Source organism: Mesoplodon densirostris, chromosome 13 (genome assembly GCF_025265405.1).
Source record: "Mesoplodon densirostris isolate mMesDen1 chromosome 13, mMesDen1 primary haplotype, whole genome shotgun sequence".
In the NCBI taxonomy this organism is placed as follows: Eukaryota; Metazoa; Chordata; class Mammalia; order Artiodactyla; family Ziphiidae; genus Mesoplodon; species Mesoplodon densirostris.
In genome coordinates this window covers 50,999,819-51,143,997 of record NC_082673.1, presented here as the reverse complement: position 1 = coordinate 51,143,997, position 144,179 = coordinate 50,999,819, and the positions used below count along the sequence as shown (strand labels likewise).

At 34.6% G+C, this 144,179-nt stretch overlaps 1 protein-coding gene across 5 annotated transcripts; it reads left to right on the top strand.

The window, feature by feature from the left end:
* The first annotated feature begins 41,072 nt into the window (after positions 1 to 41,072).
* TRIQK (triple QxxK/R motif containing) lies at positions 41,073 to 141,437 on the top strand. Of its 5 annotated transcripts, none has more exons than XM_060116365.1 (6): positions 41,073 to 41,173; positions 55,847 to 55,892; positions 57,953 to 58,112; positions 86,735 to 86,816; positions 133,042 to 133,127; positions 138,324 to 141,437. In XM_060116365.1, the coding sequence occupies exons 4-6, from the start codon at positions 86,756 to 86,758 to the stop codon at positions 138,435 to 138,437; spliced, it is 261 nt and encodes an 86-aa protein (XP_059972348.1). In that variant the 5' UTR covers positions 41,073 to 41,173; positions 55,847 to 55,892; positions 57,953 to 58,112; positions 86,735 to 86,755; the 3' UTR covers positions 138,438 to 141,437. The 5 variants fall into 5 exon arrangements, with proteins under 5 accessions (XP_059972348.1, XP_059972347.1, XP_059972352.1 ...); XM_060116364.1 differs by lacking the exon at positions 55,847 to 55,892 and adding an exon at positions 42,231 to 42,339; XM_060116369.1 differs by lacking the exon at positions 55,847 to 55,892 and having other exon boundaries at positions 86,738 to 86,816.
* The last annotated feature ends 2,742 nt before the right edge of the window (positions 141,438 to 144,179 follow it).

Genomic DNA, 144,179 nt, shown 5'->3' with positions numbered 1-144,179 from the left:
ATTTACTGAGGGGTCATTTAGGGCAAAACACTGTGTTGGGGGCTTTATATAAAATATGAAAAAATAAAGTTACTGTTTATTGAAGTTTTAACACAAAACTTTTTGCCTTGGGGCCAACTGACTGAGCATTTATACTTTTTTCATTTGTATTGATAATTAATCTTGTTTCATATATATAATTGTATATATCTGTGTATAGATATATATTTTTAAATTTTACTTATTTATTTATTTTTCAAATTTACCTGATTTATTTAACTATTTAGAAAATTAATACTGTAACCAATTAATTTGTTGGGATTAATGAGTATTATAACATTTCTAGACTTCACTTTATTCTATTTTTGTCAGTTTTGTCTTATTGTTGGAAATCTTTTAATACTCATTCTTGGTCTGTTAGAACTAGAAAGATGCCCAGAGATCAAATTCAAATTCTCTACATTTATGGATAAGAAAGCTGAAGCCTGAAGGTATTACCAGTACTAAACTCAGTTTCTTGACTCCTCATTTCATTCTTTCCTTTGTTCATTAATTCTATCACTCATTCATACATTGATTAATTGATTCATTCATTCATTCAACAAATATATATCAAAGTCTATTTTCCAATTTCTCCATTTCTTCCACTAACACTCTTCCTATTTCTCATTAAGGATTTTTATTAATTTATTTTGAAGATTAATTTAGCTCTCAATATCCACTCCAGTCTTAATTCTGGGTCTATCTGTACAAATTCAAAAAGGTGTCTTACTAAACTTAAAAAAAAAAAGGAGTCTATCCAAGGTCCAAATCCTTGTAAATGTAGTAATAAAAAAAGTACAAGCTTCCAAGAATTTAGAAGGGGTCAGGATTTGACTTATTTCACTATTTAATATGTACTACCATCTTATACTAATAAATAACCAGTATTGACAGGATTCAGAGAAGAATTATTCACAGTTATTGATGTCAAGGTGATAACAGTGTGTGTATTCATGTCACCTCCTTTGTGAACCATTTTCTTATAACCATTCACCCTATATACAAGTAGTTACTTGCTCTTTAATGCCCAATACTACTCCTTACATATTACTATTATAGCATCTAAGGGACACAACACACAATTTAGCCTATAAGCTTGTCTTGATTTCTGATTCAAGGCAGTAGGCTAAACACATTAATTTACCTTCTCAAATATGTTGAAATAACAAAAAATATATATATATATAATAAAAATGCCATGATAACTTTATAAAATAATGAAGGAAACAATCAATAGACCAGAAATTTAAAAGAATTGGGGGAGAATAGACAACATAAGAGAAGGACAAGGTCTAGTGTGGTGCATGCTGAAGCTGGGGACATAGACAACACCTAGATCATGCAAACCTTGTAGACCATGAAAAGGAGTTCAGATTTAATTTCAAGTACAAGGGAAAGTCATTGAAGTATTTTAATCAGGGGATAGGATATGATCTGATGTACATTGTTATAAACTCACTCAACGAGGTTCTTGGAAAATGGCATTCTGAATTCAAGCCCAGGACACCCACGTTCCCCATTTCCTATCAACAACATCTCCTTTGAAATGCAGGAAATAGGACAGGTAGCTTGACAGACCTGGAATAATTTGTACGTGTTCAAGGGTTTGTCAAAATATTTGAAGGAGAAAAAAAAAGGAGAATATATTATCCTAGTCATGAGGGTGGGGGGCACTGAAATTCAGGATATTCCAGGACCCAGAAGGACTGCAGGGAATCCACAGAGATAGACTTGAATAATTCTTATGCCTGAGACTAGTATGCATTAAGACTTGGTATGCATAAGAGAACATGGATCAGTGAAGCCTCCTCCTGGTGCCTCAACAGAGACCTGACAGGTGATAAGTCATACATCACCTGCTCACAGGAAGCCAATCTGTATACCTTCTATTACTCTTAGATTTTCCATCACATAAATAATTCAGGAAACCTGATCTAGCCACTAGGATTAAAGACATGAGTAAGTGAAGGAAAATACTGGTTCTCCTAAAGAAACCAAGAAGAACCTTTAGTATTGATGGTCCCTATGAACTAGAATTGCAAGATATACACCAAACAATGTTAAACAACTTCAACCAAAAGGATAACAAGTCCTTTTAAGTAGAATAAATTATAACTTAAAGATGACTTTCTGCAACAAATGTAAATGATTTTGAAATTAAACAAATCTTAGTAGATGAATTGAGGGATGCAACGAAATAAAATAAAGAGTAAAGATAAATTAAAATGGAAAGAGTAAAAGTAAATATATCAGTTGTTCCTCTAAATATGAGTTCTCCCTCTTGAAGAGAGCAGTTGCCAGCCTGGGGCGGGGGGGAAACCTGTTTTGTGATTAATTTTTACAAAACACAATTGAAACAAAGGGATAAAAAAAGGGAAAAAAACAAACAAAGGAGTGAGCAAATATATTCCAGGGATCTGTAGATAAAAGAGAGCAGTCACAACTACAAGAGATCCACTTGAGATCCAAAGACACAAACAGGTTGAAGGTGAAAGGATGGGAAAGAAAAAAAAAAGAAACTTTATTGCTTTAAAAACTCTTTAATATCAATTTTAAAAAGATAAAAATAAATGAACACAACATTCATATTGGTATATTAATTTTTTTAATAGTAGGAAAATGGCATTAGAAAAACATAGGCTGAGATTAATAAATTTTTTTTAAAAGTGAGGTGTTTGGAAAGACCAATAAAATAGTTAAATGCCCTAATGAGCCTGATTGAAGACACAGTTATGAGACAAAAAAAAAATACATATGATTTGAATAAGATAGAAACATAATCAGAGATATCTTAACAATAAAATATTTCTGAAAGGAAAAAATTGCAACATTTGACAACAAATCTGAAAAATTCGAGGAAATGGATGTTTTTCTAGCAAAATGTAAGTTAGTAAAATCAAGCCAAGAAGTAGAAAGCATGGATAGATCAAATGATCATAAAATAAACTGGAAAGTATATTGAATATTAACCATTAAAAAAAGCATAACCACCAAATGAACTTAGATATTCTGTGTAATCTCTCTGTGCTTAAGTTTTCCTATCTGTAAAATATGGATTATAATGCCTACATTATAGAGTTGCTGGGATGATTAACTACGTTTATCTAAATAAAGTGCTTAAAATAGTCTGTATTATGTTGTTCCATAAAAATGTTAGCTTTTGTATTGCTATTTAAATGATTCAGCCTGTAGAAAAAAGAAGAAAAATTCTTCATGGAAATAATTCATAAATTTGATTATGATAAGACAGAATAGAAAATTGTAGACAGATTTTACTTATAAATAAAGCTGCAAAACTCTAAAAGTATAATATTAGAAAATTTAATCTAGCATATTAAAAATAGTTGTACATTATTACAAAATGTGATTTATTTTAGGAAGACCAGGAAGATCTTAAATCCATAAATATAATTAATATCAACAATGAATTAAAGGAGGAAATCCTTATGAATACATCAGTAATGTTTAAGAAAATGTGATCAAATTTAGCTGCCATTCTAAATTTTTAAAAACTGAATTTGAAAGAAACTAATTAAATATAAAAAAGAATAAGTTCACAGCAACAAATAACATTTATTCTAAACCATGAGACTCTATATTATAAAAGATAGTGATTCTTCCTGTTGCCATTATTTTCAGCCCACCTGCAACATTGTTCATGATCTTCCATGTTTCATTTTAATCATCAACATTTAAAATCGCATAACATCACTAATTATTAGAGAAATGCAAATCAAAACTACAATGAGGGGGCTTCCCTGGTGGCGCAGTGGTTGAGAGTCCACCTGCCAATGCAGGGGACACGGGTTCATGCCCTGGTCTGGGAAGATCCCACATGCTGCAGAGCGGCTGGGCCCGTGAACAATGGCCGCTGAGCCTGCACATCCGGAGCCTGTGCTCTGCAACGGGAGATGCCACAACAGTGAGAGGTCCGCGTACCACAATTAAAAAATTTTAAAAAACTACAATGAGGTATCACCTCACACAAGTCAGAATGGCCATCATAAAATATCTACAAACAATAAATGCTAGAGAGTATGTGGAGCAAAGGGAACCCTTCTACACTGTTGGTGGGAATGTAAATTGGTATAGCTACTAACAAGAACAGTATGGGGGTGCCTTAAAAAACTAAAAATGGAGCTACCATATGACCCAGCAATCCCACTCCTGGGCATATACCCTGAGAAAACCATAATTCAATTGAGACAGGTACCATCATGTTAATTGCAGCACTATTTACAATAGCTAGGACATGGAAGCAACCTAAATGTCCATCAACAGAGGAATGGCTAAAGATGTGGTACATATATACAATGGAATATTACACAGACATATAAAAGAACCAAAAAATGCCATTTGCAACAACATGGATGGACTGGCATACTAAGTAAAGTAAGTCAGGCACAGAAAGAAAAATATCATATGATATCACTTATATGTGGAAACTAAAAAAGGATATAAATGAACTTATTTACAAAACAGAAGTAGAGTCAAGGATATAGAAAACAAACTTATGGGCTTCTGCACACAGCTGCCAAAGTGTCCGGCACAGTGTTTCTATGGTGGGAAGACTAATCCAAAGTGTTGGGTGCAAGACTTCTGCATGCAGCTTCTATAGACAAGTGAAAATAGACTAAGCACAAATGAAGGTAGACCTTATCACCTGGATTCCATCATACTTTTTCCAGGGACCCCAGTGGGATTTGCTGGTGACACCATGGGTGTGCTCTGAAAGAAAAGAGAGAGACAGGATTATATAGGCTTGCACAACTGGATGATGGTAGATCTCTTAAGAATACCTCTAGAGACCTTCAAGATTGTGGAGGAGCAAGACGTGGAGATCAACTTCCTCCCCAAAAATACATCAGAAATACATCTACATGTGGAACAACTCCTACAGAACACCTACTGAACACTGTAGACTTCCCAAAAGGCAAGAAACTCCCTACATACATGACCGTGGGGCTGACAGGGTCTTGGTGCTCCTGCCAGGTGTAAGCCCTGTACCTCTGAGGTGGGAGAGTCGAGTTCAGGACATTGGCCCACCAGAGACCTCCCAGCTCCATATAATATCTACAGGCAAAAGCTCTACCAGAGATCTCCATCTCAATGCTAAGACCTAGCTCCACTCAACTACCAGCAAGCTACAGTGTTGGACACCCTATACAAAACAACAAGCAAGACAGGAACACAACCCCACCCATTAGCAGAGAGGCTGCCTTAAATCATACTAAGGTTACAGACACCCCAAAACAGACCACCGGACATGGTTCTGCCCACCAGAAAGACAAGACCTAGCCTCATCCACAAAACACAGGTATCAGTTCCATCCACCAGGAAGCCTACACAACCCACTGAAACAATTTAGCCACTGGGGGCAGACACCAAAAACAATGGGAAATACGATCCTGCAGCCTGCGAAACTGAGACCCCAAACACAGTAAGTGAAGCAAAATGAGAAGACAGAGAAACACACAGCAGATGAAGGAGCAAGGTAAAACCCCAAACAAATGAAGAAGAAATAGGCAGTCTACCCAAAAAAGAATTCAGAGTAATGATAGTAAAGATGATCCAAAATCTTGGAAATAGAATGGAGAAACATTTAACAAGGACCTAAAGAACTAAGAGCAAATAAACAATGATGAACAACACAATAAGCAAAATTTAAAATTCTCTAGAAGGAAACAATAGCAGAATAACTGAGGCAGAAGAACAGATAAGTGACCTGGAAGATAAAATAGTGGAAATAACTACTGAGGAGCAGAATAAAGAAAAAAGAATGAAAAGGATTGAGAACAGTCTTAGAGACGTCTGGGACAACATTAAACACACCAATATTCTAAAGATAGGGTTCGCATAAGAAGAAGAGAAAAAAAAAAGGGACTGAGAAAATATTTCAAGAGATTATAGTTGAAAACTTCCCTAACATGGGAAGGAAATAGTCAATCAAATGCAGGAAGCATGGAGAGTCCCATACAGGATAAATCCAAGGAGAAATATGCCAAGACACATATTAATAAAACTATCAAAAATTAAATAAAAGACAAAATAATAAAAGCAGAAAGGGAAAAACAACAAACAACATAAAAGGAAATCCCCATAAGGTTAACAGCTGATCTTTCAGCAGAAATTCTGAGAGCCAGAAGGGAGTGGCAGGACATATTTAAAGTGATGAAAGGGAAAAACCTACAACAAAGATAAAACCAACAAGAATCTCAATCAGATTCAACAGAGAAATTAAAGCCTTTACAGAAAAGCAAAGCTAAGAGAATTCAGCACCACCAAACCAGATTTACAACAAATGCTAAATGAACTTCTCTAGTCAGGAAACACAAGAGAAGGAAAAGACCTACAATAATAAACCCCAAACAATTAAGAACATAGTAATAGGAACATACATATTGATAATTACCTTAAATGTAAATGAATTAAATGCTCCAACCAAAAGATATAGACTGGCTGAATGGATACAGAATTAAGACCCATATATATGCTGTCCACAAGACACCCACTTCAGACTTAGGGGCAGACTGAGAGTGAGGGGGGGATGGAAAAAAATATTCCATGAAAATGGAAATCAAAAGAAACCTGGAGTAGCAATTCTCATATCAGGCAAAATAGACTTTAAAATGAAGACTATTACATGAGACAAAGAAGGACACTACACAATGATCAAGGGATCAACCCAAGAAGAAGACATAACAATCGTAAATATTTATGCACCCAACACAGGAGAACCTCAGTACATAAGACGAATGCTAACAGCCGTTAAAAGGGAAATCGACAGTAACACATTCATAGTAGGGGATTTAACACCCCACTTTCACCAATGGACAGATCATCCAAAATGAAAATAAGTAAGGAAATTCAAGCTTTAAATGACACATTAAACAAGATGGACTTAATTGATATTTATAGGACATTCCATCCAAAAACAACTGATTACACTTCTCAAGTGCTCATGGAACATTCTCCAGGATAGATCATAGCTTGGGCCACAAATAAAGTTTTGGTAAATTTAAGAAAATTGAAATCATATCAAGTATCTTTTCTGACCACAACGCTTTGAGACTAGATATCAATTACAGGAAAAAATTTGTAAACAATATAAACACATGGAGGCTACCAATACACTACTAAGTAACCAAGAGATCCCTGAAGAAATCAAAGAGGAAAACAAAAATATACCTAGAAACAACTGACAATGAAAACACAATGACCCAAAACGTCTGGGATGCAACAAAGGCAGTTCTAAGATAGAAATTTATAGCAATACAATCCTACCTCAAGAAACAAGAAACATCTCAAATAAACAACATAACATTACACCTAAAGCAGTTAGAGAAAGAAGAAGAAAAAACCTCAAAGTTAGCAGAAGAAAAGAAATCATAAAAATCAGATCAGAAATAAGTGAAAAAGAATTGAAGGAGAAATAGCAAAGATCAATAAAAGTAAAAACTTGTTCTTTGAGAAGATAAACAAAATTGATAAACCAGTAGCCAGACTCATCAAGAAAACAAAAAGGAGAAGACTCAAATCAATTGAGTTAGAAATGTAAAAGGAGAAGTAACAACTGACACTGCAGAAATACAAAGGATCATGAGAGATTATGATAAGCAACTATATGCCAATAAAATGGACAACCTGGAAGACATGGACAAATTCTTAGCAAAGCACAAACTTCTGAGACTGAACCAGGAAGAAATAGAAAATATAAACAGACCAATCAAAGCACTGAAATTGAGACTCTGATTAAAAATCTTCTAATAAACAAAAGCCCAGGACTAGATGGTTTCACAGGTAAATTCTATCAAACATTTAGAGAAGAGCTAACACCTATCCTTCTCAAACTCTTCCAAAATATAGCAGATGGAGGAACACTCCCAAACTTGTTCTACGAGGCCACAATAACCCTGTTACCAAAAACCAAACAAAGATGTCACAAAGAAAGAAAACTACAGGCCAATATCACTGATGAACATAGATGCAAAAATCCTCAACAAAATATTAGCAAACAGAATCCAACAGCACATTAAAAGGATCATACACAATGAACAAGTGGGGTTAATCCCAGAAATGCAAGGATTCTTCAGTATACACAAATCAATCAATGTGATAAACCATATTAACAAATTGAATGATAAAATCTACATGATCATCTCAATAGATACAGAAAAAGCTTTTGACAAAATTCCACACCTATTTATGAAAAAAAAGTCCAGAAATTAGGCATAGAGGGAACTTACCTGAACATAATAAAGGCCACAAACCCACAGCAAACATCATTCTCAATGGTGAAAAACTGACGCCATTTCTACTTAGATCAGGAGCAAGACTAGGTTGTCCACTTAACATAGTTCAACATATTTTGGGGAGTTTTAGCCACAGCAATCAGAGATGAAAAAGAAATAAAAGGAATTCAGATAAGAAAATAAGATGTAAAACTGTCACTGTTTGTAGATGACATGATACTATACATAGAGAATCCTAAAGATGTTACCAGAAAAGTACTGGAGCTAATCAATGAATTTGGTAAAGTAACAGGATACCAAATTAATGCACAGAAGTCTCTTGCATTCCTATACACTAATGATGAAAAATCTGAAAGAGATATTAAGGAAACACTCCCATTTACCACTGCAAAAAAAAAAAAGAATAAAATACCTAGGAATAAACCTACCTAAGGAGGCAAAAGACCTCTATACAAAAAACTATAAGACATTGTTGAAAGAAATCAAAGATGATACAAACAGATGGAGAGATATACCATGTTCTTGGATTGGAAGAATGAACACTGTGAAAATGACTATACTATCCAAAGCAATCTACAGATTCAATGCAATCCCTATCAAACAACCAATGGCATTTTTCACAGAAATAGAACACAAAATTTTACAATTTGTATAAAAACACAAAAGACCCCAAATAGCCAAAGCAATCTTGAGAAAGAACAACGGAGCTGGAGGAATCAGGCACCCAGGCTTCAGACTGTACTACAAAGCTACAGTAATCAAGACAGTATGGTACTGGCACAAAACCAAAAATATAGATCAACGGAACAGGATAGAAAGTCCAGAGATAAACACACATGCATATATTTACCTTATCTTTGATAAAGGAAGCAAGAGTATACAATGGAGAAAATGGAGAAAAGATGGCCCCTTCAATAAGTGGTGCTGGTAAAACTGGACTTCTACGTATAAAATAATGAAATTAGAACACTCCTTAACACTATACACAAAAATAAACTTAAAATAGATTCAAGACCTAAATGTAAGGCCAGATACTATAAAACTCTTAGAGGAAAACATATGCAGAACACTCTATGACATAAATCACAGCAAGAGTCTTTTTGACCCAACTCCTACAGAAATGGATATGAAAACAAAAATAAACAAATGGGACATAATGAAACTTAAAAGCTTCTGCACAACAAATGAAACCATAAAGAATACAAAAAGACAACCTTCAGAATGGGAGAAAATATTTGCAAATGAAGAAACTGACAAAGGATTAATCTCCAAAATTTACAAGAAGCTCATGTAGCTCAATATCAAAAAAACAAACAAACCAATACAAAAATGGGCAGAAGACCTAAATGGACATTTCTCCAAATCTACAGATTGCCAACAAACACATGAAAGGATTCTCAACATCACTAATCATTAGAGAAATGCAACTCAAAAGTACAATGAGGTGCACTTCCTTGGTGGCGCAGTGGTTGAGAGTCCCCTTGCCGATGCAGGGGACATGGGTTCGTGCCCTGGTCCAGGAAGGTCCCACATGCCATGGACCGGCTGGGTCTGTGAGCCATGGCCACTGAGCCAGCGCATCTGGAGCCTGTGCTCCAAAACGGGAGAGGCCACAACAGTGAGAGGCCCATGTACCGCCAAAAAAAAAAAAAAAAAAAATGTACAATGAGGTATCACCTCACACTGTTCAGAATGATCATCATCAAAAAATCTACAAATAATAAATGCTGGAGAGGCTGTGCAGAAAAGGGAACCCTCTTGCACTGTTGGTGGGAATGTAAATTAATACAGCCACTATGCAGAACAGTATGGAGGCTTCTTAAAAATCTAAAAATAGAGCTACCATATGACCCATCAATCCCACTACTGGGCATATACCCTGAGAAAACCATAATTCAAAAAGAGTCACATACCACAATGTTCGTTGCAGCTCTATTTACAATAGCCAGGACATGGAAGCAACCTAAGTGTCCATCAGCAGAGGAATGGATAAAGAAGGTGTGGTGGGCTTCCCTGGTGGCGCAGTGGTTGAGAGTCCACCTGCCGATGCAGGGGACACGGGTTCATGCCCCAGTCTGGGAAGATCCCAAATGCCATGGAGCAGCTGGGCCTGTGAGCTATGGCCGCTGAACCTGCGCGTCCGGAGCCTGTGCTCCACAACAGGAGAGGCCACAACAGTTAGAAGCCTGAGTACAGCAAAAAAAAAAAAAAAAAAAAAAAAAGAAGAAAATGTGGGACATATATACAGTGGAATAGTACTCAGCCAAAATAAGAAACAAAATTGAGTTATTTGTAGTGAGGTGGATTGACCTAGGGCCTGTCATACAGAGTGAAGTAAGTCAGAAAGAGAAAAACAAATACTGTATGCTAACACAAAAAAATGGAATCTAAAAAAAAAAGTTTCTGAAGAACCTAGGAGCAGGACAGGAATAAAGATGCAGATGTAGAGAATGAACTTGAGGACATGAGGAGGGGGAAGTTTAAGCTGGGACAAAGTGAGAGAGTGGCATGGGCTTATATATAGTGCCAAATGTAAAGTAGGTAGATAGTGAGAAGCAGCTGCATAGCACAAGGAGATCAGCTCTGTGCTTTTTGACCATCTAGAGGGGTGGGATAGGGAGGGTGGGAGGGAGATGCAAGAGGGAGGAGATATGGTGATATATGTATATGTATCGCTGATTCACTTTGTTATACGGCAGAAACTAATACACCATTGTAAAGCAATTATACTCCAATAAAGATGTTAAAAAGAAAAAAAAAGAAAACAAACCTATGTTTACCAGGGAAGAAGGGTGGGAGCATAAATTGGGAGATTGGGATTGACATATTCACACTACTATATATAAAATAGTTAACTAATAAGGACCTACTGTATAGCACAGTGAACTTTATACTCTGTAATGGCCTATATGGGAAAATAATCTAAAAAAATTTGTGGATATATGTATATGTATAACTGATTCACTTTACTGTACACCTCAGTCTAACACAACTTTGCAAATCAACTATACTCCAATAAAAATTTAAAAAGTCAACTGTATAACATACTGTATATTTGGCTTATTTTTCTGGTTTATTGTCTGTGTCATATTGACCTTGATCAAGTCCATGAGGACAGAGTTTTGGTCTGTTTTTTTTTCTCTGCTATATCCTCTGATCCTTGAACAGTGCCTGGCATAAGAAGTTAGTTAAAAGAAGAATTAAAAAAAATAAGAAATAAGTATTTTTTTCCATTTTACTTTTGAGGTAATAACTAATGCAATAAGATAAGAAAATTGTGTTAAAAAAGACAAAATTACTTCTTTGTTTTTACAATTGCATACATAAAGAAAACCTAAGGACACAAATTAAAATTTTTATAGCTACTAAAACTAATGAACTGTTTGGTAGGAGGTGGAATCTTTCTTCCAGTAATTTAAATCTGGACTGGTACCTAAATCTTCACCATGGTAGCTACTACTGGAATTGAGTCATTCTGTTAACTGTATCCTAATACACAGTTCCTGGGCCCTTGCTCCTGACATCTCTGAAGCTCCTCTAACTCATGGTTCTCAATTCTCTGACCCAGCAGTAAATTTACTTTTTTCTGGCTCAAGTTAATCAGTCAGTTTTTTTTTTTTTTTTTTTTTGCGGTATGCGGGCCTCTCACTGTTGTGGCCTCCCCCGTTGCGGAGCACAGGCTCCGGACGCGCAGGCTCCGGACGCGCAGGCTCAGCGGCCATGGCTCACGGGCCCAGCCGCTCCGCGGCATATGGGATCCTCCCAGACCGGGGCACGAACCCGTATCCCCTGCATCGGCAGGCGGACTCTCAACCACTTGCGCCACCAGGGAGGCCCAATCAGTCAGTTTTTGTCACTTGATATCAATAATCCTACCTGGTTTCACTACCTGGTACAATAGGTAAAGCTTGATTTTTTTCTTTAATTTAAAGGTCAAAAGTATAAACAGATCCTTGGCAAGTCTAATAAAAAAAATATAGAGAAAGCACAAAGAGAAATCATAGAAAATAAAACAGAAGGATCATCACAGAAAAATAGCCTCAATATTAGCACCAAATTGACTGAAATTCTTAGAGAAGCAGGTGTTCTGGTTAATTTAGTTTTCTTATTAATTGACAAAAAGCTCCCAACACTTGAGAAAATCTTTATGAAATATATTTATTCATTTTATTGTTTTAATAAGGAATGTAAAGAGCATAATATAAAATTTCTTTGGTGATTCCAGTGTTATGTTTCAATCTTACCACATTCTGATCAGTATTGAATATTGTTATACCAATACTATATTTTTAATCTGTTTTTAATGGCCTTAGTTATTGAGGTATTAGTATTTTTTAAAATATGAAAGTCATTAAACTTGGGGCAATCTTCCCATTATTTGTTTGCCTGATTTTATTTTATTTTTTTGACAAACGAGTTTTTTTCAAAAAATACTCTTACGTAGTCAAATGTTTCTGTAAATTCCTTGATCATTTGCTCACTTACTTTTATACTTAAATGGTTCTGATTATCCAGATATTATGCCATATTTTTTTCTAGTCATAATTTCTTCTATGTTTTAGTTTTAACTTTTGATACACCTGGAATTTATTTTTATTTTTTGGTTGAACTCTAGCTCTAAATTTATTATTTTAAAATAGGAGCATCTTTTACTTACTAATCTTTTCATTCCTGACATGTAATATTACATTTATAACATGTTAAATTAAATCCTCATGGCTAAAAATGTTGTTTATTGATTGTCTGTTCTTTTTTACTGATTTGTCCACATATTTTTGCATCTGTAATGCACTAATTTTCTTAGCTCTTCTTATTCATTACTTTTCCAGATAAAATTTAAAATAGTTTTCGCATGTCCACTGTGAAAAGTGAATAAATCACTGTTGTTGGAGTGGAACTCAAATTACAAATTGGGGGAAAGGGGTAGAAATTTTTATAATATTCACTTCAATTTGCATTCATCATATAGCATCCAAAGTTATAAGAAGTTGAATGAGATATAATCCCCAATTTTCAGAAATTTATGGTCAATAAAATTAGCTAAGTGTTTGGAAAAGAGTCTTCTGGTATAATGAGAACACAGAGAACTGATATATGGGCCAAACGGGGATCTTGGAAAGCTTTTGGGGACAGATGGTGTTTGAGATGACCAATCTGTTAAGGGTTAATTTTACTCAAGTAAATGTTGGAGATTAGGTAGAACAGAGACAATCTGAAATAAAATAATTTTAGAAGAGTTAAATTACTAGACAAATATAATGTTTGAAAATAAAATTGACTTTATGTTTTGTGATATGAAAGTAAAAAATAAGTATACCCCATCAATCAAGTGCCCTTTTTGATTTAAATTCCAGAAAAGGTGACATGGGATTTAAAAACTCACATACTTATACAAACACACATTTCTTCCTTTCTCCTTCCTTTTGTGACAATAAAGAGAATAAAGAATGAAAAGAAAACTTGGAGGCTTTAAGACATGTCAGACATGGACAAAAAAATAAATATATGAAATTAAATATTAGCCTTTGGCTTCCCACAGCAAATGGAAACTGAAAGTAGGGTGAAGCCAAATCTCTTCTAACATCTCTAAATTAAGCTATTCCCCCATTTCTTGTAGGAAAAGATTGGTCCATTGATTTCACCTACCACTTATTATACGATGGGAATTGTTAGGAAATCAAAAAGAAAGTGGAAGAAGAAATAGGGGATGGAGTCTAGAAGCTATGATGTGGTCACAAGGAATGAGAATTTCATGGTCCTTAGCAAAATTTTCAATGAGCATTTACTCTACAGACATTCCCTCTCTCTTTTGCATACACAAATACACATGCACATTTCAGTTCACTTTTTAGTAAAAAATGTTATGTGTTTAAGAAATGATATCATACAATTTTGGAGATCAATAATGGTCATCCAAAGTCAATCACAGTGTCAGTCAAATTTGGAAAAGAAAACTAAATGAAACAAATATATAGTATCTGACTTGAGTCTAGGAAAGAAATTAAGATAATGTGTTTACTAACCTTTGGACATATGATAGGTTGAGAGAACTTTTTCATGATAACTGACAGAAGGACTATTTTATTCTTACATGGAATTTAATTTAGTTAGAGGTAACAAGGGCTGCATTATACATAATTGTTGAATATCCTTTTCATGATTTCCAGATTTTATAAAGACATAATATACAAAATCAAGAAAATTTGTGGAAAAATCATGAACAAAATGTAGGAAAAAGAGAGGGAAAGGCAAAATGGAAAGTAAGAGAGGAAAGAGAAAAGAAAGAATTGTTTTTTAGTCTATCTAAAAATTATAATGTGGGCCTTCATAGAACTGGCATACCTTCTAATTTGCATGAAAAACAATTGAATCTTAAGTTGCAATTTAGATGATTAAGGACAGGGTTGTGAATGTTAAATAAGCAAAAACTTATTGGAAAGGAAATATGTTTTGAAAGTTAGACTAATGCCTATAATAGAATAAAAGGGGAACTAAAGAATTAAGTTCCTCTTTTCAATTCTTTGATGAAGAATTAGCTTAAGGTGGAAACTAAATTTTTGGTGGTGAACATGCTGTAGTGTATATGGAAGTAGAAATATAATGTATGTATTGAACTTACATAATGTTATAAACCAATGTTACCTCAATAAAAAAATAAAACAAAATTAGAGGATAAATTCAAGAGGTTAAAAAAATAACAACAAACAAAACCAACCCTACTTAGGTTTCTCTATTATTCCAATATCTAATATAATGTTGATGACCAACTGAATTCTCCACTTTTCAGAGCCCAGACCAACCTGACCTTTAAAAACTCCTTTCTTATCTCCTTCTGAATCGTTGTCTTCCACACCCTTGGCTCATATGTAATGGTATGATGTTCTCTGCGATGACTTCATTTTTTTTATATCACAGTTTATTCAAAACATGTCAGTATAAAAAAGTGTTAACTAAACATAGATTCCAGCTGTATAATACAGGTGAAATTCAAATATACTTCTGACATTTAAACAGCATGATTTGCACAGATTTGCTAATGGACTTGATGAAGACAGGGCAGGGTGGAATGGAATGCCAAGTCATTATTATAGTAATTTTTCAGCCATCTTTTCATTAGTAAAAAATAATGCCTCATGCTTCTTAATTTATAAACATATTTTTATGTATATCTCAATTTAACTTTCCATTTCTGAAATTTAGATAGACATTTTTCAGATAACCAAAACTGGAAGAGGTTGAATGTCTTGAACTTTACAAAGAGCTAGGTATAAGAATACAGCATTGAATCAAGGTCTGCTGAGCTAAACTGATTAGCAAATTATAAACTATTCCTGCATTTATTCTTAAGTTTAATAAAAAAAATTGGATGTTTACTTTTAAGACTGTAAGAAAGGAGTGTGAAAAAAACTTAGGTGAGGAAATTCAAAAGAAAAATTCAGTTGACTCCTTGCCCTTTTTCTGGCATCTGACCAAATGACATCTCTGGCAGGCAGAAACAATGCTACATATTTACCAAACTCTATTTCCTTTCTGACTTTGGACACACAGATTATATCTCTAAACCTCCCCTCACCTAGTTGATGGGACCATATGACTTAAGTTCTAGCCAATGCAACATGAAAAACTTGGAATTAACACATACTAATTTTATTTATGTTCCCTAAAGATACACCCATGTTATTCTCTATTCTTACTCTTTTTTACTTCTCTTTCTTGCTAGATGCAATAGATTCACATGTGATCTTCAAAACTCTAGTAATAGTGGAACCTCTAGATAAAAGAAGCTTCATTCCCTGGGTGACTTCATGGAGCAGAGGTCTCACTGTCTTCCTATATAGGAGTCAAAGAAATTTCAAAGTCAGCAAGAAATAAAATTTACTGTGTTAAACCACTGGAATTTGGCACTTGTTTCTTTCATCAGTTAATCTACTCTGTGCTTATAAACAATCACAAAATATTTTGTCTTGATTTGACCTGAAGTTAAGATCTTTCATCTCCTGTCTTCTTCTACTGTGTGTCTCCTGTGGCTTCCAAGGGAGCTGTCTGATAGGACTAGTATCTGTATGATGGGATAGGTAGCAACCCTGTTCCTCTCCTTTGTCCAGCACTTCTAGGGTAAATAAAAGTAATTTATTGTAAAGTTAAATTTAAGAAACCATATCATTCATACCTTGGGCCTTATTGTATTTATAACCTTTCAAACACTATTTTATAATAATTTTTACAGCAGCACTGTGAACTGGATATTATTAGGCTAATTTAATGGATGAGAACTCTAAGGCACAGAGACATTAAATAACTTTTGCAATCTGTCACATATAGATTAGATAGACCTAGCATTTAAATTAAATTCTGAAAGGCCCCAAAGCTCTTCAAATGGATTGCAGCAGGGTCCAATTTTCTCTTAAAATGTCTTTTAGTATTAAGGCACCACAACCCCTACCTAGGAGGAGGAAGAAGAACTTCAATATCACATCACAACTTCATCCTACTTCTGGGCTTATAATGTGACCCTCTTCAGGAAGCATAACAGAAGACAGCTGGCTACATGAAAAAGATAATATAATAGTTCCCATTGATATTGGGGCATCTGATTCTACAGGAACACCTAAAAGAACAACATATCTTTAATCTACTCAACTATTTGAAAAATAAAAACAATTATTTATCTCTGAACACAGGCTCCAGATGCTCAGGCTCAGCAGCCATGGCTCACAGGCCTAGCTGCTCCACGGCATATGGGATCTTCCCCAACCAGGGCACAAACCCATGTCCCCTGCATTGGCAGGTGGACTCTCAACCACTGCGCCACCAGGGAAACCCTATCTCTGATTTTTGCATCAGTTCTGGTAGACATTACAGCATGAGAAAATTGTCTAGAAAGCAGTCAGTCATGATCTATCCCTCATCCTGGATATTCCCCACCAGTAAAGAATATATGGTTAATTTAGTGAATGTCAGGTTGCTAAAGGATTCTTTTTTTTTTTTTTTTTTTGTCCAGTATCCATGCATTTGGCTGACTGACAAAAAAAACACATTATTTATTTATTTATTTAAAATACAGTTTTATTTAAGACATTGCATTTTCCACTTACAACACACTGCTTATAGAGTGCAAAGTTATTTCCTTTCTTTGTACACATATTCCATGTTCAATATCAAGAACATCCAGTTATTTACTATAGCAGCTCAACTTTAAAACTGTCATGGAATTTGCTACATATTTGGGTCCTTCAGTGTTTTGTGTGGAACAGTGCTAAATCTATGCTAGGTTTTAATTTTCCGTAACACATATATCATACATAAAATCTTTATTTCCATTAACATACAGGGAATGTACATGACTGAAATTAACGTGGACCAAATTATGTTTTCCTTTTTTAAGTCTAATTGAAACTCAAAATTATGTTTTCCATAAAACAATTAAAATAAGGTAGTACTGCAAATTATGAAATTGTTAATTTGGCAGATTGCAAATAAAAGGTGACCAAAGAGTAGCCAAATTTCCAAAACAGAATGTCTTTTACTAGTGATTGCTAATTTAAGTATTTCTGTTTTGTCTCTATTAATTCCTTTTTCTAAGGTTCTTACAAAAATAGAAAACCTTATTTACTCTTTTCTGTACAGCATGAAAATGAAGCTTTATTGTATGTTCTGAAGTGTACAATGAAAGTTATATTTTCATAAGGAAAAATAATGCTCTTAAGATGTCATGAAATGCTGCAGAACTTAAAAATACTATAATGCACTAAGATCAAAATAGCACACTAGGTAAATGTTACATCCTCTCCCTCTGTTTCAATTTATTGGATTTGGTATTAAAAATATATTTTAAATATTCATTATTGCACTGGAAAACAAAAAGGATATCCCATTTTGGTCTAGAAACTATTGGAAATTTAAAATATTCAAAGAAGATTGAATTCAATGGAAGTAGGAAACCTCACCTGGAACAAAATGACACAGAAATATTGGAATTAAAAAATAAAGAGAAACTGATAAGCCAGAAACTTGTTAAGAAAAAAATGAATAGCAACATTAATATTAGACAAAATACAATTTAAGGTAAGCAGCATTAAAGGAGGTGAAAGGGATAGTTCATACTGGTTAAATATAATGTAGAAATTTTAGCAGTATATAGTAGTAATGGTTCTTTATGTACCAATGAACATAACTACAAAATATATAAAATGACACTGATAAATACACACAAAAAAGTAATAAATCCATAATCATAGTGACAAACTTTAGAGATTTTTGATTTGTTGAACTGGCAATGTGAAAATAGGCTAGGATGTAAAATACTTGTATGACAAAATTAACTAATGATGTAGTAGGTATATGTAGAATTTTATATAAGATTGTACTCAGCAAAGGATATAAACACAAATGGAACACCAAAAAAAAAAAACAGAAATCAAGTGACTACGTACTAATCACAAAAGGAATCTAAAAAATGTTATCATAGAGGCCATATTTACTGTGAATGTTGCAAGAAAATAAGAAATCAATCACAAAATCATAACACTTCTTCAGGCTCCCTCCGAATATACAAACCTATTGATTAAAGAAAATGCTTCTAAATAACTCTAAGAGGAAAAGAAATATTAATGATAAACTTTTAAAGGATAAAAAGCACTATTTATGAAAGTGTATACTCTATGTCCATGATAGGACTCAGAGATAAATTTATAGAACAAAATGCACTATTAGAAAACAATAGACTAAAAATACATAAAAACAACAAACAGAAAAAAAAGTCAATAGAATTAAATATATATTAATAAAATTCAAAAAAAATTCTAAAGCTGATCAACAGAAAATAAAAGCAAGATTTTTAGAGAGATTAATATTAAAAAAATTGCATTTTAAAAAATATATTTCTGATCTGATGTTTATGATTTCTTTCCTTCTGCTAATTTATTTTTGTTTTTTTTTTGCAGTTGTTGTTGTTGTTTCTTTTTGTTATTCTACCTCTAATTACTTTAGGTGTAAGGTTAGGCTGTTTATTTGAGAGTTTTCTTGTTTCTTGAGGTAGGATGGTATTGCTATAAACTTCCCTGTTAGAACTGCTTTTGCTGAATTCCATGGTTTTGGGTGATCGTATTTTCATTGTCTTTTGTTTCTAGGTATTTTTTTATTTACTCTTTGATTTCTTCAGTGATCTCTTGGTTGTTTACTGGTGTATTGTTTAGCCTCCATATGTTTGTATTTTTTACAGTTTTTTCCTGTAATTGATATCTAGTTTCATAGCATTGTTGTCAAAAAAGATACTTGGTACAATTTCAATTTTCTTAAATTTACTGAGGCTTGATTTGTGATCCAAGACATGATCTATCCTGGAGAATGTTCCATGTGCACTTGAGGAGAAAGTGGACCCTGTTGTTTTTGGATGGAATGTCTTATAAATATCAATTAAGGAAACAATAGCAAAGATCAATAAAACTAAAAGGTGGTCCTTTGAGAAGATAAAAAATAATGATAAATCATTAGACAGACTCATCAGGAAAAGAAGGGAAGACTCAAATTAACAGAATTAGAAATGAAAAAGGAGAAGTAACAACTGACACCACAGAAATTCAAAGGATCGTGAGAGACTACTACAATCAACTATATGCCAATAAAATGGACAACCTGGAAGACATGGACAAATTCTTAGAAAAGTGCAACCTTCAAAGATTGAACCAGGAAGAAATAGAAAACATAAACAAACAAATCACAAGCACTGAAATTGAAACTGTGATTAAAAATCTTCCAACAAACAAAAGCCCAGTGCAGATGGCTTCGCAGGTGAATTCTATCAAACATTTAGAGAAGAGATAACACCTGTCTTCCTTAAATTCTTCCAAAATATAATAGAGAGAGGAACACTCCCAAACTCATTCTGCAAGTCCACCATCACCCTGATGTCAAATCCAAAGATCTCCAAAAAAAAAGAAAATTACAGACCAATATCACTGATGAATATAGATGCAAAAATCCTCAACAAAATACTAGTAAACAGAATTGAACAGCACATTAAAAGGATCATACACCATGATCAAGTGGGGTTTATCCCAGGAATGCAAAGATTCCATAATATCTGCAAATCAATCAATGTGATACACCCTATCAACAAACTGAAGGAAAAAAAACCATATGATCATCTCAATAGATGCAGAAAAAGCTTTCAACAAAATTTAACATCCATTTATGATAAAAACTCTCTAGAAAGTGAGCATAGAGGGAACCTACCTCAACATAATTAAAGCGGAATATGGCAAACACACAGCCAATGTCATTCTCAATGGTAGAACACTGAAAGTATTTCCTTTAAGATCAGGAACAAGACAAGGGTGCCCACTCTCACTACTATTATTCAACATAGTTGTGGAAGTTTAGCCATGGCAATCAAAGAAAAAGAAATAAAAAGAATCCAAATAGGAAAAGAACTAAAACTGTCACTGTCTGAAGATGACATGATATTATACATAGAAAATCCTCAAGACGCCACTAGAAAACTACTAGAGCTAATCAATGAATTTCATAAAGTAGCAGGATACAAAATTAATGCACAGAAATCTCTTGCATTCCTATACATTAATGATGAAAAATCAGAAAGAGAAATTAAGGAAACACTCCCATTTACCATTGCCACAAAAATAATAAAATACCTAGGAATAAACCTACCTAAGGGGAAAAAAGACTTGTATGCAGAAAACTATAAGACACTAATGAAAAAAATTAATGGTAATACGAACAGATGGAAAGATATATCTTGTTCTTGGATTGGAAGAATCAACATTGTGAAAACGACTCCACTACCTAAAGTAATCTACAGATTCAATGCAATCCATATCAAATTACCAATGGCATTTTTCACAGAACTAGAACAAAAAATTTCACAATTTGTAAAATTGAAACACAAATGATCCAGAATAGCTAAAGCAATCTTGAGAAAGAAAAACAGAGCTGGAGGAATCAGGCTCCCCAACTTCAGACTATACTACAAAGCTACAATAATCAAGACAGTATGGTACTGGCACAAAAAAATAAATATAGATCAATGGAACAGGATACAAAGCCCAGAGATAAAGCCACACACATATGGTCACTTTATCTTTGACAAAGGAGGCAAGAATATACAATGGAGAAAAGAGAAGCTCTTCAATAAGTGGTGCTCAGAAAGCTGGACAGCTACATGTAAAAGAATGAAATTAGAACACTTCCTAACACCATACACAAAAATAAACTCAAAATGGATTAAAAACCTAAATGTAAGGTGAGACATTATAAAACTCTTAGAGGAAAACATAGGCAGAACACTCTATGATGAAAATCACAACAATGGGTTTCCCTGGTGACACAGCAGTTAAGAATCTGCCTGCCAATGTTAAGGACATGGGTTCAAGCCCTGGTCTGGGAATATCCCACATGCTGCAGAGCAACTAAGCCCATGAGTCACAACTACTGAGCCTGCGCTCTAGATCCTGTGAGCCACAACTACTGAGCCCAAGTGCCACAACTACTGAAGCACGTGCACCTAGAGCCCGTGCTCTGAAACAAGAGAAGCCACCCAGTGAGAAGCCTGAGCACTGCAATGAAGAGTAGCTTCTGCTCATCACAACTAGAGAAAATCCCACATGAAGCAACAAAGACCCAACGAAGCCAAAATAAAAATAAATAAAATAAATAAATTAAATAAATTTTTAAAAAATCACAGCAAGATCCTTTTTCACCCACCTCGTAGAGTAATGGAAATGAAAGATAAAAACAAACGTGACCTAATGAAAGTTAAAATTTCTGCACAGCAAAGGAAACCATAAACAAGATGAAAAGATAACCCTCAGAATGAGGGAAATATTTGCAAACGAAGCAACAGAAAAAGGATTAATCTCCAAAATAAACAAGTAGCTTATGCAGCTCAATATCAAAAAAAAAAAAAACAACCAAATCCAAAAATGGGTGGAAGACCTAAGTACACATTTCTCCAAAGTAGACATACAGATTGCCATTATACACATGAAAAGATGCTGAACATTACCAATCATTAGATAAATACAAATCAAAACTACAATGAGGTAACACCTAACACTGGTCAGAATGACCATCATCAAAAAAATCTAAAAAACAATAAATGCTGGAGAAGGTGTGGAGAAAATGCACTGTTCGTGGGAATGTATATTGATACAGCCACTATGGAGAACAGCATGTAGGTTCCTTCAAACACTAAAAATAGAACTACCATATGACCCAGCAATCCCACCACTGGGCATATACCCTGAGAAAACCATAATTCAATAGAGACAGGTACCAACATGTTCATTGCAGCACTATTTACAATAGCCAGGACATGGATGCAACCTAAGTATCCATTGACAGATGAATGGATAAAGAGGATGTGGTACATATATACAATGGAATATTGCTCAGCCATAAAAAGAAAAAAAACTGAGTTATTTGTAGTGAGGTGGATGGACCTAGAGTCTGTCATACAGAGTGACGTATGTCACAAAGAGAAAAACAAATACCATATGTTAATACATATACATAGAATCTAAAAAAAAAAAAAAAAGGTTCTGATGAATCTAGGGGCAGAACAGGAATAAAGATGCAGAGGTAGAAAATGGACCTGAGAACACGGGGTGGGAGAAGGGTAAGCTGGAACGAAGTGAAAGAGTAACATTGACATATATACACTACCAAATGTAAAGTAGACAACTAGTGAGAAGGAGCTCCATAGCACAGGGAGATCAGCTCCATGTTTTGTGACCACCTAGAGGGGTGGGATAGTGAGGGTCGGAGGGAGACACAAGAGGGAGCGCATATGGGTATATATATATACATATAACTGATTCACTTGTTATACAGCAGAGACTAACACAACATTGTAAAGTAATTATACTCCAATAAAAGTGTTTAAAAATAAATAAATACATAGAAGATATTGCAACAACAGCAACCAAAAAAAAAAACTAAAAATAGAACTACCATATGACCCAGTTGTCCCACTACTTAGCATATACCCTGAGAAAATCATAATTCAAAAAGATACGTGTAGCACGATGTTCATTGCAGCACTATTTACAGTAACCAGGACATGAAAGCAACCTAAACGTCCATCGACAGAGGAATGGATAAAGAAGATATGGCACATATATACAATGTAATATTACTTAGCCATAAAAAGGAACAGAATTGAGTTATTTGTAATGATTTGGACTGACCTAGAGTCTGTCATACAGAGTGAAGTAAGTCAGAAAGAGAAAAACAAATACCATATGCTAACACACATACATGGAATCTAGAAAAACAGTACTGATGAACCTAGCGACAGGGCAGGATTAAAGACGCAGATGTAGAGAAAGGACTTGAACACACAGTGGGGGAAGGGGAAGCTGGGACGAAGTGAGAGAGTAGCATTGACATATATACACTACGAAATGTAAAATGGATGGCTAGTGGGAAGCTGCTGCATAGCACAGGGAGATCAGCTTGATGCTTTGTGACGACCTAGATGGGTGGGATGGGAGTTGGGAGGGAGGCTTAAGAGGGAGGTGATATGAAGATATATGTATACGTATAGCTGATTCACTTTCTGCTAGTTTCTGTACAGCAGAAACTAACACAGCATCGTAAAACAATTATACTCCAATTAAAAAAAAAACTGGAAATTATGGTCATGAAAAAGGGGAGAACACATTAGAAACTCAAACTGACAAAGTTATTGAAATAACTTTACAAGTTATTTAAGATACTATAAGAGAATGTAGAATTCTAGGCCATAAATTTTTAAGCCTACATAACATGTATATGCTTTTGGTAAAATGAATTTTTAAGTGTGTTCAAGAGAAAGTAGAACAATTGATTTAAACCTTTAACCCCAGAGTAAACTGAAGCAGTATCAATACCAGAAGATTTTTCCCTAGATAGCGAGTTCTGGTAAGACTTTACTAAATAAACAATTTTCCAACTTCTGCAAAAGATTCCCATAGCAAAGAAAATAAGGTGAAGCTACCTACCTCATTTTATTAACCTAATATATTCAACAGTTACCAAAACTGGGAAGTGATAGCAAACACACCCACACACACATACATGCCCCACAATATGCCAATTACACTTCCTAAATAGGTACAAAAAAACATATAAAGTATTAAGCAGCCAAATTAGGCAGCATGGTAAAAAGAAAAAAAAAGGCATGGCTCAGTAGTGTTTCTCCATGAGAAAATATATTCTCACATTAGAATATCTACTGATGTAATAACTGTAAAATGCTGTTGTTTATTTCAATGGGTAATGATAAACATTAAATAGAAGCAAATATTCATTCCTAATAAAAATATTTAACAAAACAAATCTAGACTAGAACATACTTAATAACGTACCAGAGATTTAAGTGAACACCATGTCACAATGCTGAAACATTAGAAATATTTCAAATTAGAGTTGATACCCAAAATGAAGATTCTCTTTATTGTTGCTATTCTTCAACATCATTTTGGAAGTCCTAGCTAAGGGAATAATAAAAATAAAGTGGTATATACATTGGAAAGGAGAAAAAGCTCTTATCAGTCATACATGATTCCAAATTCCAAGACAGTTTATCATTATTTGTACATGATTCTAAATTTCAAGAGAATCAACAGACAAACTTTTGTATCAGCTAAGAAATTAAACCAAGTTGAATGGCTATATACATGATCAGTTTGCAAAAATCAATAGTTTCCCACAAACCAGTAGTAAGCAATTAGAAAATATAGTGCATGTAATAAATGCAATTCATAAAACCACAAAAAATACAATATTCAAAAAAAACTAAAAATAAATATGCATGACCTGAATGGAAAAAAGTATGCAACTTCGGTTAATGAGATCTAAAAACAGACATACTATGTATGTTCAAGAATAAGAACACTCAATATTATAAAGGCATCTAAAAATCAATATAGGCATACCTCATTTTATTGCACTTCACTTTATTGCACTTTGAAGATACTGTGTTTTTTATAAATTTAAGTTATGTGGCAACCCTGCATTGAGCAAGTCTACTGGCACCATTTTTCCAACAGCATTTGCTCATCTCATGCCCCTGAGTCACATTGGTAATTCTTGCAATATTTCAAACTTTAATATTATTATTATATTTGTTATGATGATCTGTGATCAGTGATCTTTGATGTTACTAATGTAACTGCAGATGTGGTGGAAATAGCAAGGGAAGTAGAATTAGAAGTGGAGCCTGAAGATGTGACTGAAATGCTGCAATCTCATGATAAAACTTTAATGAACGAGGAGTTGCTTCTTATGGATGAGCAAAGAAAGTGGTTTCTTGGGCTGAAATCTACTCTTGGTGAAGATGTGAACACTGTTGAAATGACAACAAAGGATTTAGAACATTACATAAACTTAATTGATAAGCAGGGGCAGGATTCAAGAGGTTAAGACTCCAGTTTTGAAAGAGGTTCTTCTGTGGGTAAAATGTTATCAAAAAGCATTGAGTCTTACAGGGAAATCATCCATGAAAGGAAGAGTCAATCAGTGCAGCAAACTTTATTACTGTCTTGTTTAAAAAAAATTTCTAGAGCCACACCAGCCTTCAGCAACCACCATCCTGATCAGTCAGCAGCCATCAACATCAAGGCAGACCCTCCATCAACAAAAATAATATGATTCACTGAAGGCTCACATGATGGTTAGCATTTTTTTAAAATAAAGTATTTTTAAATTAAGGTATGCATATTGTTTTTTTAGACATAATGCTATTGCACACTTAAGAAACTGTAGTATAAATGTAACTTTTTTATCCACTGAGAAACCAAAAATTTGTGTGACTCACTTTACTGTGATACTCACTATATTGTGGCATTCTGGAACCAAACCCACAGTATATCCAAAATATGCCTGTAATGAGTATCAGTGAAATACCCACCAAAACACCAATAATATTTTTGTGGAACTTGAAAAGATGATGCTCAAGTATATATGAAACTTGAGAGTTCCATATCTAGTGATATTTTATTGAACCTAAATGTCCAGATTGACCTCTGGAATTCTTCATGCTGAAAACAAATAAAAATGCTGAAGACTAGATATAGATATAGATATAGATATGACATATCTCCAAAGACCTAATGAAACAAAAACATTTTTCAATCACAGATATAATAGAAGTTATGATAAGTTGTATTTTCCAAAGATGGGCACAATTTTTTCCGTCTGACAGATCTGCAAGGTGACCTTAAACTGCTGTGAGAATTCCAAGCCACTGAAATGCTATGTACAGGTCCTCTTGTCAATAGTCCCAGCTAAGTGCAATACAGTTTTCAAGACAACCTAACCCAGGTAGCAGACATTTGTGTAGAGGAGCTTAAATATGATTGATTCCAATTGCCAGCCCTTTGAGTCATTCTCCAGGAGTTTAGGTTTCCCTGCTGAGACCCCAGACATTGTGGAACAGACAAGTGCTTCCTGTTGAGTCCTGTCCAAATTCCTGACCCATAGCATTTTTGATCATAATAAAATTACTTTTGTTTTATATCACTAGATTTTTGGTGGTGTGTTTTATAATAACAGTTAATTAAAACAGCTGTATTTCAGCAAGTAACAGGAATACAGAAACTGCTTTTGCCCTGAATGTGTATGCAGAAGCTGGAAACTTCAGTGGTTTTCACAGCCTTCATGAGTCAGGGAGCACCCAAGGTAGGGAATCTAATTTAAAAAACCACTCAAACACTGAGTTGGGAACGTCGATGCAAGGAAGAAGCAAAAGTAAACATACGCATGCCTCTATTCTCAAAGGACTATGGTTGTCCCGACTCTGAGCAGAGAAAGGAAAAAAAAAAATCCCTGGGAAGTTGTACCCACAAGGTGGACTTTGAATATATTTGCAGTCAAAAGTTGAGACTCTTATGTTTCAATTAAGTTTTAAATTATTCTACATCCTTACTACCCTAAAGTGCTTACAGTGGTAATACAAATCTTCTTTGGAATACTCCTTCCTCCTACACTCAAAAATTCTGATAATTAATTTTCAAATAAAATAGAGTAGCACAAAACTTCTGTTCCCAGCTATGATTAAGTAATAAAGATCAGATCTAACCTTCACCTAAAACAACTACAAACTTGGTGGAGTAGAAACTCTTGAGCTTACCCCCCTCACAAAAACACCAAAATCACGGCAAACTGCTGAACAACCATCAACAAAAAAATGCTGGAACCTACCAGAAAAGATATTCTACATCCCAAGACAAAGAAGAAGCCACAACGAAATGGTAGGAGGAGTGCAATCATGATAAAATCAAATTCTATACCTGCCAGTTGGGTGACCAACAAACTGGAAAATAACTATATCACAGAGGTTCTCCTACAAGAGTGAAAGTTCTGAGCCCCACGTCAGACTCCCCAGCCTGGGGGTCTGGCATTGGGAGAAGGAGTCCCCAGACGATATGGCTTTGAAGGCCAGTGGGGTTTGATAGCAGGAATTCCACAGGACTGGGGGAAACAGAGACTCCACTCTTGGAGGGTGCATACAAAGTCTCAGGCACACCAGGACCCAGGGGAAAAAGCGGTGACCTCATAAGATCCTGGGTCAGACCTACCTGCTAGTATTGGAGGGTCTCCAGTGGGCGGGGGGGGGAGCAGTGTCTCATTGTGAGGACAAAGACATTGGTGGTGGTAGTTTTGGGGAGTACCCATAGGTGTGAGCTCTCCTGGAGGTGGTCATTTTCTCACCAAAAATTGGACATCTCAAATAATGGTTTAATTTTATTTTTTAACATCTTTATTGGAGTATAATTGCTTTACAATTGTGTGTTAGTTTCTGCTTTATAAAAAAGTGAATCAGTTATATGTATACATATGTTCCCATATCTCTTCCCTCTTGCATCTCCCTGCCTCCCACACTCCCTAACCCACCCCTCTAGGTGGTCAAAAAGCACCGAGCTGATCTCCCTGTGCTATGCAGCTGCTTCCCACGAGCTATCTATTTTACGTTTAGTAGTGTATATATGTCCATGCCATTCTCTCACTTTGTCACAGTTTACCCTTCCCCCTCCCCATATCCTCAAGTCCATTCCCTAGTAGGTCTGTGTCTTTAATCCTGTCTTGCCCCTAGGTTCTTCATGACCACTTATTCTTAGATTCCATATATATGTGTTAGCAAATGGTATTTGTTTTTCTCTTTCTGACTTACTTCACTCTGTATGACAGACTGTAGGCCCATCCACCTCACTACAAATAACTCAATTTTGTTTCTTTTTATGGCTGAGTAATATTCCATTGTATATATGCGCCACAACTTCTTTATCCATTTATCCTATAATGTACACTTGGGTTGCTTCCATGTCCTGGCTATTGTAAATAGAGCTGCAAGGAAGATTTTGGTACGTGACTCATTTTGAATTATGGTTTTCTCAGGGTATATGCCCAGTAGTGGGATTGCTGGGTCATATGGTAGTTCTATTTTTAGTTTTTAAAGGAAACTCCATACTGTTCTTCATAGTGGCTGTATCAATTTACATTCCCACCAACAGTGCAAGAGTCTTCCCTTTTCTCCACACCCTCTCTATCATGTATTGCTTCTAGATTTTTGATGGTGGCCATTCTGACGGATGTAGGATGATATCTCATCGTAGTTTTGACTTGCATTTCTGTAATGATTAATGATGTTGAGCATTCTTTCATGTGTTTGTTGGCAATCTGTATATCTTCTTTGGAGAAATGTCTATTTAGCTCTTCTGCCCATTTTTGGATTGGGTTGTTTGGTTTTTTTTTTTTTTTTATTGAGCTGTATGAGCTGCTTGTAAATTTGGAGGTTAATCCTTTGTCAGTTGCTTCATTTGCAAATATGTTCTCCCATTCTGAGGGTTGTCTTTTGGTCTTCTTTATGGTTTCCTTTGCTGTGCAAAAGCTTTTAAGTTTCATTAGGTCCCATTTGTTTATTTTTGTTTCTATTTCCATTTCTCTAGGAGGTAGGTCAAAAAGGATCTTGCTGTGATTTATGTCATACAGTGTTCTGCCTATGTTTTCCTCTAAGAGTTTGATGGTGTCTGGCCTTACATTTAGGTCTTTAATCAATTTTGAGTTTATTTTTGTGTATGGTATTAGGGAGTGTTCTAATTTCATACTTTTACATGTACCTGTCCAGTTTTCTCAGCACCACTTATTGAAGAGGTTGTCTTTTCTCCACTGCATATTCTTGCCTCCTTTATCAAAGATAAGATGACCATATGGGCATGGGCTTATCTCTGAGATTTCTATCCTGATCCATTGATCTATATTTCTGTTTTTGTGCCAGTACCATGCTGTTTTGATTACTGTAGCTTTGTAGTATAATCTGAAGTCAGGGAGCCTGATTCCTCGAGCTCCATTTTTCGTTCTCAAGGTTGTTTTGGCTATTCGGAGTCTTTTGTGTTTCCATACAAATTGTGAAATTTTTTGTTCTAGTTCTGTGAAAAATGACTGGTAGTTCGTTAGGGCTTGCATTGAACCTGTAGATTGTTTTGTGTAGTAGAGTCATTTTCACAATGTTGATTCTTCCAATCTAAGAACATGGTATATCTCTCCATCTATTTGTATCATATTTAATTTCTTTCATCAGTGTCTTATAATTTTCTGCATACAGGTCTTTTGTCTCCTTAGGTAGGTTTATTCCTGGATATTTTATTCTTTTTGTTGCAATTGTAAATGGGTGTGTTTTCCTAATTTCACTTTCAGATTTTTCATCATTAGTATAAAGGAATGCCAGAGATTTCCGTGCATTAATTTTGTATCCTGCTACTTTACCAAATTCATTGATTAACTATAATAGCTTTCTGGTAGCATCTTTAGGATTCTCTATGTATAGTATCATGTCCTCTGCAAACAGTGACAGCTTTACTTCTTCTTTACCTATTTGTATTCATTTTATTTCTTTTTCTTCTCTGATTACTGTAGCTAAAACTTCCAAAACTATTTTGAATAATAGTGTTGAGAGTGGGCAACCTTGTCTTGTGGCTGATCTTAGTGGAAATGGTTTCAGTTTTTCACCATTGAGGATGATGTTGGCTGTGGGTTTGTTATATACGGCCTTTATTATGTTGAGTAAAGTTCCCTCTATGCCTACTTTCTGCATGGTTTTTATCATAAATGGATGTTGAATTTTGTCAAAAGCTTTCTCTGCATCTATTGAGATGATCATATGGTTTTTCTCCTTCAATTTGTTAATATGGTGTGTCACCTTGATTGATTTGCATATATTGAAGAATCCTTGCATTCCTGGAATAAACCCCACTTGATCATGGTGTATGATCTTTTTAATGTGCTGTTGGATTCTGTTTTCTAGTATTTTGTTGAGGATTTTTACATCTATGTTCATCAGTGATATTGGCCTGTAATTTTCTTGCCTTGTGACATCCTTGTCTGGTTTTGGTATCAAGGTGATGGTGGCTTCATAGAATGAGTTTCGGAGTGCTCTTCCCTCTGCTATATTTTGGAAGAGTTTGAGAAGGATAGGTGTTAGCTTTTCTCTAAGTGTTTGATAGCTTTCGCCTGTGAAACCATCTGGTCCTGGGCTTTGGTTTGTTGGAAGATTTTTAATCACAGTTTCAATTTCAGTGATTGTGATTGGTCTGTTCATGTTTCTATTTCTTCCTGGTCTCAAATAATGGTTTTAAAACTAGGCATTATGCAGCAGGACAGTAATCTCTGAGGGAGAAAAAAAATTAACTGAGGGCTATGACTGCTCTACTTACACCCTGGATAGGGTTTCCAGCCCATATTTCAGGGAGAAGACACCTAGTTGGAGCCTGGTGGTGTTGCTCAGTTGAGATAATGAAGTTGAGAAATGGTGAGGCCAAGGCGGCTGCAGTTCACAGGGTCGAATACCAGACAGCATAGTCCTATAGAGTGAGAGCTCTGCATAGATACAGCAATTACTTCTTGAATTTCAACTGAATACTGATCAGTGAATCAGTGTCAGGAAACAACCTGAATTTTTAAAGAGTACTATTTGGAAGAAATAGAGAGAAAAATCTGCGGGGTTAACACAGGATCAGGAAATGTTCGTGTCCTTACCAGTCAAAGTAGTAATTCAATAGTAGTAACATCATAATTCAAAGGGTTAGAATAAACACAAGAGTATTAGGTGAGTGGTGGAGAAATATTACTAGACCAAATTCTCCTCTGCTTCGTCCTACCAAACTTAAAACAACCCTGAAAAGGATTCAATTGTTTCTAGTAACACCTGCATTCCACAAAAATACCCTCAGGTATATTTTAGGAACATAAAAATATCTAGCATCCAACAAGGTAAAGTTCAAAATATCTGGCATTCAATAAAAAAATTGCCAGACGTACAAAGAAATCACCCATATAATGAAAAAAATACTCAATCAGCAGTAACAGACTCAGAAGTGACAGATGATAGAATTAGTAGAGAAGGATAATAAAACAGTTAATATAATTATCTTCCAAAGGTGCAATAAGGTAGAGGGAAGGATGAATATATTAATAAAAGTGATGAATGATATCAAAAAAGTATCAAATTGAATTTCTAGTTACATAAATAAGTCTGATATTAAAAATATACACTGGGTGGAATTAACAGCAGAAGATATAAATGAACTTGAAGTATAAAGCAATAAAGAATAAAACTATCCTAAAACAATAAAAACTATCCAAAATTATATATATAGAGAAAAAAATATTAAAACATACTAACAGATCAAGTAGTCCAATGTATGTGTCTGGAGTACTTGAAGGAGACAGAAGAATGAGGAATAGAAAAAATATTTGGAGCAATAGTGACTGATAATTTTACAAATCTGATGAAAATTATAAAACCAAGTACCCAAGAAACTCAACACACTTCAAACAGGAGAAACATGAAGAAGTCTATACCATGACATACAATCAAATTTCTTAAAGTAACTGCTAAAGGGAAATTTTAAAAACACAGCCAAAGAAAAAAGAATCATTACTTAAAGAAGAACAAATATAAGATGATTGCAGATAGAAAACTTCTTTTTGCAATCAGTGCAAGGCAGAAGAATGTGGTGTAACATTTAAAATACTGAGGGCTTCCCTGGTGGCACAGTGCTTGGGAGTCCGCCTGCTGATGCAGGGGACACGGGTTCGTGCCCCAGTCCAGGAGGATCCTACATGCCACAGAGTGGCTAGGCCCGTGAGCCATGGCCGCTGAACCTGCACATCCAGAGCCTGTGTTCCGCAATGGGAGAGGCCACAGCAGTGAGAGGCCCGCGTACCGCAAAACAAAACAAAACAAAAAATAAATAAAATAAAATAAAATACTGAAATGAAAAATGCCAATCTGGAATTCTAAACCCAGCAACAATATCTTTCAAAAATTAAGGCAAAATAAGACTTATTCAGGCATACAAAAGGTAAAATAATTCATCATTAGCACCATAAGTTATGTTCAGGGAAGTCCTTCAGGCAGCAAGAAAATAATACCAGAAGTAAACATGCATCTACTCAAAGAAATAAAGAACACTGCAAATGATAAATATGTGGGCGAATATAAAAAAAACTCTGCTTATTTTTAAAACCTTTCTGAAGGAAAATTAAATTGTTAAAGGAAAAATAATAACATATATTATCAAGGCCATAACAAATGAAGAAATAAAATGCATGATAACAGTATCACAAAGGCTGAATAAATGGAAGTACAGAGTTTTAAGGCTCTTTTACTGTATGTGAAATGATATGCTATTGTTCATTTCTTACCAGCAGAAACTGAGGTGGCCAAAGGTGCAGGCCACCTGGGTGACACATCTTATACACCAGGTATCCTTCTTTGTGGGAGTTGCTTTCATGCTCACTGGTGCTGACTGGGGAAGGGGGACATACAGTGGAGGGTGGATGTCTGTAAGAGTCAGGCTTGCTTGTAATAGCCCAGTAGAGGTAGATTCAAAGGAGGATAGAACCCCAAAAGCAAAGACTTTTTTGTTTCCCTCTCAGCTTCTGTAGGAAGCAGCAGTGCCTTCTGTCTGTCTTACTTCTATTTTTAGTGTTGCTGAACTACCACACATCTGGAATCCACCAGAATTCTGTGCTCCTGGGGCATCCAGAACTGTATGCACATGAGATGCCCAGGAAAGGTGCCTCTGCTCATGCACATGTTCCTGTATCCAATTCAACTTCCTTAATGAAGGACAAGTTCAAAGATAAAATTATTATTAAGAATTTCATGAAGGCAATAGGACAGCATTAACCAAACAGGAGGCCCTTCTGCAGGTTCTGTGTGCCTGCACAGTTCTCATGCCATAAATCTGGCCCTGTGCGATACATCCTGGAACCCAGTAAAGATCGAGTGAAAGTCTTGGTTTATGTTAAGGGCTGAGCACTGGTTGGCCTTCCACTTGGTGGGATTGGCCTTATTGCCTCTTTTTCTGTTCACCTCCCTGATACCTTGCCCAGGTACAGAGGTAGTGTTTTCACCCTCCTGGTTTTGTTATCCCATGTAACATGATGTCAAAAGATGTAGAAAGTTTCTGGTTTCCAATGACCCACTGAAGCCCTGGGTAGTGGCAGCTGTTCACCTGGGCCACCAGTCAGGGTTTCACCTATACCTGGTAGGATGGTGGGAGAGCCACTGGGGTTAAAGTCAACATTGAAAAGTATTAATTTAAGTCATAACACCAATAGGAAAATTTGAAAATCTTTATGATCATTTCAAAATGCACAGAAAAAGATTTGATAAAACTAACATCCACTTGTGATTTTTTTAAAAAAGTCTTTGAAATCTATATATAAAAGGGAACTTCCTTAACCTAATAAAGAATATTAAAAAAATTACAGCCAACAAACATTCAGTGATAAAATATTTAAAACTTTCCCTTTGAGAATACAGAATATGTAAGAATGCCTGCCATCATCACTTCTATTCAACATTTTAGCATGCAAAATACATTAAAATTATTTTTAAAAGAAAAATAAAATAGTTATTATTTACTGGTGGCATAATTATGTAGAAAAAAATAATACAGATAATTTAAAAAGAAATTTAACAGAATTGCAAGATACAGAATTAAAATACAAATGTCAATGTAGACTTATGCTTTAAACCATGGCAGAGTAGTTAGTACCAGACTAGCCTTTCTACTTAAATAACTGGACAAGATATGTGAGGCAAGGTTTCAGGCCTTGGACATAGTCAGCATATAGCTGTCATCCCTGAGAGAAGTAAAAAACATGATATAAAGTCCCATGTTCACTGCAGCTCTCTGTCTGAGGTCAATTTCCTGATCACAGCTTATGAAGCTGGAAAACAAGCAAAGCACATCAGTTCCACTTGCCTGTGGAGAGAGATTTCAGAATTTGAGGCTGTCAAATTAGCTGGAATCTTCAGGGCAGGTGGGAAAGAAGAAAGATGCACTTAAGACAGGAACCAAAAGTCTCTTTGGGGGTTCCCTATAAGTCCTTACTCAAGGATTAGGCTGTGCATATACAATGAAAAACTGTACAAGGCTTACTAAAGACTAGTTGTTGTGAGATTGAGAGAGTAATAAAGATATTAGAGGTTGGCCAGAAATGGGAAATGAAATTCCCATCCAAGTAGAGTGAGGAAAACTCAGAAACACTCAGGGATAAAACTGAGACACCAGAAAGGCCATAGCTTAGGTGCAATGACCACTAAGGCTTACTGAAAACCTATACTAACAAAGCTCAAAATCAAGCCTGGACAAGAACAGGAGGGAATTTGAAGATAGCCAATGTAGAGGGTCTTGGAAAACATTTTGGAATGTTCACTGATCCACTGTAACAGAGTATAGAGCCAAGCCTACATAAATACAAGTTGATTGGATATATTGAACTGACTGCAAGAAAAAATACAACAACACTTTTCAGAGGAATATAACAGAAGTCAGTGTCCTTACAGCATATCACCCACAGCATCCAGTACACAATGAAAAGTTACCATATCTGCAAAGAAACAGGCAAATACGACCAACAACAAAGAAAAATAGCAGTCAATAGAAATAGTTGTTGAGGAGGCGGAAATGTTTAATTTCAAGGTGAAGTGTTTAAAACAGCTATTATAAATATGTTCAAGGACTTAATGGGAAATATGGCCATAATGAGTGAAGAGTTAAGGAATCTCAGTAGTAAAATAGAAATATAACACTTAAATGGAAATTTAGTGATTCTACAGTAAATGACTTTTAAAAATTACTGAATAAGCTTCAGGGTAGAATAAAGACAGTTGAAGTGGGAATCCAATCTGAAGAACAGAGGATAAAAGCTTGGAAACTAACAGAGCCTCAGGGATTTAGGGTGACACAATTATCACCATAGAACTGGAATCCCAGAATGAAAGAACACTTATGATGGGCCAGAAAAATTATTTTAAAAAATATATCCAAAGCTTTCCAAGTGATATAAAGTATTGGCTTATAAATCCAAGAAGTTCAACAAAATCAAAGTAGGGTAAATACAAAGAGAAGCACACCTACACACCTAGATATGTGATAGTCACACTGCTGAAAACCAAAGGTAACACGTGGAAAGCAGTGTGAGTTGGAAAAAAAAAAGATAGATTGCAACAGAGGACTAACTAGTTAGGTAAATAATGGCAAACCTCACATCAGAAACATGGAGGCAAGAAGATCCAGAATTCTAAATAACCGTCAAAAAAGAGAGGGAAGAAAGACCTTTTCAGATAAATAAAGCTGAGAGAAAGTATCACCAACACACTTGGTGTTGCTAATTCTGCAATATGAAGGGAATCGGTTCCATTGGAGATGTAGGAAAGAACGAAACACCAGAAATGGTAAATATTAGAGTAAAAATTTTAAGTTGAGGTTTTACAATGCATTTAAAAGAAACATACATGACAACAATAATACAAAAGATAGGGTGGGAGTGTGAAAAATAGAATTACACTCTTACAAGGTTTATACATTTGTGAAGTATCATTTATGAAAAGGAGGTGTGAAGTACTGTGTGTGAAATGTGAAACCGTGAACTCCAGCTCTGGAATGCTGGAGTTGGGGAGAAAACTGAGGGTAGTATGAAAGAAGAGCATAGGGGGATCCCTCCTAAATATGTAATATTAATGGATATAATATTGATGAATCTTAGCAATTATTTAAGTATGCATACTATTAATCCTAGAATGTAGAACACTACATCTAACAGTTGCAGAATACACATTCTTTTCTAGTACACTGAGAGCAATCATTGAGATAAACCATATGCTGAGCTATAAAATGAGTCTCAATAATTTTCAAAAGTTTGAAATCTTATGGAGTATGTTGTCTAACAAATTGTAATGGAATGAAAAGTCAGTAACAATAAGATATTTATAAGACACCCAAATACTTGAAAACTAAACAACAGAATTCTAAACAAATAACAGTGATAAAAGAAAAACTCACAGAAAGAGAAATTTAAAAATAATTCCAAATGACTTCTAGTTAAAACCCAACATACCAAAATTTATGAGATATTAATAAAGCAGTTCTTAGAGGTATTTTTCTAGTTTTAAATGCTTATATTATTAAAGAATAAAAGTTTAAATCAATTTTTTTTAGTTTCCACCTTAAAGACATAGACAAATAAGAAAATTAAATAGAAAAAAAGAAATAACAAAGAGCAGAAATCAATGAAATATTAAACAGACATTAGAGAAAATTAATAAAGACAAAATTTGGCTTTCTGAAAAGAAATACATTTGAATCTCAGAAGTACTTCTGTTAGGAGGGCAAAATAGTACAGCACCTTGAAAAAACACTTTGGTGTTATATTTTCATCTAGAATGTGCACATGCTCTAGAAATCTGTTATTTTACTCCAGGTTATAAACCAAAGAGAAACTCTTGCGAATCTACACCAGGAAAATCATATAAAAATATTTATAAGCACCCTGTTATAGAGCAAACCTAGAAACAGCCCTAAAGCACTATCACAGGACAATAGATACAGGAATTGTGGCATATTCATGAGTTAGAATAGTATAAGGAATTAAAACAAATCGATTACAGCAATTAATTTAATTAAAACTTTTCTTGTGTACCTATTAGGTGTTAGGCACCTGGGATACGTCAATTAATAAAACTGACAGAATAGAACTCTACTCTCAAGCAACTTACATTCTGAGGTGAAGAAAGATAATAAACAATTTACATAATATATAAGTAAATTATGTATAAATTATACTAAAAAGTGATGAATGACTATTAACAAAGGAACCAGTAAAGCATGGTAAGGGGACACTTGAATTTGAGTTGGAGAAACTGAGGAGGTAATACACAAGGGGAGCATATTATCAATATTATGTGTACCACTAAGAAGGGGAAAATGCTATCAGGGAATTATTTATGAGCTGTATCATGATGTGAGAAATGTTTGTGAAATATGTCATTGACATTTTGGGTTAAATGCTCAATAAGCAGAAAAAAAGAAGTAAATGTGAACATTTTCAGCCCCCTACAAGTTATGCTTTTTATGTATGTCATTTGATGATTAAAGAAATAGCTGGCAACTCTACATTTGAAATTATAACCTCAAAATATTTGTAATATATGGTCCATATTTTTTCTGTGTACATAAAATAATTCTCTCTATATGTTCTCACTATTAATCATCTGAAGAATTTTTTGAGATAATTTTCTTCTAGATTTCAGAGACAATATTGCAGTCAATTATTCAAAAAGCAAACAAACACTGAAATATATGTTTAATAATATGTCAGTTATCTTCATGGAGTTCATTCTATATATGTGCTATATAACTGTAATTTCAAATATAGAAATCAATAAAACGTTTTTTAAAGTTTATTAATTTTCTGAGTTTTGAAAAGGAAGGCTTTTTGGGCCTCTCACTGTTGTGGCCTCTCCCGTTGCGGAGCACAGGCTCCGGATGCACAGGCTCCGGATGCACAGACTCCGGACGCACAGGCTCAGCGGTCATGGCTCACGAACCCAGCCGCTCCGCGGCATTTGGGATCTTCCCGGACCGGGGCATGAACCCGTGTCCCCTGCATCGGCAGGCGGACTCTCAACCACTGCGCCACCAGGGAAGCCCTAGGAAGGCTTTCTTTAAGAAAACATACCCATTTTCCAGGTTTTGTTAAGTGATTTAAATATAGTACAATAGATTAAAACCACGACTTTCAAGTACAGACTTAGAGGATCACAGAGTTTTTACATGAAAAATCATTCGTTTAAATTTTTAAACAAAATTCACCCTAAACACCTCCCTGATGTTGTTCTAGGACAATCCCACAGAAATAATAATATGTGTGTTTGACCTAGTAAGTAACCGATTCCAGCTACTGAGAAAGCAAATTTGGATAATTTAACTTTTAAAATCTAAGGCAAAAGACTGCTTAACAAGACTAAGTAATTTGATATGATATTTCTTATTTTAATATATTCAATGAATTCCATACATTTTGACAGGATTATAATTTCTGCAAATTGATTCAAAATGATTCTCCCAAATTTCAATCTATATGCACTTTTATCTAGACGAAAGATGATGGCACATATAATTATTAGATTCTAGTTTACAATTCAACTTACCACAAATTTAGCTAAATGACATATCTGCCACTATATAATAAAGAAATAGGCATATTCATACCATATATCTGGGCATTTAATTTTATGTAAAGCCATTTATTTCTTGTTCAATGTCCTTAGATATATTTTATTTGATATTTGGTTAGTGTATTCCTCATAAATTCTTCTAATATATATTTGTGCCTAGGAGGGAATTTTAAATTATACATGTGCCCAGTATTGGCGAACAAGCATAAGTTGAAAAATAAATAATTGAGACCTGGATAACATGAGACTCTCCCACACCAAAAGTGTAAAGTATTAAAAGTTAATTTGAAACATTATTTTTTGGAGTTTAATTATTTTAAAAGATGCTTGCAAGACTACTTTGCAATAGCCATATTCATGGAAGGTAAGTTGACTAGTTCCCATCTTATAGATCAGTAAACTACTTGCAGACAATTTGCAAGGAAAAGCTATCTCATAAGGATGTGTTCAAGATAAGAAATTCATTGACAGAGACTCAGTACTCACTGTTCTAACCTTATTTACTCACTGTGGATACAGTTTGAAAATTTATTCCTGTGTATGTGTAACACACTATTTTCTATGAGATGTTTAAATAGATACCAAGGTGTAGAGTTCCAGAAATTTGAATATATGTTTCAAACATCTGGAGTTATACATATGGGGAGTATACAGCTGTGTTTATTTCAATGATTACACATTTACATGCATACAATACATTTATTTAAATGTATAATTTCTTATATATGTGAGAACTTTCAAACACATTTGCTGTACTTATTTGAATATGCAATTGAAAAAGGATTCAAATAAATAATTCACCATTTTAATTTAAATCTTACAGTATTTATTTGTATAATGTACTTATTAATATACAATCAGAGCACTTTTTAGTGTAAAACCAAATATTTTTAAAAGATTAAAGTAACAATCGGGATCATGAGTCATACAAATGAAGAAATGTTTTGTACAGAGGTATTCATAGCTAGCAAACTTTCAGAAGAATTTGGAAATTCAGCAGGACAAGAGAATAAAAGCATTTGCAATTGGAATGTGTTTCTTTTATTCTAACAATTTTATCATAGTATAGTGGCCATTTTAATTGAATCTCAAAGCACTTATCCAGATGCATTGTTTTTGTTTCTTTGTTTTTATTTTCTTTCTTACTACCTTATCTGACAAGACAAACACTTCTGGGTACTGGTATAATATAGAACGAAAAAGAATTTTATTATTTTAAAGCTGCACACATGCAAATATGGTCAAGAGTATTAGATAATCTCATTTAACTCTACCTTTATTTCTGGAAGAAGAACTGGAGACAAAGGATTTAGAAGGACAGAAAATAAAAATACATTTTTAGACTCAATTTCTGGCCCTTATATCTTGGGAGATTTCAGAGAATCTTCCAGGTAGTCTGTTTATACTTGTCCAGTTCTTTTGTATGCTATTTCCTTTCTCAAGGTTTTCTTTTGTTTGTTCGTTTGTTTTTAAAGATTTGATGGGCTGTCCTAGAGAAAAGTGACTTATATTTCAGCAAGAGAAAAATTAAATTGGAAGTCACATATTTTTTTTTTAAAGAAATTTGAGTTCAATTTACCACAGTATAAAAATAATGACTGTGGGCACTTTTTCATGTGTTGAACGACTGAATAAACGTCACTCACAGCCTCAGTTCCTTCCTTCTTAAGCTGTGGATAATAACATCTTGCAATGGGTGTTTTGAGGCTTATATAAGATATAAATCATTCAGTTGTCAGATGCTTTGCAAATAATAACTAATAACGATATTTCATTCCAATTTTGTAGGTGTGAAGACTGGGTACCTGGACACATCTCCAAATCTTAGTTGTTGGTCAGATTTCAGGAATCACCTTTCCTAAACTGATTAATCTGTTAAAAGCTTGAATCTGCCAACAACATTGTTTTCAGACAGTTCATTCTTCCATCCAGGGACGCCCCCCCAGAGAGTGTGGATGGGGATGTGTGTGTGTGTGTATGTGTGTTACGTGAGAAAAGTTCAATAATCAAAATAACGTATTTCTGTGCTTTATATTGAAAAACAAGTCGCAGTCCTTATTTTCAGTTTCCACGGCTACTTTGTGAGACAAGTATCAGAGCTTGGGAATTGCGTCAAAAGGAAATGCCACAGGTTCCGCGCATTTCCTTCCAGGATCCGCGCAGAGGCGGGAGAGAGAATGACCAATCGGAGCGCAAGTTTAGGCTACTCCCGCCGCTTTCCGTCGAGCCCCGCCTCTTTTCCGTACCGCCCTCTGGGAGTAGGGGTGTGCAGCCTCGTCCCGCCCCCTCCTCTGAGTGACAGGACCGTGGACAGCAACATTTCCAGCCGGACACATAGTTTGTTGGCCCTTGCGTTGGCTGAGCTGAGGTGTGTGTGTCCCGCGAGGGCGAGGGGATTGGGGAGGCCCTGCCTGGGAAGCTCGGGGTCGGGGACTGAAAGCAGGCGCACCTCCTTAGTGGGCCCCCAATGCGTTTAGGAGACGTTCGATCCGCCCCTGGGAGCGGCACTTGGGCGGGCTGGGCGGAGGGGGGCTCTGGAAGAGGAAGAACCCAGAGCCCGGGAAACCCAGTAGGTACGGTAATGACTTAAGGACCCTTCCCGGCGAGCAGGGAGATCGCGGTGGGGGTGGGGATGGCAGGCGCGGGATTCATGCGGTGGGTGGGCGTGGCCGCCGTGGTTGCTAAGGAACGCGCGGTTCCCGCCCTGCCAGCGTGTCTGGCGTTGGCTGCTGGGACCTAGAAACCGTAGCCCCACCCACCTCCTAAGGCCTTCCACTAGGGTAGGGGCTGGCTCCCCTGTGCTGTCAGTTAATTCGCGTACGTTAATTTCACTGTCCTGATCTCTGCGTCTATAGTTCCCGCTCGGGCCTCCCTCTCTCATGTTACTCTTCTCAACATTTTTTCTCGCCTCCCCTTCTAAAATGAACAAGTATCTGCAGACCAAAACATGTGCAGAGAAGGGCTTCAGGCAGCCTGAGGTGGCTTTATTGCCAGGATGGTGGGGCGGGATTGGGTCTTTTCCTGGTGTTTGGTGAATCCCTGAACCCACATGGTGTCCATGTGGATGACTAGGAAAAGGGAGATAGAAGATCTGATTTCTTCCACCTGGAATTCTTTTTAATCGGTGCTGCTGTTTGAGCTCAATGAGCTTCTCAGGAAGTTGAGGCAATTCATTATTGGACGTGCCCTAATATATGATCTCCCTTTCAGACCCTTTTATGGAGAAGGGTGGTACTAAGCCTATAAAGCCCTCTTTTGCTTCACTGTCCCATATTTAATGATTAACTATGAGGTGGTAATGATAGATAACCATTTCAAATCTCTTCTTTGCCCCAATCAGCTGGCACCAAATGATTCAGCAGAACAGACATTTCCAGAGAGAAAACACAAGGAGCTAAAAGTCTGCTTTTACTTCCTTCTGCTAGGTTTACTGTATAAATCCCCAAGAAGGAAGCTTGTACTACTTGTTACCACTGGGAAGAAGACTGGCCTAAAAGTCAGGAATGTAGCAGAGTTTGGAAATATTTGCCCTTGGTCAGTAACCCTCATAACTGTTTTCTCATCTGGAAAGTGGAGATACTTATGTGCCCTTTATTTCTAAAAAGGAGGAATAATTGGTTGTGAAAGTGTTATTAAAGTAACGATCTACACGGATGTAAACTGTTATTGATTACATTTTTAATCTATCTTTTTGTCTCTATGATCTCTGTTGTTGATTCTGTATTAGTTCTTGTTAGTACCTGAAATGTCTTGCATGACATTTTTTTTTCCATTGACCCCACTAGATTTTTTTCAAGTATATTCATAGCCTGAAAGAATTGGTAAAGAGTACTTTCTAATTCAACAATGAGTGACCTTTCTGGTGTCATATACCATTGTAAGAAGCCAAGGGAAGATATTGACTCTCCCCTTAGAAAAAAACACAATTACAAGCATAAGTGGACCTTGGATAAAGAACATCTGTTTTTGATCAACTTCTTGAGGGTTAAGGAAATTACTCTCCCACCTTACCTCACTCCAAAGAGTGAGTAATTTATATCCAAAACTACTTGGCTGGGAGCAGAATTGGGTCTCTTTCCTTTCTTACGCAATGCATCTCACTGTAGCTTACCTTAGTTCATGGTCTTCAATGAATCCTTTTCCTTTTCTTTTCTTTTCTTTTCTTTTCTTTTCTTTTCTTTTCTTTTCTTTTCTGTTTTTAGTGTTTAACAAACATGGGCTACCAATGATCAATAAACTGTTGCTGTCTTTCAAAAACATGTAAATTATATTTTATTCCAAATGCCCTTTGATCATCCTCTTAAAGAATATTCTTATATTTAAGCAAGTAAAAGAGAAATTATTGTCAAATATTTTGGGAAAATGTTAAATTGTATTTTTGTAATTCTCTCTTCTATCAAAGTCCATTTTGGACAAAGAAAAGCTGATTACTTTTAGTGTATGCTACTAGAATTATTTAATATAAATGAATGATCTTTTATAACATTATAATTTCCCGTGTCTAAAAAATATTGTGTTTGACTTCACTTTGGCTCTTTTCCTGATTTCTGTATTAAATGGAAGGCTAGAAAGAGAGATATTTTGTTTGTTAACATACCTTTATCTAGCTTTATCAGTAAAAGTGGGCATCAGTAGTAGATACTATCATTAGATAGAGAAAACAATGAAAAGGAAAAATATATAGATTTTGTAATAAACATAAGTGTATTTAGGAGCACTGATTGTTTCTTTAGAACTTATAATTTTATTCGAACTGTTTAATATTTATTCCTTTGTTTACTCAACTCACTTCATTTCTAGAGGAGAAACTAGAATAAAGACAAACTGATTACAGCAAGAATTCTAATGGAATTAAAGTTTTAGGGCCTCAATAAATAAGAGCTCTTCTCTTGAATTTGTAAACAGACAGGTGGAGTTGGCAAGGTCTGCTTCCTTACTACAGAGCTGATTGGACATAGTGCTTTCAGTGGGAGACGAAAAATGAGTACTAGAACTTCCTTCCCCTTTTTAGCTCCACTCCCTTTCTCGGAACCTAGGCTTTAGTCCAATGAGAGAAAATTTCAGTTTAAAGAACAGATGCACTTACTCAGAATTGCTGGTCTGTATGATCCAGGGCAGAGAGGGAAGAAAAAGAAGATAAACCCCTAGTGTTTACAGGTTTATAACAGGTTATCTCTACCCATTGGGATAATATGGACCAAAGGATTTCAGCTACGGATCATTTAACTCCCCTGTTGGGAAGCTGTGAATACAGAGTGGGATCTGAGGCCAGAACTGTTAATCTAGTGCTCTGGTTTTTCATCCTGGATGGTACCTCTGGGCCATTTGAAATATGTGGAGGTGTTATTAAATTATTATGATATCTTTAAAAGCTACTGGCTTTTAGGACCCTGACATTTAAGGATGCTGAATATTGTATAATGTAGAGGTCCACCAGCTCAATGAAAGCTTTCCTTCCCCTACTCCAATGCCAAAATCATCTCCAGACTATTCCAGTGGAAGTTCCTCCATATAGAAACATGAAACTAAGCCAAATTTCCCCTTAGTCTTTGTTCATATGTACCATGTTTTTTATTTTCTTCTTTTTATTTTTTTTAATTGAAGTGTAGTTGATTTACAATATTGTATTAGTTTTAGGTTTACAACAGAGTGATTCAAAATTTTTATACATTATACTCCATTTAATGTTATTATAAAATATTAGCTATATTTCCTGTGCTGTACAATATATCCTTGTGGCATATTTATTTTATACATAGTAGTTTATGCCACTTAGTCCTCTATACCTATCATGCCCCTACCTCATCCAACCTCCCCACTGGTAACCACTAGTTTGTTCTCTGTGAATCTGTTTCTGTTTCATTATATTCATTTGTTTGTTTTATTTTTTGACTCCACATGTAAGTGATAATATACAGTATTTGTCTTTCTCTGTCTGACTTATTTCACTAAGAATAATACCCTCTAGGCCCATTCATGTTGTCACAAATGGAAAGATTTCATTCTTTTCATGGCTGAGTAATATTCCATGGTATATATACACACCACATCTTCTTTATCCATTCATCTATTGAGTATCTACCATGCTTTTGATATCAATAGATTTGACTCTAAATGTGAAGGTCTTAATAAAAACACTGCTTAGAATGTAGTTATTTTTTGGTATTCTCTCAGAATAACTAAAATTACATTAATGGAAAAAAGCGATACATAATTCATCATATTTAATATCCTTAACACTGAATATATCCTTACTGAACATATAAGAATCATAGACTCCTAGAGCTAAATTTTTTTCACCCCTATTATGTACATTTAATTCTTTCTTATATGGTACAAATGTTAAGTATCTTTGTAACAATAGAGTGAGTAGGTATATATTTTCATCAAAAAGAAAAGATGACTTCTTAGCTTACTTTTTAGTTTTGAAATGTTAACAACAATAGAAAGATAAATACTCTGTACTCAGTGGTTTAACAAACTGTTGTGTTGAATCAGAAGGTGGAGACAGTTCTGTAAATGAGAGGATCTTTTCAATTTCATGGTTTTCAAGCCATTGAACATGGAGAATGAAGCAGGAATAAAGTAGCTTAGTTCTTCTATAGTAGTATTATGTAGGACAAAGTGAAAAAACAGCAGACCAATTAGATTGATCAACTTAAAATTTTGGGGAAGACAAAGGGAAGATAGTTTAATACAAAAAGCATTTTTTACATACTTTGAATTTTAAAATATTCAAATATTGCAAGATATAGAATAAGAAATTATATGGATACCTGTGACAATATCCTAATTGTAGATTACAGTTTATAACCTACACCAGCTAGAAAGTGCACTGGACTGAAAGTTTTAGACCTGGCTCCAGCAGTAGATACATCATTTGTTGGGTTTTATAATGTCTCCAGGCATCAAGTTCCTTATTTGTGAATAGAAAGAGTTGAAGATTTATTGTTTTCTACCAGTTTTTTTTTTCTGAAGAATATGCTTGAGTATTATGAAAATCCTCATTATTCACAGTGATTCACTTATAGCAGTTTATAGCACTGAATCTTTCTGGGCAGGAGTGTATTAGATATTTTTTAGGTATAATTTTAAGAATATCCCAGTTCCTGATTTCATTTTGTCTGTTCATAGAGGTCTATTCTCTGTCTCTTCTCCTTCCCTCAACGTCCCCCTCACCCTCCACACATGCACACACTTGGAAAACACTAGGCTATGTAGAAATGATCTATACAGGCTCTTTCAATGCCAGGACTTTTCTTGATAAATTCAGCAGTTGAAATGAATAAAGTGGAACAAAAAAATCCCACAAAACCAGGGAAAAGGAAATTGGCAGAATATTCATAGACATACCTGTGAAAATCTGAGAAGAATTTTAAGCTAAGGAAGAATATTTGAGGGAATTTTTTGATATCTAACACATGCAAGAATGCATAACCTCTATGGATAGGAGAACTGCATATAAAAAGAGCAACGATTAAGTGACACTAGGAAGAGAATAAGATAAAACAAAAAGAGGACAAAGAAACTGAAAAATGTGAGGACTGTATTAGTTTTATATTCATGCTGTATACTTTCTGTATTTCAAAGTCTGATATAGGTTTTACTGGGCTGAAATCAAGGTATTGGCAGGGATGCATTCCTTTCTGGGGGCTCTGGGAGAGACTGTTTCCTTGCCTTTTCCAGCTTCTGGAGGCTGCCCACATTCTTTGGTTTATGGATCCCTTCCTCCGTCTTCGAAGCCAGCAACTTTGCATCTCTCTGACTATTCTTCTGTAGTCAAATACATTATGACCACAACTAGGAAAACTTAACAACATTTAAAGACTCAGCTGGATAATCCAGGAGATTCTTCATTTAATCACATCTGCAAAGTTCCTTTTGCAGTGTAAGGTAACATATTCACAAGTTCTAAGAATTAGGACTTGGACATCTTTGAGGAGGGACATTTCTGCCTATCACAATAACATATTAAAAGTTCATATTTGAGGCAGTAAAGAGCAGAACTGATGTTATGGTAGAAAATCTAATGTGTGGAGAATAGACTTGAAAAAATGTCCTAGCTGAAATACTGAATGCATGAAAAGAGAGAAAGATGAAGTCCATTGTATGAACATTTGGAATTTCTGAAGGAGAGGCTAGAAAATAGATACTTGTTCCTAAACAAGAGAACAGAACACTTGAAAAAAAATAATAAACAAAGGGATAACAGGAAATAAAAGTTTTATGAATTAAAAAATGACCAATGTATGCAGAAAGGATATTTCTTATATGAGATGTAACAACTCAGAGACACAATATCAAGATTTTTTTCAAATTATAATGATAAAGGAAAAAAATTTTGCATATGTATAGAAAGAGAGAGAAAAAACAGCATATTATTATCAGGAAACAAAAATTAAGCTGGTCTCAGACTTCTTTTCTGTAGTATTAAATACCAAATGACAACAGAGCAACATTTTTAGAGTTTAAAACAAAATTCCATGCAATCTGTCTTGTTCACACACAGCAACAGAAAACCACTCTTAAGTATATAAAGAACTCTAAACTACATACTTTTGCTTTGGGGGGAAAAAGGACAATAATTTATAAGAAGCTGATACAATATAAATACAAAAGCGATGGTATATTAATAAACAAAACATGATATATCTCAGAGCCCTAGAATATAGAGGTGGCTTTAATAATTACATTAAGTCTAGTTAAAAATTCAAATTAACAAAAAAACTGCATGAGAAGATATATAATGTAAAAATTAATTCAGCAACAGCAATGTAGATTTAAATAAAACATTGTGATTTTCTGATTTTTTTATGCCAGAGATGAAACCTGGTAATTCAAGAGTATGAATAGATTAAAAAATAAACCATAGCTCAGCAAACTATGACCTGGAGCCCACCCACATCTGGCTTGTTTTTGTAGGACCCATGAACCAAGAATAGTTTTTATGTTTATAAATGGTTGAAAAAGATCAAAACAATGATATTTTGCAATGTGAAAATTATATGAAATTCCAACTTTATTGTTTATAATTAAAGTTTTATTGGAACACAGCTACACTCATTTGTTTACATATTGTCTATAGCTGCTTTTGTTTTATAACAGCAGTGTTGAGTAATTGCAACAGAGATGTAAATGTGGTGCTCTCATAGCTTTGCATTGCTTCTCAGAGCACTACAAATCAGTGACAAAATTGAGTTATAACTTAATTTTGTCTCTTGACCTGCAGAGCCTAAAATATTTATGATCTGGCCCTTTACAGAAAAACTTTGCAACTCCTAACCTAAACTACATATATGGACTTTAGTGTGTAAGACTGAAACTTTCTTTTCAATTCACGGTACCCAGATTTACTCAGTTATTGCCCTTCAATGTTCTACTTACCCTAGCAACTCTTTGGTCTTATATGGACTTGGGTTAAAACCAAGAATCTATTATTCTTTATATTTAATAATCCAAATTTTCTCTTTTTCATCTCTGTGCTTTAGAAACAAAATTCATGTAAAGATTTTAGAATATCACTTCCAAAGACAAAAATCAGTTAATACTGCAATACTGTAAGAAGAAAAAATGAATACTTTACTATTGTATGCCAAAATGTCCATGTGCTTATAGAGATAGATAAGCATGTACTACATTTAATAAGAAGGTTGTATGTCAATCATTTAATAATCAAATATTTGTTCAGCAAGTATAGGTGAATTATTTCAGACGAAGTGACATTGAAACAAGGTTTTGAAGGATATTTGTAAATTCAAGGTGGTTGAGGCTGGGGCTAAGGTAACATGGAGAACAAGATTTGTAAAGCCAGTAAGCTGTCAGTAGGGTCATGTGATTGGGAAATGTAAGAAATTCAGTAGCTGGAACAGAATTTGGAAAAAAAAAAAAAGTGGCTGCAGTTGAGGCAATAAGACCTGCTAGCCCAGGCCAAGAAGGCTCTTATATGTCATGGAAAGCAATTCTCATCTTGTGGGCAATGAGGATCCATTTCAGATTTTTGAACTGTAGAGCAACATGATCAGATTAGTATTTAGAATAATGGTTCTTAAAATTTTCAAGTACAGCACTCCCTAAAATTCTTTAATGTTATGACTTATACCTTCATGAAGCAAAAGTTGCCTTGGGATATACCCATTTATGTTATATTTATAACAGTTTTTCCTCTGAGGGGGATATATAAACAATCCCCCAATTTCTTTTCTCTATTTTACAGATGTAAAGTCTATATCTCAGATAAATGATCTGAACACACTCTTCCTTGTAGAGGAAAGTGAGTGTGCTCTGTGATTAGACAGATTTGATTTCAAATCTCTACCCTTACCTTGTTAACTGCATGCTTGGAAAAGTCACCTAATCATTAGAAAACCAAGTTTTCCCAGTTGGGGTTAATTGTACTTATCCCACAGGAATATTATGAGAATTTCTGATAATGCACGTGACATGCTTAACAAAGTAAATGGAAACTGCTGATATTATTACTAATATTAATCATCATCATTATAAGGCTTCAATACCCATTATTCACATTTTCAAAACACAAAAGTTTTGAAAAATTATTTTTTTCCAAGTTTTCACAAACTCATTTCAGGCAAACCATCTTTGAAATGGCAAGGTACTACTTATATAGTATTTATTTTTCTAGTCAGTGTCAACATTGATAAGATTTTGCTGTGAAGTATTGATGTGCTGCCCCTATACTCCTCTAAGAGTGTCATGTAATTATGGTAGATATGGGACATATTACCTTTCTATAGTTTCCAAAACACATCTCTCCCATTTTATTTTATTTTTATTTTATTATTTATTTATTTTTTAGAATTAAAAATTTTTTTTTAATTAAGAAAACATTTTAAAGTCTTTTAAAAAGACTTTAAAAATTCTTTAAAAAATCTGGACAATTCTTAAAGTCTTTATTGAATTTGTTACAATATTGCTTCTGTTTTACGTTTTGGTTTTTTGGCTGCGAGGCATGTGGAATCTTAGCTCCCTGACCAGGGATCGAACCCGCACCCCCTGCATTGGAAGGCGAAGTCTTAACCACTGGATCACCAGGGAAGTCCCTCAAACATTTTAGATAAGGACTACAGATCTATATTATTGTGATTCTTTTATTTTAATAACAGCTTCATTGAGATATGATTCACAATCATAAAATTTATCATTTTAAAGTGTACAATTCAGTGGGTTTTAGCATATCCACAGAGGTGTGCAATCACTACTATCTAATTTTAGAATATTTTCATCACCTCAGAAAGTACCCACTATCAGTCACTCCCCATCTGTTCAGCTCTCACCTTCACTGTTAATCAAACTTTTTCTGTCTCTATAGATTTTCTCATTCTGAACATTTAATATAAGGAGAACAATAGGAATGATGCATTAATTGGACTTTTGTGAATGGCTTCTTTCACTTATCATAATGTTTTCAAAGTTCATCCATGTTGTACCATGTATCAATATTTCATTACTTTTTATGTTGAAATAATATTCAATTGTATGCTTATACCACATTTTGTTTATCTATTTATCATGGATTGTTTTCACTTTCTGGCTATAAGGATAATGCTGCTATTTACATTTGTGTACACATTTTAATGCGAACATACACTTTCATTTCTCTCACATATATACCTGGGAGTGGAATTACTGGGTCACATGGCCATTCTGTTTAGTTTTTTGAGGAACAACCAAACTGTTTTCCAAAATGGCTGCACCATTTTGCTTTCCCACAAACAATGTATGAAGGTTCTAGTTTCTCCACATCCACAGCAACACTTCTTATTATCTGTCTTTTGGTATAGCCATCCTAGTGGGTATGATTTGAATTGTGATTTTGATTTGAATTTCCCTAATAACTGATGATACTGGGTATCTTTTCATGTGCTTATTGGCAATTTGTATTTATTCTTTGAGGAAATATCTATTCAAATCCCTTGCACATTTTAAAATTGTTATTTGTGTTTTTACTGTTGTAAGCGTTCTTCATATATTCTCTGTATATGACCCTTATCAGTTATACAATTTGCAAATATTTTCTTCCATTCTGTGGGTTGTCTTTTCATTTTCTTGATCATGTCTTTTGGAATACAAAAGTTGTATTATTCTGATGAAGTCCAATTTACCTATCTTTTATTTTGTTGCTTGTGCTTTTCATGTTGTTTCTAAGAAACTATTGCCTAACACAAGGTCATGAAGTTTTACTTCTGTGTTTTCTTCCAAGCATTTTATAATTTCAGCCTTTGCATTTAGGTCTATGACTTGGTTTGAGTTAATTTTTGTGTATGGTATAAAGTAGGAGTTCAACTTTATTCTTTTGCAGCATCATTTTTTTAAAAGACTATGCTTTCATATTGTGACTCTTGACCTGAATTATCCTCATTATTTTCAAATAGTCTAAAAATTGCAAGCTATTTTTTTATTGAAATACAGTTGGCCTACAATATTATATTAGTTTCAGGTGTACTGTATAGTGATTTGACATTTGCATACATTATGAAATGATCACCACAATAAGTCTAGTAACCATCTGTCCCCATACAAAAATATTATTGACTGTATTCCTTATGCTGTAAATTATTTATTGTATAACTGGAGTTTGTATCTCTTAATACCCTTCACCTATTTCACCCACCTCCCCACCTCTCTCCCTTCTAGTAACCACCCATTTGTTCTTTGCATCTATGAGTCTCTTTTCATTTTGTTTTGTTTGTTTTCTTAGATTCTACATGTAAGTGAGATCATGCAGTACTGGTCTTTTTCTACACCTGATTTATTTAACTTAGCATAATACCCTCTTGATTCTTTTGCATGTAGCTATCCAGTTTCCCCAACACCATTTATTGAAGAGGCTGTCTTTTCTCCATTACATATTCTTACCTCTTTTACCTCTTTTGTCATAGATTTATTGATTGTATAAGTGTGCATTTCTTTCTGGACTCTGTTCTGTTCCATTGATCTGTGTGTCTTTTTTTGTGCCAGTATCATACTGTTTTGATTACTGTAGCTTTGTAGTATAGTTTGAAATTAGGGAAGGTGATATCTCCAGGTTTGTTCTTCTTTCTCAAGATTGCTTTGACTATTCTGGGTCTTTTTGTGTTTCCATACAAACTTTAGAATTGCTTGTTCTCATTTGGTAAAGAATCCTTTGGGATTTGATAGGAATTGCATTGACTCTGTTGATTGCCTTGAGTAGTATGGTCATTTCAACAATATTAATTATTTCAATCCATGAGCACAGTATATTTTTTTCAATTGTTTGTGTGGCTTCAATTTCTTTCATCAATGTCTTATAGTTTTCTGAGTACAGGACTTTTACCACCTTGGTTAGATTTATTTCTAGGTATTTTATTCTTTTAAATGCAATTATAAATGGGATTGTTTTCTTAATTTCTCTTTTTGATAGTTCATTGTTAGTGTATAGCTATGCAGCAGTTTTTGTATATTAACTTTATTGAATTCATTGGTGAGTTCTAATAGTTTTGTGGTGGTGTCTTTAGGATTTTCTATGTATTTATATATGTATATAAATTATATAGTATATACATATTTTATATATATGTATATATATATTTTTATATATATATTCATGTCATCTGTAAACAGGGACAGTTTTACTTCCTCCTGTCCAATTTGGATTTCTTTTATTTCTTTTTCTTGTCTCATTGCTGTGGCTATGACTTCTGATACTAGGTTGAATAAAAGTGGCAAGAGTGGGCATCTTTATCTTGTTCCTGGTCTCAGAGTAAGTGCTTTCAGCTTTTCACCATTGAGTATAATATTGGCTATATGTTTGTTATACATAGCCTTTATTATGTTGAGGTACATTCCCTCTATACCCATTTTGTTGAGAGTTTTTATCACAAACAGATGTTGAATTTTGTCAAAAGCTTTTTCTACATCTATTGAGATGATCTTTTTTTTTAAATTTGATAATGTATCACACTGATTGATTTGTGAGTATTGAATCATCTTGTGTCACTGCGATAAATCCCACTTGATCATGGTGTATGATTCTTTTAATGTATTTTTTGATTTGTTAAAATTTTGTTGAGGATTTTTGCATATATGTTTATCAGTGGTGTTGGCCTGTAATTTTCATTTTTTGTGGTCTCTTTTTCTGGTTTTGGTATTCAGGGTGATGTTAGCCATGTAAGATGAGTTTGGAAGTGTTCCTTCCTCTTCAATTTTCCAAATAGTTTGAGAAGGATCGATGTTAACTCTTTAAATATTTGGTAGAATTCATCTATGAAGCCATCTGGGCCTGGACTTTGTTAAGAATATTTTTTTTATTACTGATTGAATTTGTTAATTAATGATTGAGTAAATTAATATTAATTTATTTATTAATGACTAAATTTCATTACTTGTAATTGGGCTCTTCATATTCGGTTGGCCAAAAAGTTCATTCGGGTTTTTCCATTACATCTTGCAGAAAAAGATGTATGTTTTCCCATACGTCTTACAGAAAAACCCAAATGAACTTTTTGGCCAACCCAATATTTTCTAAATTCTTCCTGATCAAGTCTTGGGAGATTGTACATTTCTAGAAATTTATTCATTTCTTCTAGGTTGGCACATAATTGGTTGTAGTAATCTCTTATGAGCCTTTGTATTTCTGTGGTGTCAGTTGTAACATCTCCTTTTTCATTTTATTTATTTGGGCCCTCTCTGTTTTCCTTGATGAGTCTATCTAATGGTTCATCCATTTCATTTATCTTTTCAAAAAATCAACTCTTAGTTTTATTGAGCTTTTCTCTATCTCCCTCTTTTTTTTTTTAAGTCTCTGTTTTATTTATGTCTGCTCTGATCTTTGTTATTTCTTTCCTTCTACTAACTTTGGATTTTGTTAGTTCTTTATTTTCTGTCACTTTAGGTGCAAGACCAGATGGTTTCTTTCAGATTTTTTTTTTGTTTTCTGAGGTAGGCTTGCATCACTGTCAACTTCCATCTTAGAACTACTTTTTCTGCATCCCACAGATTTTGGATTGCTATGTTTCCATTTTCGTTTGTCTTCAAGTATTTTTTTTACTTCATTTGATTTCCTCTATTACTGATTGGTCTTTTAAGTAGCGTATTGTTTAGCTTCCACCATGTTTGTGTTTTCTGTAGTATTTTTTTTTCTTGTAATTTATTTCTAGTCTCATAGCGTTTTGATGGAAAAAAGATGCTTGGTATGATTTTAATCTTCTTAAATTTATGAAGACTTATTTTATGGCCTAGGATGTGATCTATTATGGAGAATGACCCAAGTGCACTTGAAAAAAAATGTGTATTCTGCTCTTTGGGGATGGAATATTTTATATGTATCTATTAATTTCATCTGCTCTAATGTGTCATTTAAGGCCAGTGTTTTTTTTACTAATTTTCTGTCTGAATGATCTGTCCTTTGATATAAGTGGGGTGTTAAAGTCTTCTACTACTGTATTACTGTTTCACCGTTCATAGTGGTTAATATTTGCTTTATTTATTTAGGTGCTCCCATATTTGGTGCATTTATATTTACAATTGTTATATCTTCTTGTTGGGTTGATCCCATTATCATTATGTCATATCATACTTTGTTTCTTTTTATAGTTTTTGTTTTAAAATATATTTTATCTGTCAGTGCTACCTCAGTCTTTTTTGTTTCAATTTTCATAGAGTACTTTTTTTCATTTCCTTACTTTCAGTCTTTGTGTGTCTTTAGAACTGTAATGACTCTCGTAGAAAGCATATGTATGAATCTTAATTTTTTAATCCATTCAGCCACTCTGTGTCTTTTGATTGGAGCATTAAGTCCATTTAAATTTAAAGTAATTCTTGATATGCATGTACTTATTGTCATTTTGTTAATTGTTTTTGGGTTGTTTCTATAGTTTTTTTTTTCTCCTTTCTTCTTTTGCTTCCCTGTTGATTTGATGGCTATCTTAGTGTTATGTTTAGATTCCTTTCTCTTTTTTTGTGTCTGTATCTATTTTAGGTTTTTGATTTGTGGTCACCCTGTGGTTCATATATAACAACCTATATACATATATATATATATATATATATATACACATATGTATTGTGTATGTGTGTGTATGTGTGTGATTATTTTAAGTTGATGATCTCTTAAGTTTGAAGGCATTCTACCCTCCTTATATTTTTACTCCCCCACCACCACATTTAATGTTTTTGATATTATATTTTTGTTTTTGTGTCCCTTAACTATTTATTGTGGATATAGATGATTTTACTACTATTGTCTTTTAACCTTCCTACTTTATAAGTGGTTGATTTACTGTATGTTTGCCTTTATCAGTGAGATTTTTTTCCTTTCATAAGTTTCATATTTCTAGTTGTGGCCTTTTCTTTTCTGATTAAAGGAGTCCCTTTAATATATCTTTTAGACCTGGTTTGCTAGTGCTGAAGTCTTTTAGCTTTTGCTTGTCTGTAAAACTTTTTATCTCTCTATGAAATCCAAATGAAAGCCATGCCAGGTAGAGTATTTTTGTTTGTAGGTTTTTCCCTTTCATCATTTTAAATATATTGTGCCAGTACCTTCTTGCCTTTAGAGTTTCTGCTAAAAGTCAGCTGATAGCCTTATGGGAGTTCCCTTATACATAACTTGCTGCTTTTAACTTGCTGCTTTTAATATCCTCTGTTATCATTAATTTTTGCTATTTTATTTACAAAGTGTCTTGGCATGAACGTTCTTGTGTTCATCTTGTTTTGGAATCTCTGTGCTTCCTGGACTTGGAAGTCTGCTTCCTTCCCCAAGTTAGGGATTTTTCAGCTATTATTTCTTTAAATAGGTTATCTGCTCTTTCTTCTCTTTATTCTGTGACTCCTATAATGTGAATGTCAGTTTGCTTGATGTTGTCCAAGAGATCTGTTAAACTATCCTAATTTAAAAAAATTTTTTTTTTTTTTTCTGTTCAGCTTGGGTAATTTCCAGTAGTCCATCTTCCAGATTGCTGATCTGTTCCTCTGTATCTAATCTACTATTGATTTCTTCTAGTAATTTTTTTTATTGCAGTTATTGTAATCTTTGCTCTCTTTGTTTCTTCTTTATATTTTCTAGCTCTTTGTTGAACTTCTCACTGTGTTCATCCATTTTCCTGCATTTGGTGAGCATCTTTATAATCATTATCTTGAACTCTTTATTGGGTAGATTACTTATTTCCCCCTTGTTTAGGTCTTTTTCTGAGATTTGACTTGTTCCTTCATTTGGGACATATTTCTCTGTTGCCTCATTTTTCCCAGTTCTCTGTGTTTATTTCTACATGTTAAATCAGTCAATTATGTTTCTTCTTCTCCGAGAAGTGGCCTTATGTAAGAGATATCCTATGTAGCCCAGCATCATGTTCCCTTCTGGTCACCAGAACTATATGTCTTAGGGGTGTCCCATACATGGGCTGCATGTGCCCTCTGTTGTGGCAGGGCTGACTACCATGGTCGTGCTGGTAGGTGAGGCTGGCCCCAACCCGGTTGGCTGTGAAGCCACATGTTGTGTGGTAGCTGCAGGCCTGCTAGGGGATGGAATGAGCCCCTCATGCAGTTGGTTGTACAGCCTGGGGGAAATAGGACTGCTGCTCGCCTGCTGGTGTGTGGGGCTGAGTCCTAGCATGGCTGTTTGCCTGGTCCAGGTGGGCACTGAGCTGGCACTGGCCTGCTAGAGAGCATGGTCAAGTCTCTGGGCAGCTGTCCACACAGTCCAGGGAGGCATGGGTCTGTTGCTATCCCACTGATGGCTTGAGGGAGGATTCCAAAATGGGGATTGACAATGCTGGTGGTATTGCTGTAGAATGAGCTCCCAGAAATGGTTGTTGCCAACTTCTCCATCCCCATGGGGAGTCCCAGTTACCTCCTGCCTCTCTGGGAGGCTCTCCAAGATCAGCAAGTGGGTCTGACCCAGGTTCCTCTCAGACTACTGCTTCTGTGATGGGATTCAGAACATGTGAAGTTTTGTACATGCCCTTTGAGAGCAGAGAATTTGTTTCCTATAGCTGTCTGGCTCTCCCAAACATAGGACCTGCTGGTTTTCAAAGCCAGACATTCTGAGGATTTGTCTTCCTGGTGCAGGACCCCTAGGCTGGGGAGCTTAGTGTGGGGCTCAGGCCTCTTATTCCTTGGGGAGGAACTCTAAGATTTTGATATTCTTTTCATTTATGGTTTGACAACCTGAGGCAGTGTGCTCTGACTATACCACATCTCTGCCTCTCCTATTCACCTTCTTGTGGTCCCTTCTTTATATGTTTAGTTGTGAAAAATCCTATATGCTAGTCTTCATGTTGTTCTAACGGAGAATTGCTCTGTAAGTAGTTGTAACTTTGGTGTGTCCGTTGAACTCCAGGTGAGTTCATGGTCTTCCTACTCCACCATCTTGGCCACCTCTGCAAGCTATTTTTAAAGATATAATTACAATTAGTAAAACTTGTATTCTCAAATACTTTGAGTTAAATTTTGTGTTGATTATTATTGTTAGACAGCAGTTTAGAACCACTTAAATTTGATACTCTTATCTATGTGAGAGCAATTGTGGCATAAAGCTAGAGATAAGTTCAGTGCCTGGCACATAATAAGTATTTAATAAATATTCATTGAACAAAAATGAATAAACCATACATTATTTGAATATTTTCCTTGTTGCTTTTTAATTGGCATTTGGTTTAGAAAGTAACATGTACTTAACAATTATGGTTGAATAAATATATTTATAGGTCAACTCTACAAATTGCAATAACAGAAAATAAATTCAAATTAGTCTCTACATTCATATTTAAGTCTAAAATATAGTGGAAACATCTCTTACTACTTAATCACGGTACAATGAATCATTCTTCAAGTGTGATCTGCAGAAATAATGTTACTGTTTATTACAGTGGAAGGGGGTCTTTACTTAAATAAATTTGGACACATTGGGTCAAGTAAATTTAAATAGGCTTTCCTATTACAGGGCTTCTCAGAGCTTTTTTATAAAAGTGTACCTTGTGTAAAGGGGAAATAGTATGCAATGTTTTTCAAGTATACCTGGCCATAGAAACTTAATTTGAATGAGCATATAACAGAGTTAGCAAACCACAAACCACAACTTGGAAAATGCTACCACAGTGATTTTATTTTGTGGATGTTAAGGAACTGGACATCATCCATTTAATATTTCCATATACTCTGTTTTGAATTCCAGTAAGAAAAAGCAACCAAGAGTATTATTATTGGTATGTGGAGTTGAATTTGCCAGGAATGCGAGCACAGCTTCCTCAATAAAGATCTTGCCTTTGGAAACATCTTACCCCTTGACATCTCTCCAGAGTTAAGACTTGGCAGCCTCAAGGACACAACACAAGGTGTGTTTATTTGATTTAACATTTGGCAAAAGGTGTTTTGACTTGTGGTTTGTTTTCTTTCACTTTGTTTTTCTTGTTTTGGTTTGTTTGTTTTTGGCAATGAACTTGAGTTTGGAATTAGTTCTTTTTTATGGGAGGCAGGATTACAATGAGGAAATGTTTTTACTTGGATTTATTTTATGATTTTGGGTAAATCCAAGAAAATGAAGCAAGATCCATAAAACTATAAATTTTTATCTGATTAATTTGTTAAATCATTTAGTATTATTAATTGTCTATGAGAATTTGTTGCCACATTAAATATTTGATCTCTCTTGATGTTTGATACACTATGATACTTTGATACATAACTATATGTTGATAATTATATATTGGTTAAAATCAATGTCCCTGCATAGTAAGTAATGAACAAATTAAGATCATCATAAAATATCTATTATTCAACATTATTTTAAATCTTTCTTGATTAATTGGTACATCTATATCTCACATGTTTTGTGGAGAGAGGAAATATGTTATAAAATGGAAGAAAATGGGCCCCCATTATATCTGTGACCCTATCTTCTACTCTCTTCTTCCACCCCTCATTCTAATTAGAACTCTTTAATAGCTGCCTATGTCACTCAAGACAAAAGCTAAAGCTTTGAAACTGGCCTGTATGTCTCTGCAAGACCTGGCTCCTTGTTACCTCTCTAATCTCATCCCTAACTACTCACTTGCTCAGCCATACTGTCTCCCTTGTTGTTATTTGAACATGACAGGCGTGTTCCCATCTCAGGGTTTTTCCATTATTTTCTCTACTGAATTGCTTTCTTCCTGATATCTGCATGACCCATTTATTTACTTTCTTTTGGGTTGTTATTAAAAGGTCATTTTCTAAATGAGGTCTTACGTGGTCACCATCCAAAATATCCCTGCTCTGTGTTTTCTACTTAGCATTTATCTTATCTAATAAACTATGTATTTTATACTTATTTGTCTTGCTTACTGTCATTATCATTTGCAAGAATATTAGTTATTCCTATGAGGGCAAGGGGTTTTGTTTGCTCTGGTTTTATTCTAGTCACCAGAGTAATCCCTGGCCTTTGATGAGTGAATGAATGAATGCTTAATTTAGCAAATATTTTTTAAGGACTAACCATGAACAGTGTTAGTTGGTGAGGATAAGGAATGAAATACACAGTTCCTGCCCTCAGAAGTACACTTTGAAGGGAGGTAGAAATTGCAGCAGTATGAACAGAACATTATCATTATTGGGGAAGCAACATTTAATCAGACTGTGTTGGGCTCATGAAAGTCATCCTGAAAAATGTAACCCTTTGAATCACTCAAATAGCCTAGGTTATGCTGTAGGAACAAAGAAGCCCAAAGCTCAGTATCTTTCATTTTTTAATTTTTATTTTCTATTGGAGCATAGTTGATTAATAATGTTGTGTTAGTTTCAGGTATACAGCAAAGTGCTTCAGTTATACATGTACATGTATCTATTCTTTTTCAAATTCTTTTCCCATTTAGGTTATTACAGAATACTGAGCAGAGTTCCCTTCCACTATACAGTAGGTCCTTGTTGGTTATCTATTTTTACTATAGCAGTGTACACGTCAATCCCATTCTCCCAATCTTTTTTTTTTCTTTTTTCTTTTGCTGTACGTGGGCCTCTCACTGTTGTGGCCTCTTCCGTTGTGGAGCACAGGCTCCGGACGTGCAGGCTCAGCGGCCATGGCTCATGGGCCTAGCTGCTCCGCGGCATGTGGGATCTTCCCGGACCGGGGCACGAACCCGTGTCCCCTGCATCGGCAGGCGGACTCTCAACCACTGCGCCACCAGGGAAGCCCCTCTCCCAATCTTAACACAATAAATATTTATTTCTCACACAGACTACATATCCAAATTAGATTGGTAGGGACTCACAGTGACCAAAGACATTGAAGACTTCATCTGAATGTACTTCCATGATCACTGCAGAAGTGAGAAGAAAGAGTGGCTAGTTATGCACTGGCATATAGAGTTTCACTGGTCAAAGCAAATTGCTTTATTTCAAATGGGGGACTGTGAAGTACAATACTGGCCTCTACACAAAGGGAAAGGAAAATTGGAAGATATGTGAACAGAATTAATGACTACTATGCCTTTCTACTGTTTTAAAGGAGTATAAGATACCCAAGTAAAGAAGTATTTGAAAGCATTTTCAGAGAAAAGAAGGGCATGGGCAAAGCCAGCAAGCTGTTACATATTATGATCATTTCAGAAAACTACATGTAGTTAAAAGTAGTTGGGGCATAGTGCATGCATGGGATAAAGACAGATAAAGAGATTAGTAGGAAAACAGGGTTTAGATTATAACACACTATGGAATTAGAACTCTATCCTAAAGGACTTAGGGAGCATTGAATGATATAATATACCTCAGAAGAATTTCTTGATTAAATTTAATTTGTGAGAGATTATTCCTATTTTTTAAATAGAAGTATAGTTGATTTACAATGTATTAGTTTCAGGTGTACAGCAAAGTGATTATATATATATGTATATATACATATATATATGTGTGTGTGTGTGTATATATATATATATATATATATATATATATATATATATATATATACTTTTTCAGATTTTTTCCATTAAAGATTATAACAAGATATTAATATAGTTCCCTGTGCTATACAGTAGGTCCTTGTTGTTTATTTTATATATAGTAGTATATATATGTAGTAGTATAATATATGTTAATCCCATATTTGTATCATTTTTATTAGATTCCACATGTAAGTGATATCATATGATATTTGTCTTTCACTGTCTGACTTGCTTCACTTAGTATGGTAATCTCTAGTTCCATCCATGTTGCTACAGATGACATTATTTCATTCTTTTTATGTCTAAGTATTATTCCATTGTATATGTATACTACATCTTCTTTATCTATTCATGTGTCGATGGACATTTAGGTTGCTTCCATGTCTTGTCTATTGTAAATAGTGCTGCTATGAACATTGGGGTGCAGGTATCTTTTTGAATTAGAGTTTTCATGTGAGATATTATTCTGGAATCAGTGTGGGGGATGGCTTTGAGGGGAGGAAAAACTGGAGACAGTAAGACCAATTATAATACTAATGCAGTGATGCTGGTGAGACCCTGGATAAAGACAATGACAGAGGAGATGAAAAGGAGGGGAACAAAAGGTAAAAAGGCAGGAAAGTGTTTATGGGGTGGACTCCAGGACACAGAGGAAGTAGGATACTTCTTACACTGGCAGTGTTTGTGCCTGAGCATGTGTATGTGGATTTTTGTTTAGTGTGTGTGTAAATGTGTATGTTGGTGTGTGTGAGAGAGTGAGAGTAAGCTTGCAAAGTCAGTTGGCGTTACCTGAAGATCTATGTTTTCTTTGTGATTTGGTAAACAAGCTCATGTGCCCAGACTGAAAGGAAGATGAGTTTCAGGAGAGCCCTGCAAGCTGGAATGGCTACTGAGTCAAATGGGAGATGGGATCACCTTGGGGCTGAGAAGTTGCTGGGTAGTGTTCTGTACTTGTAAAATATCAGATTACACATTTTACAGCAAAAATTGCTTTGAGAAGTTCAGTGGCTTTTTTCTTTAAATTGTTTAGAGTTCAGCAATAATTTGAAAATAAACATTTTAAATGAATTTGTGTATGCTATTTCCATTAGAGGGGCCCATGATATATAACCTATCCCCTGCTCCCAAATTTTGGTTAATGTGATAATGAAGACCCAATCATTTTATAATAGAGGAAACTTTTCTAAAATTAGTGAGGTAGTTATCCAGTGCTTTTATAAAATCATTTTTTATGATAGACTTAAATAAAATACTATAATGTTATAGTGAAGTTTAATTTTCAAAAAGAAAGTAAAGAAGTGATTAGAATACTTATATTTTTCTTAAAGTTTTTTGGAAGACATTGGAATGTACTATAATTTAAAGATATTCTGAAATTGTATTTCTTGTTTGCCATTGTATGTTAGACCCATGGTCATTTTAAATATTTGGGCTGCTAACTTTATTACTGCAAATTCAAGTTTGGTCATTGACAGAACCAGTTTTATCTAATGTCAGACTACTGCTCTAGTAGAAAGAACCATACCGACCTGCCCAATTCACGTGGTGGATATATGAGAGAAATTGTGACATATCGACTTAGAAATAACATCAAAAGTTTACAACTCCTGAACTCCTGATAAGAGAATATCAAAGAAGTCGTGGAAGTGTTGAACTGAGAAGATTCTTTTCTTAGACTGGAGAATAATTGGAGATTTCTGACAAAGATAAGAGATTCATTTGTTAGTTTAAAAAATGGGGACTAATGTTTAAGATGTTTGTTGTTGTTCAGAAGCCTTCCATTTTAGAAAGTATTTTTGCATACTGATTATGTACATATACTGTAAACATATAAGTGATAATCTATTTATTCAAAGTTTTCAACACACTAACAAGAAGACAACATATGTAATTTGGCATTTTAAAAGTTATCCAGAGATACTTTTGCTGAAACCACTTAGCTGATGATAGAAGATGGTTAGGAGACCAAATAATAGCAGAAAGGGTACAATTTATATGTAATTTAGTTACACATAAGATACATATTATGAGACCATTCTTTTATTTTTGTATCTCATTGACTTTTTAAATGAATGTGAAGTCATCAAGTTCAGGTTATTATTATTATTATTTTGTCTAAAATAACCTATTTGGACTGTATGGTGCCTCAACAGTGAGTAACTGATTAAGCCAGAATGATGTAATGATACTAACAACATTTATTGAGCACTTACTATGTGAGAAGCACCATGTCAAGTACTTTAAATGAACTAGCTATTTAATTTAATGCTTACAGCAGCCACATGGGATAGGAATTCTTACTGTACTGATTTAAAAAAATGATAAATGAGCTTAGCTTCGTAAACAACTAAAAAGTAACAGAACCAGAAAGGAAACGAGTTAAAGCAGGGAAGAGATAACCCATAGTTTATCAGGCTCATAATCTTATAAAAGATAGAGAACTTATAGTAATATTTTAAAACTCAAAGCATTTTTAAATTAAGTTTATAATAATTAAGCATAAAATGTGGATGTTTTAAGTTAACGTAACAGTCTTCTGAAAAATATCTACTCAAAAATATACTGAGTGTCTACTATGTCCACAGTGTTCTAATTGTTTGAGATTATTTAGTGTACAAACAATTGTGGTACTACATTCTAGTGGAGGGAAGTGAGAAAATAAGCAATAGACTAAATATAATATGAAAAGAGCTTTTTAACACTTTAAAAGTAATAGTTGATAGGTCTAAGGTAAAAATAACTTTTCTGTTGCAACACTGATCATCTAATTGTTCCTATTTTATATGCCTACATCAAATCATGAAAAAGGTGAAATATTGATTGCTATAATATGGTTATTTATTTTAAATATTATTGACCATTACTTTGAAGAAATCTCTCCCTTTCCTCCCTCCTTACACACTGAAGATGCAGCATTCCAAGAAAACAATTAAATGTCATTTGTAAAATAACTTTATTTTATATAATTACAGAACTAAGTGCTCCATGGCTTAAACAGAATGAAAGTGAAAAGTCTTAGGACATATTTTTCCTATGAAGGACACATTTAAGTGCATTTTAGCACCAAAATAACTGCAGATGCTCATGATTAAAGGTTCAGTCGTCGTCTTTTTGTTTGCAATATATAGGGTATGTTTATGTGTGTATGAGAAAAAGAGGAAGGGAAAGAATAAACATGAGAATGAGAATGAATAATGCCAAAGCTCCCTAGGTGCTTTTGTTTTAGTAGCTTCTCAGAATTCTACCTCTATAATTCAGGGAGTTGACTAAACATTTACATATATTGTTAAAGTAAAGGATGCCATTTACTCTGTTCTATGTTTCTTCTATTTTCTCTCAAGTGGTCTCAGTATTACTGTACTGGATATTCTTTTATGTAGCTGTCTCTAGTATACCACTCTGTAACTACTTGGTAGACCACCTTACATCTATTCTTTGTTGTGTATGCTTTAAGGAGTTAAAAAATGGATATAGTTATGAACTTCATTATTAAAGTAATAATGATGTGGTATAGTGAAAAATTAAAATGTTCTATCACAAGGTCATTAACAAAGAATGAAAAATAATTAAGGGCAAAAGATGAAAAAAGGTTTTAAGATAAAATCAAAACTCAAGTATGAAAAGACCACTGTGTTGAGAGAAGCATAGGAAAGATTTTTGCAGAGGATATAATCTGTATTAAGAGTCCAGTTCTGTTAGGAACTAGACTTTTGTACTGAATGAGATAACATGAAAGTCTTTGGAACAGGCTGTAAAAAAGCTTTGGAAAAAGTAAAGGTAACAAAAGTGACAAAAATGTAGTTAAAAAAATAAGCAGTAAGGAATATGATTCATTAGGGAGAATTTTGGACCAACCAGAGATTATGATTATGGCCAATAATGTGAAAAATTTGGAAAACAATATATTTTTCTTTATTAATTGCTTCATCAGTTTATTCATACACTAAGAGTTGTTTACTTTCATAAAATTCCATTTTCTGATCTGAGCTAAACAAGGCAAGTTTAAAGGCAGGGGCTCAGAACAGTTCACAGCCTTTTCAATACATTCATTTCTAAATGTCTTATTTGAAAGAGAATGCCCTGGTTTATGATTTTCATATGTTTTTCCCTTTTAGAAAGAGGCAGATGGTATGAAAACTGGACTCCCTTATTTAAAGGGAATGTTGATATTTATAACCAAGCTTATCTCCAGCAAGATTTGTTTTTTGCAGCTGTTCCAGGTTGAAAAACATATTATATTAAAGCCCAGGCTTGTTTTTCTTTCCATATTTTGGCGGGGGGGGGATCTTCACAATGTGAAAAAGTGATGTTTGATTTTAAACATGAATGCAGTGTAAACTGTGATTTTTTGCTTCTATATGTGAATTTTCTGTTTGTATGCTGTGATGATATTACTCTTTTTGTTTCACTGATCTATTTCCTAGATACATCACACTTGAGAAATAATTTACTCATCTTTTTCCTATCATCAAAGTATTCTAGGAAGTGTAGTAGGTTTTCACTGAGTTAGCCTTTATTATTAAACAAACTATTTTCTAACTGTCCATTTTGATATGTTAGTCATTTTTTTTCTGCCCACAGTGAGTATATCTTTCACTGGGAAATCAACTTTTTCTGTTCTTTTTTTAGTTATATTATTTTTTGTAAGATATGTTTTTCTTTCTTATTTTCTATTCTTTGTTTCTATTTTCAATTATAAATGCTGCTATTTTTCTCTGAACATATTTTAGAAACTTTCTTTTATAATTTAATAGAAAATTAATTATATTTTATACTCTATACTTAATACATGGAACTATCTTTTTGGGCATATGATGACACTAGAATGAATATCTAAGCTTATAAACACACATAATCTTTGTTCATATGTGTTCTTATTATGTGCACACATGTACAAAATTTTCCATAAAGAAGGATATTTTATCAATAGATATATTGATTTATTGTGAATAGATATGATTATTGATTTAAGTGGACATAACTTACACAGCTTGCTTGTCAATTTAAAGCAAACCCCACTATTTTCATAAAGATTACCTTCTTGAATATGAAATATTATGCAAATTATGATTATGTCAGGCATATATTTTTCCTTTTTAATAATTAAAGCTGAAACTTTTATTTAAAAGTTTTTAGTGTTTATCAGCACTCACAATTAAACTATTTAATTTAATATCATGAAAACCAGCATATTGCTTAAATTTACAAAACCCCAACCATTATTAGTAGTAAACAGTTTATTTCCAGAGAGTTTCTGGCTGTTTTCTGAATAAACCCTTTAAACTTCAATCTTTGATTCATAAAATAATCTCTCTCTTTAATCACATAGAACATGAATAACTTTAGTAGATTTTATCAGTTCAGTTTATTCCACACCTCCGTTTATTCTTTATAATGATAATCACAGTTAAAAATGTTAAGTGAAGAATATGTGAACTCTTTGTTGGTGTGTCACCTCTCTTCCTATCTTTTTGTAAGGAAAGCTTTTCACTCTAGTATGTTAGTTCATTGTACAAATGCCATTTTTTCCTTGCATGAGTGTTTACCTAATGTGGGTTTAGTAAAAATTTAAATGGAATTCTCAAAATAAACAAATTGACTTGAAACACTTAGTGAAAGCTGCCAGCATTCTATTATTCTATACTCTCACCATGTAACAAAGCAAGTGATTCTACAAAAGGTATGAAACTGCAAACAAAAGTCTTTCACCTTACTATTCCTGGTTTTATTATTATTGCTGCATGTTCCCAATGGATACTGTATGAGTGAGCATTTAAGGATCCTGTGACCTGGGGTTGTCTATATTCATTTTCTACTTCTTTAGCCAGGAGATCCAAAGTATATATTTCTCAAATTCTTTGAAAATAATAAAAATAATAAAGATAAAAGGGTGTTCTTTCAATCAGTACCTTATACATCTAAATCTCACATAAGTTCAAATACACAGAGCTAGGGCAGAAATAAAATACATTCTTTTATTATATGATATGGCTGAAGGAGACATTGTGTTTAGTCATTTAGAAGTAATAGTGTATTAAAAAAGTGAAATAAAATATATTTATAAACTATATTAAAATAATTGAAATTTTAATTCAGAAAGGATTTATGTGTTTCCCAGGCTTGCAGCCTTTCATTTTGAACATCAGTGATCATTATTCTATTAGTTCATGGGGAAAATAGCAAACTGCTCACAATAATCACCCTCTTTTTTTGAAATATCCTTCTAGAGGACCTGATTCCAAGGTAAAATGTTAGCTTATGTGAAGAAGGATTTAATTAACACTTGAAAATTGACCAGTGGGAGAGAGAGAAAACTTGTAGAGTAGTAATGCCATTTTATAGTGAATAAAAATTGATTCTAAATATAATGACACTTTAATTTCTTAATAAGAATGTAGTTTAGGAAGGATCTAACAAGCGTTACACATTCTTTTATCTTTAAAAATAATTACTGGGAATTCCCTGGTGGTCCAATGGTTAGGACTTGGCATTTTTACTGTGGGGACCAGGTTCGACCACCAGTTGGGGAACTAAGATCCTGTAAGCTGTGTGGCACAGCCATAAAAACAAAAAACAAACAAACAATATATAAAATAATAATTACTAATAATAACCAACATGGCTATGTTTATCTGATTCAATAAACTAGATATTAGATAATTAATTTCCAGGTATGTATTAGTTTTCTATTGATGCATAACAAATTACCATAAACTTAGTAGCTTGCAACAACAACCATTTATTAGCTCATAATTTTGTGGGTCAGAAGTCCAGCATGGCCTGAATGGATTTTTTGCTCAGGGTCTTACAAACCTGAAATCAAATGCCAACCAGGCTGTTCAAGGCTCTGTGAAAGAATCCACTTCTAACCTCTTATATGTTCTTGGCAGGATTTAGTTTCTTCTGGTTGTAGGACTGAAGTCCTCATTTCCTTCTCAGCTAACTGATCTATTTCAGGTCAGCCTTATGTTTTGCCACATAGCCCCTTCCATCAATGGAGAAATTCTTATACACAGAATTCCTTTGACTTTGAATTTCTCTGAATTCTCTGGCTTTGACCTCTAGACCAAGATTTAAAATGCTCATATGTGAAACCCCTTTGCTGTTAATGTAACATAATCACAGGAGTTATATTTTATCATATTCACAGATTCCACCCACACTTCAGGAGGGGAAGAGATTTGCAAAGAAGACCATATTGGAAGTCATCTTAGAATTCTACCAATCACATTTGACTTAGTCATTACTTATCAATATGTGTGTATGGATAGCTTTTAATCGACAGTGTGCTCTAGGATTACCTCATTATTTTTGTAGCTAATACCAAGTCTTTCATGCTCTGCTCACTTAAAATTTTTGTATTTACATCTAACATTTTACTTCCTACATCTCTGCTGCATTATCATAGTTTTCTTATCTGTGTTTAGAACAGGTGAGACATAGGACCACACATTGAGATTTCTACTTTAAAAAAGCAGCTAATGAATTCCTAGGGAGAGTTATTCTGGGTCTCTTTTGGACATTCAAAACTGTTTTGAGAAAACACAGTCAACTGCAAAAAGCTGTAATGTATTTAGGAATTGATGGGGCAGAAATAGAGTAATGAATTATATATATTATCACAGGTTCCCCAGACAACAGATTCTGAGGCACAGCTTAACCTTGAGTGCAATACTAGAGGGAGAAGAGTGAGTGAAAAATGGAATAAAGAAAAACTTTAGATAAGGAGGAAAAACAAATACAAGGTGGTTACTAACCTGGCCATAGGTGCAAGAGAAAATGTAGACTTTTGTGTAGTCATGTGGGACTTCTCCAGGTCAGCTGTGTAGAACCAATTAGTTGGGTTGAGCAGAAGAAAGTAATTTATCTGCCAGCACTTCCTGTCTTATTTTTCATTGGTCAAAGCTCACCTCCTGGTTTGTTACTATCCCTGTACTTTTCAGATTGTTGTGCTATGGGGCTTGGGATTTGGAAGTGGCAGGAGGAGCCAAGCTTCCTATGGGCCTAGGTGTAGGTATTGCTTTAGCTGTGGAGGTAGTGTTGGAAGCTGTACCATCACCTTCACCCCCAGAGGAAGCCAAGTCAACCAGTGGAATTAGAAGATTAATTTCGGTTAATGGCTGGTGCTATTGGGCAAGTGACTGAAGATCCAGGAGGCAGTGAATCTGCGGAAGTACATAAATTGGGTCTAACATAGAATGACATGTAGTGATTGCATCTGGTCAATTCCTTTAAAGATTCCTTATAATATGTAAATGTGCCTTTGATAGTACCTATGTCGCAGTTAAAACTCACTAAATGTTTATAAAGTTTAATTTTTAGATAACATCATCTCCTTGGTCATCAGATAGTCTTTTCAAAATTTAGATAGTTTATTTTTTAATAGATGGGGAAATAATCAAGCATAATTAATGTGGAAATAATCAAGCATAATTAATGTGAGAAGCAATAGATATCATTCCTTTGCATATCCATTGTTAATTGAGTCCTAGAGTTATACCAAAAGGCATTGATCTTGTGGATGTGTTACCTTTCAAATATGAGTATTCAACCAGGTCAATATTCTTTACAAAAGCCAATTGTCTAATTTTCACACCATTACTGTAACAGCAGAATTCAGATTAACATTTACATGGTCTTCTTATACAAAGATTTTGTTATTATTTATTTTTTGTTATTATTATTAGGATCAGGGTAGGATTGAACCCAGGTTCTCTGATAAGGCTTGTTGGACTGTCCAAGGTATAAAGGTTAAGAACAAATAGATGGGGCTTCCCTGTTGGCGCAGTGGTTGAGAGTCCACCTGCCGATGCAGGGGACACGGGTTCGTGCCCCGGTCCGGGAAGATCCCACATGCCGCGGAGCGGCTGGGCCCGTGAGCCATGGCCGCTGAGCCTGCGCGTCTGGAGCCTGTGCTCCGCAGCAGGAGAGGCCACAACAGTGAGAGGCCCGTGTACCGCCAAAAAAAAAAAAAAAAGAATTTGGTGTTTTGGTGTTTATTATTAGGAAGCATGAATATACATATATATATAATATTGTATATATTTTACCTAAATAATATTAGCTATTGATATGAATGTCTTAAAATGTTATATAAATGTACTAACACATGTATTTTGTCCATATGTTTTACTGCCTTATATTTCATTGATGAATAATTTGTGATGTACATGCAGGGCTTTTTTCTTTTTTTGCTGTTATTAAAAATGTTGCACTGAACATTCTTTCTAGTGTTTTTGTGTATGTAAATATAGAATTGTTTTTCTAATTCGTATAACTAGCAGAGGAATTGATGATTCTGGTGAATGCATATCTTAAATTTTACTACATATTGCTGCATCACTCCCCAAAATACTCATTAGTTACTGCTCTTATTTTATTACAGTAATCTATTCTCTTTAAAAAGTTCCATAAGTGATCTTGCATGCATTTTAGAGGTATTCATAGTATTTATAGGTATTTTATAGATTTTACTGTTATAGTAATTATGATCTTTGTACCTAGATTTAATATACAGTAGCCTTGCTGAGCCCTTGTAAAGAATGTTGTACACATTCTAATAATTTGCCTGTAGTTTCCTTTCTCTCTCCCCAGTCATATTATTTGTGAATAATAAGTTTTTTTTTTCTTTCCAAACCCTGTATCCTTTCTCCCCTTGTCTCACTATATTACCTGGATTTCTCAGTACAATGACTATATTTGTCTTGTTTATGATTTTCACTATTAGGATAATCTTTATCTGTTTGCCTATTTATAAGCAGAGTGAGAAAGTTCTTTTCTATTCCTGTTTCCTCCCTCCCTTTCGCCCCTGCTCCCACCCAACTCTTCTTTATTTTCTCTCTCTCTCTTTAAGAATCAATGGGTAGTAGATGTAACTTTTATTTTTGCATCTATTGATTGAGGACTTTCATTTTTTTCTCTTCTTTAAACAGTTACATGCAGAATATTATTAATGTGTTATCTAATATTAAACTATCCTTCCATTTTTGTTACTGGCCTAGCTTCTTCATGGTGAATTTTGTTATTATGATTATATATACTGGATTTAGTTTATAATATTATATTTAGGATTTTTATATCTCTCTTCATAATTGTGATTGGCTTATGATTTTTCACTCTCATAATGTCCTTATAGCACGTATTTGTATTTTTCAAAATAGCTTATTATATATCTGATCTAGCTTGTTAAGGATTTTCTTTTCCTCGAATATTCCTTTCACATCTGAAGCTGGGGAGCTGATTGATAAACATGTCTCTTAACCAGTTCTTGATATCTTTTATTCATTAACCAGATGCTTATTCCCTTCCCTTATAATCCTTCTAAATCAGCTTTCCAATAATCCTTTTAATTCAACAAACTTTACATGAAACAGAGGTTTTATGGGATGATAATGTGCAAAATTTGAAAAGTTGGACAAGTAACATTGGAAATAGTTTCAAGTCCTCTCAGAGATTGACAAGACACATATGGAGATTCAGTAAAGCTTTGCAGAAAACTTGTCCTAAAACTACCACATTTTGGGAACTTGGTTCACATTTACTTCAATGTAAAATACATGTAAATTAAGAAAAATAAAAATTTTAACTTTGAAATAAGCCAAACTTGGTTATAAATAGTGATTTTCATAGATTAAGAGTGAATCAGAACACTTCACTACACAGATATATATTATTTTGGGCTAAACATAAAAAACATACTTTTTGCTAGTAAACCTTTGTCTCAGTTAACTTATTGAAAGCTCTGAATAAGAATTTTCTAATATTACTTCAGAACCAAGGCAAGGGAGTTCATATTGAGGAATTATGATAAAATAGATATACATCTGTTTACTTAGAAATTTCAGAGATAAGAATAGATGCCATCTGAGATGTTTGCATTTAGAGCTTATTGTTTTCCCTCATCTTTTAGCTACCAGGTTTTGGTAGCATCTGGTTAGAATAAAGTTTTTGTTATTGATATGATAATTGAAACAATCTTGGGTTTCATAAAATTCCCTTAAAATAATCCCTCGTTTAAAGGGATTATAAGTATTGAAAAATCAAAGTTTGTGACCTTTAGAGCTAGAACCCTATTTTTAATTACTCTTTGTCTCTTCAGGAAAAACGGTCTGAAGGTGTGTTGATCAAAGGTCAAAGATATGGAACTGCCTTTTCTCTGCTTGAGTCCCTGAAGCCAAACATAGCCTTGGTTCCTCTCATTCTCCTTGACTGTTAGTAGCTTTTAGCATGCAGTGTACACGTTGCCTGACTTACTGATTTTATACTACAACTGTAGGTGTCTTTGCTCTTTTTACATGGTTGGATATGTGTTTCTTCTTTTATCAGCATTTTGTAATAGTAAAAACAGGATCTAGAGTTTTATTTATTTGGTACCATATTATTGTAACCTATAAAAACTTTTTGAAAGTACAGTTTACAATAAAAGAAAAAAGACTTATTTGAAAGAGTGTAGTTTATGGCTTTTTAATTAACTATTAAAAGTTATATCATAGGCCAATCCTAGCTTAATTAACCTATCTTCTTTTACAAATGTAATACGAGAAATTAACTGAAGTGGATTTCCAGTTTTGCTGAATTTAAACCCTGCAAATCATAATGATCATTTTTCTGCTTAAAAACATGGTCGAGAGAGAAATCCTCTCCCTGTCAGATTTGAAGTGCCTATTCCTTTGATATTTATGCGAAGGTCAGAATTAAAAAAAAATAATTCCATGGGACCCAGCTAATGTAACTCCCCCACCCCCAAATGATGAGCGTTGCTGATGGTACATGTAGGCAGCTTTTTGTCTATTCTGGGCAGTATAAATTTAATGTGTTGTTTTCAAGTGTGCCATGTGTCCAGATGCCACAACCGTCTGTGAATTAAAAAGGCATTAAAATAAAAGTAAGTAAAATATTTGTAGATATTTTTTTATGAAGACCTGGGAGTTTGTGATACAATTATGTTTGGATTAACTAATTCTATTAGGTTTCAGGAAAAACAAGTGCATTGTTTTCTTACAGCAATTTTAAACATTTTATGGTGTGGATTTATAGTACTACTCTATCCTCATAGCCTAGCCCATACCTTCTTCTCCCGCTATATTACCTATTTCTGTTAATGACATTACCATCTCGCTAACCTAGTATTTTGCAAGTATAGGCCATGAACCACCTGAGTTTGAAAACTGCGCCAGGGAGCTGGTGCTTGTTTAAAATGCAGCTTCCTTGGACCCACCCTGGCATTGCTGACCGGGTGTCTCTGAAGAGTAAGACCTGGGACTTTGTATTTTAGTTATGACTCAGTTTAAAAGCATAGTCATCTTCAGCTCTTCCTTTGCCTCATACCCCCATCCAGCATGTTCCCAAATTCTAAAAGTTAAACACAAAAACGTCACTTCCTTTCTACTTGCTGCATTCATCCCTTAGTGGATTACCTTTGAACATAACTAATATTTTTTAACTTATTAATTATGTTCAAACCTTCCAGTCTTTCTAATATCATTAGAAAGTGTCTGATTTGGTTACCTCACTGCACAATACCCTTTTATGGTTTCCTGTTGAAAACAGGAAACCCGAGCCTTTTCCTCTGGAACTGAGATGTTCAGTTCTGGGCAGCTGACCCTTTCCACAGGGACTGGGATTTCCCCATTTTACCCAGGCCACAGCTGCCTCCTGAGAGGGAGGCCTGAGTACTCCATGCAGTTATGAGTTAAGCTGGTTCAAGATATTACACATTCATGTTATATTCATTCACTTTTTAAGATGACCTATTTGGCCATTTTTCCTCCCCTTAACACTTATGCTCCCCATTATTTTGTGGGTTTTTTTGGTTTTGTTTTTCATGGACCACTCTTTTGCTGTTCCCTTATGTTCCTATATTTTTCTTTATGTCCCTCTTGAACCCCATCCATTTTCAAGCAATTGATTATTACTTTTGCCTCTTGACATTAATTGAAACCGTATTCTTCTCAGAGACACCATTTCCCTGAAGCTTTCTTCAGGAGAAACTGTTCTTTCTTTAACCCTCCACATATGCATGGATTAAGATTTTGGTTGTTATCTTTTCATTTCCTTATTACCACTTCCAGATCATTTCTTTTTCCATGCATATAGAATGACAAATGAAACAAACAAAAAAACAGCTCCTTTGTGGTTCATTCCATTAGACTGTAGTGCCCTTTACCTCTCTTCTTTGCTGTTATCTGTGGACATTCAGGTCACAGAGTCTCCCTAACTTAGAGTTTTCTTTCCATCCTACCCCAAATCTTTCCACCCTCCTGAGTGCCTTCACTATTCATATGTATGAAGTATATATTATTCTGGCCTCTCATTTCCTTATCTGCCATATTGTTTTCCTATCATTTTAGTCACCCTCCATGATGGTTGACTAACGTGCTTCATCCCGATAATAACATCAATCACCTCACACTTTCTATTAATAACCTTTAGTTCTTCTAGAGTAAAAGAAGACTTTGGTTATTGGACCTCATACAAATCTTTAAGTCGAAAAATCGATCTATTTTCTGCTTAACTCTTAAATCCCCACTGTCTCCACTTCTTTCTCTATCTTTAAACTCCATGGTACATCATTTCACCCACTTTTTATAGTACCCTAATCTTTTTGCCCTACTGCCCTTCTGTTATGCCTGTCTGGGAAAAACGAAACTGCTTAATCCAGCTCTCTACCCTTTCCCTAGACCAGCAATGCACAGCTGAACACTCAGAAATATATTATTTGCAGTCATGTAGCTTGCTGCTACCGTGGATTCATGGTTACCAAATTAATGTGGTCTCTTAGTGTTTCTCATTAATCCGGTTTTCCCTAGACACCTCTTTCCGTTTCTCCACAACAGAAATTCCAGCCTCTGCACTCTCAAATCTCCAAACTTCCCACCTTCCGTTTCACTCTTAGGAGATAACCTTGCTTCCTAATTCATAGTGAAAGGAGAGCTACCACTTAGAGCTCCCTCTGCTTTCGGCAGCCAAACCTCAAAACTTACATATATTTTTACTCATCGTTTTTCCTCTTTCCTGCTGAAGTGAAATAGGTGGTCTGCTCTGATGATTCCTTCAAGTGTACACTGAATTCTGTCCCTTGCTAGCTACTTGGAAACCTCAGTCATTTTCTGTTTTTTCTTTCCTGTGTCTTTACCTCCTCACTTTGTGCTGGTTCCTTCTACTTACTATTTAGACCAACTCAAATTTCCATCTGTATTCAAGAACAAACATGCCCTCAAGAGTAAAACAAAGCACAGCATAACAAAAAAGTCTCCCTCAACCTCAGTTCCTCTCTACTTACTATGCTATATCTCTCCTTCCTTTTACTTATTTTGTAACAGATTTGTCTAGGCTTTCCATCTCTGCTTTCTCACCTTGTACATATTCCTTAGACCATAGGAATTAAGTGTTTCAGTGTATGTGTCAGGGAAGAAGCAGGGATGACCATTGTTAAGTCATATCATAAGGCCACTTATAATGAAACTGATGAATGCCCATTCAATTTAGGTCCAAAGGGGCCATTGCTTCTTTTGCTCAGCATACTATTTTTGAGATTTATTTCCATTGTTGCATACTATCAGTAGTTTTTTGCTGGGTAATATCTCATTATATGAATAAACCACAGTTTATCAGTTTTTCTATTGATCAACATTGGAGCTGTTTCCACTTTTTGGCTACTATGAATAAAAATGCTGTGAATATCCTTGTACAAAGCTTTTTTTGTAGGCATATGTATTTATCTCTCTTAGATAAATACATAGGAGTAGAATTGTTGGTAGTTAATTTTGTAAGAAATTGCTAAACAATTTTCCAAAGTGGTTGTATGATTTTACAACTTACATACATGAGAGTTTCAGTTGCTCCACATCCTCCCAATATATATATATATATATATATATTTTTTTTTTTTTCGTATGCGGGCCTCTCACTGTTGTGGCCTCTCCCGTTGAGGAGCACAGGCTCCGGACACGCAGGCTTTCAGGCCCAGCCACTCTGCGGCATGTGGGATCTTCCCGGACCGGGGCACGAACCCGTGTCCCCTGCATCGGCAGGCGAACTCTCAACAACTGTGCCACCAAGGAAGCCCCTCCCAATATTTTGTAGAGTAAATCTTTATTTGAATCATTCTAGTGGGTGTATAGTGATATTTCAATTCTAATTTTAATTTGCATTTTGCTGATTACTAATGGTGTTGAGAACTTTTTCGTGTGCTTGTTTGTTATTTGCATATCTTCTTTGGTGAAGTTTCTGTTCAAGTCTTTTACCCATTTTTTGTTGAGTTGTATGTCTTATATTATTGAGTAGTTCTTTATACATTCTGGATGCAAGTTCTTTTTGTCAGATACAGGATTATGAATATTTACTTCCTATAGGTAACTCACTAACTTATTTTCTTACTTGATAAAGTTCAGTACATGCTTTTCTTTTTGCTTTTATGGTGCATACCATCTGTGTTCTCTCTAAGGGTTATTTGCCTACCCCAAGGTCATGAAAATAATCTTTTTTCCTAGCAGCTTCATTGTTTTGTTGTTTTTCTCTTTTGTTTAGGTCTATGGTCTGTCCTCAATTGAATTTTGTGTGTGGTATGAGATAGGGGTCTGTTTGTTTTTTTTTTTTCCCCCATAAGGACATACAGTTTTTCCAGCACTATTTGTTGATACTGTAATTACTTTAGTTCTAAGTATAGATGAAGGGTAGTCCCAATCACTAAGATTCCTCTTTTGGAACATGACTTTTTGGAGTCATACAGATTACTGTCTTGTAGTTACTTTTCTAATGAATTTTTGTATCAATGTTGGCAAGTGATCAGGATTTTGGAAATCACATTTTCACACATTCGAGTTTTTACATACTCTTTCTGCAGCTACAAAGGAAATTAATTTGTCAAAGTAAAGATGAAATGGTCACTTTGATCCTTGAAAATATAAGGAAGACCACTGTTTAGCTCTCCAGTTTTATACAATAGGAATTTGTTCTTATTACAGACTTATCTCACTATTACACTTATGTCAAGGTATACATTGTCTACTTGGATGCTGTGTCACATTTTGATAGTCTTTTAATTACCTATTTTTCATTTCCTCAAGTGTGGAGAATTACCTCTGGAGATCTGAATCATGTACCCTTGCTTGAAATATTAAAATATAGATTCCATGAGTGGGGGGTGGGATACAGAAGTGACATTTAAAGTAAATTGTTGCAGAGTTTCAAAATCATGGATCTAAAGGCTGAATTTGATAGTGCACTGGAACATGAGTAGGGAACAAATGACAAACTTGGATCATTAATGCTTCTTTATACCAAGGAATTTTGCTTTATATAGGAAAAAGGCCATCATTTGGATGACTTAAGTATGTTAATTACATGATCAGCTTTGAATTTGTAAAACATTACTCTGGTATGTTAGATCAGGGACCCTTATCTTCTTCATTTACTACTTTCTTCAATTCAACTTCTAGCATAAGATTGTATTTTCATGATTGGTTCTCAATTCTGATCAAGCCATAGCCAAACATCTTTTTTGCCTGTTTATAAATTAATACTTAGGTAAGAGAGTTTTTTTTGTTGTTGTTGTTGTTGTTTGTTTTTAAGTGAGGGTCAATCTTGTAGCCTTAAAAACTGAGATGTTTAATTTTTTGTGGTCATGGTTGAATTTTTTTTAATAACCTGTGTTTCGATCTGTATTTAAGTGTCACAGTCTGGATTGAATGCTTTTTCTGGAAGCAGAGACATATGTGAAGGCTTCAGGTTTCTTATTCTTTACATGTTCTTTCTGGATTTCATAAAAAAGGTATAAATGAGCAATAAAATAAGTTGGTTGGAATGTGATTAAATATAACACTACCTTTGTTTTTTTTTAAAGGTCACATATTATGCTTAAAAATATGTATGGCAAATTGCTGTGCAAAATTCAGGTTAAGAAAGGATATTAAAAACAAAAGTATTCTCTTTAATTTTAAAAGTCCTAAAGAGAGCGTACAGTTTTAATGGAGTAAAAATTAATTATGAATTATTTTAATATGCAATTTAGGTATTAAATAAAATTAACTTTTTTTCTTCCTTAAAAATGTGTTATCAAGCTTCAAGAATGTTAAAAACTTCTCTGATGATTTAATCTGAAATAATTCTTACAGCAAAATTCATAAATAATAAATATCTTATTAATCCATATTTTAGTTTAGCTAGGTCTCAGAGCAAGTTAGTTCCTCAGGGAATGTAGTCTTCTTTATAAAAGAAGGTGATGAGATGTAATCTCCAAGGAATTAAATTGTGAAAACAATCTTGGTATTGTACATGCTAATATGAATCTGTTGTTCCCTTTCTGCATCTATCACAACACACTTTAAATTGTGGCTGATCTTGTATGCAAATAGCTGTCTTATTAGAAATTGTCGCTGTATGTGCTAATGTCTCTCTGGATTTCTTGGGGGTTTGCTATCTAACCATCAAAGCAATAGAAATGAATGATTACTGCAAGGCTTTGAAGAACAAAGAAAAGTCAGAGCATTTTAGGGGTTCTAGATGTCTGAGGCATTGACAGTTTGCACCATACACATGAATGGGTTTCTCTTTAGATCATTTAAAATAGCCCCAATGTGCTTATTAGGAAAGTAAAATATTTTCCACCTTCTTGTGTTTGTTGCAACTAATAAAATGTGAGTCATTTGTGCATGTGTGTGTTCTCTAGGCATTTTTTTTGTTTGTTTCAACATTTGTTAAAATGTAACATTGCTTAAAAAATAGAATATAATAATTTCAAAGACAAGAATAAAATTTAAATTTTTGAAATTTTGCATAAGGGTTATCAATCACCAAAATAATTAGGAACAAACATTTAAAACTAGTTCCTCTTTAATGTATCTCCTAGGTTGAAATTCTCTTAAAGTTTTTATATTCACAGGTTATTATACACATAAAATGTGTCATTTATAGAGTGTAGGCCCTTATAAACCTTTAGGTCCTTTAGCTTTTTTTTTTTTTTGATATAGTTTTGTGTATTTAAAGTACATTTTAAAGTAAATAAAGTCCAGTTTACTTTGGTGAAACGTTTCTCTATGAGTTCCTGACTTTTTTACTTACTACAGATAATGAATGAATAAAATACTGGCCTCTAAAGTGTTATCTCTGTTTGGATGTTTGTTTAAATGACCAGGAAGGAATTGGGGGAAACATAGTTAGTGACTGTTTTGGTAGAACGCCTTAGTAACTTGCTTTTTAAACATTTAAGCTATTCCATAAAGGCAAAAAAAACAAAACAAAACTAAACTAAATTGAAGAGAGAATCATATCTTGTGTATTTATTCATTTAAACTAACTTCTCTCCTAAAATGTAGTGATATCTTCTCTAGTGCCACACAATCAAGATTAAAATAACTTGACTCCTCTCTACAATTAACAAATGCAAAACAGTATGCAAATGGATTGCTATATGAATAAATTATAATATATCTGTTGACATTATTTATGGTACTTCTTTATCAGAATTATTTTTGATATTCTGAATTACAACAAGTGAGAATATAGGATTAGGTGATGTCTTGGTTTCAATTCTGAAATTTTAAGCATGTGTTATCTTAGATGTAATGACTATATGGTTTATGAGAGATTAAGACAATTTATTTGACTTTTTGTCTTTGTACATTCCTAGATATTACCATAATATTAAATCTGAAGATTATTATGAATATAAAAATAATTTTTAGCTGAATTTATAATTTTCCTATATATAAGTAGAAATTATTACTTTGGAAATTTCTTTTACTGTATAAAGTGGGATCATTGTTTTCATTGCTCTATCTGTGTGACCATAAATATAAATAAACAATACAGTTTGGTCTGAACAGATTTCAAATGTGTTTGGCATTTGGCATTGTTAATAATGCTCATTTACAGTTTGATAATTGCATCAGTTTATATGGAGACATCTATACATCTATTTGTTTTAGTTAGGGTGATACTACCTATTGTGACACATAGATGCAAAATGTATAGAGGCTCAAATGCTACAAGTTTATTTCTTGTGCTCATAGGAGTATGAAAGGGAAAACAAGTTGGTTGAATAGCTGTCCTCCATGCAGTCATTCAGGATCCAGGATGTCATGGGCTCTGCCATCTTCATCACATTATTAACAGGGTCATTCTGGAGGTTATCTCCATTTCAGCCAGATGAATGAGTACATATGAAAAGTTTTTATAGGTTAGTTATAGAAGTAGCAAACATTAATTTATTCATATTTCATTAATTGAAACTCAGTCACATTCCCACAACTAACAGCAAAGGAGGCTGGAAAATGTAATTGAGTGTGACCAGGAAAAAAAAAGGAGAGCATGTAATTTAGGAAACAGCTTTTCCTACATTCCACCTTTCTGGTCATGATATAGCCATGCACATCCTTTTTCCTGCCTCCCCAGTAGGGAGATCCTAAAGTTCCCCACTTACTAAATACCGCACAAAGTCAAGGATCTCAAGCCAGTGCACAGTCTGTGGTTCCTTGAGGTTTACAGACTATGAAGTTTACCTACTGTTTCCCAGCCTCACCACTGCTTCATAGCTCCAATAATCACTCCCATTTAGAAAGGGAAGAATGGGAAACACAAAAGGGTCATTGATCCATGCTGTGCAGGATACCTCTGAGAAGGCCCATTATACTGACAGTAGAAGTTTCTTGCTTAGACCCTAGTTATGGTCTTTTTTAGAGATATTCCCTTGTCATGGCTCTGCCTTCTGGATGGTTCTCCTTCCTGGTCACATATGAAGTGAGTGTTACAAATCCACAAAGTTTGCCTTCTTTGGGGGCAACACTCTGCTGGTTTAAGCTTAGAGGCCCAAGGATTGGTTTTCATTCACAGAATTTTTTAAACAAAATTTCTGTTTTCCCTGTAAATATAGTTCCCTCATATTTTAGTAACCTTTTTACCATTTCTAGTTAGTTCCATGTGCCAGTAATCACACTGCGATTTCTTTCCTAGACATGGTTCTCAAGTCTGCTTTCTTTATAAATATCAGATCTCCCACGCCTCTCTTTCTATAGTGGATGCCTCTAGGTGATCTGGAACATTACTACGTTCAGGTGAGAAAGGAACATCCTTGATCTGCTCTTTGCCCCCCTCTCTCTCTCTCTTTTTTAACTGAGATGTCTTAATGAGCATTTGTTCTTCAAAATCTGTTTAACTGTTTTCAGAAAATTTTAAAAAGTTTTATTGAAGTATAGTTGATTTACAATGCTGTGTTAATTTCTGCTGTACAGCAAAGTGATTCTGTTATACATATATATACATTCTCTTTTTAAAATATTTTTTCCATTATGGTTTATCATAGGATATTGAATATAATTCTCTGTAGTCTACAGTAGGACCTTGTTGTTTTAGCCATTCTATATATAATAGTTTATATCTGCTAACCCCAACCTCCCACTCCATCCCTCCCCCAACCCCCTCTGAGTCTGTTTCTGTTTCGTAGATAGGTTCATTTGTGTCATATTCTAGATTCAACATGTAAGTGATATCATATGGTATTTGTCTTTCTCTTTCTGACTTCCCTTAATGTGATTATCTCTAGTTGCATCCATGTTACTGCAAATGGTATTATTTCATTTTTCTTTTATGGGTGGGTAATGTTCCACTTTGTGTGTGTGTATAGATAGATACATAGATAGATAGATAGATAGATAGATAGATATCTCATCATCTTCTTTATCCATTCATCTATCAATGGACATTTAGGTTGTTAACATGTCTTGACTATTGTGAATAGTGTTGCTATGAACATAGGGGTGCATGTATCTTTTTGAATTATAGTTTTATCTGGGTATATGCCCAGGAGTGGGATTGCTGGATCATATGGTAATTCTATTTTTAGTTTTCTGAGGAAGCTCCATACCGTTTTGCAAAGTGGCTGTACCAACTTACACTCCCACCAACATATAGGAGGTTTCCTTTTACTCCGCATCCTCTCCAACATCTGTTATTTGTAGACTTTTTAATGATGGCCATTCTGACTGGTGTGAGGTGGTACCTCATTGCATTTTTTTAAATAATATTTTTTATTGAAAGTGGGCATAGAGGGAACCTACCTCAACATAAAAAAGGCCATATATGACAAACCCACAGCAAACATTATTCTCAATGGTGGAAAACTGGAAGGCATTTCCTAAAAAATCAGGAACAAGGCAAGGGTGCCCACTCTCGCTACTATTATTCAACAAAGATATGGAAGTCCTAGCCATGGTGATCAGAGAAGAAAAAGAAATAAAAGGAATCCAATTTGGCAAAGGTGAAGTAAAATTGTCACTGTTTGCAGATGACATGGTACTATATGTAGAAAATCCTAAAGATGCTACCAGAAAACTACAAGAGCTAATCAATGAATTTAGTAAAGTTGCAGGATACAAAATTAATACACAGTAATCTCTTGCATTCCCATACACTAACAATGAAAGATCAGAAAGAGAAATTAAGGAAACAATCCCATTCACTACTGCAACAAAAATAATAAAATATCTAGGAATAAACCTACCTAAGGAGGCAAAATACCTGTATGCAGAAAACTATAAGATACTGATGAAAGAAATCAAAGACGACACACACAGATGGAGAGATATACCATGTTCTTGGACTGGAAAAATCAATATTGTGAAAATGACTATACTACCCAAAGCAATCTATAGATTTAATGCTTCTCTTTAACTTTTATTTACTGCTTTTTGTCATTTAGAAGTTGGCTTTTCCAATCTTGTTCCCAAATTACTGGGCTCTCTATTCCCTCATAGTTTTGTTTGTGAACTGGCCAGTTCTTGCCTGACTTCATCTTTATCTTGTAGCTCCTTCCTTGAATCATTGAGGAATGCTTCCAGGCACCCTCTGGGGAACACTTAGGCCTGTAATAGGCCCCACCAACATATATGATTCAATCACAATAGAATTTCATTTCTTTTTCAGTAGAGTACAATGATAGTTTGAACTAAAATATTGCCTGCCATGTCAGTAAACAAAGGATGTGGCAGCCATCAAGCCATCACATTACAGCCACTGGATGGTGAGCCCTGAGGGAACTCAGGATGGAGACAAACAGGCTGCCCACTGCCAAGCCCATCTAGCAGTCAGCCACTGTAGCCACCTGTGATAGTACACCAGAGGAAACTCAGGATGAGAAAACACAAGATACTGGCCCCAGGTAGCTGAAGGGCATATCAAAGGAATGATTTTAGTGAGCCCAGACTCTTGCATCTTCCCATACATAGAAAAGAGCTAAATTCCTTAATCTGAGCTATCTGATTTTCTTTAATTAATAGTAATCTTTTGATGTTCCAACTACCTTGTCTTTGTTGCAGAAACTCCTGTATATCCTGGCTTCCCCCCTTGCCTCTTTGAGCAGTCTCTGAGAGTCATCTGAGATGCTTCCTCCCAGGCTTGAAGTCCTAAGAATATTTGCTAAATAAAACATAACTCTCAACTTGTAGGTTGTGCAGTTTTTTCAGTTGACAATAGTAAATAAGTTACAGAATACCCTCCTCCATCCCAGGCAGATCAAGATTCTGTGTTCTTACAAAGATACCCTTATGGTTTCTCTGGAGATTATTTCCATTCTAGCCAATTGGAAGGGGAAAAAGAACACAGGATTCAACAAGGGAGATTTTTAGTGTTCAGGTCTGGAAGTGGCACACATGACTTCCATTCATATTCTGTTGACAAGAATTCAATTAAATGTTTGATTTCAGGCTAGGAATAATAGTGCCAGGAAGAAAAGGACAATATGGATTTTGGTTAGTAGGTTGCAGTGTCCGTTACAATATCTAAATTCAGTAAAAAGAATAGGGTTTGAAAGATATGTTGTGGATTAAAACAAACAGTGCATATAATGTAGTGTACGGGGGAGAAGAAATTTTCTTCTACCCTTCTAGGTTCTTCTGGCTGGTCTAAGAATTAAATTGACATGAGACAGATTAACAGGAGAAAATCAAACAGAACTTTAATAACATGTATACATGGGAGAGACCCAGGAAAACAGAGTGACTCATCAAAATGGCTGAAACCCTCACCTTAAATACCCTGATCTCCAGCTCTGTAACAGTGTGGTTTCATGAGCATTAATAGTACTTGATAAAATGAATGTTACCAAGAATGAATAATTGGGAAATTTAATTGTATTTAATTGTATTTATTTGCACCAATTGTATCCTTGAGAATTTATTTGAAAGAATTTTATATTCTTTTTTTTTCTTTACATCTTTATTGGAGTATAATTGATTTACAATGGTGTGTTAGTTTCTGCTTTCTAACAAAGTGAATCAGCTATCTATATACATATATCCCCATATCTCCTCCCTCTTGTGTCTCCCTCCCATGGTCCCTATACCACCCCTCTAGGTGGTCACAAAGCACTGAGCTGATCTCCCTGTGCTATGTGGCGGCTTCTGACTGGCTATCTATTTTACATTTGGTAGTGTATATATGTCCATGCCACTCTCTCACTTTGTCCCAGCTTACCCTACCCCCTTTCCTTGTCCTCAAGTCCATTATCTATGTCTGCATCTTTATTCCTGTCATACGCTTCGGTTCTTCAGAACTTTTTTTTTTTTTTTGATTCCATATATATGTGCTGGCATATGGTATTTGTTTTTCTCTTTCTGACTTACTTCACTCTGTATGACAGACTCTAGGTCCATCCACCTCACTACAAATAACTCAATTTCATTTCTTTTTATGGCTGAGTAATATTACATTGTGTGGAATATTACTTTATATAATATCTTCTTTATGCATTCATCTGTTGATGGACACTTAGGTTGCTTCCACGTCGTGGCTATTGTAAATAGAGCTGCAGTGAACATTGTAATACATGACTCTTTTTGAATTATGGTTCTCTCAGAGTATATGCCCAGTAGTGGGATTGCTGGGTCATATGGTAGCTCTATATTTAGTTTTTTAAGGAACCTCCATACTGTTCTCCATAGTGGCTCTATCAATTTACATTCCCACCAACAGTGCAAGAGGGTTCTGTTTTCCCCCACCCTCTCCAGCATTTATTGTTGGTCGATTTTTGGATGATGGCCATTCTGATTGGTGTGAGGTGATACCTCATTGTAGTTTTGATTTGCATTTCTCTAATGTTTAGTGATGTTGACATCCTTTCATGAGTTTGTTGGCAATCTGTATATCTTCTTTGGAGAAATGTCTCTTTAGGTCTTCTGCCCATTTTTGGATTGGGTTGTTTGTTTATTTGATATTGAGCTGCATGAGCTGCTTGTAAATTTTGGAGATTAATCCTTTGTCAGTTGCTTCATTTGCAAAATTTTTCTCCCATCCTGAGGGTTGTCTTTTCATCTTCTTTATGTTTTTCTTTGCTATGCAAAAGGTTTTAAATTTCAATAGGTCCCATTTGTTTATTTTTATTTCCATTTCTCTAGGAGGTGGGTCAAAAAGGATCTTGCTGTGATTTATGTCATAGAATGTTCTGCCTATGTTTTCCTCTAAGGGTTTTGTAGTGTCTGGCCTTACATTTAGGTCTTTAATCCATTTTGAGTTTATTTTTGTGTATGATGTTAGGGAATGTTCTAATTTCATTCTTTTACATGTAGCTGTTCATTTTCCCCAGCACCACTTACTGAAGAGGCTGTCTTTTCTCCATAGTATATCCTTGCCTCCTTTGTCATAGATTAGTTGACCATAGGTGCGTGGGTTTATCTCTGGGCTTTCTATCCTGTTCGATTCATCTATATTTCAGTTTTTGTGCCAGTACCATGCTGTCTTGATTACTGTAGCTTTGTAATATAGGCTGATGTCAGGGACCCTGATTCCTCCAGCTCTGTATTTCTTTCTCAAGATTGCTTTGGCTCTTCAGGGTCTTCAGTGATTCCATACAAATTGTGAATGTTTTTGTTCTAGTTCTGTGAAAAATGCCATTGGTAGTTTGATAAGGATTGCATTGAATCTGTAGATTATTTTGGGTAGTATAGTCATTCTCACTATGTTGATTCCTCCAATCAAAAAACATGGTATATCGCTCGATCTGTTTGTATCATCTTTAATTTCTTTCATCAGTGTCTTATAATTTCTGCATACAGGTCTCTTGCCTCCTTAGGTGGGTTTATTCCTAGGTAATTTATTCTTTTTGTTGCAGTGGTAAATGTGAGTGTTTCCTTAATTTCTCATTCAGATTTTTCATCATTAGTGTATAGGAAGCAAGAGACTTCTGTGCATTAATTTTGTATCCTACTACTTTACCAAATTCATTGATTATCTCTAGTAGTTTTCTGGGAGCATCTTTAGGATTCTCTATGCATAGTATCATGTCATCTGCAAACAGAGACAGCTTTACTTCTTCTTTTCCGATTTGCATTCCTTTTATTTATTTTTCTTGTCTGATTGCTGTGGCTAAAACTTCCAAAACTATGTTGAATAGTAGTGGTGAGAGTGGACACCCTTGTCTTGTTCCGGATCTTAGAGGAAATGGTTTCTGCCACCTGCCCCTGTGGGTGAGCAGACAAGCCTCTGGGGCTGGTGAGTGCTGGTTGACACCAATCCTCTGTGCGGGAATCTCTCTGCTTTGTCCTCTGCACCCATGTTGCTGCGCTCTCCTCCACGTCTCCGAAGCTCCCCCCGTCCACCACCCACAGTCTCCGCCCGTGAAGGGGCTTCCTAATGTGTGGAAACCTTTCCTCCTTCACAGCTCCCTCCCACTGGTGCAGGTCCCATGCCTATTCTTTTGTCTCTGTTTTTTCTTTTTCCTTTTGCCCTACTCAGGTACGTGAGGAGTTTCTTGCCTTTTGGGATGTCTGAGGTCTTCTGCCAGTGTTCAGTAGTGTTCTTTAGGAGTTGTTCCACATGTAGATGTATTTCTGATGTATTTGTTGGGAGGAAGGTGATCTCCACGTCTTACTCCTCTGCCATCTTGAAGGTCTCTCGAATTTTATATTCTTTACTAATATCTAATGGGAAGAAGTCAAATGCATTTTTACCTGTTGCTTTAAAAATAGATTTTGTGAAGTAAATTATTTCTGAAGTTTGTAGATAGTTCTTTTGATTTTTTTTGACTTCATCATAATTATTTTCTTTCTTTGCAGCAGGCATTTTGGAGATCAAAGATGGGGAGAAAAGATGCCTCCACTATAAAACTTCCTGTTGATCAGTATAGAAAGCAAATTGGTAAGCAATGAATTCCCTTTGATACATTCTTGTGAATTCAGATGAAGAAAAAAAGCAATTATGTGTGATATGAAGAAAATAACTTTTCCCTAATACATATGATGCACAGAATATGAATAACAAAGGACTGCACAGAATTTTTAAGGAACAAAAATCAGTGCAGCCCTGTTTACCTCTGAAGAAATACCTTGTTTGTACTTATGATTTTTCAAGGCTCTTTTAGATTTTATTAATTTGGTAAAGCAAAAATACTTTTATTGTTATTCTTAAGGCAAGATGCTTGTGTATAATCAGTATTTTTAATATTAACATCTGTTTAATTATTTATTTTTATCCTTATAAATATTTCAATTCTTTTGACTCTTTGTGGCAATAATGTGATAACCTCAAGATTCTCCATTAAAATTTTAACTTTGTAAAATGGTGGACTAGAGAGAAGTCCAGTCAACAGCAAGGAAAATACCAGGAAGCTTCCCTGTTTTAGACTATGCTCTAGGTGCAGGATTTCCTACCCAATCTTTTCAAGGATGCATGGAGTATTTACAAAAAATTACCTCCATACTACGTCACAAACCAAGTCCCCTCAATTTTAAAGAATCAGTATCCTGCAACCACAACTTTGAACAAAGTATAGTAAATTAGAAATCAATTGGAAGCCAAAACATTAACTTCCCCTTCCCCATCCACTACCCTCTCTTCTTACATGTTCCTTCCTGTTGCCACCTGTTCCCATTCTTTTGGAAATTAAAATAATAATCATAATAATAATCTTAATAATAAAACCTCTTCTAAATAACTGACAGATAAACAAAGAAGTTACAATACAAGTCAGAAAATAGGTAGAAGTAATTGATAACAATAGAGCATATACCTGTTTTATGAATATGATACATAACGTACACTCCATAAGGGAAAAGATGTTTGTGCAAAACAAAGGAGATGAAAACAAAGTGAAAAATATTTAAAATATGTAACCAATTAAAAATTTACATGTAGAAAAATAAAGCCCTACTATAAATAAAATAATCTGGATGTCTAATAGTAAAATGGGCAAAAAATATGAGCAGACAATCATAAAAGAGGAAATCAAATTACACAAATAAAACCAAACAACTATTACAATAAAAAATGCAATCAAAAGAATCTTATGAACGATTTAACTCACCTAACTGATGGATAATGCAAATTAAAAAACAGTATTTCTGACTGTATTATTTCTTAGGAGAAGGTTTATGATATTTCTTTTGTATATATCTTCCTCCACTTATAGGATGCAGCATGAGTAAATAGTGTGGGTTGTTATATTATTTATGTGTTTAAACAGAAGGACTGACTTACCAGATTGAAGTTTGATCAAATGGGATGTGCTAAACCACATAAAGAATAACCATATTGGGGATCAATCCACATCCAACTCTTAAATAAACAATTCTTAGAATTTTGAAAAGTGTATATATTCAGGTAACCACATATGCCAATCAAAATATAGAACACTTCCATCTTCTCAGATAGTTCTAGTCAGTCCTTACCCACACCCCCCATATGCAACCACTGTTCTGATTTCTATCATCACTGATGACAGAAAAATAAAATAAAGCATCAGCTAAGATTTTTATTGAAATTGAATTGTATCTAATGATCAATTTTTGAGAATAGACACCCTAAAAATCTAAAGTATTCTGTTCTATAAACATTGCATATCTTTCCTTTGATTTAGTTCCATTCATATATATAAGAGCCAAGAAAGGATAAGACAGAGAAAGTAATATAATTGTAAAGTCTCATCCCTCTTCTTTTTTTTTTTTTTGGCTGTAGTTGGGCCTCTCACTGTTGTGGCCTCTCCCGTTGTGGAGCACAGGCTCCAGACGTGCAGGCTCAGCGGCCATGGCTCATGGGCCCAGCCGCTCTGCGGCATGTGGAATCTTCCCAGACCGGGGCACGAACCTGCGTCCCCTGCATCGGCAGGCAGACTCCCAACCACTGCGCCACCAGGGAAGCCCTCAGCCCTCTTCTTATACTAAATTGTTCTGAAGATTCTGTGTTATGCATTATGTTCCCATATATAGTTCTCTTTCCTGTTTCACTTCCTCTTGAAAATATAAGCAGGCACAAGATATACCCTTCTCACAGAATGCTTGTGAGATCCATAAAAAGTGTTAGAGCAGTTTATAAAGTAGAGTGTTGCATGGACATGAGTTATCCTGGGTAAACTTTGCAAATACAGTAATCATGATCAAACAAAATATACTAAAATTAAAATAGCGAGAGTATACTTTTGTTTAATCTTTTTAAGGATAATGTACTGCAGTGTTTAGATTTTCATGTATATAATATAGAATAATATAGTAATATTATATAAGTAATAATAATATGTAAGATTTTGTAAAGACAGAGAAAAAAGCAAAATAGAAAATATATTAATTAGTTAATTAATTAGGATATTAACTAATTTGAGAATTTTCTGAAGGAAAGATTTTTTTTCTCACTTAATGTGTCAGAGTTAGAAAGTACCAGAAGCCTCAACTCATACTAATGATGATAGATGATCTATCACCGACATTGTCTTCCTTACATGGAGTTCTATACAGACGTTTTCCCAGATATGATCCAAAATGTGAGGAGGGAATAAAGCAACTAGAATTGTTTTAAGAAGATATTTCAGTATTGGTGGTAAAAAACAAAGTACAAATAGCATATAAACTGAGTACCACAGTGTTTTTTTTTTAGTATTCAAGCTGTTAGTAAGCTCATTTAGATTGCTAATAAAGTTTCACAATAAATAGAGGCGTTGTATGTGTTGTTACTAAATCTCATTTATTTATGTAATTTTTGTATGGTCAGTCAGTAACTGTACATGGCAAAACCAGTGCCATTTTTGAATGATGATTTCAATATCACTGGTTAATATTTGTCTTCCACTAAAAGTTTTGCCTTTTAAATTATGTAGTAAATGACAGTGATTAATGGCTTTCACAAAAAGCCTTTCTTACAATAGTCTTTGCTCAGGTAAGAATCAAATGAGCTGACACTGTGACTGGAAACACCTCGTAGATAGAGAATTTTCACGTTAAATGGACACTACATTAATTACTGTATCATTATTTGAAATGTGTAGTGAACTGAGATGGAATACCCTTCTCACTTTCAAGGCAGTATACTAAGAAAAATTGAATATTCTGAAATATTGCTGACTGCAAGGGGAAATAAATTGGTTTGGGCCTTACATTTCTTCAGAAATAATGTTTTAAAAATAGCGAGTGTGAACCTGGCTAATATTACATGCATTATTCTAGAGATAAATTATTTCAAAATTGGAAAAGAATAGAATTTTTAAAACTTCTAACATAATTAAGATATTTTATAAATACATATTATTAAATATATGAGGCCAAATAATACATGCGTTAGGTAAATCATACAAAAATTATATCTAATTTACTTATAAATTCCTATTTTCTTATATAACAGAAGTATTATAGGCATCTTGTGCCACACACGTCTTATTTCATCCTCATAGTAGTCCTATAGGAGCTTCATTGTTTACAGATCAGGAAAATACAGCACAGATGGGTTAAAGAACTTTCTCAAGGTGCTACATTTGGTAAGAGGTAGAGCCAGGACTCCATTCCAAGAAACTGACCACAGAATCCCTTCACTATACTGCTTCCCTGGGGCCAAAGACTATATTAGGTACTGGCAGATGCAAAAATAATTAAGTCATAAGATCTAAGTTCATGGAATTGGCAGTATAATAGCACTATGGCTATTATGACTGTCTGAGGAAACTCTGCTCATAATTTAGAAATACAATGTCCAAAATAAATTCAGGTACTTCTTAATTCTCTCTATATTTTTAAAAGTCCTAATGTTATTATTGTGGTTTATTTACTAAAAATTCATATATAATGGTGTACGTATTTACTATTTCCTCTATTCCTAATTCTATTTTATGTCCCAGACCTTCTATCTAAAATCATTTTCTTTTGTGCCTTGTAGACATCATTTTTTAGAATTTCCTAGAATATATGCCTGCTTGTGGCAATTTCTCAGTTTCTTTTTTTAAAAAATGATACTGATATACCATTATTTCTGAAATATGTTATCTCTCGCTATTGAATTTGTATTTAGACAGTTTTGTTTTTATTTCATTGTGTGTTCTTTCAATATATTAAAATATCACTCCTTTGCATTTTGTCTATTGTTTTTACTCCTAGGAACTCAATCTAAATGTTACTTCTTTAAAAATAATCAATTTTTTTAACCTCCTTTTAAGATTTTCTGTGTCTTTGGATTTCTGCAGTTTCACTAAGATGAGTCTAAGTATAGGTTTGACTTCATTTATTCTATTTGGGGTTTACTGGGCTTCCTGTTGTTGTAGATTCATTTTCTTAAATATGTTCTTGAAAATTCTTATCCATTGTTTCCTGAAAATATTACCCCAGTTTCATTCATTTTCTCTAATTTTTGGCAAATACCAGATATTCTATTCCTATGCAATAGAAAGGTGCATTTTCAGCTTTACTAAATGCTGGTAAATTACGCTCTAAAGTGGATGCACTCACTATTTTACAGTCACAAAATCGATGTAAAATGTTGTCTATTTCTCCATATTCTTTGTTAATTTTCAGACTTAAAATTTTTGCCCATCTCATACACATGAAACTATTCATTCTTATTTTAGTTTTCATTTTATCACTTACTAAGATTAATCATCTAATATGTTTATTGATCTTTTGATTTCTCTCTTTCACAAATCTATTGCTGCCATTTTTCTTTTTCTATTTTTGTGTGTGAGTAGACTTTTAACTACTATTCTTTTCTTTGATTCTTTTTTCATCTGTTAATAGATCTATATTTTCTTGAACCAATTTGTGTAACATCCTGAGATGAAGCTGAATGAAATCTACTGAGTTGCTTTTCTCTCATTGCATTGTTTCATTTCATTATTTTTTTAAATTTTTTAAAATTTTTTTGATTAGATTCTGCTTTATAAAAAAGTGAATCAGTCATACATATACATCTGTTCCCACATCCCTTCCCTCTTGCGTCTCCCTCCCTCCCACCCTCCCCATCCCACCCCTCCAGGCAGTCACAAAACACCGAGCTGATCTTGCTGTGCTATGCGGCTGCTTCCCACTAGCTACCCACCTTACGTTTGGTAGTGTATATATGTCCATGCCTCTCTTTCGCTTTCTCACAGCTTACCCTTCCCCCTCCCCATATCCTCAAGTCCATTCTCAAGTAGGTCTGTGTCTTTATTCCTGTTTTACCCCTAGGTTCTTCATGACATTTTTTTTTAATTCCATATATATGTGTTAGCATATGGTATTTGTCTTTCTCTTTCTGACTTACTTCACTCTGTATGACAGGCTCTAGGTCTATCCACCTCATTACAAATAGCTCAGTTTTGTTTCTTTTTATGGCTGAGTAATATTCCATTGTATATATGTGCAACATCTTCTTTAGCCATTCATCCGATGATGGACACTTAGGTTGTTTCCATCTCCGGGCTATTGTGAATAGAGCTGCAATGAACATTTTGGTACATGTCTCTTTTTGAATTATGGTTTTCTCAGGGTATATGCCTAGTAGTGGGATTGCTGGGTCATATGGTAGTTCTATTTTTAGTTTTTTAAGGAACCTCCATACTGTTCTCCATAGTGGCTGTACCAATTCACATTCCCACCAGCAGTGCAAGAGTGTTCCCTTTTCTCCACACCCTCTCCAGCATTTATTGTTTCTAGATTTCTTGATGATGGCCATTCTGACTGGTGTGAGATGATGTCTCATTGTAGTTTGGATTTGCATTTCTCTAATGATTAATGATGTTGAGCATTCTTTCATGTGTTTGTTGGCAGTCTGTATATCTTCTTTGGAGAAATGTCTATTTAGGTCTCCTGTCCATTTTAGGATTGGGTTGTTTGTTTTTTTGCTATTGAGCTGCATGAGCTGCTTATAAATTTTGGAGATTAATCCTTTGTCAGTTGCTTCATTTGCAAATATTTTCTCCCATTCTGAGGGTTGTCTTTTGGTCTTGTTTATGTTTTCCTTTGCTTTGCAAAACCTTTGAAGTTTCATTAGGTCCCATTTGTTTATCTTTGCTTTTATTTCCATTTCTCTAGGAGGTGGGTCCAAAATGATCTTGCTGTGATTTATGTCATAGAGTGATCTGCCTATGTTTTCCTCTAAGAGTCTGATAGTTTCTTGCCTTACATTTAGGTCTTTAATCCATTTTGAGCTTATTTTTGTGTATGGTGTTAGGGAATGATATAATCTCATACTTTTACATGTCCCTGTCCAGTTTACCCAGCACAACTTATTGAAGAGGCTGTCCTTTCTCCACTGTACATTCCTGCCTCCTTTATCAAAGATAAGGTGACCATATGTGCGTGGGTTTATCTCTGGGCTTTCTATCCTGTTCCATTGATCTATCTTTCTGTTTTTGTGCCAGTACCACACTGTCTTGATTACTGTAGCTTTGTAGTATAGTCTGAAGTCAGGGAGCCTGACTCCTCCAGCTCCGTTTTTCATTCTCAAGATTGCTTTGGCTATTCGGGGTCTTTTGTTTTTCCAAACAAATTTTGAAATTTTTTGTTCTAGTTCTGTGAAAACTGCCAGTGGTAGTTTGATAGGGATTGCATTGAATCTGTAGATTGCTTTGGGTAGTAGAGTCATTTTCACAATATTGATTCTTCCAATCCAGGAGCATGGTATATCTCTCCATCTATTTGTATCATCTTTAATTTCTTTCATCAGTGTGTTATAATTTTCTGCATACAGGTCTTTTGTCTCCTTAGGTAGGCTTATTCCTAGATATTTTATTCTTTTTGTTGCAATGGTAAATGGGAGTGTTTTCTTGATTTCATTTTCAGATTTTTCATCATTTGTGTATAGGAATGCCAGAGATTTCTGTGCATTAATTTTGTATCCTGCTACTTTACCAAATTCATTAGTTAGCTCTAGTAGTTTTCTGGTAGCATCTTTAGGATTCTCTATGTATAGTATCATGTCATCTGCAAACAGTGACAGCTTTACTTCTTCTTTTCCAATTTGGATTCCTTTTATTTCCTTTTCTTCTCTGATTGCTGTGGCTAAAACTTCCAAAACTAAGTTGAATAAGAGTGGTGAGAGTGGGCAGCCTTGTCTTGTTCCTGATCTTAGTGGAAATGGTTTCAGTTTTTCACCATTGAGGACAATGTTGGCTGTGGGTTTGTCATATATGGCCTTTATTATGTTGAGGAAAGTTCCCTCTATGCCAACTTTCTGCAGGGTTTTTATCATAAATCAGTGTTGAATTTTGTCAAAAGCTTTCTCTGCATCTATTGAGATATTCATATGGTTTTTCTTCTTCAATTTGTTAATATGGTGTATCACATTGATTGATTTGCATATATTGAAGAATCCTTGCATTCCTGGGATAAACCCCACTTGATCATGCTGTATGATCCTTTTAATGTGCTGTTGGATTCTGTTTGCTAGTATTTTGCTGAGGATTTTTGCATCTATGTTCATCAGTGATATTGGCCTGTAGTTTTCTTTCTTTGTGACATCCTTGCCTGGTTTCGGTATCAAGGTGATGGTGGCCTCGTAGAATGAGTTTGGGAGTGTTCCTCCCTCTGCTATATTTTGGAACAGTTTGAGAAGGATAGGTGTTAGCTCTTCTCTAAATGTTTGATAGAATTCGCCTGTGAAGCCATCTGGTCCTGGGCTTTTGTTTGTTGGAAGATTTTTAATCACAGTTTCAATTTCAGTGCTTGTGATTGGTCTATTCATATTTTCTATTTCTTCCTGATTCAGTCTTGGCAGGTTGTGCATTTCTAAGAATTTGTCCATTTCTTCCAGATTGTCCATTTTATTGGCATAGAGTTTCTTGTAGTAATCTCTCATGATCTTTTGTATTTCTGCAGTGTCAGTTGTTACTTCTCCTTTTTCATTTCTAATTCTATTGATTTGAGTCTTCTCCCTTTTTTTCTTGATGAGTCTGGCTAATGGTTTATCAATTTTGTTTATCTTCTCAAAGAACCAGCTTTTAGTTTTATTGATCTTTGCTATCGTTTCCTTCATTTCTTTTTCATGCATTTCTGATCTGATCTTTATGATTTCTTTCCTTCTGCTCACTTTGGGGGTTTTTTGTTCTTCTTTCTCTAATTGCATTAGGTGCAGGGTCAGGTTGTTTACTCGAGATGTTTCCTGTTTCTTAAGGTGGGATTGCATTGCTATAAACTTCCCCCTTATAACTGCTTTTGCTGCGACCCATAGGTTTTGCGTCGTCGTGTCTCCATTGTCATTTGTTTCTAGGTATTTTTTAATTTCCTCTTTGATTTCTTCAGTGATCACTTCGTTATTGAGTAGTGTATTGTTTAGCCTCCATGTGTTTGTATTTTTTACAGATCTTTTCCTGTAATTGATTTCTAGTCTCATAGCATTTTGGTCGGAAAAGATACTTGATACAATTTCAATTTTCTTAAATTTACCAAGGCTTGATTTGTGACCCAAGATATGATCTATCCTGGAGAATGTTCCATGAGCACTTGAGAAAAATGTGTATTCTGTTGTTTTTGGATGGAATGTCCTATAAATATCAATTAAGTCCATCTTGTTTAATGTATCATTTAAAGCTTGTGTTTCCTTATTTATTTTCATTTTGGATGATCTGTCCATTGGTGAAAGTGGGGTGTTAAAGTCCCCTACTATGATTGTGTTACTGTCGATTTCCCCTTTTATGGCTGTTAGTATATGCGTTATGTATTGAGGTGCTCCTATGTTGGGTGCATAAATATTTCCAATTGTTATATCTTCTTCCTGGATCTATCGGTTTATCATTATTTAGTGTCCTTCTTTGTCTCTTCTAATAGTCTTTATTTTAAAGTCTATTTTGTCTGATATGAGAATTGCTACTCCAGCTTTCTTTTGATTTCCATTTGCATGGAATATCTTTTTCCATCCCCTTACTTTCAGTCTGTATGTGTCTGTAGGTCTGAAGTCGGTCTCTTGTAGACTGCATATATATGGGTCTTGTTTTTGTATCCATTCAGCCACTCTGTGTCTTTTGATGGGAGCATTTAGTCCATTTACATTTAAGGTAAGTATTGATATGTATGTTCCTATTCCCATTTCCTTAATTGTTTTCAGTTCGTTATTTAGGTATTTTCTTTCTGTTGTGTTTCTTGCCTAGAGAAGTTCCTTTAGTATTTGTTGTAAAGCTGGTTTGGTGGTGCTGAACTCTCTCAGCTTTTGCTTGTCTGTAAAGGTTTTAATTTCTCCATCAAATGTGATTGAGATCCTTGCTGGGTAGAGTAATCTTGGTTGCAGGTTTTTCTCCATCATCACTTTAATTATGTCCTGCCACTCCCTTCTGGCTTGTAGAGTTTCTGCTGAGAGATCAGATGTTAACCTGATGGGGACTCCCTTGTGTGTTATTTGTTGTTTTTGCCTTGCTGCTTTTAATATGATTTCTTTGTGTTTAATTTTTGACAGTTTGATTAATATGTGTCTTGGCATGTTTCTTCTTGGATTTATTCTGTATGGGACTCTTTGTGCCTCCTGGACTTGATTAACTTTTCCCTTTCCCATATTAGGGAAGTTTTCAACTATAATCTCTTCAAATATTTTCTCAGTCCCTTTCTTTTTCTCTTCTTCTGGAACCCCTATAATTCGAATGTTGGTGCGTTTAATGTTGTCCCAGAAGTCTCTGAGACTGTCCTCTGTTCTTTTCATTCTTTTTTCTTTATTTTGCTCTGCATCAGTTATTTTCACTATTTTATCTTCCACCTCACTTATCCGTTCTTCTGCCTCAGTTATTCTGCTATTGCTCCCATCTAGAGTATTTTTCATTTCATTTATTGTGTTTTTAATCAATGCTTGATTCATCTTTAGTTCTTCTAGGTCCTTGTTAACTGTTTCTTGCATTTTGTCCATTCTATTTCCAAGATTTTGGATCTGGGTAATAGAATCTTGGATCAGCTTTACTATCATTATTCTGAATTCTTTTTCAGGCAGACTGCCTATTACCTCTTCATTTGTTAGGTCTGGTAGGTTTTTATCTTGCTCCTTCACCTGCTGTGTGTCTTTCTGTCTTCTCATTTTGCTTATCTTACTGTGTTTGGGTGTCTCCTTTTTGCAGGCTGCAGATTGGTATTTCCCGTTGTTTTTGGTGTCTGTCCCCAGTGGCTAAGGTTGTTTCAGTAGGTTGTGTAGGCTTCCTGGTGGGAGGGACTAGTACCTGTGTTCTGGTGGTTGAGGCTCGATCTTGTCTTTCTGGTGGACAGGTCTGGTGGTGTGTTTTGGGGTGCCTGTGGCCTTATTATGTTTTTAGGCAGCCTCTCTGCTAATGGGTGGAGTTGTGTTCCTGTCTTGCTCGTTGCTTGGCATAGGGTGACCAGCACTGTAGCTTGCTGGTCATTGACTGAAGCTGGATGCTGGTGTTGAGATGGAATTCTCTGGGAGATTTTCACCACTTGATATTATGTGGAGCTGGGAGGTCTCTTGTGGACCCGTGTCCTGAAGTTGGCTCTTCCACTTCAGAGGCACAGCACTGACTCCTGGCTGCAGCACCAAGAGCCTTTCATCTACCCGGCTCAGAATAAAAGGGAGAAAAAGTAGAAAGAAAGAATTAGTAGAAGAAAGAAAGAGAGAGAGAAAGAAAGGAAGAAGGAAAGAAAGAGAGAGAGAAAGAAAGGAAGAAGGAAAGAAAGGAAGGAAGGAAGGAAGAAAGAAAGAACGAAAGAAAGAAAGGAGGGATGGAGGAAGGATGGAAAGAAAGAAAGAAAGGAGGGAGGGAGGAAGGAAAGAAAAAGAAAGTGAAAGGAAGAAGGGAGGGAGGGAGGGAGGAAGGAGAGAAAGAGAGAAAGAAAGAAAGGGGCAGCAGGAGGGAGGGAGGAAGGCAAGGTAGGATAAAAAGATAGAGAGCAGATAAAGTAAAAATAGAATAAAGTATAAAGTATAGTAGCGTTATTAAAATTACAAAGTAATTATTGAAAAAAAAACGGACAGATAGAACCCTGGGACATATGGTGGAAGCAAAGCTATACAGAGAAAATCTCACACAGAAGCATACACATACACTTTCACAAAAAGAGTACAGGGGGTAAAAAATTGAAAATCTTACTCTCAAATCCACGTCCTCAATTTGGGATAATTCGTTGTAAAAAGAGGAAAAGGGGAAAAAGTCTGAAATCTTTCTCTCAAGGTCCACCTCCTTAATTTGGGATAATTCATTGTAAAAAGAGGAAAAGGGGAAGAATCTTAAAGCTTGTCCTCAAAGTCCACTTCCTCAATTTGGGATGATTCGCTGTCCATTCATGCACTCCACAGACGCAGGGCACATCAAGCCGACTGTGGAGCTTTAATCCTCTGCCTCCGAGGCTGCACAGAGAGATTTCCCTGTCTCTGCTCTCACAGCTCCCGGGTCTCATCCTTGGACCTGGCCCCACCTCTTCACGTAGGTCGCCGGAGGGCATCCGTTCTTCGCTCAGACAGGACGGGTTTAAAGGAGCCGCTGATTCGGGGGCTCTGGCTCACTCAGGCCAAGGGGAGGGAGGGGCACGCAGTGCGAGGCGGGCCTGCGGCGGCAGAGGCCGGCGTGACGTCGCACCAGCCCGTGGTGCTCCGTGCACTTTCCCGGTGAAGCCGTCCCTGGGTTCCGGGACCCTGGCAGTGGTGGGCTGTACAGGCTCCCCGGAACGGGGGGTGGACAGTGACCTGCGGTCACACACAGGCCTTGTGGCGGTGGCAGCAGCAGCCCCAGCGTCCCACGCCCATGTCTGGGGTCTGCACCTTTAGCCGCGGCTCGCGCCCGTCTCTGGAGCTTCTGTAAGCATCGCTCTTAATGCCCTCTCCTCGTGCACCAGGAAACAAAGGGGAAGAAAAAGTCTCTTGCCTCTTCGGCAGCTCCAGACTTTTTCCCCGGACTCCCTCCGGGCTAACCGTGGTGCACTAACCCCTTCAGGCTCTCTTCCTGCCGCCAGCCCCAGTCCTCTCCCTGCGCTCCGACTGAAACCCGATACCCGAGCCTCAGCTCCCAGCCCCGCCCGCCCCAGTGGCCAAGCAGACAAGTCTCTCGGGCTTGCGTGTGCCTGAGGGCACCGATCCTCTGTGCGGGAATCTCTCAGCTTTGCCCTCCACACCCCTGTTGCTGTGCTCTCCGCTACTCCGAAGCTATCCCCCACCGCCACCCGCAGTCTCCGCCCGCGAAGGGGCTTGTAGTGTGTGGAAACCTTTCCTCCTTCACAGCTCCCTCCCACTGGTGCAGGTCCCGTCCCTATCCTATTGTCTCTGTTTATTCTTTTTTCTTTTGTCCTACCCAGGTATGTGGGGAGTTTCTTGCCTTTTGGGGGGTCTGAGGTCTTCTGTCAGCGTTCAGTAGGTGTTCTGTAGGAGTTGGTCCACGTGTAGATGAATTTCTGATGTATCTGTGTGGAGGAAGGTGATCTCCGCGTCTTACCCTTCCGCCATCTTCCTGTTCCCCCCCCATTTCTTTATTTATACTGATAATAATTCTCTGTTACTTTATTCCATTATCCAATTTGCTTCTTGCTTTGGAAATACCTTACTTGTTTAGTTACTATAGCTTTTATACTTTTATAATTTTTTTAATAGTCTTTAAAACTGTAGAACAAATACTCACCCTTATTTGTTGTTTTTAAAACATATCAACTAGTCTTTGTCCTCTATCTGCTCATGTGAATTTTAAAATTAACTTTACATAGTCATGAAAAAGGCCACTGGTAGTCAAATTTGAATTACATGGGATTTGTAGATTACTTTGTGCAGAATTTATGTCTTTATATGTGAAAATTCATATCAATTTTATTTTTTGAAATGATCATATGGCTGGTAAACTCAATACATTTTTATTATTTTCTATATAAAGATATTGAGTATTTTTTAGTTAAACAGAAGTAGTACATAATTTATTTCCTATTATTGCATAATGTTTTTGCTAATATAAAATTATATTTTGTAATTGGTTCTTGCTGCTATATAAACATGGTAATGAATTTTAATTATTAACCTTGTACTAAGCAACCTGACTGCATTTTATTAGTAGTAATAATAATTTGTAATTTCTCTTGATTTTATAATAGGTTTTTTTTTTTTTTTTTTCTTTTTGCGGTATGCGGGCCTCTCACTGTTGTGGCCTCTCCCGTTGCGGAGCACAGGCTCCGGATGCGCAGGCCCAGCGGCCATGGCTCACGGGGCCAGCCGCTCCGCGGCATATGGGATCCTCCCAGACTGGGGCACGAACCCGTATCCCCTGCATCGGCAGGCGGACTCTTAACCACTGCGCCACCAGGGAGGCCCTATAATAGGTTTTAAAGGTTAAATTTTTTTAACCTTTGTATTTTATCTTTCATATCTTGTTATGTTGTGTTTTTCAAGTATTGGTATAAATTACTAACTTTTAAGAAAACACTTCAATCGTTTTGCCATTATGTATAATACAGCTCTAGGGTTTTGGTACATACTTGTTGGACTAAGGAAATTCCCCTTTGTTCTTAGTTTGCTAACAGTTTGTTTTTCTTTTTTAAAACAATAAAGTATGTTGAATTTTATTGATTTTTTTTCTGTATCTGTTGGAAGGATATTTTTGTTATTTTGGCAAATTGCATTTATAGATTTTCAAATGTTAAACTATCCTTGCATTACTGATATATATCCTACTTTGTCTTGATATTTTTTAATACACAGCTGAATTTAGTTTACTAATAATTTAAGATTTTTTTAACATCCTTCTTCATGTGTGAAATTGGCACATAACTTTCCATTCTCTTACCATCTTTGTTCAGTTTTAGTTTCAGAGTCATATAAGATTTCTATAATGAATTGGAGAAATATATTTTTAATATGCTCCAGGATAGGTTATATAAATTTGGAAATATGACTTTCTGGAATGTTTATAATACTCCGTAGCAAAACCCCTGTCTGAAGCTTTTTAGGTGAGTAGACTTTTAACTACCTTTTTTTTCCATCAGTTAATAGATCTATGTACTTTTTAATTTTTTTTTACATCTTTATTGGAGTATAATTGCTTAACAATGGTGTGTTAGTTTCTGCTTTATAACAAAATGATATACATATACATATGTTCCCATATCCCCTCCCTCTTCCGCCTCCCTCCCACTCTCTCTATCCCACCCCTCCAGGCAGTCACAAAGAACCGAATTGATCTCCCTGTGCTCTGCGTCTGCTTCCCACTAGCTATCTACCTTACATTTGGTAGTGTATATATGTCCATGCCTCTCTTTCGCGTTGGCACAGCTTACCCTTCCCCCTCCCCATATCCTCAAGTCCATTCTCTAGTAGGTCTGTGTCTTTATTCCTGTCTTACCCCTAGGTTCTTCATGACATTTTTTTTCTTCTTAAATTCCAGATATATGTGTTAGCATACGGTATTTGTCTTTCTCTTTCTGACTTACTTCACTCTGTATGACAGGCTCTAGGTCTATCCACCTCATTACAAATATCTCACTTTCATTTCTTTTTATGGCTGAGTAATATTCCATTGTATATATGTGCCACATCTTCTTTATCCATTCATCCAATGATGGACACTTAGGTTGTTTCCATCTCTGGGCTATTGTGAATAGAGCTGCAATGAACATTTTGGTACATGTCTCTTTTTGAATTATGGTTTTCTCAGGGTATATGCCTAGTAGTGGGATTGCTGGGTCATATGGTAGTTCTATTTTTAGTTTTTTAAGGAACCTCCATACTGTTCTCCATAGTGGCTGTACCAATTCACATTCCCACCAGCAGTGCAAGAGTGTTCCCTTTTCTCCACAACCTCTCCAGCATTTATTGTTTCTAGATTTCTTGGTGATGGCCATTCTGACTGATGTGAGATGATATCTCATTGTAGTTTTGATTTGCATTTCTCTAATGATTAATGATGTTGAGCATTATTTCAGGTGTTTGTTGGCAGTCTGGATATCTTCTGTGGAGAAATGACTATTTAGGTCTTCTGCCCATTTTTGGATTGGGTTGTTTGTTTTTTTGTTATTGAGCTGCATGAGTTGCTTATAAATTTTGGAGATTAATCCTTTGTCAGTTGCTTCATTTGCAAATATTTTCTCCCATCCTGACGGTTGGCTTTTGGTCTTGTTTATGGTTTCCTTTGCTGTGCAAAAGCTTTGAAGTTTCATTAGGTTCCATGTGTTTATTTTTGTCTTTATTTCCATTTCTCTAGGAGGTGGGTCAAAAAGGATCTTGCTGTGATTTATGTCATAGAGTGTTCTGCCTATGTTTTCCTCTAAGAGTCTGATAGTTTCTTGCCTTACGTTTAGTTCTTTAATCCATTTTGAGCTTATTTTTGTGTATGGTGTTAGGGAGTGATCTAATCTCATACTTTTACATGTCCCTGTTCAGTTTTCCCAGCACCACTTATTGAAGAGGCTGTCCTTTCTCCACTGTACATTCCTGCCTCCTTTATCAAAGATAAGGTGACCATATGTGCGTGGGTTTATCTCTGGGCTTTCTATCCTGTTCCATTGATCTATCTTTCCGTTTTTGTGCCAGTACCATACTGTCTTGATTACTGTAGCTTTGTAGTATAGTCTGAATTCAGGGAGCCTGATTCCTCCAGTTCCATTTTTCGTTCTCAAGATTGCTTTGGCTATTCGGGGTCTTTTGTGTTTCCATACAAATTGTGAAATTTTTTGTTCTAGTTCTGTGAAAACTGCCAGTGGTAGTTTGATAGGGATTGCATTGAATCTGTAGATTGCTTTGGGTAGTAGAGTCATTTTCACAATGTTGATTCTTCCAATCCAAGAACATGGCATATCTCTCCATGTATTTGTATCATCTTTAATTTCTTTCATCAGTGTCTTATAATTTTCTGCATACAGGTCTTTTGTCTCCTTAGGTAGGTTTATTCCTAGATATTTCATTCTTTTTGTTGCAATGGTAAATGGGAGTGTTTTCTTGATTTCACTTTCAGACTTTCCATCATTAGTATATAGGAATGCCAGAGATTTCTGTGCATTAATTTTGTTTCCTGCTACTTTACCAAATTCATTGATTAGCTCTAGTTGTTTTCTGGTAACATCTTTAGGATTCTCTATGTATAGTATCATGTCATCTGCAAACAGTGACAGCTTTACCTCTTCTTTTCCGTTTGGATTCCTTTATTTCCTCTTCTTCTCTGATTTCTGTGGCTAAAACTTCCAAAACTATGTTGAATAAGAGAAGTGAGAGTGTGCAACCTTGCCTTGTTCCTGATCTTAGTGGAAATGGTTTCAGTTTTTCACCATTGAGGATAATGTTGGCTGTGGGTTTGTTATATATGGCCTTTATCATGTTGAGGAAAGTTCCCTCTATGCCTACTTTATGCAGTGTTTTTATCATAAATGGGTGCTGAATTTTGTCCAAAGCTTTCTCTGCATCTATTGAGATGATCATATGGTTTTTCTACTTCAGTTTGTTAATATGGTGTATCATGTTGATTGATTTGCGTATTTTGAAGAATCCTTGCATTCCTGGAATAAACCCCACTTGATCATGGTGTATGGTCCTTTTAATGTGCTGCTGGATTCTGTTTGTGAGTATTTTGTTGAGGATTTTTGCATATATGTTCATCAGTGTTATTGGCCTGTAGTTTTCTTTCTTTGTGACATCCTTGCCTCGTTTTGGTATCAAGGTGATGGTGGCCTCGTAGAATGAGTTTGGGAGTGTTCCTCCCTCTGCTATATTTTGGAAGAGTTTGAGAAGGATAGGTTTTAGCTCTTCTCTAAATATTTGATAGAATTTGCCTGTGAAGCCATCTGGTCCTGGGCTTTTGTTTGTTGGAAGACTTTTTAACACAGTTTCAATTTCAGTGCTTGTGATTGGTCTGTTCATATTTTCTATTTCTTCCTGATTCACTCTTTGCAGGTTGTGCATTTCTGAGAATTTGTCCATTTCTTCCAGGTTGTCCATTTTATTGGTGTAGAGTTTCTTGTAGTACTCTCTCATGATCTCTTATATTTCTGTAGTGTCATTTGTTACTTCTCCTTTTTTGTTGCTAATTCTATTGATTTGAGTCTTCTCCCTTTTTTTCTTGATGAGTCTGGCTAATGGTTTTTCAATTTTGTTTATCCTCTCAAAGGGCCAGCTTTTAGTTTTATTGAGCTTTGCTCTCATTTCCTTCATTTCTTTTTCATTTATTTCTGATCTCATTTTTATGATTTCTTTCCTTCTGCTAACCATGAGGTGTTTTTGTTCTTCTTTCTCTATTTGCTTTAGGTGCAAAGTTAGGTTGTTTATTCGAGATGTTTCCTGTTTCTTAAGGTGGGATTGTATTGCTATAAACTTCCCCCTTGGAACAGATTTTGCTGCATCCCATAGGTTTTGGGTTGTCGTGTCTCCATTGTCATTTGTTTCTAGGTATTTTTTTATTTCCTCTTTGATTTCTTCAGTGATCACTTCGTTATTAAGTAGTGTATTGTTTAGCCTCCATGTGGTTGTATTTTTTACAGATCCTTTCCTGTAATTGATATCTAGTCTCATAGCATTGTGGTCGGAAAAGATACTTGATACAATTTCAATTTTTGTAAATTTACCAAAGCTTCTCTTGTGACCCAAGATATGATCTATCTTGGAGAGTGTTCCATGAGCACTTGAGAAAAATGTGCATTCTGTTGTTTTTGGATGGAATGTCCTATAAATATCAATTAAGTCCATCTTGTTTAATGTATCATTTAAAGCTTGTGTTTCCTTATTTACTTTCATTTTGGATGATCTGTCCATTGGTGAAAGTGGGGTGTTAAAGTCCCCTACTCTGAATGTATTACTGTCGATTTCCCCTTTTATGGCTGTTAGTATTTGCCTTATGTATTGAGGTGCTTCTATGTTGGGTGTATAAATATTTCCAATTGTTATAACTTCTTCTTGGATCTATCCCTTAATCATTATGTAGTGTCCTTCTTTGTCTCTTCTAGTAGTCTTTCTTTTAAAGTCTATTTTGTCTGATATGAGAATTGCTATTCCAGCTTTCTTTTGGTTTCCATTTGCATGGAATATCTTTTTCCATCCCCTTACTTTCAGTCTGTATGTGTCTCTAGGTCTGAAGTGGGTCTCTTGTAGATAGCATATATATGGGTCTTGTTTTTGTATCCATTCAGCCAATCTGCGTCTTTTGGTGGGAGCACTTAGTCCATTTACATTTAAGGTAGTTATCGATATGCATGTTCCTATTCCCATTTTATTAATTGTGTTGGGTTCATTATTGTAGGTCTTTTCCTTCTGTTGTGTTTCTTGCCTAGAGAAGTTCTTTTAGCATTTGTTGTAAAGCTGGTTTTGTGGTGCTGAACTCTCTCAGCTTTTGCTAGTCTGTAAAGGTTTTAGTTTCTTCGTGAAATCTGAATGAGATCCTTGCTGGGTAGAGTAATCTTGGTTGCAGGTTTTTCTCCTTCATCACTTTAAATATGTCCTGCCAGTCCCTTCTGGCTTGCAGAGTTTCTGCTGAGAGATCAGCTGTTAACCTGATGGGGATTCCCTTGTGTGTTATTTGTTGTTTTTCCCTTGCTGCTTTTAATATGTTTTCTTTGCATTTAATTTTTGACAGTGATTAATATGTGTCTTGGCATATTTCTCCTTGGATTTATCCTGTATGGGACTCTCTGTGCCTCCTGGACTTGATTATCTATTTCCTTTCCCATATTAAGGAAGATTTCCACTATAATCTCTTTAAATATTTTCTCAGTCCCTTTCTTTTTCTCTTCTTCTCTGGAACCTCTATAATTCAAATGTTGGTGCATTTAATGTTGTCCCAGAAGTCTCTGAGACTCTCCTCAGTTCTTTTCACTCTTTTTTCTTTCTTCTGCTGTGCAGTAGCCATTTCCATTATTTTATCTTCCACCTCACTTATCCGTTATTCTGCTATTGATCCCATGTAGAGTATTTTTTTATTTCATTTATTGTGTTGTTCATTGTTGCTTGTTTCTTCTTTAGTTCTTCTAGGTCCTTGTTAACTGTTTCTTGCATTTTGTCTCTTCTATTTCCAAGATTTTATATCATCCTTACTATCATTATTCTGAATTCTTTTTCAGGTAGACTGCCTATTACCTCTTCATTTGTTAGGTCTGGTAGGTTTTTATCTTGCTCCTTCACCTGCTGTGTGTTTTTCTGTCTTCTCACTTTGCTTATCTTACTGTGTTTGGAGTCTCCTTTTTTCAGGCTGCAGGTTCGTCGTTCCCATTGTTTTTGGTGTCTGTCCTCAGTGGCTAAGATTGTTTCAGTGGGTTGTCTAGGCTTCCTTCTGGAGGGGACTAGTGCCTGTGTTCTGGTGTATGAGGCTGGATGTTGTCTTTCTGGTTGTCAGGTCCACGTTTGGTGCTGTGTTTTGTGGTGTCTGTGGACTTTTTATGATTTTAGGCAGCCTCTGTTCTAATGGGTGGTGTTGTGTTCCTGTCTTGCTAGTTGCTTGGCATAGGGTGTCCAACACTGTAGCTTGCTGGTCGTTGAGTGAAGCTGGGTGCTGGTGTTGAGATGGAGATCTCTGGAAGATTTTTGCCATTTGATATTATGTGGAGCTGGGAGGTCTCTTGTGGACCAGTGTCCTGAAGTTGGCTCTCCCACCTCAGAGCACAGCCCTGACCCCTGGCTGCAGCACCAAGAACCTTTCATCCACACGGCTCCTCAATTTGGGATGATTCATTGTCTATTCATGTATTCCACAGATGCAGGGTACATCAAGTTGATTGTGGAGCTTTAATCCGCTGCTTCTGAGCTGTTGGGAGAGATATTCTATCTAGAATAGATCTATATTTTCTTCCGCCAATTTGGGTAACATATTCAATGATAAAGTTGAATGGAAAATATCAAATATATTCATAAACAATTATGCATAAAATTCTCTTAATATTTTAAAATTATAACTGTAATTTCTATTTTTAATTGATGTTATTTAATTTTACTCTATCTGTTTTTTCATCATCACTCAAGATTTGTTTAAATTTTTTAGACATCTTAAAGAATTAGGTTTTGTTACTAGATTTTATTATTTCCTTTTCCATAATTCTACTGTTGTCTCTGATTTCCTTTATTGTAATTCTTTAACTTGTCTCTTTCTTTTATAATTATTTGAGTTTACTTCTTTGCTATTTGCTTTACAAACAGTTTTTTTACTAATGTATTCATTTAATGGATCAGTTTTCTTCACTACATTATTGGCTCTGTTATATTATTTTAGAGCTTTCTTGAGTTCTATACAGTTATCCCTCAGTATCTGCCAGGGATTTGTTCCAGGACCCTCTGAAGGTACCAAAATCCATGGATGTTCAAGTCCCATAATTGACCTTTGTATTAATGGCTTTGCATCTATGGATTCAACCGACCTTGAATTGTGTGGTACTGTCTGTATTTACTGGAAAAAAATCTTTCTAACAGTGGACCTGCATGGTTCAAACCCATGTTCAAGGGTCAACTGTGTATATATATATGCATTTCAAATTGATTTTTAACCTTATTGTTTTCTGTTCAGAAAATGCTTTTAGAATAATATTAGTTTTTGATATTAAGCTCTTCTCTATTGCTTACTATATATATGGTCAAGTTTGTTAACATTCTCTCTGTGCTTGCAAGGGATAGGTATCCTCTAATATTGGGATGCAGTACTGCTTATATTAATTGTGGTGTTCAAATCTATATTGTACTTAATATGAATGTATGAGCTGTCATTCTGTGAGAAAGAATAATTAAAATATTCTCACTAATTCCATGAAGCTCTCAATACTTGTAATTCTGTCATTTTTACTGTGTATATTTTGATGTAATGTTTTTGTTGCATAGCATTTCTAAATTGGTATATATTTCAGATAATTATTCCCCCTTTTCTATTAAATGCTGGCCTTTTAAAGTGTTATTATTTTTTTTTCAGAGAATCTTTTTTTTTGTCTTAAATTAATGTTGGTAATGACCTTTCTTTTGTTTACTATTCTGATTGACATTTTTGTTCCTACCCTTTTATTTTCCTTTCATCTAGACTTTAATGTTATATTTTATGATTTTGATACAGCCTAAGAATCTTTGTTTTGGGGCAAGCAAATTTAATCATATATTATTTACTGTGAATAAAAAATTCTAAATATATTTCCACAATTTTATTTTGTAGTTTTTATCTGTGGTGGTTTTTACTTGCTAATCTCTACCCTAATCTTCTTTACAAAAAAAATTGGATTGTCTTTTTTCTTTTTTTGTTCAAATTTTAATGTTTTACTTTCCATTTCTTTTTCTATTTTCTTTTTTGTTATTTGCTTGTTTTATTTTGTCTTCCATCAAATGTTATCTGGTATATTTGACTTAGTGAAAAGTAAAGTGTATCAATACTTTTATTTATCCTAAACAATATAAAGATTTTTAACTCTTTATATCTGATTACATTTTCCGTTTGTTCTTGTTGTGTGTATTACTTTCTCTCTTGTTTTTAACAGGATAATAATTATTATTTTTAACTTTTTAATCACCAATAATTACTTAGATCTAACTTTGTGTTTGCTCTCTTTACTAACCACTACCTCTTATATTTTACATCTTCCTCCTGGTGAAGTTTCCTTGTTCCTTTTGCCTGAATGCAAATATCTATTAGGGAAAAATTCCTCTGTCTCTGCTTAGAAGACAATATTGTTGTTTTATTGTACTCACACTTGCATTATTGTCTCATGTGTTTCTGATGAGAACTCATCCATTAGTCTAATTGTCATTTCTTTTTGGTGTATGTTTTTTCCTGTCATTAAGAATGTTTTTAACATATTTTTCAACTTTAATTTAATGCAAATATTTATTTTTATTGGTAAAAAGAAAAAAAGGAGGTGGGCTTCAGAATTGCTGTGATTCTTCATCCTGGGGATTCTCGTCTTTCTTAGGTTTCAGAAGGATTTCAATCTCTGATTTTTTTTTTTAATAATGACTTTCCTCCTCTCTAATCTCTCCTTCTGGAATTCCTATTATATATAAGTTCAGTCTTCACATTATAACATCCATATCTCTTAAAATCACTTTTATATTTTATATCTCTGTCCTACTCTGGGTTACTTCTCAGATCTACCTTCCCTTTGACTAGCATTCACAAATTCTTTCTTTTTCTCTCTCATTTATTTCTTACTATGTTTAACTTGCACCCATAGATGTATCATTTCAGTGACCTATTTTTGTCCTGGGTAAAAGGTCTATTTAATCATTTAAAAACTCATTCTGTTTTTATTGTGTTCCTTAATTTTTTCCTCTTTAATTATTTTAAATAGCAATTTTATATATTCTTTCAGGGTTTTTTAAATTATTCCTTCTTCTTATGGTACCAACTTTCCCATTTGTTGTATTGGCTTTTTTATTCTAGGTCATGCTGTTTTCTTCTTTTTCTTTCTTTTTTTTTTTTTTTTTGATCTCTCTGTGCTTTATGGTTCTGAGTTTGTGTGTATGTATTCAGCTTCAACAGAGGTTTGTTTTTGTTTCTGTTTTCTCCCTCTGTGAGAGTCCCAGCAGTCTGAATTATGAAATATTCTTATGGAACAGTGTTCTATTTATTTATTGACAATGGGGATTTTTTAGATTTTGGACTATTATTTTGGTCTTATTTCTTGGCCTAGGATTCCCACAATTTGGACCTCATACCTTGTTTTGGGTCTAACAGTATTAAGATTTGTATTTCTCACAGGAGACACATCTATCTTCCACACCCAGAGCTTAGAGGAAGCAGAAAGATTCCTTGCTATTTCTCCAAACAAGCACAGAATTATTTTTTGTATGTTTTGTATGCTTTGAGAACCTCAACTTTATCCATATATCTCACAGTGGCACTATACAGGCCTGGGCCTTTAAAATCGAATGTGCAAGCCTCTTGACGTCTAATACAGGCACTAATATGACCACCCCAACTTCTGCAACCAGGGCCACTAGGACATCAGCTGGAACTAGCTGTCTTGCTTTGAGTTTTTTCCTTGTTTCTGGCATTTGAACATTTTCTCTATTTCCTTTATTTTATTATAAATATATGTATGTATGTGTATATGTCAATATGTGTACATCTGATATTAAGAGCTTTATAGAATGTTTGTCTGTTTGTTTCCTACTGTTTCTATGTACTTATATCAGAGAAGGGTCCATCTCAGCCCACTCTACCATGTTTTCAGAACTGGAAGTCCTTTTAACATTTAATTTTGCTGTTTGCACATACCACTTCCTTTCTACCTTGTTTAAGTATTTATATTTTTATTTGTACCTACTAGTACTTAAACATTTTGCAGGCAGAAGCTCTATCTAACTTTTGTATCCTTAATGACCATCCCTAATGATAGAAGGTACTTAATAATTATTTGTTAAAATAATCAATAAAACAATCTCCCTAATTCTTAGGTAATTAAAATTCTATATGCCCTTTGTTTAACCTACTGTTTATATTATTTATTGTTTTGTAATTTCTCTTGAAATAATAAGCAGTATCTTTAACTAACTTGAAAACTTATTGATATATGCTGTTATTTAATTTTGCTGGAGTTTGTTTCTTATCTTCTGTGTGATACTTTTTGTTGTTTTCCTTTAATTTTATCTCTGTATCCCCAAGGGCACTTTACACATAGCAGCTACTTAAAAAAATGTTTGTTGATTTTTTTGGGGTTGGGGGCAGAGTGGTGTTTAAATAAAAACTAAAGATTGAGATACTTTATAATACATTTTAGTTAACTACATTTCCCTCTGTTGGGGAGGAAGAAACTTTCCTCTATCCTTCTAGGTTCTTCTGGCTGGTCTAAGAATTAAATTGATATGAGACAGATTAATAGGAGAAAAATCAAACAAAAGTTTAAATAACATGTATACATAGGAGAGACCAAGGAAAAACTGATTATCTCACCAAAATGGCTGAAACCCTCCCCTTAAATACCATCTTCAGCTAAAAATAAAGGAGGACTTGAGAGTAGTAGTTTGGAATTTTAAAGGAAAGGAAGGTAATTCACATGCAGATGGAAAGCAAACTTTTGGTAAGCAAATGTTTGCTGGGCCCTGCAGAAATAATTAAACACAGAGTTCACTCTGATCTGTAGGCACTGCTGAGTTTCCCCCACCACACCCAGCCCCTATTCTTGCAGATATCTCTGGTGATAGCTCAATTTTTAGAACAAGCTCTCTACCTAAATTTTTTAACCAGGAGAAGGTCAAAGTTTCTTCCTGAGTCTTTTTGGGCCTTGATTGTTTTAAGCTCAGAATAATCTGCATGCCAAAGAGACATTTTGGGGTGGCAAATTTTGCTCCCTTACATGTATAAGTTGCTCTCCATATATTAAATTGTTGCTTGGTCAGCATTTTTAATGTATTTTTCTGGGAAGTTAATTTATATCTCATAAGCAACTTGTTGCATCATCTTTTTAGCAACCCAAAGTAAAGTGCTTGTTTCTTAGTACTTAATGACTTAATGTACTGTTAAATGGTGATGTGTCCTTTGCAGTGTATGATTAATGTTAAGTTGTTGTATGCAAGCATTGAAAAATTATCATTGTTTGAGTTGCCTCTATAACATAATTTTAAAAGTTTGTGTGAGATTTTTGTTTCTGAGGATTAATTTACCAGCTTCCTCTCTATAGCCCAGATATCCCTCAATAATTTTAAGAAAAATACTTTTTTTCAAATTTACTCTTATAGATACCTCCTTTTTAAAGTAAATATGTGGCATCATTTTATATGACTAACTAAGTATAAAAATGTACAATGCTGATGAGAATCCATTAGATCTGTATTTTTTATTGTGTTTCTGATTATGTAATAATTTTCTTTTTATCAACTTGATGGATTAAATTTTTAATTATATTTTGCCTGTGACCACACAATTTGTGATTTTGTTCATCTTGCAGCTATCAGAATGCAGACTTTTTGTTTACTGGCATAGCTACTGGAGCTTGCTATAGAGTTCCATAAGAAAGGCTATTGATCCTTGCTTTTGCAAAGTGTTTTCTATAGTTATTTGTAGTTTGTAATTTAGTAACTAAAAATTTTGTTCACATAGTAGTTGGAAAATTACTTTATATGCCAAATAGTATTGTTCTTTTATGTGTAATTATGGTAATATGAGAAAAGTAAGATTTCAAATAGCATTTTGCTTTTTAAGGAATGGAGGAGGGATTTGAAGCAGTTGAGAAATTATTCTAAAGATGTAGGAAATATAAGTCTTTATTGTTGATTAGCAAATTTTATTATTTGTCAGTATTTTTGACATGCTTTAAATAACTCATCTTCCAATAATTCATTTGAGTAATTAAATTTAGATTGCAAATTTTTCTTTTTAAATATTTTGACTCTTATCTCTTCACTTTTCTATTGTATCTTAATTGGTGTGGTCTATATAAATGAACAATAAATTATATATCTTTGTTATAGAGATCAGACAGTGAATAGAACTTGGTATTCATCCCAGACAGAATTATGATTGAATGTGTTTGCAAGATTAAAGCACTGAATTTACTTTTTTCTAATTAAAGGCAATTAAAGATTTCCAGACACAAATAAAAGACAATGAATTGAGAAATAAGTGTAGGAGCAAGTCCATTTGCAGGTGAAAAGATGTGCCTTTGAAGCAGAACCAGCTGTATTTTCATTGAAAGAATAGCAGTTGAGGAAGCTTTTCTGCATGTGCTTGCTTGATAGCATAATGTACTCATAAGCAGCTTATGCAGTATTCAGAAAATAACAGTGCATTAATTTTTAAAGCAGCAAAGGCAGAGGAAGAGCAGTACTGCCACATGATGATAAAGAGTGTGGCTACTGTAAAGTCTACTGTTCTAAGAAAGAAATAAAAAAGTGAGTTTCTGAAAAATGAACATTTATAAAACAATAACCAGATATTCACATGATAATGAGCTTAGGCCACAATATCAACAAAGGGCAAAGATTCAGTCTTTTTTCTGGGCAAAGCTAAGGAATTAAAAAGCAAAAAGCAAAAAGCAGTTAAGTAATCTATTCTTTTATTAAACTAAGGAAACTGTCAATAAAACTGTGGCACAGTTAACACAGACTATTACTTTAAATATAAAATAATTCATGGCATAAATGTAGGTTTTTATGTCAAATTAAATAGAGCATATAAATTATTCTTTCCTAACTTAATGTAATATGAAGAATGGAAAATGATAATATTGAGGTACCAAAATATGATCTTTATTAAACATATGTTCTTATATCTACCCATGATTCTTTATAGAAACAGTGCCAATGCTAAAGTTAAATATATTTTAATTATACTGAATAAGAAAGGAATTTTTAATATATATAATATCTACTGATTAGAAATTATAAATGAAAATGGCTTTTTAAAGTATTCTGTTTAAAAAAGCAGACACTACACAGATTGTTTGCAAAGTATATATAAATAAAAATGATGAGAATGTAGGTATTATCTTTGCTATCAAAAATTCAGGCATAATTCAAAAATTCTTTTGCATCAATGTTTTCTTTTTAGTTATTATTTTGCTCTTAGTTGATATTTATAATCCCTGTTTAAGACTTGAAACAGGAAATTCTGGTGATTATGTACAATGAGTTGTCAAGTATATGTTTTCAATTTATATTTAACAGGAGAAATCAGAGACAGACTAGTTTGTTTTGTTAAAATTGCTTGAATTGGGAACTACACACATATTATTAGGTGAATCTTAGTTTTCTGTCATTAAACGTAACTTGAGAGATAATCTTCTGGGGCATAAGGATGATTAAAATGATCCCAAAGAAAAGTATCCATTCCACTTTGCTCTTAGTTTTATAAAGTGTGAGCTAGGGCTGGAAATAGCCATGAATCCTGAGTGAAACAAGAAATAAACTCTTATTCTTCTCTTATCTCCTGGAATAAAGAAGTAATCAATTAACCTCTCTCTCTCATTTTCATGTTATTTCAAGTTGGCTTTCTGTCCTTTATCATGAAAACAATCCTGAAGAGTATCTAAGAAGATGCTCAACAACTACCCAGATATTTTCCAACCAAGCCAGGGACTGTTACTCTCCAAGTCTAGGATCTTAAGTAATATTTAGTCTTTTTATTCTTTCTTCTTTTTTCTATTGTGATCCAGCCTAAAAGATGAGAAAGAAGTATTTAAATTTTTATAATGCTCTTTTAAGGAGAAATTGGTTGTGTAGAGAGGATGGGCAGTACACTCTAGGAACAAGTGAAGAACTATAGGTTCAGGTTATCATTGTCAGTATTCTAGCTGGTCATAGTAGTTATAATTTATGACCTTCCTTCTCCAATATTCATTCCAGATCTGCTTATCTCTAGCAAGAATCTTAGTTTGATGAGCCCTTTGCCATTAGTGGGTAACACAAATCTTCGTTCCTGAAGGATCTAAGTGGTTCTTCTTGTTATAAAGTCACAGGGTTGATCCTTTTTTTATAGATATATATGTATATTTATTTATTTTAACATTTTTATTGGAGTCTAATTATTTTACAATGTGTGTTAGTTTCTGCTTTACAACAAAGTGAATCAGTTATACATATACATATACCCCCATATCTCTTCCCTCTTGCATCTCCCTCCCTCCTAAACTCCCTATCCCACTCTTCTAGCTGATCACAAAGCAACGAGCTGATCTCCCTGTGCTATGCAACTGCTTCCCACTAGCTATCTATTTTACATTTGGTAGTGTATATATATCCATATATACACTACCACTCTCTTACTTTGTCCCAGCTTACCCTTCCCCATCCCCGTGCGCTCGAGGCTAGTAGGTCTGCGTCTATATACCCGTCTTGTCCCTAGGTTCTTCATGACCTTTTTTTTTTTTTTTTTTTTTAGATTCCATATATATGTGTTAGCATACAGTATTTGTTCTTTCTACTGTTGACTTACTTCACTCTGTATGACAAACTCTAGGTCCATCCACCTCACAATAAATAACTCAATTTCATTTATTTTTATGGCTAGTAATATTCCATTGTATATATGTGACACATCTTTTTTATCCATTCATTTGTTGATGGACACTTAGGTTGCTTCTATGTCCTGGCTATTGTAAATAGAGCTGCAATGAACACTGTGGTACATGACTCTTTTTGAATTATGGTTTTCTCAGGGTGTATACACAGTAGTGGGATTGCTGGGTCATATGGTAGTTCTATTTTTAGTTTTCTAAGGAACCTCTATAGTGTTCTCCATAGTGGCTGTATCAATTTACATTCCCACCAACAGTGTATGAGGGTTCCCTTTTCTCAACACCCTCTCCAACATTCATTGTTTGTAGATTTTTTGATGATGGCCATTCTGACAGGTATGAGATGATATCACATTGTAGTTTTGATTTGCATTTCTCTAATGATTAATGATGTTGAACATTCTTTCATGTGTTTGTTGGCAATCTGTATACCTTCTTTGGAAAAATGTCTATTTAGGTCTTCTGCCCATTTTTGGATTGGGTTGTTTGTTTTTTTGATATTGAGCTGCATGAGTTGCTTGTATACATTGGAGATAAATCCTTTGTAAGTTGCTTCATTTGCAAATATTTTCTCCCATTCTGAGGGTTGTCTTTTCGTCTTGTTTATGGTTTCCATTGCTGTGCAAAAGCTTTGAAGTTTCATTAGGTCCCATTTGTTTATTTTTCTTTTTATTTCCATTTCTCTAGGAGGTGGGTCACAATGGTTCTTGCTGTGATTTATGTCATAGAGTCTTCTGCCTAGGTCATCCTCTAAGAGTTTGATAGTGTCTGACCTTATATTTAGGTCTTTAATCCATTTTGAGATTATTTTTGTGTATGGTGTTAGAGAGTGTTCTAATTTCATTCTTTTACATGTAGCTGTCCGGTTTTCCCAGCACCACTTATTGAAGAGGCTGCTTTTCTCCATTGTATATTCTTGCCTCCTTTATCAAAGGTAAGGTGAACGTATACACATGTGTTTATCTCTGGGCTTTCTATCCTGTTCCATTGATCTATATTTCTGTTTTTGTGCCAGTACCACACTTTCTTGATTACTGTAGCTTTGTGATATATTCTGAAGTCTGGGAGCCTGATTCCTCCAGCTCCGTTTTCCTTTCTCAAGATTGCTTTGGCTATTCGGGGCCTTTTGTGTTTCCATACAAATTGTGAATTTTTTTGTTCTAGTTCTGTGAAAAATGCCAGTGGTAGTTTGATAGGGATTGCATTGAATCTGTAGACTGCTTTAGGTAATATGCTCATTTTCACAATGTTGATTCTTCCAATCCAAGGACATGGTATATCTCTCCATCTTTGTATATCATCTTTAATTTCTTTCATCAGTGTCTTATAGTTTTCTGCATACAGGTCTTTTGTCTCCTTGGGTAGGTTAATTCCTAGGTATTCTTTTTGTTGCAATGGTAAATGGGAGCGTTTTCTTAATTTCACTTTCAGATTTTTCATCTTAGTGTAGAGGAATGCAAGAGATTTCTCTGAATTAATTTTGTATCCTGCTACTTTACCAAATTCATTGATGAGCTCTAGTACTTTTCTGGTAGCATCTTTAGGATTCTCTGTGTATCATATCATATCATCTGCAAACAGTGACAGCTTTACTTCTTCTTTTCTGATTTGGATTCCTTTTATTTCTTTTTCTTCTCTCATTGCTGTGGCTAAGACTTCCTAAACTATGTTGAATAATAGTGGTGAGAGTGGGTAACCTTGTCTTGTTGCTGATCTTAGTGGAAATAGTTTCAGTTTTTCACCATTGAGGATGATGTTGGCTGTGGGTTTGTCATATATGGCCTTTATTATGTTGAGGTAAGTTCCCTCTATGCCTACTTTCTGCAGGGTTTTTATCATAAATGGAAGTTGAACTTTGTGGAAAACTTACTCTGCATCTATTGAGATGATCATATGTTTTTTCTCCTTCAATTTGTTAATATGGCATATCACATTGATTGATTTGCATATATTGAAGAATCCTTGCATCCCAGGATAACCACTCTTGATCATGGTGTATAATCCTTTTTATGTGCTGTTGGATTCTGTTTACTAGTATTTTGTTGAGGATTTTTGCATGTATGTTCATCAGTGATATTGGCCTGTAGTTTTCTTTCTTTGTGCCATCCTTGTCTGGTTTTGGTATCAAGGTGATGGTCGCCTCCTAGAATGAGTTTGGGAGTGTTCCTCCCTCTGCTATATTTTGGAAGAGTTTGAGAAGGATAGGTGTTAGCTCTTCTCTAAATGTTTGATAGAATTCGCCTGTAAAGCCATCTGGTCCTGGGCTTTTGTTTGTTGGAAAACTTTTTATCACAGTTTCAATTTCAGTGCTTGTGATTGGTCTGTTCATATTTTCTATTTCTTCCTGATTCAGTCTTGGCAGGTTGTGAATTTCTAAGAATTTGTCCATTTCTTCCAGGTTGTCCATTTTATTGGCCTATAGTTGCTTGCAGTAATCTCTCATGATCCTTTGTATTTCTGCAGTGACAGTTGTTCCTTCCCCTTTTTCATTTCTAATAATATTGAGTCTTCTCTCTCTTTTTCTTAATGTGTCTGGCTACTTGTTTATCAATTTTGTTTATCTTCTCAAAGAACAAGCTTTTAGTTTTATTGATCTTTGTTATTGTTCCCTTCATTTATTTTTCATTCATTTCTGATCTGATTTTTATGATTTCTTTCATTCTGCTAACTTTGGGGTTTTCTTGTTCTTCTTTTTCTAATTGTTTTAGGTGTAAGGTTGGGTTGTTTGTTTGAGACATTTCTTGTTTCTTCATGTAGGTTTGTATTGCTATAAACTTCCCTCTTAGAACTGCTTTTGCTGCATCCCATAGGTTTTAGGTCTTTGTGTTTTCATTGTCATTTGTTTTTAAGTATTTTTTGATTTCCTCTTTGGTATCTTCAGTGATCTCTTGGTTATTAACTAGTGTATTGTTTTGCCTCCATGTGTTTGTATTTTGTACAGATGTTTTCCTGTAATTGATATCTAGCCTTATAGCATTTTGGTCAGAAAAGATACTTGATACGATTTCAATTTTCTTAAATTTACCAAAGCTTGTCTTGTGACCCAAGATATGATCTATCCTGGACAATGTTCCATGAGCACTTGAGAAGAAAGGGTATTCTGTTGTTTTGGGATGGAATGTCCTATAAATATGAATTAAGTCCATCTTGTTTAATGTATCACTTAAAGCTTGTGTTTCCTTATTCATTTTCATTTTGCATGATCTCTCCATTTGTGAAAATGGGGTGTTCAAGTCCCCTACTATGATTGTGTTATTGGCAATTTTCCCTTTCATGGCTTTTAGTATTTTCCTTATGTATTTAGGTGCTTCTATGTTGGGTCCATAAATATTTACAGTTGTTATATCTTCTGCTTGGATTGATACCTTGATCATTATGTAGTGTTCTTCTTTGTCTCTTGTAATAGTCTTTATTTTAAAGTCTATTTTGTCTCCTATGGGAATTGCTAGTCCAGCTTTCTGTTGATTACCATTTGCATTGATTATCTTTTCACGTCCCCTCACTTTCAGTCTGTATGTGTCTCTAGGTGTGATGTGTGTCTCTTGTAGACAGCATATATATGGGTCTTGTTTTTGTATCCATTCAGCCACTCTATGTCTTTTGGTTGGAGAATTTAATCCATTTACAGTTAAGGTAACTAACGATATGTATGTTGTTTTGGGTTTGTTATTGTAGTTCTTTTCCTTCTCTTGTGTTTCCTGCCTATTGAAGTTCCTTTAGCATTTGTTGTTAAGCTGGTTTGGTTGTGCTGAATTCTCTTAGCTTTTGCTTGTCTGAAAGTTTTTAATTTCTCCATCAAATCTTAATGAGATCCTTGCTGTATAGAGTAATCTTAGTTGTAGGTTTTTCCCGTTCATCACTTTAAATATGTTCTGCCACTCCCTTCTGGCTTGCAGAGTTTCTGCTGAAAGATCAGCTGTTAAACTTATGGAGATTCCTTTGTATGTTATTTGTTGTTTTTCCTTGCTGTTTTTAATATTTGTTGTTTGTATTTAATTTTTGATAGTTTGATTAATATTTGTCTTGTCGTGTTTCTCCTTGGATTTATCCTGTATAGGACTCTCTGTGCTTCCTGGACTTGATTAACTATTTCCTTACCCACATTAGGAAAATTTTCAACTATAATCTCTTTAAATATTTCTCAGTCCCTTTCTTTTTCTCTTCTCCTTCTGGGACCCCTAATTCGAATGTTGGTGCATTTAATATTGTCCCAGAAGTCTCTGAGACTATCCTCAATTATTTTCATCTTTTTTCTTTATTCTGCTCTGCAGTAGTTATTTCCACTATTTTATCTTTCAGGTCACTTATCCATTCTTCTGCCTCTGTTATTCTGCTATTTATCCCTTCTAGAGAATTTTTTATTTCATTTACTGTGTTGTTTATGAATGTTTCTTTGCTGTTTTGTTCTTCTAAGTCATTGTTAAATGTTTTATATATTTTCTCCATTCTATTTCCAAGATTTTGGATCATCTTTACTATCATTATTCTAAATTCTTTTTGAGGTAGACTGCCTATTTCCTCTTCATTTGTTTGGTCTGGTGGGTATTTACCTTGCTCCTTCATCTGCTGTGTTTTTCTGTCTTCTTATTTTGCTTCACTTACTGTGTTTGGGGTCTCCCCTTCGCAGGCTTCATGTTCGTATTTATCTTTGTTTTTGATGTCTGCCCCCAGTGGCTAAGGTTGGTACAGTGGATTGTGTAGGCTTCCTCGTGGAGGGGTGTAGTGCATATATTGTGGTCGATGAGGCTGGATCTTGTCTTTCTGGAGGGCAGGTCCACGTCTGGTGGTGTGTTTTGGGCTGTCTGTGACCTTATTATGATTTTATGCAGCCTTTCTGCTAGTGGGTGGGGTTGTGTTCCTGTCTTACTAGTTGTTTGGCATAGGGTGTCCAGCACTGTAAGTTCCTGTTCATAGAGTGGAGCTGGGTCTTGACATTGAGATGGAGATCTCTGGGAAATTTTCGCCATTTGATATTACGTGGAGCTGGGAGGTCTCTGGTGGACCAATGTCCTGAACTTGGCTCTCCCACCTCAGAGGCACAGCCCTGACACCTGGCTGGAGCACCAAGAGCCTGTCCTCCACATGGCTCAGAATAAAAGGGAGAAAAAAAGAAAGTAAGAAAAAGATAAAATAAAATAAGATAAAATAAGATAAAATAAAATAATATGAAATAGAGTAAAATAAATTAAAATGTTATTAAAATAAAAACAAAAATTAATTCTTAAATGTTTTAAGTACTTAAAAAGAAAGAAAGAAAGAAAGAACCAAACCAAAATCAAATCCACCAATGATAACAAGCACTGAAAACTATACTAAAAAAACAAACAAACAAAAATAAATGGATGGACAGAATCCAGGACAAATGTTAGAGCAAAGCTGTACAGAGAAAATCACTCACAGAAGCATTTGCCTACATACTCACAAAATGATAAAATGGGAAAAATAGGGCCTCCCTGGTGGCGCAGTGGTTGAGAGTCCGCCTGCCGATGCAGGGGATATGGGTTCGTGCCCCGGTCCGGGAGGATCCCATATGCCGCGGAGCGGCTGGGCCCGTGAGCCATGGCCGCTGAGCCTGCGCGTCCGGAGCCTGTGCTCCGCAACGGGAGAGGCCACAACAGTGAGAGGCCCGCGTACCGCAAAAAAAAAAAAAAAAAAAAAAAAAAAAATGGGAAAAATATATTTATATTTTGTTGCTCCCAAAGTCCACCTCCTCAATTTGGGATGATTCGTTGTGTATTCAGATATTCCTCAGATACAGGGAACATCAAGTTGAGTGTGGTTATTTAATCCGCTGCTGGTATTTAATGAGGCTGTTGGGAGATATTTCCCTTTCTCTTCTTTGTTCACACAGCTCCTGGGATTCAGCTTTGCATTTGGCCCTGCTTCTGTGTGTAGATTGCCTGAGGGTGTCTGTTCTTCACTCAGACAGGACAGGGTTAAAGGAGCAGCTGTTTCACAGGCTCAGGCTCACTGAGGCCGGTGTGGGGGGTGAGGCAGGGGTACCGAGTTTGGGGTGAGTCTGCAGTGGCAGAGGCCAGCATGATGTTGCACCAACCTGAGGCACGCTGTGTGTTCTCCTGGGGAAGTTGTCCTTGGATCACGGGACCCTGGTAGTGGCGGGCTGCACAGGCTCCCAGATGGGGAGGTGTGGATAGTGACCTGTGCTTGCACACAGGCTTCTTGGTGGCTGCAGCAGCAGCTTTAGTGTCTCATGCCTGTCTCTGGGGTCTACGTTGATAGCCGCGGCTCGCACCCGTCTCTGGAGCTCTTTTAAGCAGAGCTCTTAATCCCCTCTACTTGTGCGCCAAGAAACAAAGATGCAAGAAGAAGTCTCTTGCCTCTTCAGCAGTTCCAGACCTTTTCCCAGACTCCCTCCCAGCTAGCCGTGGGACACTAGCCCCCTTCAGGCTGTGTTCATGCAGCCAACCCCAGTCCTCTCCCTGGGATTCGACCAAAGCTGGAGACTCAGCTCCCAGCCCCCACACGTCCTGGTGGGTGAGCAGACAAGCCTCTCGGGCTGGTGAGTGCTGGTCGGCACCAATCCACTGTGCGGGCATCTCTCTGCTTCGTCCTCTGCACCCGTGTTGCTGCGCTCTCCTCCATGGCTCTGAAGCATCCCCCCTCCGCCACCTGTAGTCTCTGCCCGTGAAGGGCCTTCCTAGTGTGTGGAAACCTTTCCTCCCTCACAGCTCCCTCCCACTGGTCCTTGTCCCTTCCCTGTTCTTTTGTCTCTGTTTTTTCTTTTTTCTTTTGCCCTACTCAGATACGTGGGGAGTTTCTTGCCTTTTGGGACATCTGAGGTCTTCTGCCGGCCTTCAGTAAGTGTTCTGTAGGAGTTGTTCCACATGTAGATGTATTTCTGATGTATGTGTGGGGAGGAAGGTGATCTCCATGTCTTATTCTTCCGCCATCTTCCAAATGGGGCTTCTTCTAGATGTATATTTACATACCGCACAGTTGACCCTTGGTATCCATGGGAGATTGGTTCCAGGACCCCCATGGATACAAAAATCCTGATACTCAAGTCCCTTATGTAAGTAAAATGGTGAAATACAGTTGACACTTGAACAACATGAGTTTGAACTGCTCGGGCCCACTTATACACACACTTTTTTTCCCCAATAAATATATACTAGAGTACTACAAGATCCTGGGTTAGCTGAATCCATGGATGTGGAACTGGAAATATAGCAGGCTGACTATAAATTTGTACTAGATTTTTGACTGTGCAGAGGGTCAGTGCCCCAACCCCTGCATTTTCAAGGGTCAACTATATTTGTGTATAACCTACGCACATCTTCCTGTATACTTTAAATCATTTCTATATTACAGTTGACTGTATATAAATTTCATTAAATTCTACCATTGGTCATGGCAGTACATGGGATTAACCAAGGAGTTCCTTCACATCTTTCTGTATTCCTTTTGGCCCTCACTATGTATTAAAAAAACATTTTCTACTTGATAGCCAGCATCAATTATCCCAGCCAACACTGTGAGTCCCCATTTTACTGTTTACTCATAGGCATGAATAATCCAAACTGACTGGGTAGCAGACTCAGCCTCCAACTCAGGAAAACTAATATTCTGTATTTTTTTAGGTTACCTCTCTTTCTAGGTAAAGTACACAATAAAATGTACTACTTAAACTTTGGGCAGTGGGAGGATTTCCCTTATAAATTGTGTTTTAGGACCACCTCCAAAGATATCAGTATACTTCCATCTGGTGCAGCATATTATAATGAACCATCCACATACATTATTTTTTTAACTACTAAAACAGTACACACAATTTTATGGTTTGTTGAATTAGATAACCCCCAATTCATGACTGGTAGCTCAGGCCAGATGGTCCCTGAGTCTCATGACCAGGTAGTCAGTCTTCATCAGAGCTTGGTAGCAATCCAGGAGTTGTTTCTTAGCAGCTGTTACCTGTTGAAGGATGTATGGCGTTGTTCCAAAACCCTAGAGACTGCCACTTCTTTTTAATTGGGACCTGCTAAAGACTTGTTTCTATGTCTCAGTTAGGTTAAAGCACTTCAGGCTCCATTGACTATGCCATGTCATAAGTTCTAAGAATTAAAAGAGCTTGTACAGCAATCTACTGGAGAACCTTTTATTGTAACATGTCTTAGCAGCTTTTCAGGTTCTTAACATATATAAAATATGCATGTAGATTAAGAAAATTAACAACATGAGCAACCATGTATCCATCATCTAGGTTAAATATTAGACATTTACCAGTATCTTAGATGCCTCTTTATGCACCTTCCCAATTATTACACCATCTATGCCTCTATACCTGTGAGAGATAACCACTATCTTGATTTTGTATTAATTCCATTTATGAATTTTCTACCTATATATTTGTTAAACAATATATTTTTTAGTTTATGAATTTTATATAAATGAAATCATGCTGTATATATTGTTATGTAACTTGCTCTTATTGAACATATTTTTGAGTTTTATTCTTATTGATGAATGTTGATATAGTTCATTCATTTTCTATGCATTATAGCATTCCATTATATTACTATACCAATATTTTTCTATCCTACTCATTTTGACAATTGCATGATTCTCAGTTTTTTTTCCTATGAATGCTATTATGAGGATTCTATAAATATTTTCAGACATATCTGTTCTTTGGTTCACATGTGCAAGAGTTTTTCTCTACAATATATACCCAGTAGAAAAATGTTGGATTATAGGTATGGATATGTGACATTATCAAGTAATGCCAATTTCTTAAGAAGTTGTACCTATGTTCCCTTCTTAATGGTAGATAGAGCACAAAGCGCAGCAAGTTGACCTTTTCTTCTTGGAGATAATCTTGGCATGCTCTAAATCAATGGACTTCCATGAATCAGATTTAGTTGATAAGTCTCTGTATTTTTGACAGAATGTTCTTTCTTCTACCAGATATAGATATAGATAGATATAGATATGAATGAGGCATCTCAGGCAGTTTTCATATCTTCTCCAGGGCTTATGTCTTATTGTCCTTGTGATATATTTCAGGTTGGTGAGGCAGTTAGTCTATTGGAATCAGATTATAGCATTAGATGGAGAGTTGATATAGTTTAAAAGCAGGTTTGTAAGTATGCTGCTGTCCCTTCCAGTAAAGGCAGAAAGTCTCTTGTGGTATCTGTGATCAGAGTTTAGAAAAATGCATTGTCTAGATTATTTAGCTAGTTGTGACCATGTGCAAAGGACATTTATATTCTGCTATGGTAAGTACAGTAAAAAAATTCTACCATAAGTTTATATTTAATTATACTCAGTCTCCAAGACCAATTAGCCACAGTGAGGAAATAAATAGATCTGCGAAAATAATCAGTGTAACTGCATATTTTGTTTTTTTGCTTTTTATAGTAATCTTTTATTTATTTATTTTTATATTTATTTTTGGCTGTGTTGGGTCTTCATTTCTGTGTGAGGGGTTTCTCTAATTGCGGCAAGCGGGGGCCACTCTTCATCACGGTGCATGGGCCTCTTCACTATCGCAGCCTCTCTTGTTGTGGAGCACATGCTCCAGACGCACAGGCTCAGTAGTTGTGGCTCATGGGTCTAGTTGCTCCACGGCATGTGGGATCTTCCCAGACCAGGGCTCGAACCCATGTCCCCTGCATTAGCAGGCAGATTCTCAACCACTGCGCCACCAGGGAAGCCTGCATATTTTGTTTTTGATGATTTACTCAGTTTCTGAAACTTCTCCAGGAATATGCATTCCCTTTGATTTACCATTTTAGTAAGCAAGGGGATTAATATTTCTACTTCACTCTTACTTTCAAAAGCTCTCACATCACATATCAGGGAACCAAGCTGAAGATCCTGCCTATTTCCAAGATTATCATTTGAGCCTATATACTCAGATATTGACAGTTGGCTCTGGACCACTGAACCTGACATCAGAAATTGAACTTTTTACTTTTATTACCTATTAAGCTCTGTTTCTGACTTGGGAGGCTTCAGTGACATTTTAGCCTCCTCCAGAAGTTAGTGTTTTCTGAATCTGTATACTTAATATGTTCCCAGTATTTGGAATTGCTTCCACCAGTTATCCACATGACTTCCTCCCTGACGTCATTCAAGTATCTGGTTAAGTGACATCAAATGATAATGTCAAGTGATTTTACCAAGAAGGCCTTCCCTAACTGCTCTATCTGAAACAATACATCTCCCTCCTTTGTTTTCTGCTGCTTGCCAAATGTATTCTTCTTTTTAGTGCTTTTCATTACCTAGCAAACTGAACCATTATTTTTGTTTGCTTATTATCCATCTTTTTACAAGGTTCAAGATAATAGGCATTTGGTCTGTTTTGCCAAACTATTTTATTTTCAGTACCTTGAACACTTTCTATATAGTATACGTGCTCAATAATTTTTAATGAATGAATGAAAGCACTGTTTAAGAAAATAAGATATAAGAATTCTTATGACCATAAGTGAACATTTTCAGTTATGCTTAAGCACAAGTTTAACTAAGAAAAATTATAATTGGTGATATGTCCTGATGTTACACTATTTACAATACTATTCTCAGAGATTCTAGCCACTCTATCTGCTAACCATAAAAAATAATGCCTCATGCAATTAAGAACTTGGATACAGGTGAAAATAATAATAATAATAGTAGTAATAATATATCTATATATAAAGATGTATAAACACATAGGTATAACTTTTTTGTTTCCTTATGGATAACAATATTTTGTTACTTACTAGCCAAAGTAACCTTATGTCAGAGATTTCACAATGTACTCAATAACTATGTGTATATACTCATAGAGGTTTGATAATCAGTTGCTAATATTTGTTCAAAGAGCAATTTTATAGTACAGATTTCCTGTGTGAAAATGCAAGTTGTAATGTTTCTTATTTTGAAATGCCCAGTTTTCAGCATTAAGTCCAGATTAATTTTGAAAAAAAAATTACTAAATTCTATTATAGAATAAATAGCAAAGTTCACACATTCTAAGTGTATTTTTCCCTTATATAAGTTATGGTAAGTCCAGGCATTAACACAAAAGTTAATATGTTTTATTGTTCCAAGTGCATTCTTAGCTGTATCATTAGCATATTTGGGGAAGGCCATTTATATTTCTTCCCCAAAATGATATTGGATTTACATGCAAAGGGAGAAGCTTTATAATGAGATATTGACAGAAACACACAGTCTCTATTAAGAATCTCAGATTGTATTGAAGGAATTTTAACTTTCAATGTCATGATTTCAGAGAAATTTTCTATTTGTATTGGCAATATTAATCATGCAGTCATCTAAATATATATTTATTATTAAGATCTATACCTAATGGATAATAGAATCTATATTCTTACTAAGCCATAAAAACAGTTTTCCATATCATGAAATTTTTACTAGAATATTAATTTTGCAACTTTATTTTAAACATACAAAAGGTGACATTTCATTATTATAAATATGTCTCATAAGTTTAAGATATAATATGTAGTTATGTTAGAGAAAATCAAACAGAATCGTATGGCTGTTTTGATGAAGGTAATTGAGATTGAGGATTAAGAGTGACATTTGTCATCATTTATCAACCTGAACTTTGTTTTATTCCTGTACTTTGTTTTGGTTTTACAGTATCAAGAAAATTTTAATATTAATACAAATAAATAGTTAAAATATTAATGTAACTTTTTAATAGTACAGATATAGTAATTTAAGGTTACTCTTCAACTAAACTGAACACAAAACTCTAGAGAAGAGTAGTTAGAAATTTTATTTCAGAACTAAAACACAGGTATTATCTAAGGACAACCTGCAGTTTTTATCATGAATATAAAGTTTCAGTAACCAAAGTATAATAGTCCTTCTAACTATGCATGTGCCTTTCACTTTTTATTGCAAAACAGTTAAGCTATAATAAGAACATGCATCAAATAGGAACACCAGTGTCTTGTCTATCATTTTTAAGGAAAATGCATCTGTGCTACAATAGTATATTCACTTGTATAATTCTTTGTCTGTGGGCATTTAAAGTCCTGAATTATTAAAAGTCAACTGTATAGAAACAACTTTCCTAACCTATGACACATGTCCAAGAAGATCAAATATAAGTATAGCAAAGTCAAAAGAGATAAACAAGAACTAGTAAAACTAGCACTGCAAAGCAATGTACTGCTTGTTTCCATTATATTAGAATGTGAAATGTATTGGATTGTGCATGTTAAACTTTTTTTAAATGTAGAATATCTTTAAAAATAGGAAATTGAATAAACTATTGATTTGAATTAGACTCTTAAAAGTTAAATGTATATTTTGTAATCTCTTGGGAAACTATTGAAACATTATTCTAAGAGATATATCAAAATACAATATATGATTTAAACAAAATATTAAAAAATGTTCAACTAACTTAAAAAGGCATGAAAAGTGAAACAGAAACAAATCAAAGGAAACAAAAAGAAAACAAAGATAAAGTGGTAGACCTAAATAAAAATACATTAATAGTTTCATTAAATATATATGTTTAAACATACCAATGAAAGGACAGAGGATTTTCAGGTTGAAATTTTATAAACTGATGTAAATATAGGCGGTAGATAAGAAATTAACTTCAAATATAATGAGATTAAAGGTAAAAGGATGGAAGAGAAGCACTTCTTGAATGGGAAGTAAGGACCTCAAAAGTCTGCTCTTCTATAAAAGCAAGAACAATGACCAAAATTGTCAAAATCAACTTTTTCAGAAATCTACAAATTTTCAAAAAAATTAAAATAGTGCAAAGAGTGTTTGAGAAAAACAGCTAACTCTGAGTAAGAACCTCAAGCTTTGTTTTGTTCAACTTGCCTTAACCCATCTTCCTCTCCTCAGCTTTGCAACAATAGTAGTCATGAAAAACAGCAGCCTGCAGTCACTGGAGAGGCAGAATGTGTTTGGAGCTACCCCAAATCCCATCCTCTGAGAACTATCACTATTTGACGTGTCTGGGAGCTCACTGAAAATCCCCATTCTCAGAAGTTGTCTTTATTTGACCTGACTTAGAGCTCATTCTGTGTGAAGAGTCCTTTCCTGATGGCATTAGGCAAAAACAATCAGTGGCAAGCATTTAACATCATGACTACCTGAGGCAGCATTACTAGTTGGGGCTAGCATAAGGCTGACCTAAAATTGTTTTTAAAACTGGGCAATGATATGTTCATAGTGTCTTTTTAAATTCCTGACATAGATTCTTGGGAATCTAGAAAGTCATGAACCTGTGCAGGACTATGCCATGTCCAGTAAAGACCTGGAAAGGCGATAAGATCTCACTTTTGCTGACCTTGAGGAAGCTAGCAGGAAGTGAAGGCTAACGCAGAACTATAAAGTCCTGTCAAAGTATGGAACACCTGTTCAACAAATCTGGAAGATTTGTTGGTTAAAGACATTTAAGAAAAGACCTGTCCAGTTATTAGATGAACATTAAGCTAAGTGACTCCATATAACAAAGAATACAGACTCTACTGAATTAGACCATAAAAGTCACTAAACAAACAAACAGTAACACCAACAAAAGAAGAACAAAGAGCAGCAACAATAAATCCTGAGAGATCTGTTTGTCAGAGTTGCCACATTACGTTATTTAACTGTTGCTACATAACATTATTTTGTAGAAAACTGTTTTCTACAAAAATTATGAAACACAAAAAAATCAGCAAATTATGGTCCATACACAGAAAAAGAATAGAAAGCACCTCTAGACAAGTTCAGACCTTGGACTTACTAGACAAAGACTTTAAATCAGCCATTTAAAATATGTTCAAAAAATAAAGAAAACCATGTCTAAAGAATTAAAGTATGAGAATGATGTACCAACAAATAGAAAATATTATTATATAAATGTAAATTATGTATATAAAAAACAGAAATTCTGGACTTGAAAAAATATAATAACCAATATTAAAATTTCACTAGAGGGGCTTCACAGTAGATTTCAACTTATAGGAGAAACAGGGAACATGAAGAGAGGTTAACTGAGATTATTCAGTCTGAGGAACATGAATAAAAAATAATGATTGAGATATGACAAAAAATGAACGGAGACATAGATACCTATAAGACTCTATCTAGCATACCAGTCTATGCATTGTAATAGTTCCAGAATGAGAAGAGGAAGAGAGAGTGTCAAAAAGAATATATAAAATATAAAAACCTTCTTGAAATATGATGAAAACCTTTAATTTGTATATCCAAGAACCTCACAAAATTTTGAGAAGGATAAACTCAGAGATCCACACCTGGCCACATCATAGTCAAACTGCTGAAAGTCAAACATAAAGAGTAAATCTTGAAAGCAGAAAGTAAAAAGTAATTCATTATATATGATGTGATGAAAGCAAAAGAGTGTCAACCAAAAATTCTACATGTAGCACAACTGTCCTTCAAAAAAGCGAGAAATCAAGATGTTCTTGGATAAACAAAACCAGAAAATTTGTCAGTAGTACACCTGCCCTATAAGAAACACTAAAAGAAGTCCTCCAGGCTAAAATGAAAGTACATAAGGCAGTTACTAGAATCCACAAACAGAAAAAATAAGTTAACACCAGTAAAAGTAACTGCATAGGTAAATATATCTACAAGTGTTTTTGTGTATAACTTTCTTCTTCTCCTTGCTGACTTATGAAATGATGATAAAGCAGTACTTATATGGAGATTTATGCTTGTTAATGACTATATTAATAAAGGAGAAAGGTTTCAAATCAATAACCTAAATTTCTATCTAAAAAATTAGAAAAAAAAAGTGCAAACTAAACTCAAAGCTATCTGAGGGAAGGAAATAAGAAAGATTAGAGTGGAAATAAACAAAATACAAAACAGAAAAATGGTAGAAAAAAATCGACAAAACCCCAAATTTATTATTTAGAAAGATCAATGAAATTGAAAAAACCTGTAGTTAAGACTAAGGGGAAAAAAAGAACAAATTATTAATACCGGTAATAAAACAGTGTACACTACTATCAACCTTACACATATAACATGGATTATAAGAGAATACTATGAACAATTGTACACTAAAAAATTAGATAACCTAGATACAATAATACCAAGTGCTAGTGATGATGCAAAGCTATCAGAACTCTTATTCATTGCTGGTGAGAATGCAAACACTCTGAAAAATGGTTTGGCAATTTCTTACAAAGTTAAATATATACTTACCATATGACTCAACAATCTTACCCTAGATAAATGAAAACTTATGTTCACATAAAAACCTGCATACCTGTGTTTATAGTAGCTCTTGTCATACTTGCCAAACACTGGACATAACCCAAATGTACTTCAATGAGTGAATAGATAAACAAGTTCTGGTACCTTCCTATAATGGAATACTAACCAGCAATAGAGAAGAATAAAATGCTGATACATACAACTTGGGTGAAATTTAAAGGCCTTATGCTGAATAAAAGAAGCCCTTGTCACATTATTGCTGCATTATTGAAAAGACAAAGCTATAGAAATGGACAGTATATCAGTGGTTGCCAGGAATTATGGTGGAAGGAGGGTGAGTTTAGAAACTCAGTGCCAGGGAGTTTTTTGAAATGATATAACTTTTCTATATCCTGATTATAGTAGTAATTACATGATCTATACATAAGCATTAAAATCCATAGAACTGTACACCAAAAGGAAAAAAAAGTTATATTCACTGTATGATAAGTAAAAAATAAAATATAATGAACTAATATAATAGGATCATATTGGAGGGAGGAAGCATAAATCAGTCCATCAGAAAGTGTGGAGATGGGGGAGAAAGCTTTTGTTACTTAAACTATGTCATAGGAAATTAAAATACAGAACTGTGTTGAATGGTGTAATTGAGAAGCGATAAACGAGATGATTGAGGTCCCATATTGGCCTTGTAGGCTTGAATTTCTCTCATATAAAATGTAATGAGCAATTGCTAAATTGCTACTTTTGTTATTGTATTATTGATATAACCAAAATCAGATCCAATTGTATTTAAAAAGCTGTCTGCATATAAAATCTAGATTACATAAATGTGTTTTTTCCTGGGTGTAAGTACTCAGAAGGCAGGAGCTTCTTATTTTATATATTTTTTACAGTCATGTGGGCATAGGTATTTTTCATGAAGCCATAAAAAATTAAAATGTTAAAAATCTTTTTGGGTATAATGGAGAGATCTGGTTTTAGTTGTAAAGAACTTAACAAATGCCCCTGTAAACGTTTTCACTTAGTAGACTGAAACCACGTTTTGCAATATATAATTTTGGATATCATAGTCAGCAAGGAGAATGCTACCTTAATGACAGATGCACTTTTTGGAGAAGTATGAGGAGTGTAATAATTTTTAAAACTGTCTATTTATTATAAATACTGCTTCCAATGTTCATATCAACTTTAATATAAATGTAGAAGTATTATTCTTTAAGAGATTATAGGACTTGAATTGAAATAGAACACATCATTTAACCAATGGCAGGTGAAGTAGAATATAAAATCTCACCTTAACATTGACTCTTTTAAGCATATTTGAATCTGCTTTATGACAGACACATCATCCAGAATATTGCATATGTCTACAAAAAGCAGATTGGTTAAGATAATCTTTTTTTGTTGGTTTATTTTGTCCCTGTTGCACCCAGAGTTTATTATAGGGCATATATAACATAAGAAATGACTTCTTGGCTTCAAATCTATAATATTGAAATTTCTTTTTAGGTTCTCTTTAGAAATTTGCTTTGTAACCCTAAGTGGAGACATTTGATGTGTCACCAGTTTCATTGCTCTGAACTGTTTATATCTCAGCAGGAATAATGACATGAATAGTTTGACTGTTGAGATGTGAAACTGAGTGAACACTTGTCAAGATTTTTTCAGCAAAATTAAATGTTGCTAATTTAAAATGGGTCAGAGTAATATTTTTCTGTATTTGTTCATTCCATAATTTAAATTTAGATCATTTGATACACATTTTTACAATTGCTCATTTCTGGATCATTAAACCCCATCATCAAATAATATTTATTAAGCTGCTGCATGCTCATAGATCCAGAATGATTGCTATACCATTGCAGTTAAGGAAATAGCATACACACTTCTTAAAAAAAAAAAAAGCTCTTCAGCCAAATAAATACTTTTATGTGTCTAATGAACACAGATATAGCATTTCTTCATCCTCCCATCCATTTGTCTCACTTCTCCCTGGCATTTCTAATTCTAAAAATCTATATAGAATTTTAAAGGTACTTTTGAATCATTAGCAAACATTAAAAAATATATTGCACATTAAATTTTGATGGTATACTTTAGATAAACTGCTTTCAGATTTACTTCAGTGTGAGGAAGATATGGAAATTAAAGTTCACATTTGTATTATTTTGATAGACTACAGGGGTAAATTTTGGAAAGTAATTGATCTTTGAAAGGAAAGGGAATAAAATGGAAACAATAAGGCCAAATAGGAGAATATAAAATAGTTGAAGAGATTATATGGTCAAATGTTAACTCCCACTCAGAATGACATATGATTATATTTGAGACTCATTTGACCCAATTCTTACCTAACAGTTTGGTTAACAAAAAGAGTATATTATTCTAGTCAATGCTTTTGTTGTTGTTATTGTTAAATCTGTTTTCCTCACAGGGTGTGTAATAGCTCTTTTGTTACCCATTAGTGGGGTCACCAGGTGGTATACACAAAAAAAGCAAATTTGGTGATACTAACTCAGTTTTGCTCATTTTTGGTTGTTAAATACGGTAAAGAACATTGAAACTAATGTCTAAATATAGCTATCCTTCATCATTTATCTAGCCATATTTATTCTGTCCTCCACAGAGCAAACAAAGTTAAATACTTTTTTCTAAAGAATTCAGCAACTGAAAGTTAATTATTTACAGATCAGTCTTTAGTATCTTACTTTGAGGATACTTCTCAGATTGATTATTGAATACTTAATATATCCATAATAAAATAAATTTCTAATGAACTGTTATTCTTCAATTATGAAGATAGAGTTAACCTTACCTGTTTAATGGGATCTTATGTAATTTAATTTATTTCCACATTTGTCTCCAAATGCTTCTAAAGGTTTACTCTCTTTGCTTTAAACATCTTATTCTCTAAAAGATTTTTTTATCTTTGTTGATATTCACTGCACACCAAATCAAAGATGTCTGTCAAATCTTCTTCCTGAAAAAGTAAGAGAGAAGGAAAACTTGACCTTAGGGTGACCAGTTTATGGTTTCCATAACTGGGAATTACTTTGCGATTTTGTCTCCCAGTTTTACTCTATTTAAAGGTTCTTTGACATTTCAGTTGGCTGTTAAACTTAAATTGTAGCTCATTGTCTGAAATTATTTCTTTCTAGGTAAACAGGATTATAAAAAAACCAAACCTATTTTACGAGCAACCAAATTAAAAGCAGAAGCAAAGAAAACAGCAATAGGCATAAAGGTACCTGTATTTGATAACTTTAAAATTTGATATATTGCATGCCATCTCATTTTCTAAAACTGGATTGCATAAATGTTGAATTCTAAATGTTTTATGACATTTCAAAATCTAAGTCAAATGCCAGGATTAACGGCTTTTAAAAGAGAATTTACTTAATGAGAAACATCCTTCCCATTCTAAGATTTTATTAGGTCTTAGAATAAGACCTAATGTCACTTAAGAGAAACAGTTACACTTAAAGTTGCAATTTACTTTTTCTCTAGCTACTGTATTTGTTGTTCAAACACTTCAGCGATATATGTGGCCTGGAGCAAAAACTTTTCTCACTTGCAATAAGTTTCATTTTATGGTTGTTTAACTTTTAATTATAATTGTATATACTTAGATCGTTAATATATGTAATTTTACACATGTATTATTTTTGTTGTCAGTACTCTCTATGGTGAAATTCTAATAATGTTTCCCAAACTTGTTCTTTTAGAAAACCAGTGTTTTAACTGCTTAAGAGGGATAAAAGCAACTGAGAATGATGTTAGCAGATGTTAATCCAATGTGCTAGCACAATGAAGTTCAACAAAATTACATTTACATTATTACCCATGTCAACTCTGCCAAGTGTTTAGAGTAAAATTAAACTATAAATAGAAAAATTAATTTGACGGCTCTACTGTCAAATGTGCAAAAGTAAAGTGACTAGTACATATATTTTATTTAAATATTAAAATGTTAAAAGGAGATTTTGGGTTTTATCTGGCAGATGAAAAATCAATTTTTCTAAGTTATAGCTTATAGCAAATGCCAAGGTATTACTACCAAGCTGTAACAGCTGTTGAACTGCCAGATGATATATTTGGTTGTCTTCCAGAATTTGCTATTATGATCACGAAACACTGCCTTCTTTTTACTCCTGATTACTGATTTTGATCAAGCATTGCTGTGTGCTGCGGTATGTTTTCACAGCACAATCTCCTCAGTTAGTGCTGTGTGTCAGTTTTTAACGGAAAAAAAAAAAGTGAATTGCCTTTTTGTTTGAAAGAGAGATGATTAATCTTTTGAAGTTTTCTTCTAATTTCATGTGAAATTTCATTCATCTTTAAAATTATTTCCATGACACAAACTTTCTAAAACCAGTGGTTAGTTTCTTATTTTGCAGTTAGTTACCTGATGATTGTATCTTGTAATGAGAGCACTGTCTGTCATTTTCCAGGAAAGCAATATGTCACTTATTTTTATCTTTAACAATACAGGGCTTTGTTTTTGTCTTGTTAGAAGAATATTGGGGTAGCACAATCCACTTGTGGCACAGTATAATGAGCAGCTGCAAATTAGAATTTGAAAAATAGTGCAGCCATGCATTTATTGATATATACCACTTTCCTGTATATATCCTCTATTTTGTTTGCTCTTATCATTTTGCTATGGTTTTAACTTGAGGAAATAACCATATTCCTAGTATAAGTCTACTTTATAGTGCAATCTAATGTCTTTTTAAAAAACAATATAGAATTTGTTTATCTTTTATGAGAAAAAAATTGTTCTTAGATTTCATTTGTGATTTAAAGTATGTACAGAAAAGTTTCTGACATCAAAAACAGCTCCTTTTTAATAAACTAACATATCATTTTGATTTGTAAACCTGTGAAAAACAAAAACCTTATCTTTAAACACTGTTTACTTTGCTTGAAAATTTATGTAAAGAGCCCATTAAAATAATAGGAAACTTTTTAGAATCAGAACCATGGAGGTGTTTTACATTTCAAATCTGGCATACTAATTAGTTTGCCCTGTCAAACTTTGATTGCCTTGTCATTTTAGCATAGTATTTTAAATAACGAAGTTTCTTTCAGCAATTGCCATTTAATGCTATTTAATTTCCCCAGTGAGTGATTTTATCCATGTTGATAATGTCAGAGAAGCAACTAAGGATTAATGAACATCAAACATGTTTGACTCTTATCCAGTTAATACAGGATGACCATAATGTTGTAATATTTTATCACTTTACTACTTATTTTTTAGAATGAATCATTGCTATGCTTTTTAAATAATTTAAATCTACAGAAAATATGAACAGCTGCAAGGAATAGAAAAATAACAGCAATGATAAAACTGAACACGAAAGAGGCCTAGAATCACATGACTCCTCTTACTGTTACAGTGATCTAGCTGAGTCTAAACTGGCACATTTGTAAAATGGATTTTATGCCATTTACCTCACAGTATAGCTAGAAGAGTTAAATAATACACTTAACATAAATATTTCTTTGAATTAGCTATTACTGGTTTGCATAAATAAGACTGTCCTTGGATGTTTGTCATTGGCCTAAAGATCCCCTACTTCAACTAAGTCTGCTTTGTGTTACTATACTACATATTACAAAATGTTTTTAGTTTTGCTGTGAAGATAGTATTATGGATATTATTTCTGTAAAGTTTTCAAAACATTACATAATTTTAATATACTTGTACATGAATTATATAAATCTGACTCAATCCTTCATTCATTTAGAAATTGCTATGAGCATTACAATGTTGTAGAACCTGTGGAAAAAAAGATGAATAAGACACAATTGTCTTGGAGGAATTGCTACAAGAAGTCACATGATTGAGAAATCATGGATTAGAGATATAAAAATTACACAATAGGGTACTTACCCTCAGGGATTTCTAGTGCTTTTTTATAAATGTATGTTTAGTGATAGAAAATTTCAGGGAACAGTAATGATTCAGAATAAGATATGAATATCACTTCTTCAAAATGTGGAATTATTTCTATTGAGAAGCTACTTTTAGTTTGTGTCTTTTACCAATATAAACAAAATGTCATAATTTATGACCCAGTAATGAGTACCACCTAAAAAATATTTGCACAACTAATATTTGTTATTTGGTTGCTGTTCAATTTGAAGATTATTTTTCAAGAGTTGTAACATCAGGGAAAAATTTTTTAGAATGCAAATAACCTGTGTTTCCTAGTATTTAGAAGGAAAAAGATAATCTATATTTGTTTATTAAGTAGTTTATTTGAAACAAGTAATTATAATAAAAAATAAGGATCAGAAATTTGATTTATCTGTTACATAAATAAAATATTCAAATGGCAACCAGATCCTGATAACGACCCCTTGGGATGAGCCAGCTGGAAGCATTATTTTTGTTCTCTTTGTTATTCCTGATCTAAAACTAAAAATGGCCAAGGGTTGGGAGAGTCATAAATGCCTGTAGGTCTCTAAGTTATGGTTAGTGTGACCAGAATTCTGAAAGCAGTATTTTCAAATTTTACCATAGTTTTAACCCTCCAAGCATGCAGTCCCCACAATACTTATCTCCTTAACAGAATAGGCACATTCTGAAACAAATGATTTGCTGTACCTCCTCGTCCAATACTTCGGAAGCCTCACCCCCCACACCATAGTATGTTGAATAGACTTAATTGAATTAATGTATCTTCTGAAGTTGTATCCTATGAATGTTCTCTGCTTCCTACCCTTAAACCCCTTTTTCATGCCTCTGGATATTCTGAAAATGTACAATTAACATGATACAGAGCTGTTTGAAAGGATAAGAAGGAATTGAAAAACAGCAATTAGAGGTGATTATCAATGAGATGAGAATCACAGACTCTAATCAAGAGTAAAAACTTTAGTCTTGTGTTAAGCTTATGGGAATGGTGACTGCTGTTGAACAGTTTTTTGTCCACTGTACAGAACAGATGGAGTTTGCAGTTGTGTGTCACTTGTTTATTACATCCTCTTAAAATTAGTAGCTGTGTAACCAGATGGGTCTAGGAGCACAGCTGTGGATACAAGAAAATAAATGAAACCTGTCTGATGCTGCCATGCCCTTTTGAGATGCCAAAGTATTCCAACTGCAACAGAGAAAAATTCACTTTAATTTGACATTATATTGATAGAGTAGATTGAGAAATCAAATCTTACAAAAATAGTTGACACTAAATCTTTCAACCCCATGTTTTTTATTAATGTTTATTTTTATAGTTTGCAAATCTAAAAATATATAATTATAAAGCTAAAAATCTGCATAAAATATCCATTTGTTATTTCAACATCCAGGTAAAAATTACATGTTGATTATAAAACAAACTTATTTTAATGTTTTTTAAAGTTTATTAGGTGGCATAGGTTGAATTATTAATTTTGCATTCTTTTGAAATGTAAACTACATTTGTGTAAGTGCAAATAAATTGCTTCTCCATAAAATAATGTCAGGAAGGGGTGTGATATGAAAGTGAGAATTACAAGGGAATATTTAAGCCCTTTAGGGTACTGTACTGGCATTATTTATTCTTCTTTCTGTTTAGCCAAATGATATGTTAATATTGAGAAAATTCCTTCATGGTGTGTGTGTGTGTGTGTGTGTGTGTGTGTGTTTGTGTGTGTATACATATATATATATATATATATATATATGTTTATAGACTTTTTGAAAAATATGATTTTTGCCATTGTATATGTGGTAATTTTGGGGCTATTATTTCAACATAATTGATTAATATAATCCATATCAAATCATCAAATGAAGTATCCAGGACCATCCTTCATAGTTGTGTTAATTATATCATGTCATGCTTCATGAGCCAAGAGTACTTAGTTTTGTTTTGCCACATTGTAAACTATAGAATTTAGAATTTAAAAATGAGTTTTAAAAAATAATATTTAATAAGGATGTTTACAGAGACATAATCAGAAAATGGTTATAATAGTTTCTTCCTATTAGAAAAGGAATGGTAATTTAAAAAAGAATCTGTGTCCAAATGCTGTAGCTAATAATAAACGTATTGAAGCAGGAACTAATGTTATTTCTTTCTCAAATGTTGTTTCTTTCTCAAATAGAGAAAGATAAACTGTGTAGGCACAAACTACATTGCTTTCATCCAACAGTTTGATATCCAAACTACGAAAATATATTAAAATTATAAATGCTAATTTTACTATTAGAAAAATACAAATTTAAATAAAAATAATAATACACATCTATCATTAAACCCACTGATGTACCTGCCATTATATTAGGAATTGTCAAGCACAAAAGTTTCTTTGCTTAATGACAGAAAGTGTTAAACAAAAAGAATGTGATTATTAATTCTAGACTGTGTTTTTTTTATCTCGTGAAGCTGATAACGTTAACCACCCTCATTTCATGAATTTCAAGTCTACTTTTGTTTTCCTTCCTCAGGAAGTTGGCCTTCTACTTGCAGCTATATTGGCCCTCCTACTGGCTTTCTATGCTTTCTTTTATCTCAGACTGTCCACAGATGTTGACCCTGATCTGGAACCAGATGAAGATTAGTCGAGCAGCAATCAATGCATGAAAAGGATATAATTTTATAAAAGCACCTCTAGGGACCAATACTTTCTGAAGTACTGAGACAGCAAGATCTTGAATTTTTTCTGCTGGTATTTTCAGTTTGTAGAAATATCTTTTAAAATGTTGCATAGGATATCAAGAAAAGAACCTTACCTAGTAATGTAGTATGTGTGCTACCAGATACTTTTATAAATCTTTCTACTTTGACAGGCAACCTATTCATGGTGCATTTAGATAAAGTGAAAAACAGATCCTAAATTCTTCAGATGTCTTAGGCAATTTATGTGTATAACTCCATCACTTACAGATTACTAAATCTATTTTTGTTCCATATACATTCTAAGTAAAAGTATATATCCTCATTTACAGAAACATTCTCTAGTCACATTCAGAGCCTAAGAAGGAATGAAAAGTCATGGGAAATTTTTCATTTTACAGAGAAGCCCTGCTTTCTTTCCAGACGTAGTTTATATCATTAGAGAGACAATCTGCACATACATCTACAGTAATCTTTTTCCTTCTTTGCCAACTGTTCAGTGCACATGTGCTCCATCAGAAATGGCACCTGGATGACAGAAGCTCAAAGAGTCACATATGTCTCTAAAATAGAGTTGCTTTCCTCTTGGGCTGTCTGAACTGGTGTAAATAGAAAGTTCAGTTGATCTTGATTTTAATTAACTTATTACTCTATTAATATAAGCTTGGAATTCTATTTTAATTATGTTGTCCTGGCTGCTTGCTGTATCAGTTTGCCCCTCTTGTTAAGGAGATATGTAGCAACCTGTTGTCTAATTGTGAAGTCTTTTTCACACAACGGTAATAGCAGAAGTCCTACCTACTCAGAGTCATTTTCTTGGGTTGTCTCTTATATCTGAACAATACAAACTGTTTTACAAAATTGTATTTTGTCTCTTGGGAATTAAATCAATTAGAACCCTTTCATGAAAATAATAGAAGAAAATATATGTCTTATATTACTCACATATGGAGTTTTTTGTTTATATGATTTTTCAAGGTATTTTACATTTGTTGGAGTATAATGACTAATGTATTCAGTATTTTTTACTGGTATGGAATTTTAAAATAATTTTATAACACATGAATACATAAAGATTAGAAAATGGAAAAATATGTGTCCACAGCAGAGTTGTTAGTTACTACCTTACATAAATATGTATAGAAAATGAATAGCTTGCAACATATGCATAAGGTGTTTCATAGTAAATACGTTGTATTTATAAAGAGTAAATAAAATGTTAAGATTGTTTCCATACTCTCCAAGAGAAGAAAGTATTGATAAATATCCTAGATAGTCTTTGAGACTTTTGCAGATAGTTGAATGTGGTTGTGTAGCATTATGTTCTGTAGAATTTTTTCAAGTAGCATAACTTATTTCATCAGTGTGAAAACAGCCAAAAGTTCCAGTATCCTCACAGATCATTTATGCCAAACATCTGAGGGCAAAATTTAGCCAGTGCTATTTCCTGGATTCTTCCCCTTGAAATCACAAACTTAAGAGACAGACCAAGAGTTCCTATACACTCACCACAGTGGACAAATCCAAGTGGCATTTTTAGGAAAGGTTGCAGCATTTAATGCCATGTGGTATGTCTGTTTGTGAAGTGGGTGGCAAGAGAATATCCAAGCTGGCATTTTGGATATGATGGGTCTTTTACTTTCCTGAGTGACATGCCACATGTCAAGAAATACTGCTTTCCCCCACTCCTATCACATTTATGTGAACAATCTTCATTTAGTTATTTCCCCTCCCATCTGGTGTTAAATACAGTCATATAAAATAAAGATTATTTCTAATTTCAGTGGTAATTTAAATGCAAGGGTTTGTAATAATTGTCTATTAGATACCTATCCAAGTGAGATATAACAGAATTTACAGTATTTAAAAAAGATGATTATACTCTTGGAAATGTTTGAAAATTCATTACCCTGAAAAAAAAGAAAAAAACAACTTTACCATCCTGTTCTACTCTTGAGGTATTCTTTGGAGGAAAAATGTTGTTTCTGATAGTAATGAATATTAACCTAAACACAGCATAACTAACTTAACTGATTAACTTATGGTAAGTCCCAAAGGCTAAACTCTGATTTTAATAAATAGCAGGTAAGGTGAGACAATATATGTTTACAAAATAATGTTTTCGTGAAATGCACATTTTTCAAACTCACATTAACTGGGAAGCAGCCAATCCTCTGTAGAGAAATCCCAAGTTGAAGTCTGGTTTGAATCTTTGAAGACAGAGAGGTGATATCTGGCCTGCAGTTTCAGGGGACTACACTTTTAAATAGTGAGTGGTATTTTGCATAAATCTGAGACTGCACCATACAAATTTTAGGCATGGGTTTTTCCCCTCCAATAATTCACTGCTCAGAGTAATTCAGAAGACAAAATCAAAAAAAATTAATGACTTTTCAGAATGTTAGAATCTATCTGTTAACATACTCTTTCTGCAGAAGAAATTTCAACTAATGCAGCTGGACTTAACGTACAGCCTATAGAACACTTTGAATGAAGCTTGAATGGTTGCTGTTTCTTATATTGCATGAAAAATACAGAATATGTAAATTCATTTGAGAGGCGATGTTGTAGAAATATAACCTCATCTAGAATTTCTTTTAAAACAAATGTGCTAAAAGCCTATTTTAGTACCAGAATGAGGTTTGTTGTTGTTTTAAGGTGACAAAATACTTGAAGATTTTCCAATCTTTTTCAATTTTTTGTAAATGTAAGTGAAATACTCCCACTCCAACCAAGGATTACAAAATCCTGAGAATATGTTCTTACTCATTTCTGTAATTCCAGTAGTGTAGTGGTCTGCACATTTTTAATAAATGCATGTTAGAATTTAAGTTAATCTCTTTCAGTCCTCTCAGAGCCTGGCACAGTTCTTGCATGTAACAGATGATCAAAAATTATTTGCATTTAATAAATAAAACTTAAAAATCACAATATTGATCAACTCAGCATTTAGCATTTATGGTCTTTGGTTGTATTGGGACACATATACATTTAATCCTGGTTCTCTTTAAGATCAAGACAACTAGCATTAAATTTGCTACAGAACAGAAACGTTGCTCTTTTCTAGGAAATCAAATATGCTATTTTCACCTTAGTATTATTAAAAATCATACTCATTGTTTTAAATTTAACTTAGTCTAAATCTTCACTCCCATTAAAAATAAAACTAAATTTTCATTATAATGCTTATATTTATGTGAAAACTAAAGTGTTATATTTTCCAGATTCTAAAATTATATGGTCATTGATAATTCAGTAGATAAGTTATGCTTTAGATAAGCTTCAGAAATAAACTTCTAGAAATTAAACTTAAATTTTAATGTATTTCATCCATAACATAAAGTTATTGAGCCAGAGACTATCTAAGATAAACTTTAATTTTTTCTTACCAACAATTAGGTTTCTTTACACTTACCTGAGGCTTCTCTGGGGAGATTCTCACCACTTTTCCCTTAACAGCACTGCCTTCTTTTATTAGAATTGCTCCAATGCAGCCTGGATAGAATGTTTTCTAGATTTTGTTCCACTGACACCATATCTAAAATCAGTGCAACCTACAGTAAAAATTATAGCAGATGAATTCAGTGCCTACAGAAACACTTTACTATTTTGTATAGGTTTTAGCTATACAGGTAAGTATAGAGGGAACTGGGAGAGTCACTTCAAGAACTATATCAGTGTGGAAATATCTATAGTGGGTCAGTAAATGCATTTAAAACAATTGAACTGCTGTCGCATTCAGCATTGTGCCTCTTTGTTAAACAATTTTTTTTTTTTAGCCCTAGCAACAGACATGAGGTCCTTATTTCAAGAAAAATAAGACACTTTACATGCCAGAAGATTTTCTGATGACAGTACCCCCTCCTATTCTTCATTTTTTAAAACAACAACCAAAATGGTGGGGAGGCAGCCAAAATTTGAGGTACCAATGCCTCTCGAACAGATGTCGCACCATTATTTTTTAGCTCGTTTAGATGAATAAACATGTTAAACTGTGAAGTATTACATTTTAGATTTTTTCATTAAAAAAAGAGACAATCTGTTTACTGTCCTAATTGAGACAACAATCCTTGTGGTTGCCAGTTTTGGCAGTCATAACAATGAACTATAAATATTTGGACCAACCAAGTAAATGATGGCTATAAAGGCTATAGCATGTGTAAAGTTCTGTTTTCACGGGCACCCATCTTAGTATGGCATTTTTTTCTGACTTCTTCAAATACAATTGTTTGTGTAAATCTGAAGTTTCATGGTGAGCCTAAAAGAAATTGATTTCAATATCTAATTTTGTTCTAGTTTATCATCCTTTTCAGTGTTCAACTATCCATCTGCTTGTAACAAATTGCTTCTGCAGTTGCTCTATTGAATGTGACAAGGCAGGTCTTATTGGATTGCCTTCTCTGTACATCCTAGGATAATACAAAATTCAGAGGTTTTTTGTTGTTGTTGTTCTCATATTTATAAAGTGAGGTTAAAAACATTTTTAAAAGTCTCTTAAATTGCAGTTTTTTAAAAGAAGATTTTATAAATAAACATGGCCAAATATGACTCTTGCTATAATGACCATGAGATGGAGGTCATAGTCTTAGCCCTTATTAGTATGCTTTACATAAAACAAGAGTGTGGGAGAAGTTGGTGGACCAAAGAGAAATAATCCAGACATTAAAAACTCATTTATTACACTAGTTCCTAAACATGTGTGATGCAGATAGTGAGTGCCCTTCTAGGCATCTTATTTGAGTTCTCTTGCTCACTTCTCCTACTCTTCACCTATGTGCCTCAATTCTAAATTCTCAGCAATCTCGAACATTCCTTCTCTGTTTGTGTGAACCTCACTTGTACTTTATAATACTTAACTTTGTGCTTACTATATTAACTGCCTCTATCTACTGTTTTACTTAGAATCATCATTGATCCTCACCTGTTTTTTCTACTGTCTCTTACTTCTTACCTGCTTTCTTTTTAATCTGTCACTAACCACAGGCATTACCCAAAACTAGAGAGAATAGTACAATGAACCTCAATCTACCCATCACCTAGTCTCAACAATTACCCATATTCTGCCACTGCTTTATATACTCCATGCATTTTCTGTAAACTGAGGTATTTTAAAGCAAAACTCAAATATGCTTACATTTTACCTGTAAATATCTCATTTTGCATCCCTGATGCAAAATTTCATATTTGTTTGTTTGTTATTTGTTAGGTATTATTTTTTGAGTTACTAAGAAGCTACTATTACAGCTAATAGAATTAGTTATTTCCTGTTATCACTTAATACCAAGTCAATATTCAGATGTCCTTAATTGCCTCCAAGATACCTATTTAAGATAAGTTTTGAATCAAGATCTGTACTGCATTTGGTTGTATGTCTCTTAAATTTCTTTTAAAGTTGACCCTTGAACAATGTGGGAATTAATCTCCTTATAACTCAGTCAGCCCTCCATATCCCTGGTCACTCCACATCCACAGATGCAACCAACCACGATCATGTAGTAGTACTGTAGTATTTACTATCGAAAAATATCCACGTATAAGTGGACCCATGCAGTTCAAACCCATGTTGTTCAGGAGTCAACTGTATTCTGCAACAAACCTTTTGCTTTCATGCCATTGATTGTTGAAGAAACCAAGTTATTTGTCCTTTTGGATGTTCAACATTCTAGATTTGGCTTTTTCATTTTGTT

Coding starts and splice junctions, on each gene's coding strand:
- TRIQK (XM_060116369.1), top strand. CDS start 86,756: ATGGGGAGAAAAGATGCCTCCACTATAAAACTTCCTGTTGATCAGTAT. Junction 86,817..133,041: donor TCAGTATAGAAAGCAAATTG/GTAAGCAATGAA, acceptor ATTTCTTTCTAG/GTAAACAGGATTATAAAAAA. Junction 133,128..138,323: donor AAACAGCAATAGGCATAAAG/GTACCTGTATTT, acceptor TTCCTTCCTCAG/GAAGTTGGCCTTCTACTTGC.